General features: G+C 47.3%; 1 protein-coding gene across 2 annotated transcripts; it reads left to right on the plus strand.

The window, feature by feature from the left end:
• The first annotated feature begins 9,986 nt into the window (after positions 1-9,986).
• Positions 9,987-80,465, plus strand: BLK (BLK proto-oncogene, Src family tyrosine kinase). 2 transcript variants are annotated; one of them, XM_045010221.1, is made up of 13 exons: positions 9,987-10,209; positions 39,228-39,345; positions 41,200-41,248; positions 48,415-48,508; positions 49,820-49,918; positions 51,491-51,594; positions 65,953-66,102; positions 66,807-66,959; positions 70,171-70,350; positions 70,818-70,894; positions 76,861-77,011; positions 77,649-77,780; positions 79,669-80,465. In XM_045010221.1, the coding sequence occupies exons 2-13, from the start codon at positions 39,229-39,231 to the stop codon at positions 79,875-79,877; spliced, it is 1,515 nt and encodes a 504-aa protein (XP_044866156.1). In that variant the 5' UTR covers positions 9,987-10,209; position 39,228; the 3' UTR covers positions 79,878-80,465. The 2 variants fall into 2 exon arrangements, with proteins under 2 accessions (XP_044866156.1, XP_044866157.1); XM_045010222.1 differs by lacking the exon at positions 9,987-10,209 and adding an exon at positions 28,482-28,570.
• The last annotated feature ends 63,714 nt before the right edge of the window (positions 80,466-144,179 follow it).

A 144,179-nucleotide genomic window follows, 5' to 3' on the forward strand; every position in this document is an offset into this window, starting at 1 on the left:
GGAGTGTGGGGGTATATTTTGTACTCGGAAAGGTACCTCTTTTTGGAACCCCTCACAATGCTTTGGGCTCAGTTTCAAAGTGGCCACCTTCAGTTTACCACCGACCATTTGTACAAATGGTTTAGCAAATGCACCAGGATATCATCGAGGCGTAACAGCTAGACTGAGACGGGCACTGCATGTCAGACCCTCTCCATTCGTCTCTCAAACGTGGCTGGTGCATTGCACAAGCCAGAAGACAGCTCTTAAACTGCCCCAAGCCCGGGCCTGTTGTGAAAGCAGGTTTTTCACTTCCACTTGCCAATACCCACCTTTAAGACCCAGTGTGGAAAACCAGTTTAAACCTACTACAGCCTCCAGGGTATCATCTATTCGTGGTAATGGACGATAATCATTTAGGTGCCTTCATTTAATATTCTATAGCTCCCACAGAACCTGGTGCTGCCGTCCCTTTTCTTGGCCAGAGCTCTGGGTGAGAATCAAGGGCTGGTTGAAGGCTGAGTTATGCCTTCCTGGTACATTTCCTCAATGGCCGGTAGTGCCTCTTCCCTGTTTGCTACTGGCAACTGGTGAGGCGGCTGTTAAAAGGGTTGGCTTGCCCCAGATTCAGCCGACTGCTGGACCCGTGCAGTACAGCCTATGACTCTGTTAGGTCAGGAAAACAACTCCTGATTGCTAACCAGAAAGGGTCTCAGGCTGGTCTGCTGTCCCCCATTTAAGAGTACAGCATTGCACCAGAAGACCAATAGAAACTCTGGCAGCTCATCTTTCCCCCGCTCAATCTTTCCTCTTGTAGTTTTAATAATAATAGGAGATATACCAATCTCCTAGAACTGGAAGGGACCTCAAAAGGTCATTGAGTCCAGCCCCCTGCCTTCACTAGCAGGACCAAGTACTGATTTTTGCCCCAGATCTCTAAGTGGCCCCCTCAAAGATTGAACTCACAACCCTGGGTTTAGCAAGCCAATGCTCAAACCACTATTTAACTTTTTTTGCAACAGCAGCTCCTGCCTGCCCCCTCCTTTTTTTTTGTTGTTTTTTTTTAAACTATTCTCTGTTTGTCAGAAAGGTTCCGCAAATGAACTGCGCTCAGTTCTCCTTTCAGATCCACAGGAGCGCTAGCAACTAAGATTCCCCTGAGTGCCCGAGTCTCGGACGAGTTTCAACCACTCCCTAGCTGTCCCTTGCTGGAAAGCTACCACAGCATGTAGCTGTTCTAATGGTTTCTACCCGCAGGGGCAGGACAACTTCCCCACTGCAAACCAATTGCCTACAAACCATTCATCTTGCTTGGGCCGTGTCTTTAAAGGGAATTTCCACCCACTGAATTTGTCGGACTTTTTTCCTGACATTGATTGCACAGTTATTGGCCCTCTTGAAATCCAAGCCAATTATTAGTTCATCCGCTGTTCAGCCACCCAGATGTCTCGCTCACATTTCAGAGGTGCAGTCTTGAAACCCAGTTTTCCCAGTCTTTGGACAGGCGCCCTTCCCCTAGTCACTATCTTCATTTGTGTCAATGAGGTGGCTCAGTTTTGGATTCATGATTCCCTAGCCTTTTCAGCGTGTCCAGTCTAGTAACTGTCATGCTTGAGCCCATGTCACACAACACAGATCCTGATACACACTCAATAGCCAGACTCTCATTACGGTTGTGTAATCACCCAGATCTAAACAAAACTGTGGGACTGACACTTGTACCTCCAAATTTCCCCCCCCTCAGCTTAGGTTCCCCCCCATTTTCTAAACTGGGAGAGAGTCTTTCACTAGGTGCTTGCAACAGTCTCTCTTGGCCTGCCTTAAATTTATAACAATCATCCAATTTTTTCACGGTACCAGCAGAAAAGGAACTGGGGGTTATAGTGGATCACACATCAACAGCGTAACACTGTTGCAGAAAAACCCCAAGCATCCTTTTAAGATGTATTAGCAGGAGTGTCGTAAGCAAAACACAAAACATAATTCTTCCACTCTACTCAGCACTGATAAGGCCTCAACTGGTGTCCAGTTCTGGGCACTACACTTCTGGAAAGATGTGGACAAATTGGAGACAGTCCAGAGAAAAGCGACGAACATGATTAAAGGTCTAGAAAACATGACCTATGAGGGAGGATTGAAAAAATTGGGTTTGTTTAGTGTGGAGAACAGAAGGCTGAGGGGTAACTTGACAACAGTCTTTAAGTACGTAAAAGGTTGTTTTCAAAAGGAGGGTGATAAATTGTCCTCCTTATTCACTGAGAACATTACGAGAAGTAATGGGCTTTAATTGCAATAAGGGAGATTTAGATTAGACATTAGGAAAAACTTGCTAACTGTAAAGGCAGTTAAGCACTGGAACAAATTCCGTAGGGAGGTTGTGGAATTTCCATCACTGGAGGTTTTGGGAATAGATTAGACAAACACCTGTCGGGGATGCTCTAGATAATACTTAGTCCTGCCTCAGTGCAGGGGACTGGATTAGATGAGCTATCAAGGTCCCTTCCCGTCTTATATTGCTATGATTTAACTGAACTTTTTCCTTTAAGTTTTGCATTATTGCCAATTTCCCTTGTTTTACAAACCAAATTGATCATTTGTGCCAATCGTTCAGTACGGTCACAGACCAGATTAGAATCCCTTCTTTCATCACACATACGGGACATGGAGCTGTACTTACAGGACTCATGGTGATCAGCTTCCACCTTCCTCACTCGCAGCTGCTTCCTCTTCTGGTGCACTGCTGCAAGAAAAGATCCAAGTTCCACACCTACAGCAATGGGAGGAGTTCTCCTGTCAGCGTAGGTAACCCGTCCCGTTGCTGTTGGATGTGTCTTCACTTAGGCACTACAGCAGGGCAGCTGTGCCATCACTGTAGTGTTTTAAGTGTGGACATACCCTGAGCTGGCTATAATTTTGAACTGAGACAAAGGGAGTTTTTCTCTCAATGCTTTTATACTACACTGGTCTACAATTTTTGAGAAGTCATCTGCTTCAGAGATAAAATGTGCTATTTATTATGTATTTTGATGTGCTGAATTCAAATATGACAATTAAAACAACTGATTGGCTACTGTTTCTAAGGTATTTAAGTTTTTACATTATATGTCTATGTATATTGTGTAGATAGTAGAGTTTTAATCATAAATTGTAAACCTAGGTCTTTTCATGTGTTTATGGTTGCTTTACATGATAATATTTCACCTGTCCTGTTTATGTAACACTTTAAAAATCAGCAAAAGGGTTATATAAATAAAATTTATTATGAAAACAAAAGGCAAAAAACTATTATGTACATAGTTTAGTCCTATTCAGTGTCTACTCAGCGCTTTTTGGCTTGTCTCTTGTATTCATTAAATGGAGCATCTCTTGTCACTGTCCAGCAATAGTCTGCAAGCATTGATGGGCTCCATTTGCCCTGATAGCGTTTCTCCATTGTTACAATGTCCTGGTGAAATCGCTCGCCATGCTCGTCGCTCACTGCTCCGCAGTTCGGTGGAAAAAAATCTAGATGAGAGTGCAAAAAATGTCTCTTTAGTGACATGTTGCAACCAAGGCTTTTGTATGCCTTGAGGAGGTTTTCCACCAACAACCTGTAGTTGTCTGCCTTGTTTCCGAGAAAATGTATTGCCACTAACTGGAAGGCTTTCCATGCCGTCTTTTCCTTGCCACGCAGTGCATGGTCAAATGCATCATCTCAAAAAAGTTCACGAATCTGAGGACCAACAAAGACACCTTCCTTTATCTTAGCTTCACTTAACCTTGGACATTTTCCACGGAGGTACTTGAAAGCTGCTTGTGTTTTGTCAATGGCCTTGACAAAGTTCTTCATCAGACCCAGCTTGATGTGTAAGGGTGGTAACAAAATCTTTCTTGATTCAACAAGTGGTGGATGCTGAACACTTTTCCTCCCAGGCTCCAATGACTGTCGGAGTGGCCAATCTTTCTTGATGTAGTGGGAATCTCTTGCACGACTATCCCATTCGCAGAGAAAACAGCAGTACTTTGTGTATCCAGTCTGCAGACCAAGCAAGAGAGCAACAACCTTCAAATCGCCACAAAGCTGCCACTGATGTTGGTCATAGTTTATGCACCTCAAAAGTTGTTTCATGTTGTCATAGGTTTCCTTCATATGGACTGCATGACCAACTGGAATTGAGGGCAAAACATTGCCATTATGCAGTAAAACAGCTTTAAGACTCGTCTTCGATGAATCAATGAACAGTCTCCACTCATCTGGATCGTGAACGATGTTGAGGGCTGCCATCACACCATCGATGTTGTTGCAGGCTACAAGATCACCTTCCACGAAGAAGAATGGGACAAGATCCTTTTGATGGTCACGGAACATGGAAACCCTAACATCACCTGCCAGGAGATTCCACTGCTGTAGACTGGAGCCCAACAGCTCTGCCTTACTCTTGGGTAGTTCCAAATCCCTGACAAGGTCATTCAGTTCACCTTGTGTTATGAGGTGTGGTTCAGAGGAGGAGGATGGGAGAAAATGTGGGTCCTGTGACATTGATGGTTCAGGACCAGAAGTTTTATCCATTTCCTCTTCCTCGTCTGACTCAAGTGAGAATAATTCTGGTGCATCAGGAACCGGCAGTCCTTCTCCGTGGGGTACTGGGCGTATAGCTGATGGAATGTTTGGATAATGCACAGTCCACTTTTTCTTCTTTGACACTCCTTTCCCAACTGGAGGCACCATGCAGAAGTAACAATTGCTGGTATGATCTGTTGGCTCTCTCCAAATCATTGGCACTGCAAAAGGCATAGATTTCCTTTTCCTGTTCAACCACTGGTGAAGATTTGTTGCACAAGTGTTGCAGCATATGTGTGGGGCCCACCTCTTGTCCTGATCTCCAATTTTGCAGCCAAAATAAAGGTGACAGGCTTTCTTAACCATAGTGGTTATACTGCGCTTTTGTGATGCAAAAGTCACTTCACCACAAACATAGCAGAAGTTATCTGCACTGTTCACACAAGTACGAGGCATCTCTGCTCAGTTTGGCTAAACAGAAATGTGTCCCTTTGCAAAATCAAACACTGACAAATAAGAGAGCACGGCACTGTATGATTTCTAGAGCTGATATAGGGCAATTTGTTCAGCAGAGTGATGTAAGCTTCGTTATGATTGCATCATCCATGACTTCTAGGAATAACATGATGCAATTCATATCATGTATGACGCAATACCAGCTTCAGATTGCATCATTCATTGTTTTGCCTAAAAAGCAAGTACTGTCCAAACCCAGTCATAGATTTATTCATAGATCCAGTCAAAGATGTATTTTAGTCATTTCTGGTTTAAATTGAGATCCCTTCCCTTTATAACTCACTTATCCTCCGCTATTCCCAAGTCAAGGGTCGTATATACTGACCCAATAGCATATCTTGAAAACTAGAGCCAATCAACAATTTTAAGCATCATTTTCGTTCTCAGTGACCCAGAATTAGTAAAGTTTGACTACATTTATTTCAGAAGCATTTTGGCTGGAGAGCAGTGATTTGAGTTGGGACCCCCTGACCTCTTCTCTCTGGGCCCCTAGAAAACTGTTGTAAGTTTCCCATCTTACTCAAGTCCTCTGGCTCTCTCTCAATTCCTTATCCAGATGGCTGCTTTCCACTGTGGGCAGTGATCCTTTGATTTCCTTCTGTAGCTGAGGTTTTAGCTTCCTAAGTCCTTGCTGCATCTCATTGCAGTTGGCGAGTTCCAGATTGGCTAAAATTTGTTTGATCTGCATTATCTGGTGGAAAAACCTCTGGTGTATGGCAGTGTGATTGCTGGTCACCTCATCAGTCCGTTTTACCCTTCCAGTCTAGCTGTGCTGCAGTGGGGTTTCTAGGTTTGGCTTAAATCCTTTTGCAAAGTCTCCAGCTCCTGCTTTAAAGCCTGCTGGCTACTTTGGGTTTCTTCAGACACCTCCACTGTTTGTTCTATCTTGGTCCACCAGGAATCCCCACTCACATGCCCTCTCCTTGGAAACTAAATCCCACAGCAAGCACCAATGATGCCCCTATTTGACCTAAGCGGCTAGTCAGCGTTTGGGGCTGTGTGGGTGTCCCTGTTGGGGGTAGAAATTGGTCAGAGCCAGGGATTTCTTTCATACAGTCTTGTTTCATTTGCAAAGTCCTGTGTCTCTGAACACAGCTGGAACCAAGAACAAAAAGGAGCAGTTTCTGAGCTGACCAGCCACTCAAATCCTATTAGCCAACAACAGATCCAAAAGCTCTCTAGGTTTTCCTTCCAGGGTCAGCGGCACTGTGGTTACAGGCCCCTGCTTGGCTTCGCTTGCCTTTTTTCGGGCAGATCTACACTTAGAACCAGTGGCGCCGGAACACTTTGTATAGTGGGGGAGCAACAGCCTCCCTTATTCCTGTCCGTGTCCCTGTCGCTCCCTAGAGCCGGGGCAGGAGCAGGCCCATGGGTCCAGGAGGGTGGGGATGTGGATAGGGGTAAGGAGGCTGAGGCTGGGGCCACAGCTGGGGCAGAGCCCTGGGTGCAGGGCCAGAAGTGGAGCCCTGAGCATGAGGCAGGCAGCCGGGACTCTGAGTGTGGGGCCAGGAGCAGGGCCCCATGTAAAACTTGGGGGTTCTGCAGCACCCCCTGCACTGGCTCCAGCGCCTATGCTTAAAACGCTGCACTGGTGCAGCTGTGCTGCTGTAGCGCTTCAGTGAAGACGCTACTAAGCCAATGGGAGAGTTTCTCCCGTCGGTGTAGTTAATCCACCTCCCTGAGAGGCAGTAGCTAAGTTGATGGGAGAAGCTGTCCCATTGACCTAGCACTGTCTACACTGGGGGTTAGATCGGTGTAACTGTGTGGCTCGGGGGGGAGGGGAGATTTTTCCCACCCCTGATTGATGTAGTTAGTTCAATGTAAGTTTATAGTGTAGACCTGGCCTTTCTCTTTCTCTCTCTCTGTTCTTTCAATGACCTTGGTATCTGTGTGTTCTCTCACAGTCCCACCCAAAGCAATACTCAGCTTTAACCCAACCCATTACAGGTTTCATTCAGCTCATAACAATATTTAATCGCTTGTCTAGTTAATAACTCCAGAAAGGGGGCTTCCATCGGATCCCTTGTGAAAATGAGATGAAAGCGGAATGGGAAAATAATTTCAGCCCCTCTTTGTTATAGGACAGAGAGGGATGGTGGGCAGGGTGAGATGCTGTGATTCAGGCTTTGGAAATTTAAAAAACAAAAGAGTGGCCAGTCTGGTTCCAGACCAAGAAGGATGATAAGGGCAGGAGCAGTTCAAAGGTTAGAACACAAAGCAGGGAGTTAGGAGTTCTGTGTCCCATGACTGCCACTGACTCGGCGTGTGGCCTTGGGCAAGTCACTTATCCCCTCTGTGCCACAGTTTCCCCATTGACAGAGGGATAATAAATTGTCGGCACAAGTCCAAAATACAAGGTTGGCCAATGTTCCAACATGCAGGGTCACGTCCCTGGTACAACATCACTGAGCTCAATGGGGTTAGTTACCAGCTGGATTTCATCCATTTCGTTTAGGGCAGGACCTTAGTGTCTCTTGCCGAGTTCTTTTATCTCGATCCTCTCCAGCTTCCGTCTGATATTTTATCAGTGGTGAGGGGGTTGCTGAACAGCCTCTCAGACTGGATTGCCTTGTGCTTAAACGTCAATACACTCCACCTGTCACAAACCACGTCTAATAAAGCAATAAATCTGGGGAGCTGGGGGCCCTCCACCAAGAATGGCCTATATCCCTAGCCCCCAGAGAGCGGGGAGACCTTCTTGCTTTTAAAGGAACAGATCAAAGAAAACAGAACATCTCCACCACATTTCCATGGCTGCATTCCCCACAGTAGCCAGGTTTCAGGGCATATATGGCTTTCTGGATTAACACCAATCCTCTGAATTGCAAACAGCAGAGCAATCTGGAGCACAAGCGTGGCAGGTTCACTCAGGGCTGCCTTGTCCTGGGTGGGAGAGGTCTCCATGGGGAGCCCTAACTAGAGGAGAATACAATGATCCAGCATTGAGGTGACCAAAGGAGAGTGTAGTAAGGAGGTCATGTGACACGCACACGTGCTCCTAAGGGTTGTGCCCCGGTCACTTGGTAGGCGTCAGCATTCCAGAGAGGCCCCTTTCCCAGAGAAAGCGACTCTCCCTTCTGTGTTTAGCCAGGAGATGGCGTGTTCTTAGCCAGCGTTGCTACCTGGGATTGCAGGGGCAGAAAGAGGCCCAAACCCTGCTCCTAGACAGCAAACTCTTTTGATAAAAGGTTGGCACATGCTTCTCTGGAGGGAGCTGACAAAATTCATCGTGGCCTCCCCCAGCATCATCTCTGTCTCGGCTGATGACGCTCCAGCCAGCTTGCCTTCATCCACACCTCATTTAAAAGCCATTGAAGTCAGTGGAAAGATTCCCTGGCTTTGCTGGGCTTTGGCTCACACCCCAGGCGAGAGGGGGAAAAGGCACCGTCTGGATCCAATGAAAACAGGGGTCAACTGTAGAGCTGAGTGAAATTTTTCAGCTGCAAATTTTTCCTGTTAGAAATTCAGATTTGGGACAGTTGAACTGTTTCACAAATTCATATCAGTTCTGGCAAAGTGTTTAGGTCTGTAAAAATCAAAACCAAATTCAGCGTTTGAAAAAGATTTCAATGTTTCGTTTTGACATTTTCTAAAGGAAACATTTCAATTTTTCCATTCAAAATGACTCTTGAGTTCGATACTGGTTTTATTTAAAAAAACTTGGAAAACTTAAATGACTCAAATCAGATGTTTCATTTGACCAGAAATTAATCCTCCCCCTTTCCCTCCGCCAATTTTTCAGCATTGCCAGTGAACTGAAAAAATCAGTTATTTGCCCAGCTTTTGTCAGTGAAGATGGTTGGGTTGAAGTGTCCAGAAAAATACAGAATTACACAGTCCTAGATAAACAATAGTCTCGGCATTCAGCCCCATTCATAGCAATAACACCCACAGAAGTACCACAAACTGAGGGCCCCCGTGCTGCCATGAGCTCTGTGTGGACACACTCTTGTCCCAGCACAACACTGTTGACTTCCATAGAGCTCCAGGAGGGGGCACGGGCTCTGCCCGTGCAAAGCTCATTGCAATATCAGGGCCTAATTGTACAAAAGGTACGAAAGCTCATGTGACAAATGCAAATCTCCACATGCCCCAGCGATAGGGAGAGACTGGGCAGCATGAATTACCACCTTCTGCACCCTCCATCCCCAACTGCTTTCCTGTCGCTCAGGCTAAGCCTTCCTTCACCCCTAAATGCAGCCAGCTCTAAACATGGACTATGGGGGCAGGGATAGCTCAGTGGTTTGAGCATTGGCCTGCTACCCCCAGGGTTGTGAGTTCAATCCTTGAGGGGGCCATTTAGGGATCTGGGGTAAAAATCTGTTAGGGGATTGGACTAGATGATCTCCTGAGGTCCCTTCCAATCCTGGTATTCTATAACTGTTATTTAAGCACGCATGTCAGCTGCACCACAGTCCTGAACAGAAAGTGAACTAGAAAACAGTGCAATAACCTAGATGAATACGCAGGGGGAATTTTAGTTAGGCAGGATGTATAATCATTCGCACTGGAATCTGGCCAGAGGTAAATCCTCTCATGTTCGGTTTACCCAGTACATAGCTCAGTTCCCCCCAACACACCCCACCCCGGCTGGCCAGGGGGTACTTACTTGTGAGCCATTATGTAGAATCCTGAAGGCACCTAGCTGAAAAATTTCAGGGCTTGCTTCTTCTCTCATTGATACACCTATCTGACACCCTTGAGTGGAGTTACATTCGAATTGCATCAGTGTGCGTTAGAGGGGGAGCGGGCGCTATCTGCACCCGGGCACTGCTTTTCATGTAGCCTGGGGAGTCTTTGCACGGGGTGTGTGTGTGTGTGTGTGTGTGTGTGTGTGGTGGTGGGGGCCTCTGGGAAGAGTACTAATGAGCTGGTCACTGTTCTAACATTAGCTCGGGGTGTGCGGTGCGGTGGTGCTACCAGCCCCTGATTACTATAAGTGTAACAAACCAGCTAGATTTGTCATTCAGCTGCTCTCGGCAGGAAACCACTAACAGCACTCAACTGACAGAGCCAAGAAGAACTGGGGTTTCTCTCGGTGTGTGTTTTAAGAATTAAAACTTATCAAGCCGGGCTTATGTTCCTCAACACACACCCGCAAAGGACTTTTTCACGCCGGAGGATGACTAGGAGTTAAAGAGCGATGCTGTAGTCCAGTCAAGAGACACACCAAAGTAAGTGCCTGCTTTTCCATTAGCCCCACTTATTGAATGAGTGCTGTTTATCATGAGGATTATTCTTTCCCTGGTTGCACAGTACCCCGACTACCTGCCTTATGAAAAAAATATTATATGGATGTAGCGCCCCTCTCCACCTGATTACCTCCTTTACTGGCAATCTACTTACAGGTTCTGATGGACAGGTCTGGGTTCTTTTGGATCCCGCCACCCACTCAGTAGGGTGAATCTTTTTTGGTTATGAAATTAGTTGGCGGTGCCTCCACCCCCCTCACTCCTTCCTGGCAGAGTCACCAGGGCAGCTTGGGCGGAAAATTCTAACTACAGAGGAATCCCCACTTATTTGCCAGATAGTTGGAGACTTCCAAGAAATAACACAACACATAAAAATATATTCAACACAACAATTATATTAAACAGGCAACAATACAACATAACAGGGGAAACACTATTTTTAGGGTCACCGGTGCCCACACTTAAAATACCCGTGTCAGGATGTAACAAATGCAAAACTAGTGTCCTGTTGGTACGCGTACTTTGCTGGGGCCCTTGATGACTGAAACAATTCTCTGCAGAGGTGTAGCAGTGTGGCTGACTGGGTTCAGTACAGCCCAAAAGACCCACAAGTGGGAGGAGGTGGTGAATCCCTCCACAGGTGTAATAAGCGGTAGATTATAAAATCCTCAAACCCTCACTCCCTGGCTTGAGGACACAGTTCAGGGAGTAGAGGGTCCCCAAAACAAATTCCCTGACTAACTAACTAAAGACAAGGCACTCACGAGCTCCCCAAATGATTTTCAGGGTTGAGGATGACGCTGGACGATTCCAGGGGCTGCTGTCCGCTGGCAGGGATCCTCCTCAGGCAGGAATCAGCCCTGGACTAGCAGTGCTGACCATGTGGGGACTGGTCTCACCAGGGGAGCTGGAGGCGAACCCAGCCTGGCTGGGGAAATTTCTCAGCGAACATAACAATTGGGAATCATCCGTGAGGAAGGAAAACCCAGCTGGGGAATCTGGTGTCAGGTCCCTAGAGGCCAGTTCTCAGGGGGAACCCTGCTTGCAGGCCTGGGACTCACCAGCTCCCCTCAAAGCCTGTTTGGCCTTTCCCTGGCTGGCTCCAGCCTCCCCTCAAAAATGGCTTCTCCCTCTCCTCAACTCCCTGGGAGGGGCATCTCCACTCCCTATTGGTTGCTGGGCAGACTCTGAGGTTGCCTTGGCTCCTCCTCCCTGAGCTGCCAGCAGACAGAGCTCCAGGAATCTCCTTGGGGGTTACATGGACTAAACAACCTCTTGAGACCCCATCCAGCCCAACGTTTCTGTGATTCTGTGCTTTTTTGGGGGGGGATGAGGGGGGAGGGTGTCAGATCCTCCACTGACGTAAACTGGCATATCTCCATTGACTTCAATGGAACGATGCTAATTCACACCACTTGAGGATCTGGCCCGTTAATATTCATTGCCAAGGGGCCAGGTGGTTAAGGTATTTAAGTGCCTGAAGATGCAGATAGGCACCTAGTGACACTTTCCAAAGTACCCAAGGGAGTTAGACACTGAACTCCCATTGATGTGAGCAAGGCTGCTCGTTAATTAATGTTGCGTTGGAAATTTGCTGGGTAGCTAACGGCAATCCGATTTATTTATTGTGGTACTATTGCAATTAACTATCAAAATCCACTCTGGCAACTTTCTTCTTGGGCATTGGTCACCTTCTTTTTCTTGAAAGAATTAAATCCATTGAAACATAAACGTACCATTAGCTGCTTCTCCATGTGTTTTTTGTGAAAGCAGGGCCCAATCCTGAATTTACTGGGAGTTGCAGGACCAGGTTCTTAATAGATAAATGATGTTTGTTATACTGACCTCCTGAAGGGACTGTGTGGGGTTTAAACCAAAGCCTTAAACCTCCTTCATGGCATGATGGGCAGAGAAGACACTGTAAGAAGAGGGCACCTTCCGCCGCTTTGCCCCGCAGCGGGTTTTGTGATTCAGTGACGTTTCTCCCCTCTTGGGAAATATTTTCTACTTTGTCTCTCTTTTTTTTTATTATTTAAACCCTGAACTTTGTAGCTCATTATTTACCCTGGTTAAGGCAGACAAAAGGTTCTGTTTAATTGTGGATGGAGCTTCTGGGATGCTGGTGATCTCAAACACAGTGAGCTGGGGTGTAATTGCTTCACTCCCAGAAGACTTCATCACTCACACACCTGGAATCTTCTGGCTAAACCTCTCTAGCTGTCAGTTGTCTGTACCCCAAATCTTCACATTCTCTAAAGAAGAGCTCTAACTTGCAGCCCCGTCACCTTATGGGTGTGTTTGATGTCAGTCGGGGTTCTGTGCATTGAGTGCATTGCGTGTTTGCAGTATTGAGCCCTGTGTTTGTATCTCAACCATTCATGTCATGGGCGTTGGCCCAGATCCTCAAAGATATTTAGGTTCCTAACTCCCACTGAAATCAACATACCCCTGTCCAAAATACAGAGCAGCTCGGAGAGTTTGGCACCTCAATATCTTTGAGGAGCTGGCTGTGTGTAGGGTGACCAGACAGCAAGTGTGAAAAATCAGGACAGGGGGAGGGGGTAATAGGAGCCTATATAAGAAAAAGACCCAAAAATCGGGACTGTCTCTATAAAATTGGGACATCTGGTCACCCTAGCTGTGTGCCGTAACACTTACAAACAAAAGGCAAATTTTTCCTAGCCAATCTGCACTGGGAGTCAGGACTCCTGGGTTCTTTTACATCCATCTCTGCCACTGACTCTTTGTGCCACCTTGAGCAAGCTGCTTAATCCCTCTGTGCCTCACCTGTGAAGTGGGACTATTTATAGCTACCTCCCAGGGTTGCTGTGAGGCTTAATCAATTAAAAATCACCAAGTGCTTTGAGGTCTTCAGATCAGAGATGCAGTATACGTGAAAAGTGTTATCCTTATCTGCATGGATTCCTAGTGCATACTCAACACTCACTGTGTGCACTGACCTCTCATAGCTGCTGTGTATGTTGGACAGGAGTATGTTGCAATAAATCAGCAAGAAAAATGGACAGTTGCACAGAAGTAAAGGCACCCGGGTTAATACTGGATCTACATTTGCAAATGCTGTGGTACCAGCTGAAATAGTTGCATCAGAGTATTAAATGACTTTAACAGAAGGTTTTGCATGGACCTTTGAGGGCTGCAGATCCCGGCTGGAGGGTATGTGATTGTAGCAATCACATATTTTTAGTAGGATTCTGATGTGGCTATTTCATACCTATGACACAGTTTTCAAAATGGCTTTTTAATGGTGTCAGTTCTAGTTTTATTCTGCAAAAACAAGACTTTGCTGTGCATGGGTTAAGGAGGCTCAAAATCTGACATCTGAATAGCCTCGAGACTCGAGGGGGCCAAAAAAATCGAAAATATTTGGACCAAAATTCTCAACTTGAGACATCTTTTTATTTTTAGCTGCAGCTCCCGTTGCAGCTGGTGTCGGGGGCTGCTCATCATCTCTGAAAATCAAGCCCACGATGTCTCCAATTGAGCACCCAAAATCACTGGCAGCTTTTTGAAAACTTGAGCCATACTGTCCATTTCAGATAGGGATCTGGGCTCCCTTTTTTACTACTGTGGAGCAGTTCCTTCACCCAGGAGGTTTTTTTAAGTCCCCCATGGTGCCCATAAAAATCTTCCTGTTCGTAGGTCCCCAGAATTCCTGGGTTTGTATTTAATAAAGGGTAGTGTAAGAAAGGAGGTTCCCTGCCCCAGCCCGGTACCTCATGATGGCTTTTGAAAGGTGTAGAACTACTGTTAAATATCAGCATGGAGTTAAAAGAAGGCCAGGCAGTGTAGGGATGAGCAGTCGGAAGGCGTGGATCCTATACTGCTGCACCATTCTTTGCAACTTGCTTAACAAAACTGCCTCGCCTTTTTCTCGTTCCATTTCTCTCTCAAAATTAAAAGACGCTTCAGAAGGACACTTTCCCATTCCCTTTTTTACACCTCACGAGACAGAAGAAAGGCACATTTGTTGCTCAAGGATCCCTTAGGCCATGATCCTGCAGTTTACTCGGGAGTGAACCCTATTCCCCACTGACACCAATAAGGCACTGGACAGCCATCGGTGTCTACTTGCTGGTATTAATGTGCAAGATCCAGGTCCTAAATCCTGCTCCAGTTGATGTCAGTGTCTAAACTCCCATTCATTGACATCAGTGCTGGGCGACCAGCTCTTTATTTAATGCTCCAGCATCTCTCGTCAATGTCTCAAATCTGTGTCCTGTTGTAGGAGCAGTAAAAATTAGATCTAGTTAGAGTGAGATGAAATTAGCGTCTAAAGCAGTGGTGGGCAACATGTGGGCCGCATGCGGCCCTTCAGGGTAACCCGCTGGCGGGCCATGAGACAGTTTGTTTGCATTGACTATCCGCAGGCACGGCCGCCTGCAGCTCCCTGTGGCCACGGTTCGCCGTTCCCGGCCAATGGAGGCTGTGGGAAGTGGCGTAGGCCTCAAGCTGCCCACCACTAATCTAAAGAGATGTATATGTAACTCCCGCTCCCCTTGACAAAAGATTACAATCTCTGATTATCAATATTAAGTGTGGTAGAGATAGTGACCATCCCTCGACGTGCAGCTCTGAGCCAGGGATTAATGAATGTCCCTAAATGCGGTTTGATGGGATATTAGTGGGCCACACAGTCATTATTTTTTTAAATGAGCAGTAACATCTAGCCCCCATAAACAGGAATAGCAACCCAAGCCTGTACATTTCATTCTCTGCACACAAAGGTGCTGTGCTGGAAACGTAGCACCCAACCTCCCAGCCGGCCCACTGCACCGAATGTAAGACGCAGCACAGCTGACCAAAGAACGAAAAGCAATGGTTTGGGAATGATTTATGTGCCGACTGATGTTGGGGAAAAGAACAGTGAATAATTGATTTGTCCAACATGACCAGATCATCTATGTGGCTGGTGGACAAATTAAAAGCTTTATTAATGAATAATGTATTTGCTAATTGATTAGGAAGGTTCATCGACTAATCTGTTCATATTTTTCATCCCGCTGCACTATCCCCATTAAGAGTCCTTGCGGCTCCCCCGCTACCATGTTATTGCAGCACTAACCCATTGAGCACATGGTTACAGGCCACTCAGCACACAAAAGGCAGCCCTGCAACTTGAGAAAATACCTCTCCGACTGTCAAGACCCAAACTGGGGTAATAGGCAAAACGGGGGACAGCAAAATTGTTCTTGCAGGAAAGTTGAAATGCAGTGGGATTCCTTCCACCAGCACATACAGCGCTCTCTCAAACAATGGTTATGGGTGTCTGGTGCAAATAATTTTTCAACAATAAAAGTAAGGGACACCTGATTTGTGTGGAAATTTGGAGGTAATCTTGGGACAAGAGGAATGATATCCCTCAAAATGGGGTACTCAGGAGAGGGATGCTTAAGAAATGGACGATGTGCAATAGTAAAAGCTAGATGAGATATATGGGAATATCAAAGACTTATGAGATATGTATGAATGGAAGGATTGAGAATAAAGCCATGCTAGATTAGCAGAGAAACTCAAGTAAAAGATACATCTTGGTTTCTGCCTCGTCTCTTCTCTTTTTTCTATCATATATTTCACTCTCAGTGAATGAGAAGTATTGAAAGAGAAATGTCCATCTTCAGATGGGATAACATAATGCAAATAAAATTCATTGGGAAATTGTTTTTTCTTGGGAAACATTTTGGAAAAAAACCCCACAATTTTTGGCAAACACTGTTTTCCATTTTTGAGGATATTTTTAGTTTAAATTTTTGGAGTTATCATTGAAAAATAATTTCAGTTTTTGGTAAACACTGAATATATATATATATATATATATATATATATATATATATTTATTGAAAACCAGGGGGCAAAATCTATGGAAATGGACATTTTTCACAAAAATTTTACTTTGTAAAAAAAAAATTTTGATAGATTTTTTTTTGGTAGCTCTAAATAATAGCCGAGAACAGTAATAGCCAGAGCGTCCGGCATTTACAAGACAGGTTTAAGTGAGGCAGAGCTAGAGGCTGGAAATTCTGGGCCTGATCTGAAGTGTGCGTCACTCCAGTTTTATGCCTGTGTAAATCCATTGATACTGCTGAAGTTAATGGGAGTTTTAATATTGACCTCAAAGAGAGAAGGATCCAGACTTGAGATGTTTCCATGGTCAATAAGATAAATTTACACTACCATGAAACTGGAGTGGCCCTGGAGTGAATCAGACTTATAGTCTGCATTACTATGCTGTAAATAAGTGAATTTCCATAACACACAACCTTTGGCCCTGGTCTCATCCCTTGTGCACCCAGACTCCACACTGATTTCAGTCGGGTGTTGCTGGTGTGAAGGTTGCAGGGTCTGCCCCTAATTTGGTTCAGTGTCTTTCATGTAAACTGGATCCTGATGAGAGAAATAATGAAATGACATTTAGATGAGGAATAATAACAGAGGGAGAGAGAAACAAAGAGCTACGGGCAACGGAGATACTTATGTTTAGGTGAGAATTAGAAAGGTAGTGACTTGCCGGAGCAGACAGAGAAAAGGATTCCAAGGACCTTAGAAATTCCCTTACTCAGATCCTTCCAACTCACTGATCCTGGTTGGGAGGGAAATGTTACTGTTAATATAGTCGAGACTGTGATATATTTCTTGACCCCATTAAAACTGTTCAGAAACCAATTTATTTTTTGGAAGTGGGAACCGATTCCATTTAAATGATCATCTCTTGTGTAGGACTATCAGTGAAATGGAGACTTGAAGAGGAAAAACAAATTCTTGATTGGTCTTTTCATATGTGCATAATTGCCTGACTCATTCAGCCCTGCCTCAGCTGCCTTTCCCTCAGGTATAGCAAAAATACTACGGCTGTAAGGCCAGTCGTTAGCTCCTTACTCCTTACGAGTCAGATCCTTGGCTGCCCTAAATCAGCATAGCTCCATTAACTTCAGTGGAGCTGAGTTGATCTATACCAGCTGAGCATCTGGCCTCCTCTGTGTTCAGGCTTACCTTCAGCTGATGGGAACTACAGATGAGTCTAGCCCCAAACCCCGGAACTGAACACACCAAAACTTTGAGGAAGTTTGGATTCAGTTCTGAGTTTCACAAGTCAGGCTTCTCCCTAGATACAGCCCAGCATGACCTGGTAAACCTGCATGGTCCTCTTAGAGCGGTGGGAGGGAAAACCACAATGCTTGTGAGGGAAAAATCCTTAGTCAGCTCCTCAGCTGGGTCTAAATGGCCCAACTCATGTAAAGCGGCCCGGTTTCTCTGATTACGCCAATTTACATCAGCTGAAAATCTAGCTGCAGTTTCTGTGCCGTCAGAAAAGAGGTGATTTGGGGGCTGGGATTAAAAATCCCTCCCGCGTCATTTTCACAGAAAAAATGAAACGTCATCGTCTCCACAAAAAGCATCCCCTTTCCCCTCCCCCGCCCTGTATTTGAGCAAAATTTCCATATACAGTTTCCAAAATTCTTTATACCTCCCATATACCCAAAACTCCCTCCCAGTTCCCAATGGCCAGCCACCGTCCTCTCTTCAGTCAGCAACCTCCTCAGAGCTCCTTTCTTCTGCGACGTCCATGAGAAGTGGGTCAATAATAAGTCATCATCATAAGTCATTACAAAAAATACTTTGCCAGGCCATCTAGACATGCGCCTGCCCGAACGGAACAACCCTGTCAGCGTGTTTCTATAGACCTGCAGATGATGATGTGAAGAGGCGGATGGGTAAATAATGATGAGAACTGGGCACTCAGTATTGCAATATGGATAGTTTGGAAATCCTAGAATATCAGGGTTGGAAGGGACCTCAGGAGGTATCTAGTTCAACCCCCTGCTCAAAGTAGGACAAATCCCCAACCAAATCATCCCAGCCAGGGCTTTGTCAAGCCGGGCCTTAAAAACCTCTAAGGAAGGAGATTCCACCACCTCCCTAGGTAACCCATTCCAGTGCTTCACCACCCTCCTAGTGAAATAGTTTTTCCCAATATCCAATCTAAACGTCCCCCACTGCAACTTGAGACCATTACTCCCTGTTCTGTCATCTGCTACCACTGAGAACAGTCTAGATCCATCCTCTTTGGAATCCCCCTTCAGGTAGTTGAAGGCTGCTATCAACCCCTCCCCTCACTCTTCTCTTCTGCAGACTAAGCTGGCAAGCTGGGTCCATTCAAACAAAATGAGTTTTAGTACGCGCAGTTAGACATGTAGGAACAAAGAACACTGGGCTAAGCCTCTGGAATGGAGGACAGTATCCTGGAAAGCGCTGACTGTGAAAAGGAGTTAGGGGTCATAGTGGGCAAACAATTAAGCATGAGCTGTCAGTGCAATGCTGTGGCAAAGAAGGATCCTGGCATGTATAAGCAGAGGAATAGCAAGTAGAGATGATTTTTTTGGTTTGCTGGCGGTGCCAGGAAAAAAAATTTTTTTTGGTTTGGCACGATGTGAAACTGAATTTTTTTGGAATTTTCAGCAAATCAGAAAAGTAAACAAACATTTTTAGGAAAAACTTTTTTAGGAAAAACTTTTTCACTCAGAGAGTGGTGAAGCACTGGAATGGATTACCTAGGGAGGTGGTGGAATCTCCTTCCTTAGAGGTTTTGAAGGTCAGGCTTGACAAAGCCCTGGCTGGGATGATTTAATTGGGGATTGGTCCTGCTTTGAGCAGGGGGTTGGACTAGATGACCCCTGAGGTCCCTTCCAACCCTGATATTCTCTGATTACCAAACTATCCATATTGCAATACTGAGTGCCCAGTTCTCATCATTATTTACCCATCCGCCTCTTCACGTCATCATCTGCAGGTCTATAGAAACACGCTGACAGGGTTGTTCCGTTCGGGCAGGCGCATGTCTAGATGGCCCGGCAAAGTATTTTTTGTAATGACTTATGATGATGACTTATTATTGACCCACTTCTCATGGACGTCACAGAAGAAAGGAGCTCTGAGGAGGTTGCTGACTGAAGAGAGGACGGTGGCTGGCCAATGGGAACGGGGAGGGAGTTTTGGGTATATGGGAGGTATAGAGAATTTTGGAAACTATATATGGAAATTTTGCTCAAATATGGGGCGGGGGAGGGGAGAGGGGATGCTTTCTGTGGAGACGATGACGTTTCATTTTTTTCTGTGAAAATGACGCGGGAGGGATTTTTTACCCCCACCACCCAAATCACCTTTTTTCTGGCGGCACAGAAACTGCAGCTAGATTTTCAGCTGATGTAAATTGGCGTAATCAGAGAAACCTGGCCGCTTTACATGAGCTGGGCCATTTAGACCCAGCTGAGGAGCTGACTAAGGATTTTTCCCTCACAAGCATTGTGGTTTTCCCTCCCACCGCTCTAAGAGGACCATGCAAGTTTATCAGGTCATGCTGGGCTGTATCTAGGGAGGAGCCTGACTTGCGAAACTCAGAACTGAACTTGACAAAGCCCTGGCTGGGATGATTTAGCTTGGGTTGGTCCTGATTTGAGCAGGGGGTTGGACTAGATGACCTCCTGAGGTCCCTTCCAATCCTGATATTCTATGATTCTATGATTTCCTTTTGGATCAACAGAAACGTGGCAGTGCCTTAAAATGAAACTTTCACTGAATTTCTGTGGAGCTTTTCTTAAAATAAAAGCAAAGGAACTGACGGGCTAGATTCAAGCAGCTGGAAGGGGAGGTGGTGCCATGGTTGTCCTCTTTTTCAGGCCAAGGCCCAGTGGTTAGGGCACTCATCTGGCGTGTGGGGTACCTGAACCTAGAGTTCCCTCTCGAGGGCTGTGAAGTGCCCTAACAACAAGCTATAGCTAGACTTGGCAGAATTCCAGTTTTATTCTTTCCTAATTTCAATGGATGTTGATGTTTATTTTTAAGCATTTTTTCTGCTTTGATCTATTTAAATGTTCACAGTCATAAGAAATTACGGGCGGTCAGACAATGGTGGGTGTCAGACCATCATTATTCACTGATAATAGATACTGAGGTTCAAAAAGTTGCAGCTTTATAGCCATGAAAACACAAATTGTCAACATCACACGTCAACATCTACAAAGTCGACGTCCTTTGATCCATCTCTAATAAAAGTCCTCAAGCAGCATTTTCCTTATTTTGCCAATCTGCACATTTTGATGCTCGACTGGAAATGCTTCTGCATCTGTTGGGGTGTGTGTGATGAGATCAACGTTTACCGACGTTGACTGATAAAAATCTCATCCTTCCAAGCCTCGCTATCGGGTATCCGGGTGTGGGTCTCTTTCGATTTCTGCTATTGACGCTGTTTCACTTTGTATAAAATATGCGAATAGTCACCGGGCCAGAGATGTGAGAGTCCCAAGTCCAACGGTTATTTAATTATTTATGGGACGAGGTAACTAGGTGAAACTTAATGGCCTGTGATATGCAAGAGGTCACATTGGATGATCTAATTGGCTCTTCTGACCTTAAATTCTGCTCATCATCTTCCTACACCCCTACCCACTCCCTCCATGTTGCATGGAGTCTGCAGTTGAATTGTCGGGCCATCACAGCAGGCCAGGAGGTTGCGACCTTTTCTTTCCAACACAGACCTCATTGCTATGATTCATGCCTGTGTCACTACCAAAGATGATCGCCATGTGCTCTGCTTCGGGCTACATCCCTACATCCATTCGGAAGCTGAAGTTGGGGCAGAATGAGACAGCCTGCTTGCTAAAAGGGATCTCTTGCCATGAGCTGGGTGCTTCATGACTGCGCTGCCTGCCTGCAGGACTCCAGGTGGAGTTTAAGGGGTTGGGACCAAGTACCAATACTTAAAGCCCTAAATAACATGGGCCTCTCTCTTTTAGAGTTCTCCCCATACATGAGACCAGCAGAGGCACCCAAGCTGGAGTTCCCCTGGTTATAAGAGAGGGAGCTGCAGGCGGTCATTCTCTGTGAGGGCCCTGGAACTCCCTCCTGCCTGTGCTGAAATAGCCTCAGTCTAGCTTGTTGGGTTTCTTGGGAGGAGGTGTTCCCTAAGGAGCAAGATTTATTCTTATTAATATGACACAGCTGCCCCAGAAGCCACAAACGAGATCAGGGCCCAATTATGCTCTGCCATGTACAGACATCAGAAGCGGCACTCCCTACTCTAAACAGACCAAGCGTGGGAGGCGATACAGAGGCATTGAAACTATGTGACTTCTCCAAGGTCACCCAGGGACAGTTAGGCAGAGGACCCAGCTCTCCTGACGCTAACATGAGTGGTCTTGCCACTAGACCATGCTGCATTCATGGCTGCTGTTCTCTAGCACCCCATGTTCTCGCAGCCTTCTAGCAGTGGGAGTGCTTAAAATATTTCTGCTCGCTTGAGAGGTTTTTGCCAGTTCCACTGGGCTTTCTCATTTTAAGTATAGAGAGCTTGTCTCAAAACGGAAGAAAGTTTTTGAGTGGACTCTCGACTCATTTCCCAGACCTACTGAGAGGACTTGGGTTGATACTAGACTATTTATACCTCTCAGATGTATCTGGTCACAGCCACTCCGTCCTACCTAAGCAGTGGAGAATAAGTTCTGAACAAGCAACTTCCCTTTTCATAGGAGTAGGAAGTGAAGCTGTGGTGAGAGCAAAGAGGTCAGGTGCTTTCTCTGGCTGTGGAGGACACCCCGCACCCCGGGTGAATCTTGTCTGTGTTCAAGTGAGGCACCTTTTGTTGGTTTATCCTGAAACTGCATCCCTGGCTTCAGCTAAGTGGAACCAATTAAATGAAAGTTCAGGAGGGAGAAGTTCAGCAAATGCCTACCCACAGGGCTTCCTCATTTAGCTGTCTCCTGGGCATGCAAACATAATGGTGTAAATGTTTAACTGTGAGACAATTTACCAAGGGATGTGGTGGAGTCTCCTCCGTTGGCTTCCTGTGGCCTGTGCTATACAGGAGGTCAGACTAGATTAGTGCAAGGGTCCCTTCTGGCCGTGGGATCTATGAACCACAGGGCTTGAGCCTGCAAATGGCTTTGCTTAGGGAAACCCGCCCTATGCCGGGGTCAGTGAGGCCCCATGCAGCCCCCAGGCATCCACCCACACGTGGTCAGTTGCAGAAACAGGGCCATACCTTCCCTGAGTGTTAGTAAAAGTAGCACACGGGTGGGGGGATTAACCCACCTAAGCCCCATCCTGCAACTGCATCCAGAGAGCAGACCTTTTTGCCCATGCAGAGCCCCGTTGACTTCAGTGGGTTTCCCCATGGGAAGGGGTCCACCCACACAAGGCCCGTTGCAGAATCAATGCCTCAGTGACTTGCATAGATTGAATTTTCATGAAGGGCCTGATGAAAACTGACACCTCCTTCCTTTTACACTGTCTCATAATCCAGGAACCAGGGTGACTCAGTTAAAAGGAAACAGTTCTTTATGCAGCCTATAGGCAAAGACCCAGCAGGTTTTATTGAATAATCAACACAGCTACCTCTTACAGGGTGCTTTTCATCAGGGCACCTCAAAGTGGTAAATTTCATTGTCAAATTTAACAGAAGGGTAAACCAAGGCACAGAGAGGGGAAAATGACTTATCCCAGGTCACCCAGCTGGCCAATGGCAGAGCCAGGAATAGAACAGAAGTCTTATGAGCACCACTCCCGTGTGTTATCCCCTAGGATATACTGCCTCCCCGAATACTGTAGCTGAATTAATTTATGGCCAATTAGAGCTGGGTTGAAATTTTTGGTACCAATTTTCATTGAAAATGGCCTTGTGGCAGGGCTGGGGTATAAACCCCTTAGATGCCCTGCCAAAGGGGTAGCTCCTCCCCGGCTTCCCGGTAGAAGGGCCAAGTGCAGAAGCCCAGACACTCAGCAAAGAGCTCTGCTGCAGGCTCAAGAGATGGCAGGCTCAGAGGAATCAGCTGAGTGGAGTGGATCCAGCTGTGCTGGGCGCTGGCAGGAGATATAAGCCCAGGCTCACTATGGGGGGAAAGGTGAGCCGGGGGGGAGACAGAAAGACTGCAGCTCTGTCTCTAACGGCTGCAGGAAGCCTCAGGGGCAGGTAGACCCAGAGAAGGGTCAGAGTGGGGATTGGTGTTGTGTGAATCGGGACTCTGTATTAAGCACTGTAAATAAAAAGACACTGGGGAACCACCTGAAGAAGGCGTTGGATCCTTACTTTGACCAGCCCGTGCACAGGGACGAGAGGGCAGTAACCTGTGCAGACCCTGTGACAGGCCTTTTTAATCAAAAAGTGCAAATTATTGCAAAACCAATGCGGTAAAAATCTGTCTGGGGATCGGTCCTGCCAGGGGCGGCTCTAGAAATCAGGCTGCCCCAAGCAGCGCGGTGCGCTGCGCCGCCCTTCCCCGGTCCCGCGGCGGGTCCCCTTTTCCCGCGGCTCCGGTTGAGCTCCCGCAGGCATGCCTGCGGCAGGTCGACCGGAGCCCGGGACGAGCGGACCTGCCGCAGGCATGACTGCGGCGGGTGCCATGGTCCCGCGGCTCCGGTGGACCGGCCCCCGGCAAGCCAGCGGGAGCTCAACCGGAGCCGCGGGAAAAGGGGACCTGCCGCAGTCATGCCTGCGGCAGGTCCACCGGAGCCAAATGCCGCCCCCCTGGGAAAGGGCCGCCCCACGCACCTGCTTGGCGCGCTGGGGTCTAGAGCCGCCCCTGGGTCCTGCTTTGAGCAGGGGGTTGGACTAGATGACCTCCTGAGGTCCCTTCCAACCCTGATGTTCTATGAGTCTATGATCTAATTTTTTGTCCCCAAATGTTTTGTTTTTCAACTTTTTTCTATGGAAAGTTTTGACGAAAAATTTTAGCCCGTTTATTTTACTTCCAAATATATTTTCATTGAGTTGTTTGTGGGTTTTCATGTAATGGAAACACAGTTACTCAACTCTCCATGACAAAGAGGAAGAGTATCTAAAATAGGTATGGTTAAGCGTCAGATGCTCTTAAAAAAAGGTGCAACAACCCGGGCTGGTGCAAGGATGTTTCGCGCCCTAGGCTCCCCGCCTCCGCCCTGAGGCACTGCCCCCCGCCCCAGCTCACCGTTGCTCCGCCTCCACCCCAAGCACGCCGTCGCTGCTTCACTTCTCCTACCTACCAGGCTTGCGGTGCCTAAACTGATTGGTGCCGCAAGCCTGGGAGGCGGGAGAAGTGAAGCGGCCACGGCGTGCTCGGGGAGGAGGCGGAGCAGGGGTGAGCTGGGGCGGGGAGTTCCCCTGCATGCTGCTCCCCCTTACTTGCTGTAGGCAGCCCTCCCCGCGCCCCCCTGCCCCAGCTCCGTCCGCCTAAATGCCGGCGGCGACCGGGGCAGCCGAAGATCCAGCCGTCGCGGTTGCTGCCAAAGAAAATGGCGTCCCCCAAATCCTAGTGCCCTAGGTGACCGCCTAGGTCGCCCAATAGGTTGCACCGGCCCTGGCAACAACCAATCTGGAGTCTCCGTTGACTTCACTGAACCTTTGAGCTTAGTAAGGCCTTCAAGGGTTGGCTCAATGGGCAGAGCAGCAGGAAGGGAGCCAGCGTTGTCTGCTCTGCAAATCCACCCTCTGTGGCTGCCCTCGGGGGACAAGGGGGGAGGGTAGAGGGTGGAGCACAGCTGTCTTTAGCCCCCATCGATTCACCCCTTCCCCCAACCTGCAGAATCCCTCTGCACCAAGCCCAGCCACTAGGGCTTGGTGCATGATTTTGCCAAGGTCTTTAATCCCTGGATAACTGGGCACTTGGTTTTTATTAACACAGCAGGCAGCAAAACCTGAGAAGGGGCAACAGTTTGCCAAGCTGCCCCTTAAACCATCTTCTCTCCCCTCCTGCTGGATGTGCGCAGAAGAGGGGGGGCTGCAGGAAGGGCATTCTTGGCATTCACGTCCTTCCCCAGGTTTGAGATAACTCAGGCCTTCAGGGCAGGCGTCAGGCCCAGCTATTTGCTTAGCCCTTGGGGGCGCAGGGGGCAAGGTGGTTTGTTCTGGGGAAGATGGAGGATATACAGCACCTGGCAGGGAATGGTGGCTGGGTGGGCCTGGTTGTGTTGTCGGAGTTGTTGTTTGGGACTGACGCTGTTGCAGAGGATTTATCAAAGCGCTTAGGGCCCAGGATGGGGGATTTCTGCTCACACGAAAGGACCAGAAACTTCACTGATGTAAACTGGTGTAGCTCCATGGATGGTGATTTACGCCAGCTGAGAATCTGGCCCCAAGTGGCCTGGCAGGACATGGCTCTTTGCCAGCTTTGAACTTCTGGGTTCTCTCAAACCAGTCCTTTTATTGCCACTCTGGGGAGGTGGCGAACGGCATCTGCAGTCCCTTGTCTCCTTATGCCCGGGAGGCACTTTCCACTCCTCTGAGCTGTTAGATCCTGCTGTGTCTTTGTTCGCCTTGTCTGTGAGCCCTTTGGGACTGGGGAGGTGGTGTCACGCGCTCGGGGGTAAATTGTGGCTGTCCCCTGAGTGGATGGGTCAGGATGGACGGATATTCCTCCCCATCCCAACACCGCCGTAAAAGAAGCAGCCAGAATTCAGACTCACTGCACCCCTGAGCCAGCCGCTACACCAGGGAGTCATCCTTGTCCACAAGGGGTGTGGCCAGACAACAGGGGGCGTGGCCAAGGCACTGAACCACATAGCTCACCTGCTGGCTTGCAAAGACAGGCATGGACAAGAGCACACACTGTTGATTACCTTAAGCAATGCAACTACTGCCTCCTGGGGCATTCTGCTTGTATCTCCCTCCTTGCAGGGGCACCTCACGCCCTCCCCCACCTCCCAGCCGTGTAGAGCCGGGCAAATGCGCAATCTAGCCCTTTGTTTGGAAAGCACAGAGTAAATTCCCAGTACGGAATGAATTGATGATGTTAATTAGTAATAAATAGATGATAAAAAATAAAACCTACAGCCCTGGAGGCACAATCTAGAGTAAATAAAGCTCCAAGGACCAGCTGAGCTTGCCTGTGAAAAGCCTCTGACTGCTCAGCAAAGCAGCTGGCAGGATTCAGCCGGTTGCTGTTCTCTGTGAAATCAGCAATTTTTCCTGCAGACAGCGGTTTTGATCAGCAAATAACCAGGCCGGCATCCTATGGAGATTTTCTACTTCTGGAGAGAGAGAGATTTTATTTTTCCCCTCCCTTCTCATAAAGCTTTTGCATCTGCTCAGACTGGAGCCCTAACCCCCCAAACACCGTGGGGTCTATCATCCCCGCCGGCTTCCTGCTAGAAGGCACCACCTTTTGGAGCAGGCTTTAATGAACCAGTGAATCTGGTTTTTTCCAGCTGGATTCACCTGCTGGAGCAAGAAAGCTGGAAGACTCTGAGAGACAGGTGATTCCGAGCCAGCCTTTGTCTGGATGGAAGTAACACGCCGGCCTGATGTGATTCGAGAGATTCCCAAATTAACCCATATCGTAGTTACTCCGTTCATGCACTTGGAGCACAGGTTAAGGTGGCTTTGAAGCATTATTTTTCTCCCTGGGTTATGGATCCATGCAGGAGCCTGTCCGGCCCCACGTGTAAATCAGAGAAGCCGCCGGGCTGCTCTGACTGACGCTCTGCTTCTAACCCTAGTGTGGTATGTTCAGCCACGCCTCTGATCTGCCCCAGAGTTGGGAACAGGGGCACCCTCCAGATTCTCAGGGGGGGATCAGTTCTACACTCTGGGGATATATCTACAGAGTCAAGCCAAAGATCCACCCCCATTCAATGGCTCACTGGGCTGACGCAGTTAAGGCACATCAGCTTTATACGGTGCACAAGGGATCAATGGTGCACAACTGTGCACAAAGGAGTGATGTGGTCAGCATCACGTCTGCCCGTCCTTGACTGCCTGAACCCAGTACCCATTCTGCAGCTGGGGGAACCAGAGCCGGCCTTTCAGTGTGAGATTGTGCCAGACTCAAATCCACGCCCTTTAGGATTGTGAGCAAGCACCTCAACGACTCAGCCACCAAGAGGCAGTGTAGCTGCGCTGTAATGTAAACCCAGGTGTGGGAGACATTGGGCCTGTGGACTGGGTGTTTCCAAGCCTATACACTGCACTGCAAAGCTGGGTTTACAATTGCTGGATCTGCATCTCACAGCCGTGCTAGCGCATCTGTACTGCACCACACAGACCTTCTGACTCAGGTCTGCAGTTCGACATGGATCCGCACACTGCAAAATGACAGGGCTTGGACCGGAGTCACAGCAGGAGTCAGGGTGTGACCCACCCACCTCACAGGCAGAGGATCCGGATCCTGAGAGCTGGCTGACCCGCATCAGACTGATTTGTGTGTGGATGAAACGGGGGCTTGGGTCCAAAGCTGAGTCAGAGCCCGGGCTTAATATGAAATGTAGCCACACGCTTTACGAGCCCTTGCACTGCCAGAATGACAGAAAGGGGCCTACAGGAAACTGCAAATCAGGCCCAATATCTTTATATGGCAAAGGGGAGACTGGATAGGACCAGAGCGTCGCTAATAGGATAGGGCCAGTTCCCAAGCTGGCTAACATGTATGTTCGCATCTGCAGCACACGCTAGCTGGGGCCCCACCCTGCTCCGTTGCAAAGGACCAAGCAGTCCTGCTTGTAGGAGGCAGGCTGGGCTATCCTGCACCAGCAGGACAGCGCTGCTCCATTTGCCCCACACCCAGCCGGGCTCCTACCAGTCGGGGCAGCGATTGGCTTGAGGAGCCGCCATTAACAGTGAAGAACCAGCGGCTTTTGGGGCGACAACCATCAGAGCTGGAGCCCTGTTTAGAGCTCATTCCCCGTTCCCAAACACCCTAAGGGCTCCTGTAAAACCAGGGATGGGTTTCCCCAGGCTACTCCCCAGAGCATTTGCTGGCCAATATCGCAGTGTTAGGAAAGCAAAGCAGATGCCAATGCCTGTGAGATGGGAAAGGTTAAATTAGGCCCTGACCACATCAGCCACTGCATCCTGCTACAGGAAGATAGTCACGCACTCCACCTTCTCTGCCTGAGCTAGACCTTGTATCTGATGGGGACTGTTTATAGCACACTACGGTTGTGTTATCTTACATCTCTTTCTTGCCCTTAACCTAGGTAACAAATCATTTAGCGACTCAAAAAAACAGCACGGAGATGGAAGCCAGTTACGTTCTATGCGAACATCTGTAAATAAGTAGGGTTTTCTTTTTCAGAGGCAGAAGATAAAGAATATAGGGCAGGATTCCCCGGTATGCTGCAGCTACTCTGCACCGCTCTAGTGATGCAATGCATCCCTGGTTTAACGGGCTGGTTTTTCAGCCAGGTTTTTCAGCTGCTTTGTGTTGTCCTACTCATGCAAAAGAAATGGAGAGGACCAGTGCATCTGGTCCATAAAATGCAACCACGCCGACAACTCTGCAAACAACAAAAGAGACTCGGGAGTGTTTAATGCGGCGGGGGTCTGATTTGCCACAGCACAATTTCACAAGAATGAGGTAGACAGGTGAGCGGAGATGTCTGCTTTTTGGCTAAACTCTGTTCTATTTAGGGTGACCAGACAGCAAGTGTGAAAAATCAGGTCAGAGGGTTGGGGATAATAGGGGCCTATATATGAAAAAGACCCAAAAATCAGGACTGTCCCTATAAAATCGGGACATCTGGTCACCCTAGTTTTATTGTTACCTTGTGATCCCAAGCAACCTCCCTTTGTCTCTTTCATCCACATGTTTTGTCCCGGCTGGCACCTGGACTGTAAGCTCTGAGGGGCGAGGACTGTCTCCTTTGTCATTGGCCTGTACAATGTCTAGTGCAAGGGGGCCCAATCCTTGACCAGGGTTCCAAAGCACAATTGGGACAGGAATAATACAATTGAATCCTAGGGTCTGGTTGCACAATGCACTGGTGAGTGTGTGTTACAGGTCCCCTCTGGGCCAATCCATGAGGATATATGTTGGTGCAGCCCCCAGAGACAAAGTTTGGCTCTTTAGCTCAAACCGCTTACGCTTTTAGCCCCATTTCGGTCCCCAGGGTGTCGGGCCAGAGGGAGGCTGTCCCAGTTGCTTTGCGCTGCTTTGGAAGCTCCAAGCAGCTGGAGTGGATTCGTGAATCTAGCACACAGAAATCAGAGATGGAGAAGACCTATTTGGTTGACCTTCCTGTCCACCTTCATGGTTCTGTTGGAGGCTGAGCTTGCTCACATTGAAGTCAATGTCAAAAACTTCAGTGACCTGAATTCAGTGGGAGCAGTAGAGTGTTTGTTCCTCTACAGCAGTGGTTTTCAACCTTTTTTCATTTGTAGCCCTTAAAAAATTTTGAACGGAGGTGCACATCCCTTGGGAAATCTTAGACAATCTGCAGACCTCCAGGGGTCTGCAGACCACAGATTGAAAACCACTGTTCTATGGTAATGACAACCTTACACGGACCTCAGACACATAGTATGTGTCTCCAGTTTCCATAGAATATTAGAATATCAGGGTTGGAAGGGATCTCAGGAGATCATCTAGTCCAACCCCCTGCTCAAAGCAGGACCAACACCAACTAAATCATCCCAGCCAGAGTTTTGTCAAGCTGAGCCTTAAAAACCTCTAAGGAGGGAGATTCCACCCCTCCCTAGGTAACCCATTCCAGTGTTTCACCACTCTCCTAAGAAAATAGTGTTTCCTAATATCCAGCCTAGACCTCCCCCACTGCAACTTGAGATCATTGCTCCTTCTTCTGTCATCTGCCACCACTGAGAACAGTCGAGCTCCATCCTCTTTGGAACCTCCCCTTCAGGTAGTTGAAGGCTGCTATCAAATCCCCCCTCGCTCTTCTCTTCTGCAGACTAAGAAACCCCAGTTCCCTCAGCCGCTGCTCATAAGTCATGTGCCCCAGCCCCCTAATCATTTTCATTGCCCTCTGCTGGACTCTCCAATTTGTCCACATCCCTTCTGTAGTGGGGGACCAAAACTGGATGTAATACTCCAGGTGTGGCCTCACCAGTGCTGAGTAGAGGGGAATAATCACTTCCCTCGATCTGCTGGCAGTGCTCCTACTAATACAGCCCAATATGCCATTGGCCTTCTTGGCAAAAAGGGCACACTGCTGACTCAGTTTCCAGTCTCATTTTAAAGAGATCCAGGGGCGGCTCTAGGCATTTTGCCACCCCAAGCATGGCAGGCAGGCTGCCTTTGGCGGCATGCCTGCGGAGGGTCCGCTGGTCCCATGGCTTCGGCGGACTTCCCGCCTGAGATCTGCTGAAGCCACGGGACCAGCGGACCCTCTGCAGGCATGCTGCCGAAGGCAGCCTGCCTGCCGCCCTCGCAGCGACCGGCAGAGCGCCTCCAGTGGCTTGCCGCCTCAAGCACGCGCTTGGCATGCTGGTGCCTGGAGCCGCCCCTGAAGACATCATATGATTCACATGATTTAGCCACTTCCTTTCAACTTCCCACTTGATGTTCTTGTACCAAAACACCAGCCTTACTGAAAATCACGTGCTGACAAACAAGAAGGTGCAAAAGTCAATGCAGACAGTCTCACAAGCAACGGTCAGTGGGGTGAATGGGTGTTACAGGAGCATGCCACGAAGGGTGGGCAGATCAGCATGTTCCTGGTTGAGTGGTGGAGCAGCCCAAGACTGACCCATTATAAATAGATCTGTTTTTTTGCACAAAACTTTTTTGGGGCAAAAAATGCAGCTTTCTCAACACCGAAACATATTGTGAATTGGTGTCAGTTTTGCCAAATCGTTTCAGTCCAAAAAAAAACTAACGAAATTTTCAGAAAGTCAAAACATTTTGATTTTTCTGTTTGAAACAAGATTTCTTTTAAAAAATTCCTTTCGTTTTATTTTTAAACGATCAAAAATGTTTTAAATGCTCAGAACTGATACAAAATTTGAACTGTTTTGTTTGACCCAAAACTTTTTTTAAATTTTTGATTTACCGAAAATTTCCTTTTTATTTTTTGAAATTGCCAGTGAGCTGAAAAATCCATTGTTTGCTTAGCTCTCCTTGTGAGAAGATTAGGTTTCTTTAGTGTGGGAGTCATTGCCTGGATCTGAAGTCCAAGGCCAGCTCCATATTATAATAATGGACATCCAGAAACGCAACAAGGTGAACCCCATAGTCCTGATTCAGTTGAATCAATGGGAGCTTTGCCTGAATAAAAATTGAGTAAGAACAAGAGTGGGGTTTTCAAAAGGGTCTAAGCAGAGTTAGGTTCTAGTTCTCATTGATGGTTAGTGAAAGTTGGGTACCAAAGTCCCTTGCACTTTGGAAACTCTCACCCTTAAAGATTTGGTCCCCAGATGGTTTGCGGGCTTTAACTAGGTATAAAAGTGCTTTGTTTTCATTCTTGTCCTCATCAAGCTTGCTGTGCGATACATGTATCTACAATGAAGGTTGGATCGGTGCGGCTTCATTGACCTTTATTTACCCTGTCTCCCCTCTGATGTTTTTCTAAAAGAACGGCTCTAGGAAATATTTTAGGGAAGTTTTGCGGCGTGTGTTATACTGGAAGCCAGACCAGCTGATCAGAATGATTCCTCTTAGCCATGGAATCTAGAATCGATGTGATCCGGCCCTGAGTATTTAGCCACCACATTAGCCATATCAGTGTAGACACCATTTTACATCAGCGCAGCAAGATCAGTGCATGCAGCTCACCTCAGGGTAAGGTAAACCGGTGTCAATCATGTCTACACCTATGGGGCTTTGCGCTGGTGCCTGAATGCCCAGCAGCAATGAGGCTTAAATGTCTGTCAGCTGGAAGAGGTATTTGAGGGCTAACTTAAACAGTCTTTTGTGTCTCTAAAAGTAAACGGAGGCTTTGCTGTGCGCAGAATTACACTGTGTTGAGCTTCACAAGATGTGCCTGTCCTTCTGACCTCACTCTACCGACATGTGCTGTAAAATGGGTCTCAAAAGCTGCAGGGTGGATGATACTTTTTGCAGCAAGAATGGCGCAGATGTTTCACTTCAGCTGGGCTGGGAATGAGGTGGGATTCAAGGCTGAAAATCTGCACTGGTCAATGCACCAAGAGGTATATGGTCTTGCAAAGGACCGCCATCCTTTTGGGTGTGTCTACGCGGCGATTAAAAAACCTGCGGGAGCAAGTCTCAGAGCTCGGCTCAGCTGACTTGGACTCAGGCGGCAGGGCTATAAAATAACAGTGTAGCTGTTAGGGCTAGGCTGGAGCCTGGGCTTTGAGCCCCAGGAACCTGAGTCAGCTACCCCAGCCAGCTGCCATGGGTCTCTTATTGCAGAGTAGACATACCCTTTCTTGCTCTGTGAAGCACATGCCATATTTTGGGGGTGCTGTACAAATAATCAGTGTGTCTGTAGCCTTTGTGTTTTTTCTGACATACAGTATGAGCCTGATCCTTGGGGTGTATTAAAATCTGCGTTAAAATTGTAGGTTGTCACTTTAAATTTCAGGGGGTTTTGGCTGAGGGCGGGGGTCTAAGAGGAAGTGTGTTATCTGCGTCCCACCTAGTAGCACTAGTCAGCCAGCAGAGAGACAGCCTAGTGTAAGGCCGGGTGAGTTGCGCCTCTCTGTTTTGGGGAATAACCTGCTTTTTCTCTCTGTTTTGGGGGTTTTGCGTGTTCTGAATTCTAAAAAAATAAAGTCACGCTACATTGCAACCTTCCAGGAAGAATATTTATGTTTCTGTCTAACAGCTCTGTGTGTATGCCATGAGCGTAACAATCCCAAGCACTGCTGATTGCCCTCAACTCCCATGGACCCAAGTGGGTAGAGCGGGTTGAAATATCTGTTATTTTCCCTGTGAGCAATTTCAAACGAAATGTTTTGGCTCAAAACTCTCTGATGCCAAATTTTGATTCTTTTGCAAAAAGCTTCCAAACTAAACGAAACTTTTCATTTCAGATTGCAATTTGTGATTCATTTTTGGTTCCAAACACCAAAAGCAGTTTGATTTCCAAAAATGTATTTTTTACTGTTTTTTCACTTATTTACTTTCTGGAATGGGGTGGGGTATGGGGGAAATAAGCCAAAAAGGGAAAGAAAGTAGGGAAAGACATTTTTTTGATATTATGGTGGTGGCAGAGTAACATTTGCAGTTAATTAATTAACTGATAACTCAAGCGGTTAACGCAAAACAAATTAGCTAGATTAAAAAAGTGTTGCAATTAATTAATTGGCTGATTGGATATTAATCAATTAACCAATCAATTGTATTACCACAAATCAATTAATTAACAGTTTAATGAATTGCTTAGTCGCTTAATTGTGACTATTTTTATTCTAGTTCATTTGTTTTGCGTTAACCGCTTGAGTTATCAGTTAAGTAATTAACTGCAATTAATTGATTAACTGCACTGTTAAACAATAATGGAATACCAATTTAAATTTATTATAAATATTTTTGGATGTTCTTCTACATTTTCAAATATATTGATTTCAATTACAACCCAGAATACAAAGTGCACAGTGCTCACTTTATATTACAACAGTGCAATGTGAACACCGGTTCTCACTTTCAGGTGACATTATAAATAAGAAGAAGGCAGCATTATCTCCTGCAAATGTAAACAAACTTGTTTGTCTTAGCGATTGGCCAAAGAAGAAGTAGGACTGAGTGGACTTGTAGGCTCTAAGTTTTACATTCTTTTGTTTTTTGAGTGCAGTTGTGTAAAAAAATCTACATTTGTAAGTTGCACTTTCATGATAAACAGATTGAACTACAGTACTTGTATGAGGTGAATTGAAAAATACTATTTCTTCTGTTTATCTTTTTTACAGTGCAAATATTTGTAATACAAAATAATAATATAAAGTGAGCACTGTACACTTTGTATTCTGTATTGTAATTGAAATCAATATATTTGAAAATGTAGAAGAACATCCAAAAATATTGATAATACATTTCAGTTGGTATTCTCTTATTAACAGTGTGATTAAAACTGCAATTAATCATTATTTTTTTAATCTCATGATTAAAGTATGGGAATGTGGGTCTCCCCTGCCATTTCTCTCATTTTTTTAAAAAAAAATCCAGCTTTTTCAGGTGGGAAAAGGTAAATAAAGAGGGCTGTCGATTAATCGCAGTTAACTCATGCCATTAGCTCAAAACAAATTAATTCAATTCAAAATATTAATTGCAATTAATTGCAGTTTTAATCGCACTGTTAATAATAGAATATCAATTTAAATGTGTTATAAATATTTTGGCTGTTTTTATACAGCCCTAATAAATAAATCAGAATATTCCCTCCACACACACTTTATCTCATCTTTTTACCTCCTTCCTCTCTTTTTCAGAGGAAAATAAAGGGGGTGTGGGGGGGGTAAAAAAATTGAGAGGGGAGCATTTTCCAGCTGTTTTGATACAAAACTTCTCAAACCTCTCGTCAAATGTTTTTTTCCCCAAAATTAAAAAACTCAATTTTGTCAAAAACAATTTTTTGTTAAAACAAAATTTCAGCTCTATTGCTTGACCAAAACACTTATTTTTGTCGGGAAAAAAAAAAAAACAAAGACATTTTGACCATCTTTGGAGGCTCAGCACCTCACAGGAGGCCTGGCAGACTCTCTCTTATCTATCTATCTGAGGGTTTTGCACAACAGCTTTCTGCATGTAGGACTGGCATATCCGCAAATCAAGGGTATAAATAGAGTGTTTCCAGAATGTATGAATCAGGTCAGAAAGGGGCTAATGTATATTGTAAATGCCTGCAGCTCTGGTCTTCTTACGTCTCTTAAAAAAATAGGGCGGGATGATGAGCGGGGGAAATTATTCGCAATTATTTCACAAATTCCAATTCCCATCTAGGCAGAGCCACATTTGTTGACTTTTTCTGTGTAGTTTTGCGAGAACCATTTCTAAATGTGAAACCTTTGTACGCCATCAGACTAACCAGGCGCCGCCATCTCTGTTTATCCTGGGGTGCTCTTTGCAGGTCCTCTGTGTTGTTAAGACCCATAAACTTTCCGTCTCCGAGTAGCGTTCAGTGCAGCCATTTCTGTTTGGGGAGGAACTTATATTTGTGCAAATGCACATGGTTGTCTGCAATTCCACTTACTCTTGTCTGGATATCCTCCATGTTGAGTGGAAGGATGGTCTAGTGGTTAGGGCACTAAGCGAGGACATGGAGACCTGGGTTTAATTCTGTCCTTTGCCACCGTCTTTGTGTGTGATGTTGGACGAGTCACTTAGTCTTTCTGTGTCTCAGTTCCCCATCTGTACAATGGGGATAATAACATTTGCTGTACCTCACAAAGGTGTGTTGAGGAGAAATACAATAAAAGATAGTGAGGTGCTCAGATGCCACAGGGGTGGAGACCATAGCTAGATACACACTTAGAATGAGGCTGACGGTAGCTAGACAATGCAGAAGGAAAGTGAATGGTTTTAAGTAGGGTCACCAGATAACAACTGTGAAAAAAACGGGACAGGGGGTGAGGGGTAATAGGCGCCTATATAAGAAAAAGTCCCCAAAAACGGGACTGTCCCTTTAAAAAACGGACATCTGGTCACCCTAGTTTTAAGCCAAGCAGCTTGTCTATGATCCAATCAAGGATCAGCAGCAATGCCTCAGTGGCTTACTGGACCAGTGACATGACTTGAAGAGCAAATTCTGAATATCAAATACTCAAATGACCACATGTGGCAAGAAGCTCAACACACAGGCTGAAATATAGTTGCACAAAGTGTTCAAGAACTTCAGATAATGAGCAAATTCATTAGAGTCCAGATCTGTTCATGAACAATTCACAAGTGGAAAGAATGGGGCAAGTTCAATAAATAGATCACATTTGCTCCTAATAATCACCTAGCTCTGCTAAGCAGGGTCAGGCCCTGTCAATACTTGGATGAGAGGCTGCCAAGGAAAGCCCAAGCTGCTGAAGGAAGTGGAGTAGGTGTCTGAGTAAGTGAGGCTTTCTCTTCTGAGTCAGTGGTGTTAGGGGGCTTTGTACTGCCACATAGATCATCCAAAGCCTCAGGTCCTGACTACCTGAGTGCACTGAAAAATTCCAAGTCACGTTTTGCAAGAGCAGGGCATCTTGCCAAAGGGGGGAAGCTGGAAGCTCTGCCCCATCAGGCAAATTCTGTCTTTTACATTTGGTGTACCTGAAACTCCCCTCTTGCTGGAAGCCTGTATGCTGTGGCCTCCCCTTCCTGCTCTCAGTTGCCACCAGATTCCACCCCAGAGATGGCTGCCTATCAGTGGTGTAGTGATTTCTATATATACACAGCTAGACTGTGCCACTCTAGTACAAGTTGGGGTGAGCCATTCCTCACAGCAGGCCCTGTGAAGTCAATGGGAATTCGGTGCCGCCAGCTCTCGCGAGTTCATTGCAAGTAACGCCAATGGTGCCATTCTCTGGGAGTGATGGGAGAAGCTCCCACCCTCTCAGGCATTTCAGCTCCGGCCGAGGGAATCCCCCTCTGATTGGCTGCCTTCGGCTTACCCGCCTCCTGGGGGAAAGCAGCCAATCACGGATGCAGCAGGAGGTGGGCAGAACTCTCCCCACTCCCCATGGGAGCCTGATGGGCTTTTTGGTAGGGGTGGGGGATTAGCCGGCACCATTCCCATGGGGCAGACAGGGAAGGGAAGCCAAATTAGCCTAGCAGCACAGGGTGGCTCTGCTCCCAAATTTTCTCCTGTGGTGAATGGGTCAGTCTGCTCTCTGCTCCTCTCCCCCCATCCCTTCAACACCAGACCTGAGAACGGGGGTAGGGGGATTTGGTGCAGCAGCTCCCCCAGGCCTGGGGGACTGGGGTGAAGAACCCCTGAAGCAGGGATGTGCTGAGGAGCAAGGGGCAGCGGTGGGCAGTATTGATGTGGGGCTGGGGGTGCATAATTACAGCTGGGATGGGCAGATGTGGGGTTGGTGGGCACAGAGGTCATTAGACTTTTGGAGGTGAGGGGAAGCTGGTAGCGTGGCAGTCAGCATGTTAGGTAAATCTGTGTGATTTGCTCTCAGCTGGGTCCTGCCACCAGAGCTCCTGGAGCAGGGCCCAAATCATCCATTTCAGGAGAATGGGCAGCATGGTATGTCTCACAGGTGCTGGGTGGTGAGGGGAGCTCAAAGAGAGACAGGAGATGGCTTTTTGATACACATGATGTTTGAGTCGGTCTAGTGATTTTTCGGGGTCTGGCACATGCCATTTGAACTTTGGAAGTTGGCAATACCGGGGTGATTCATGGATAGGGTGACCGGATGTCCCAATTTTATAGGGACAGTCCTGATTTTTGGGTCTTTTTCTTATATAGGCTCCTGTTACCCCCCACCCCCGTCCCGATTTTTCACACTTGCTGTCTGGTCACCCTATTCATGGAAAATGTGCTGCTCAACTGGAGTCAGGGTATCAGAATCTGTCCTAAAACTGGTGGAGCCCTTTGGGAAGCATGTGTATAAAAAGGACTGCCTAGGTCACCTTCTGATATCCTTACTCACGGAGAGCATAACTTACTCTTCACGTGTCTCAGCATCTGACCCCAGAAGTACAAGTCAATGACCATCATGTAACTAGAAACCCTGCCCGCTGTCTGTGCACCCTGGATTTCCATAGGTTATTGAGCTCCTTTTCCAATGTCACACGGAGGAGCTTTCCTCTTCTTGTTAATCAGATGACTTGTCTCTTTTACCCTCTTCCTGTTGTTTCCATTGAAGAGCTGAGTAGCAGTTGCCAATGGGGAAATCAAAATCGGCTTGTAATTTACAGATGTTTTACCCTGCTTAGTGTAACCCACTGGGGAGTGTGCGTTCCAGGTCCCCCTCTGTGCCAATCCACAGAGGCTAGGAGAAGTTATAGCTTCCAGCTAGGGAGCTTTATCTCAAGGGGCATCTCATGCTATTAGCTGGTCAATCTCCGGTGTGTCATCCAAGAGGTCGGTCATCACATCAGCACCATATGTGGGTATAATGCTCCACAATGGAAACGGAGATGGATTCCCTGAGCGAAAGATCTTACAACCTAGGAGCCTGGTGCTGTCACGCTGAGTGCGTGGGACTTGACAAGCTGCCCTGAGTTACAGGCAGCAGTAGCTGCCCTGCCATTGAAGCAGACTCTCAGAGCCAGAGTTCATTTCCTGGCTTGTCCCCCTGGATCCAGGGTAAGGATTCAGTCTGCTACTGATTTAGACAAGGAGCAGAATACTTCCTCTTCCATGCAGGCTCAGCAAGGGGGGAACAAGCAAAGTCAGGGCAGCCCCCGTTTCCCACTCCTGCCCGCCCACGCCTATCGGAGGGGGAGCAGCAGTGCTATGGAAGCTATTCTCCCACCCCTGGCAGGGTGCATAGCCCGTGCAGGGTTGTAAAGGCATCTACGCTCCCTTATTCTCCTGCCTAGGCCTGTAGAGCAAAAGATGATTTTGCATTAAACTAAAAAATTAGAGCCAGTCAAAAAATGCCCATTATTGCCGGCTTTCTCCCTCCTTCCTCCCCCCCCCCAAAATATATATATAGGGAAGGGGAGGTGTTTAAAAACCTGTCACTGACAAACCTTTGGGGTATCTGAAAACTGAAAAGTGAAACAATTTATTTCTCAGTAGAAACATTTGGGTTTCCTAAACCTGATTTCTTTTCCCCCGTCATTGGCAAAGCAGAACATTTCGACCGAAGCAAAGAAGTAGGTGGTGGTCAGAAAGCCATTTTTGGACAAAGATGTTTTGACACAAACATTTCAACCATCTCTATTCAAAACTCGGACCCAGCGTTCCCATATACGCTCGGGGCATTGGAAAGCCAGGATGGTCCCGGGGTTAGCCTCAGAGATGCACGCCCAGTGCCCTGCTCTGCCACAGACTTAGAATCATAGATTATTAGGGACCTCAGGAGATCATCTAGTCCAACCCCCTGCTCAAAGCAGGACCAATCCCCAGCTAAATCCCCAATGGCCCCCTCAAGGATTGAACTCACAGCTCTGGCTTTAGCAGGCCAATGTGCAAACCACTGAGACTTCTTGTGTGACCTTAGACAAGTCACTCATCTGTCAGATGCAGAGAACAGTGCTTCTGACGCCGGCAGGCCTGTTGTGAGGCACTCAGGTATTACAATAATGGGGGGCTTTTAAGTACCTCTCACTCCCCCCTACCGTTTGTCGTTACCTTAGTTTGGGACCTGCTTACACCACCCTTGCTTGTACCGAATAGCACCTGACTCCGTGAGTCACCCCCCGTCACGTGTTCATTTGTGTTCTCTCTCACAGGATGGGACTGTATGGGAGCAAACGCCGCCAGTCCACGCCACAAAAGCAGTGTGAGGCTGCGAATAGGCAAAAACCTCAGCTATTCTCCAGGAAGAAACCGCCTCCACCCCCGCCCCCAGTAAGTAAGCAGCTTGTGACTTCCTTTCTCTGTCCTGTGGCAGCGTAGCCGCGGCGGCACAGGTGGTTCTGAAATCCGTAGGGCAGCACTTGTGTTTGCCAGCGGTAACTTGAGGCCTTTAGTTCCCTTCAACTCGGGCCACCTTCTCTGTAAAGGTGAGGGGGGATGGTCCAGTGGCTAGAGTGCTGCACTGGGCCTCGGGGGACTTTGATGCTATTTGTGGCTGAGCCTCAGACTTCCTTAGGTTTGATAAGTCGCTGCCACTACTCTGTGCCTCAGATCCTATCTGTAAAATGGGGTTAATGCTCCCCTCCCTCACAGGGGGTGTGAAGATAAAACGTCTTCAGGACTGTGACGTGCTCAGAGGCCCTGGAAGCATCTACCTGGGTAGATTCTGTAGACCAGTGGTCATTACTCGGTCAGTCGAGATTGACTGGTCGATCCCAGAGAATCTCCCAGTCGATCGCGATCTCCGGCAGTGCAGCGGGTCTGCCCCCACACCTCCCATTGGCCACAGATCCCCATTCCCAGCCAATGGGAGCTGCGGGGGCGGTGCCTGCAGAGAGGGGCAGCACGCAGAGCAACGTGCCCCCCGCTTCCCCCTCCAGGGGCTGCAGGGCCATGCTGCCCCCTTCCGGGAGCGGCGTGGGGTCGGGGCAGGCAGGGAGCCTGCCTTAGCCTCACTGCGCTGTTGACTGGGAGCCACCCAAGGTAAGTTCTGCCTGGTGGGAGGCCGACCCCCCAGCCCTGAGCCTCCTCCCAGAGCCTGCACCCTGTGCCCCCGCCTATACCCCAACCCCCTGTCCCAGCCCTGACCCCTCTCCCAGAGCCAGCACCCCGCATCCCCTCCTGCACCCCATCCCCCTGCTCCAGGCTCAGCCCAGAGCCCCCTCCCACACCGTGAACCCCTCAACCCCAGCCCCGAGCTCTCCCTCACTCCCTCCCTCCCGAACCCCACCCCTTACCCCAGCCCGGTGAAAGTGAGTGAGGGTGTGGGAGAGCAAGCGACGGAGAGAGGAGAGGATGGAGTGAGCAGGGCAGGGCCTCGGGGAAGGGGCAGCAGAGATCCTGCTTCCCCTTAAATTCAAAAAGTGATCTGGGGCATAAAAAGGTTGGAGACCACTGCTGTAGACATGAGAGAGGTTGAGACCAGATGGATGTCTGGCACAATCATTTGCTGACACTGTGCATGGTATCGAAGTGGAGAATGGACTGGATCTGGGAAGAATACAGCTAGCTAGGTGAATAAACACCCAGGCGTTGCTGTTTTCTGTTGTCTCGTGGAGAAAACCTGGAGAGATTGTAAATGGCATCATTTTACCGCATGGAAAACTGAGGTGCAGAAGGATTAAACCCCTAAAATTTGGGGATTAAATGTAGGCATCTAAAGTTAAATCTGTGTATTTAGGTGTAAATAATTAACCCTGATATTCCTGAGCAACCAACATTCCATGAGCCTGGAGACAATGATGGCAGATTCCTGGTTTTCTGCCTGAAGTAATACTGCTTTGTAAATTTCTTCAGGGGGTTCATTGATTGCATCGTGCATCATTTAACAGAGATCTTGCAACAATGAACTGCATTACATAGTATGGCAAGGTTTGAAATCTAGTTAACTCCACTATGATCATACAGATCAATTGAGAGGAGACCAGTGAGTTTTTAAGGACACGCGCAAGCAAGCTCTGAAATATGCTAACACCATGAAAATACATAAAGAGCCTGTTCCTAAGCACATTTAAAGCAATAGAAAAACTCCTATTGAATTCCATGACTTTAGGCCTTGAGTGACTTTTGTGCCACAAAGCAGGTCCTTCCCCTAGTAACAAATGGACTTCTTTTTTTCTCCCAAAGTTCAGACAACATGTTAGTACCTCGCCTCTAAACCAGCCATCACAGGAAGGTAAGATTTTTACATTTAACCACTTTACTGTTTCCTTCTCCTCCTCTGGGGTTTCTGCAAGACAATGTGTTGTGACTGGGTGAACCAGTTCTAATATCATCAATTCATTTGTGTGGGAGGTTTTTTTTACAGTTTTCATGCAGATCCACTATTAGCTCCTTATTAGTACATCTAGGTCGGGTCTACATCTAAAATTTAGGCTGTCTTAGCTGCGTGGCTCAGGGGTGTGAAAGTAGACAGTTGTTAGAAGGATTTGATGTAAATATTGGTAGTCATCAATTTCTCTCTCTGGTCAACAACCATAAGGGAAAAAATGTTCTCTGTTAATTGGCCAAGTGGAGCAAGGTCTACACACAGGGGATTGAACCAGGAACCTCCAAAACTAAAATTAGGAGCTGGTAGAACTTGATCTAAAGAGCTAATCTGCGTTATCACTGGCTATAACAGACTCATATCCTCTGTGGACAGAGCAGTGAGTAGGCGATGTAACGTACATTCAGTCGTGAGTTACACTCACACGCACACAAATTTCCCTAAATCAGTTTAGTTAAATTGATGCTGGCCCTTCTGAAACTGGTTGAAGAGTGCTGTATATTGAGTGCTTACATTTAATAAGGAATAAACTAAATCACCCTTAGGCGTTCTTCAACCAATGTTAGAGTGTCCACACAAAGGTGTTGCATTGATAGAATTAAACTGGCACATGTTTTGTGGGTGAGCAAAGCCGGAGACTCAGAAGAGCTGTGTTCATTTCTTGGCTCTACTCCAGACTTTCTGGGTAACCCCAAGCAGCCATTTCATGTCTCTGTGCCTCAGTTTCTCATCTGAAAAATGGGCTAACAATTCTTCTTTTATGCCATCCTTTGCCTGTCCTGTCTATGTAGATCGTAAACTCTTAATGCAGAGGACTGTGTCTGATTCTTATTATTTAATGTTCCGACTGTGGTAGCACCTAGCAGTCCTGTACAAACATAGCAAGAAAAAATTCCTGGCCTGGAAAGCTCACAACGTACAGTGCCTAGCACATTGGGGCCCCAATTTAGGTTGGGGAGGGTCTCATCAGTGCTAATAGTCTACTGTCCCAGGATGTTTTTTGTCAATTTAAAGGGAAAATGTTACAATTAATATTAAGGATTATGGTGCTGTTATATCAGAATCTGTTCCATGACAAGGTTGCCTGCAAAAGCAGAGGACTGGAGTGGATGGCCCAGGAGGTCCCTCACAGTTCTATGTCCTATGAGCTCTGGACCAACCACTGTTACATATTGATTAAGTAACAATTATTCAGAAACTGAGGGTTATGCTATTTTTATTTCCCGTTTGTGCAAAAATTTTAGCCAATAAAAATAATGCAAAAATGCAGGACTATCCATAGAAACCCATACAAATAAGCATCAAATTCTTCCTACCCTAATTGCTATTAACAAAAGAACCTCAAGGTATGGAACTAAGCGTCTGCCCAGACAAGGAGCCAGACATTTAAATGATTAAATTAAAGTTTATTAAAATCTCTTAAACTGGGCTGGTTGAAAATTGGATTTTCCATCCCCGTGGGAAATTCCGATATTTTGCTATATGGTTTTGGATGAAAAGTCGAAATGTCAAAACTTTTCCCAGATCAGAACATTGCTAAAAATATCAATTCAGAAATGTTGAAATGTTTTGTTTCAGGCTGGTTCAACTTTAATTGGTATTCCCAAGAACTCCTGTGGAGCCTCATGGGAGCTGTAATTTGACTGCCTCGGGAGTCTGAGTGTTTTCCCGTGGAAAGATTTTGCAGAAATTGCATTTTCCAGAATGGAAAAAGCAACGTTTTGACAGAAAATTCCCAACCAGCTTTATTCTCAAGTCTTCAAAATCAGTCTGGAAATCTCAAATGCGGGCTTTTGAGGGGATTTGTCATCTCCTGTTTCCAGTCTAGCCAGAAACACAATGAGAGCAGCTTCCCTCAGAATTGGAGCTTTCACTTCTGCTTCCGGCCAGAAGGCAGAAGTACAAAGGTGCTCAGTGAAAATGAAAAATACTTCAACGATATATTACAGGAACTTTTTCCATTCCATCTCAAAACACACACACACACGCGCACACACACACACAACCAAAAAGGCTCGGTTTGGGGTTGGGATCAGTTCTAGTTTTGGGGGAAGGTTCAAAGAAACAAGGTGGTGAGGTTCTTATTTTTTCCAGTCTGAGGAAGGATTTTCAAAAGTGCTCTTTTGCTACAACACAGTTTTATGAACAGTTTTGGAATCATTAGTTTATTCCGTTAAGACAAGACAATTAATGTGAATTGACTGAGGAAACTCAAAATCTAGGCAGTTCAGCTATCAAAAAAGCCTAAGAAATAAAAGACCTGAGATGTGTTTTCTTCAGTATTTCCAACCCCACACATTCAAAACCCATGATTGAAGGCACAAAAAAATCATGAGAATTGCTTTAAAAATCACAAGGTGTTTTTGTTGTTGTTGAAAGAATAAATATTGGGTTCTTTTTCTTTACCTTCTGGCTTGTGAAACTTTAGGGTGAACTTGTTTCACATTTTCAATCTCTTCTCTGCAACTATGGTTGCTACAAACTGACTTTTTTTTTAAATGAAAGCTGAGACTCTTAGGTAGTCACTTGACTCCAGAGGCTGGAGCTTTAAGAAAAATACCAAAAGTCAATAGGATCCAGATAAACTCACAAGAATTGGCAGCACTGTATGATATCTATTTCAATTAGACCTAGGCTCTATAGTTAGGGATTTTTAAAAATACAAACCTATCTTCTTGGTGAGTCTTTGCTCATTTCATGCCACCTGGGTTAAGTCCCCAGTGGTGACCATGAGGATTTGAAAGTTGTCATTCCTGAAAAGGCCTACATCTTCCCTGAGCTCTTAAGGGTGGGGATTGTCTTTTTGTTCTGTTTGTACAGCACCTAGCACAATGGAGTCTTGGTCCTGCATTTGGTAGAGGGAAGATATGGTGGTTTTGTAAAGGTGTTTGGTAAAGGGAATTCCCTCTTCCTCTCTCTTGCTATCCACATCACAGCCTGGATTTTCAGAGAACACCAATGGTTTTTGAGTGCCTTCATTTTGGGGTCACCAACCTGGGGCCTGGTTTTTCACAGAGCAGGTGCTGAGCGCTTTCTGAAAATCACGCTTTCCCCCCCCACACACACACATCATTAGTCACTTTTCAAAATATTTGTCCTAATGCTTGTCCCACCAGACACATGGACTAAAGCATGGAATGGAGAGGAGTCCTGCCACTGGAAATTTTGGAAATACTGAAAAAATGAAAAGTGAAAATTTTTGACCAATGTCTGAAAAACTTCCAACCTAAAACTAAAACATTTGTGACCAAAAATGTTCAGTTTTCTGGAAAAAACAAAACAAAAACAAACCTGCAATACAAACAAAAACCCCACCCACAAATTTTGACACTTCCCATGAAAATTTTCACCCAAATTTGCACAGAAAAAAAGTTTTGATGGAAAATGTTTGAGCAGCCTGAGCCTGAGATGCCCCTGGCATTACGTTACACCCAGTGGTAGCAGCAATGGAAGCTGTTGCATAAACAGGCCTCTGGGTGTTTTTATGAAAGTGTTGTCTAAACTGCGCTGAGCCGCTTACGGCCATGTCTTAAGCCATCAGCTCTAAAGAACTGGGCCATTCCTAGCTGACTTGGGAGCACAGGACCAGAGAAAGCACAGATGGTTTGGTGTGCACACACTAGCACGGCCATCCCACGTTCTGAACTGTGGCTATTTTGCCCCCACCTCCTCCTAGCACTATCGTAAACCATTTCGGGCACAACGCCCTCTGAGGAACTATCCCACAGGACCCAGCTCTCTGAAGCAGTGGATTCTGGGACATCTGTAACCTCCACCAGTGCATGATGGGACAGCAGTGGGAGAACTGCTTGAACTAATAGGCCCTAAACCTGTGCAGACTGTGCTGGTGTTGAAAGCAAGGCTCACCCAAGCAGTCACTGGGCTGTAATTAAAGTATGTGGGTTGTTGGTTTTATACTACAGCAGCACCTAGTGGCCCCTTCCGAGGTCAGGGCTTCACGGTGCAAGGTGCTGTACAGAAGAGCTCGTAAAGTGCTATTATCCTTATTTGACAGTGGGGGAAATCCACTAGTTAGTCAGCAAGGTCTGTTCTGGTGCCTGGTCTGAAACAGCCAGTGTGGGGTAAGTCCCACTGTCATCAGTACTCTTGTGACTAAAACCAGGACTGGGAGTAAGGAGGTGTGGGTTCTGTTTGTACCATACCCTACTTATGTGGCCTTGGGGTAAGTCATTTAGGGTGTATCTCCACCACAAAGAAAGACCTGTGGTGCTGAGTCAGGGTTCGGGCTCAGGCTGTGGAGCGAAAATAGCAGCGCAGATATTCTGGGCTCTGAAACCTGGCAAAGGGGGAGGGTCTCAGAGGCCAGGCTCCAGCCCGAGCTGGAACATCTACACCGCTGTTTTGAGCATCACCGCCCAAACCCCATGAGCCCAAGTCAATTGACCCAAGCTCCGAGACGCGGCGCCATGAGTCTTTTATTGCAGTGAACATGTACCCATAGGGCCTAATCCAAAGGCCATTGCAGTCAGTGGAGAAACTGCCATTGACCAGGGTGGATAAAAATTGATGATATTTAAAAAAAAAATCCAAACATTTGGATTTTTTTTTATTTAAATTGGATTTTGTTGATTTTATTATTTAAATTACAAGAACATTCTTAAATGTTTCTTTTCTGTTTATAATGAAATCTGAATTTAATACAAACTATGTTAAGGCCTAAACTTATCATAATCTCTTAAAACACAAGGTGGGTGAGGTAATATCTTTTATTGAACGAACTTCTGTGGTGAAAGATTTTGAGCTTATATCGAAGAAGAGCTCTGTGTAAGCTCAAAAACTTGTCTTTCTCACCAACAGAAAGTGGTCCTGTAAAAGATATTACCTCACCCAGCTTGTGTCTCTAATATCCTGGGACTGAGGCAGCTACAACAACACTGCAAACATAATCTCTTAAAACATTTAAATAAAAAATAATATGCTGGTTTGTGTGTTGAATTAAATTCTACCATCCTAATTCAGCTTGACATAAAACATGAGCAAAAAGTTAATTAGCTAGTAAATAAGCAATATGTCATAGACCATTTTCTGACATAATAAAAATGTACAATTAATATGAGTCTGAAAATATAATATAATATAATATATAATTGCTTAAAAATATATATTGTTATAGTGTACTCTCCTAGATCGCAAAAAGATGTAGCAAATCTAGTGTAAAGGCACTATTTCGTTGTAAATCAACATGTTTTAATGATGATATCAGTCAATGACAATTCACCTTTCTTTAGAAAACATTGAGCATTTGATCTCTCTTCTCCTCCCAGTCTCATTACCACTAAAATAGGGATAAATATTAACTGCCTCAACGGGATGATGTGGGAGGTTAGCACATTAACCTGTGTGATGTGCTCTGAAAGCCTCAGATGGAAAGCGCTACAGTAATGCAAAACGTTATTATGTTTCCAAGTTTTCTCTCTCACTGGAGCTGCTCCTACCTCAAATCAGGAAGGCTCAGACTGACACACTTGAATCTGCCCCGCTGACCTTCAAGTTCCTCTCTACAAGCTGGAGGAGGCTTTGGTTTCCAGAGCCTCACAATTTCCCCCTTTGATCATGCGACATTGCCAATAAATCCAAAACCAATAGCCAGGCCCGGCACACACAAAACTCGTGTTGTTCTGGAGATGTATTATCTTTCAGTGAAAAGGGGTAGTCTCGGCTGCTTGCTGATGGCATTATTTGAAAAGGTCAAAGAGAGAATGTGACTTGACTGTCTGTCTTGAGACGTTCTATATATAGAATGTTTATCACCCCTGCTGCATTAATTAGGCTACGCGCACACAAAATCTTTCCACATCACGTGGGGTTTTTACTTAAGCTCCTAGTAGGGTTTGATTTGCCCCAGAATGTCAGGAGAGCAGAGGTCTTTTCTGCTTCAGTAGCCGTAACCACACAGAGCACGTGAATAGTTACATACTTGTTCAGAGAGATGCAGCCGGGCCGTAGGCACAGGTCATGGAAATGTAGCAGTGAAACAACATCACCAAGTATTTCAGTGACAAAGGGTCCACACTGGAGTAGATTATTATGTTAGTCATACTCTGACAGTGTCCACAGTGTGCTGGGTGTGGCCCCTTTAGAGTAAAATGCAGGGCCTGAGGCTACATTTCATGGCACCTCGTTTACACTGATGCAACACCGCTGGTGTAAAGTTGGTGTGTGTGGACAGAGAATCAGGCCCGGCGCCTCAGCCCTGAAGTGTTTACAATCGAAGGACCTGATCCAAAGCCGATGGAAATTGACAGCAGCAGCACCAGTACTCTGAATGGTCTTGAGTGGGGAAAGGCCAGCAAGGAGGAAGCAGTAGTTGAGGTATGAGAGGATGGGGGCCTGAAGGAGAAATTTAGCTGAGTCGACTGAGAGGACAGGCTGGGTCTCAGGCTCTGTCTACACTTCACTGTGCTCTGTAGAGTACAGACACTGCATGCCCCCCAGCACGGGTATAAATAGCAGTGTAGACACTGAGGCACTGCTTAGGTGAGTAAAGACACACTAGAACCTTAGGGTATTTACCCTACATGGCTCTCAACATGCCCAAACAATGCCTCCCCCATCTCCACTGCTATTTTTAAGGGTAGTGTCCCGTGTCCTTCCTGTGCAGGAGCCTTTCCCCGACGCAGGGAAAGGCTCAGTAGCGGGGGAAGGCTCTGGCAGGGGGGAGCTGCAGGAACCTTTCCTGTCTCCCTCCCCGCTGCCAGAGCCTTTCACTGCTGCATGTAGCGACATGCCACACTGTGGACGCAGCCTGCTTTTCACGGTGGCTACTCGTACCCTACACGCTGCTGCCAATGTAGACAAGGCCTCAGAGATGTTGTGTAGAAAGTAGCGACAAGATTTAAATGTGGCCTAGACGTGCCGGTCTAGAGAGATATTGAATTAAAAGGGAAGGCCCAGAATACGCACTTGAGAGGATGTTGATGTCGTCCACTATGACCAAGGGAAGAGGGAGGAGGTGGGGTTTGGGGTTCACTAAAATCCATGCACTGCATATTTAATTCCCCAATCAATGGCCGACCAGCTAAACCCAATAGTGTCACTTTCTCTTGCCGCAGGTGAGGACTTTGTGATTGTACTGTATGATTTCGCCTCCACGAGTGACCGCGACTTGGAGCTGACCAAGGGAGAGAAGCTTCAAATCCTATCTAGGTAAGGGATCCCCTCCTCAGCACTTGCCAGCCCCTGATGGAGAAGTCTTTACAAAATACCGTGGGGCTCCGGAGATCTGGGTTCAGTGCTTGGCTCTGCCAGGCCTACTCTGTGATCTTGAGAAGTCACTTGGTTCCCTATCTGTAGAACAGGGATGGTAACACATCTTTGGTCTATTGAGTTTGTATGGACAGCACCCAGCAATGTGGCTTTGCTGTGAGTTGATGCTCATAGGTGCTGAAGTAGTATAAATAATTACTTGTCGGCACGTAGGCTGATCTTTGCCTTAAAAAGGATGTGGGTTTGGTTTAGTTTATTTTAAAAACATTTGTGTGACCATAGTCCTGCTGAAAGAGAGACAGCCCTGAAACAGGCACCATGTGTTCATCCAGATGAGAATAACATTGCAGGCTTGCCTCACTTTGCCCTACCATGTGGCTTTCCACTCTCCTGCTCAGGGATTTGCAGTGAGAGAGCTGTTCATTAAGTGTTAGTCCGTAACCTCTCTGTGAGGCCCTCACAAATGGGGTTAGTGATGCTGGTGGATATTTCTGATTCAGACACCTGTCCCCTGGGCTGAGACCACTCAGCTGGTTACATGTGGGTTCCTGAATATCCAGCGGATGAGAACAGCTTTCAGTTACTACCCTGGTAGTGCTGTGGTTTCTGGAGGCACTCAGAGTGGTCCAAGCAGAGAGTTGCATCATGTGATAAAGGAAATAGCAGTGAGGAGCAGATGGGGAATTGAACACAATGCTCAGGTCTCTGTCTGGGAGCTTGGGACTGAAGGTGGGAAGTGAAAAACACCCACTTGTTCAGGGTTGAATAAGCCAGTGTCTTTAAAGGTTGCCTTTCTAGACTGCCTTCAAACTGGGGGTGGCCTATAGGAATGGGCGTCTGTGGGTCTGTCCACACTGGAGCTGGGAGGTGTAATTCCCAGCTTGGGTAGACATACCTGCACTAGTTCTGATCAAGCTAGTGTGCTAAAAATATCAGGGTGGCCCCACAGCAGCATGTACCTACGACCTCAGACCGGGTTGTACTTGGGCAGCTAGCCCAAGTCACCGCCAGTGCGGCTGCAGGCACACTGCTATCGTTAGCACGCTAGCTTGCTCACCCCCCAGCTGCAGTGTAGACACACCCCATGGTGCTACCTGTAGAGTACAGGGCTACCTACATGAGAGAGGGCTTCAGAATGTGCTTCCTACTTTGCAAGGTTCATGAAGCCTCCAAATCCATGAGTCGTCTTAGGCGGGATCCATGTCGAAGCTCCTTTGGGTGTTCATGCTTCTTGTCCTGTTTGGTTTGTAGAGATGGGGACTGGTGGCTGGCAAAGTCTCTCACCACTGGAAAGAAGGGTTATGTGCCCAGTAACTTCGTCGCACAAATGGATACCTTGGAAGTGGAAAAGTAAGTGCACAAGCTTATATGAAACATTAACGCTAATATCAACACTTTATATGTATAATAGCCCCTCCGAGGGCTCTTATAAATATAGGAGCAGGGAGGGCTGACAATGGGAATTGTTTCAACCGTCACCGAAATGCAGCCACAGCTGTGCTGGAAGGCGATAGCTGTTTTACAGCCCACAGTAACACTACACACTAATTTAGGAGAGGATGTGGAGTTTAAAATGCAGAGTGTTTTACGGGATTGGAATTGCCAAGGAGAAATTTGGCCAGAAGACTAATAAAAACACTGATACTGTTCCCTGTCTTTCTAATGGGAAGATTGAATTCCTAATATCTTCATCTCTTTTAAATACCAGTGAATTAAAGGGCTCAGAGAAGGTGCAAATGGAGTTTCTAGTGTGGGAGAAAGGTAAAAGGCAGCATTCAATTTCAATTTGGGAGGAATCCAGTCCCTTAACATATCTGCAAACAGTAATAGCTTAAAAGGGATACGCTCTGTAATATAATGCCATATGATTATATAGCAGCTTTGGTCCCACAGAATTCCAAAGGAGACGACAGTGGGTGCAGTTAAAAAAAAAAGGTCATTCCAGTTTAGGGTGACTGGATAGCAAGTGTGAAAAATTGGGATGGAGATGTAGGGGGCAATAGGCACCTATATAAGTCAGAGCCCCAAATATTGGGACTGTCCCTATGAAATTGGGACATCTGGTCACCCTACTCCAGTTTCAGAGATATTCCTGATTCCAGTGATATGCTATCTATTTGTAAAACAGGGACTACAAGTAGAACCAGCAACATCTCTAGAACTAAAATGAACTTTTAAAGTGTCTCCACTGAGGAAGAGCACTTGCATATACAGCCATCACTCCGCTCACCACTGAAAAACCTTTTCCTGGGGCAGAACATGACAGCTCTTTAACAGCCCAGCGCCATGTGACTTAGTAAGCTAGAGAAGTGAAGACGTATCCAGCTGAACCTGCAAATGAATCTATACAGGCTTATCCCTGGGATATACATTCACACTGATATTTGGACACAAAGTGAACAGAAGTCAGATCCTGATCTCTTGAAAATGTTATGTTAGGGGTCTCTTCCCAACCTAAAACCATCCTGAAATGTAGTCAGTCTTAGACAGAGGAACAGCCAACCTAGGACTGAAAGCAACTGCTTGGGTTGAGTCCACACACCTGCTATCACAGACAACCACCTCACCTAATCCTGTTCATCAACCTATCAGCTTCATCTTAAAACTAGTGAGGTTGTTCGCAGTCACTACTCCTAGAGGAAGGCTATTCCAGAATCTCACTCCTCTGATGGTTAGAGAGCTTCTTCTAATTTCCAGCCTGAATTTAATCATGCCCAGTTTATCCCCATTGTCCTTTCACTTAAATAGCTCTTCTCACTCCCCCAATGTATTTCTAAAGAGCAATCATGTCTCCTCATAGCCTTCATTTTGCTAGACTAAACACAACACTCAACATTTTAATGGCACAAAAATTGAACGGCTGGGTAGGATTTGCCTCTTCTTGGAGCTCTTTATCACTATTTCATGACTTTTCTCCCTCAGATGGTTTTTCAAAGCTCTCAGTAGAAAAGATGCCGAACGGTTGTTGATGGCTCCTGGCAACAAAGTCGGGTCTTTCCTTGTAAGAGAGAGTGAAACAAATAAAGGTAAGATTTGGGAGGTGGGTGGCCTTTGATTATTGCCATTGCTGGACAAATCTCCAAAGATTTCAAACTGAAACCCGCGCAAATGTGGCTCCTTCTCCTATGGTTCTATACTCTTGAAATGGAGCTGTGCCAACCTAGACAGATTAGATTAGATACAACACGTCTACAAAACTGGGCTTTAATTTCATGAGACCAGATTTTCTCACAAGATTTCTTGCATTTCCAGTTCTGGTGTCTGGGTGTGGAAATGATGGCTACCCGCAGAACAGCCACTGTCATATTTTGTGTGTGACAGGGTCAGGCCAGATGGCTACAGGACAGTGATAGAAGGCAGATATATTAGTCCCAGGTTAAGTAGGTCCACTTTCCCTGGGTAAGGTAACAGCGAAGGTTCCAGAACAATCAGGAACTTTCTGGAAACAATTAAGGCAGACAGGCTGATTAGAACACCTGCAGCCAATCAAGAAGCTGCAAGAATCAATTAAGGCAGGCTAATCAGGGCACCTCGATTTAAAAAGGAGCTCACTTCAGGTTGTGGTTGGTGTGTGATGAGCTGGGAGCAAGAGGTTCAAGTTGCTGAGAGTGAGAGGGTGTAGCTGCTGGAGGACTGAGGAGTACAAGCATTATCGGACACCAGGAAGAAGGTCCTGTGGTGAGGATAAAGAAGGTGTTTGGAGGAGGCCATGGGGAAGTAGCCCAGGGCGTTGTAGCTGTCATGCAGCTGTTACAGGAGGCACTATAGACAGCTGCAATCCACAGGGCCCTGGGCTGGAACCCGGAGTAGAGGGTGGGCCTGGGTTCCCCCCAAACCTCCCAACTCCTGATCAGACACAGGAGGAGTTGACCCAGGCTGTGGGTTCCACCAGAGGGGAAGATCACTGAGGCGAGTAAATCCGCCAGTAAGCGCAGGACCCACCAAGGTAGAGGAGGAACTTTGTCACAGTGCCAAAGATGTGGGTAGTGCAAGGGGGAGTGGTGGTCACATTTTTTTCCACAGAACCATTGTTTTTCTCTGATGGAAATGGCTTTTTTGGCAAAATGGACACTTTTGTCAACGTTTTTCATAGAGCGTTTGGGTTTTCAACCAAAACTCAACACATTTTGAAGAACATTTTGATGAAAATAATTTCATTTTTGTGGACATTTTTCACAGGAGGAAAAAATCTTTTCCCCGCTGCCTTTAATGGGGGGAATTGATCCAAATGTTTCAGAGCTTCTGAAAAGCTGAATTCTGTGCATGGACATACATTTTGGCCGGGGGAGAAAGAGTAATTCACGAGCTTTCTGAACTGATTCACCCACCCCTAGTTATTAATTTTCACATACACACCCACGCACACACGTGTTGAGGCCTCAGTCAGATATAGATGGAAGGGAGGAATCGCTGAAATAAACAATTGTATCCCACACACATCCTGGGTGTGGTGCTCTGTCCCCTCTAGTAGCACCAAGACCATTTAGCGATTAATGAGTTTGCTACAGCCTTAGCTAAGGGTTGCATAGCTCGAGACTCATGCAGCTCTAGAAGTCCCAGGTTCGGTCCCGACTGTGGTCTGTCAGTGTTACATAATCTTTTGTGTGTATGTAACTGTTAAGATCTTGTTTCTTTGTGCTGCACTGTTAAAGGTTGCCCCTTTGGGACGAAGGCAGGCATTTATACAACATTCCCTGGGTGACAGCATTCCTGTGGGCCAGTCCTGGGGTATGGCCCTCCAGCTGTCTACCTCTTAGCGAGTCCACCCCCTTCCAGGAGAATATAAAACAGTCCAAATAAAAAGGCAACTCGTCCCAAGGCCCACAAGGAGCCAGGCCCCTCCCTCACACAAAGGAGGGGAAGCTCTGTCTCTTGCTCCACAGGAAACCCCAGCTCCCGTTCTCCTCCCTGGCTACAGGCCAGGAGATAGTCCTGGGGATGTCAATAAAAGAAACACACCAGCCTGTCTTCTTTTCTCAGAGGGAGCAGGCTGGCGGTGCTGCCAAGCTGTTCCTCAGCAAAGAACCCCACGCCCTAGCCCTTGTCTACGCTACAGATTAATTCAGTATAATTTACGTCACTCGGGGATGCGAATAATCCACACCCTGAGCGGCATAAATTACACAGGCCTAAGCGCTATGCCGACATAGCGACCGCCTCTTGCAGAGGCAGGAATTATTAAGCTGATGAGAGAGCTCTCTCCCGTCGATTTAAGAACGTCTTCACCACAAGCTCTACAGAAGCACAGCTGCATTGGTGCAGCTGCAGCGCTGGAAAAGATGTAGTGTAGACGTAGCCCTGGTCTGGGAGTTCTAGCTCTGCTTGTTTCAGAGTGTTATCACAACTAGGCTGTGCACCTCCCCTTTAAGGGCCCACCTCCAGGCCTGACAAGGCATGTAGCTGGCCACAGAGTTATTTAAGCCCTTCTTGACTTGTGTGTGTGGGTGGGGGGAGGTTCTCTGCCCCATCACATACGCCTTTACAATTTAGGCAGTGTGCTGTCTGCAAAGTCCAGCAGCCATTTTGTGTTCACTTCAGGGCAGAGGATTCTCCAAAGGGGACTTTGTTTTTGTTCTTTCTTGTTTTATGGTTCTTGCATCCATCAGCATAGGAGATGGAAGTCTACTTGGTCATAGAGGAAAGGTGGTTCTGTGGTTTAGGCTCTAGCCTAGGGCTTGGGAGAGGTGGTTCATGTCCTTGATCCATACAGACTGCCGGTCAGGGATCAGAGGGGTAGCCATGTTAGTCTGGATCTGTAAAAAGTGACAAAGAGTCCTGTGGCACCTTATAGACTAACAGAAGTATTGGAGCATGAGCTTTCGTGGGTGAATACCCACTTCATCAGACACATGTCTGCCGGTGTTACTTTAAACCCATCATTTAGTTTCTCTGTGCTCCTCGGTTCCCCATCTGTAAAATGGGGACAGTGGCATTTCCTTACCTCCCAGTGGTGTTGTGAGGCTAAATTCATTAAAGATTGTGAGGCACTCAGATAATACAGTATTGGGGACCATATAAGTATCTTAGATAGGCAGATAGAGATTTGCAGTGTCCCCTGCAATGATATGAAAAGCTACTAACCTCTCCTCATTGAAATCCCTCTTGAATGCCCACTTCTACAATGTATTATCCCTAAGAACGGCCACATTGGCTCAGACCAATGGTCCATCAAGCTCAGTATCCTGTCTCTGACAGTGGCCAGTGCCAGAGGCTTCAAAGGGAATTATTGAGTGATCCATCCCCTGTCGTCCAGTCCCAGCTTCGGGCAGTCAGAGGCTTAGGGACCCCTGGAGTATGGGTTTCCATCCCGGACCATCTTGGCTCAGAGCAGTTGATGGACCTATGCTCTATGAACTTATCTAATTCTTTTTTGAGCCAGCTAATAAAAGCTTGGAGGAGGAGGCAGCTGGCCTAGATGCTTAATTTTTTTTAAAGTGCTTGTATGTGATCGCAGCTTTCACCAACTTTCATGTGTTTCCTCTAATAATATAAGAGCTACACCTATCTCATGGAACTGGAAGGGACCTTGAAGGTCATTGAGTCCAGCCCCCTGCCTTCACTAGCAGGATTAAGTACTGATTTTGCTCCAGATCCCTAAATGGCCCCCTCAAAGATTGAACTCACAACCCTGGGTTTAGCAGGCCAATGCTCAAACCACTGAGTTATTCCTCCCCCATAGCCTGTGCTTTTTCTCTTGTATCCTGTTCTCTTGTACCTTTAGCAAGGAAACTCTTCAAACAGGGACTGTCCCTTTCTCTGTGTGGCCAGTCCCTAGACATATTGTGGGCCCCACCATTACATAACAATTATTTGGGTGACAAGCTCTCTTTCCAGCTCACAACACTGAGAGGAGCCTTAGTTGATTAGATGTGCCATCCCAGGCAAGGAAGATTTTACCTTGCTAAGCAGGGAGAGCAAGTTACTTGAGATAAGAAGACTAGGGGGGGGAACCTGATAACAGTTTGCAAATAGGTTAAGGGCTGTTATAAAGAGGAATGTGATCAATTGTTCTCCGTGTCCACTGAATGTTGGTCAAGAAATAGGCTTAATTTGCAGCAAGGGAGATTTAGGTTAGATATTAAGAAAAACTTCCTAACCAGAAGGGCTGTTAAGCTCTGGAACAGGCTTCCAAGGGAGGCTGTGGAATCCCCATCAATGGAGGTTTTTAAGAACAGGTTGGACAAACACCTTTCAGGGGTGGTCTAGGTCAGTGGTTTTCAACCTTTTTCCATATCCGGACCCTTAAAAATTTTCAAATGGAAGTGCAGACCCCTTCAGAAATCTTAGACATAGTCTGTAATGGACCACAGGTTGAAAACCACTGCCTTTGCGCGGAGGAGTGGATAGATGATCTTTTGAGGTCCCTTCCATTTCTATGATTCTCCGTATCTATGCCCAAACCCCTGTGTTTGAAGCAGAGTGACAAACTTTTTTTCTAAACATAAAACCCCGCCTTTCCCCACCCAGTGGGGACTCACTGAGTTGGCTCTAGCTAGGTGGTTTCTTTGTACATAGATCTGTGACATCCAGAACTTCAGGCTTATCTAGGGCAAGTTCTGAGACAGGACAATCTGAAAAAAAGCGCTTAAGAGTTTCACCTCAGAGAGCCACTCAGTGACATTAATATTGATTCTGCGGCTAGCAGGATGTGGTCCCTTTCAACAAGCCAGGAATAGACTAGCGATGTAGCCACATGCCTTGATCACTGTTACTTCCGTCCTCTCTTGCCCACTCTTTCCTTTTGTTTCTTATACCCATTATTATAGAATTATAGGACTGGAAGGGACCTTGAGAGGTCATCTAGTCGAGTTCCCTAAGGATTATCTAGACTATCCCTGACAGGTGTTTGTCTGACCTGCTCTTAAAAATCTCCAATAATGGAGATTCCACACAGGGCCGTCCCTAGCTATTCTGGGGCCCTACACGGCCCCCTGACGTGGGCGGGGGGCAGGACTCCCCGGGGGGGGGGGGAGTTGGCTTGGGGGGCAGGGGGAAACCACCCCCCAGCACTCACTGGAGGTGCGGATGGGACCAGGTCGCTGCATTTCCCGCTGCCGGTGAGTGCAGGCCCAGCCCTGCTGCAGTCCGCGGGGTGGGGACAGAGCAGGGCGGGGACTTTGGGCAAGGGGTGGGGTGGGAGTGGGGCTGGGGCTGGGACAGAGCAGGGGTGGAAAGAGGTGGGGCTGGGGCAGAACAGGGGCCGGGGCCCTGGGGAAGAGCCGGAGCAGGGGCTGGAGCAGCACGCAGCTGCACAGGGCACCAGGAAATGTGGTGCCCCAAATTTCCTGGTGCCCTACGCAGCTGCGTACTTTGTATGGGTAAGTACGGCCCTGATTCCACAACCGCTCGAGGCAATTTATGCCAGTGCTTAACCACCCTGACAGTTAGGAAGTTTTTCCTAATGTCCAACCTAAACCTCCCTTGCTGCAATTTAAGCCCATTGCTTCTTGTCCTAGCCTCAGAGGTTAAAGAGAACAATTTTTCTTCCTCCTTCTTGTAGCAACCTTTTATTTACTTGAAACCTGTTATCATGTCCCCCCAGTCTTCTCGTCTCTGGATTAAACAAACTCAATTTTTTGAGTCTTCCCTCAGAGGCCATGTTTTCTAGAACTTTAATCGTTTTTGTTGCTCTTCTCTGGACTTTCTCCAATTTCTCCACGTCTTTCCTGAAATGTGGTGCCCAGAACTGGACACAATACTCCAGTTGAGGCCTAACCAGCGCGGAGTAGAGTGGAAGAATGACTTCCCATGTGTTGCTTACAACTCCTGCTAATACATCCCAGAATGATGTTAGCTTTTTTTGCAACAGCGTTACACTGTTAACTCATATTTAGTTTGTGGTCCACTATGACCCCCAATCCCTTTCTGCAGTACTCCTTCCTAGGCAGTCATTGCCCATTTTGTATGTGTGCAACTGATTGTTCCTTCCTAAGCGGAGTACTTTGCATTTGTCCTTAGAGAATTTCATCCTGTTTACCTCAGACCATTTCTCCAGTTTGTCCAGATCATTTTGAATTTTAATCCTATCCTCCAAAGCACTTGCAACCCCTCCCGGGTTGGTATCGTCTGCAAACTTCGTAAGTGTACTCTGTATGCCATTATCTAAATCAATGAAGAGACCCACAGCCAGAACTGATCCCTGCGGCACCCCACTCATTATGCCCTTCCAGTTTGACTGTGAACCACTGATAACTACTCTCTGGGAACAGTTGTCCAACCTTATGCCTTGATTTAAGCCTGGGTAACTGACTTCAGTGGGGCTCTGGAGTGGCCGGGACAGTCACATTCAGTGGGACTCCATGCAGGCCCAGCAGTCCACCCTGTGCTGTCAAATGAAGGGCTGGAAAGGGAGTGAGGTAGGGCTGCCAACCCTCCAGGATTGTCCTGGTGTCTCCAGGAATTAAAAACTAATCTTTAATTAAAGATTATGTCATGTGATGAAAGCTCCAGGAATTCATCCAATCAAACTCAGTGAGGCAACTCAGTAACGCAACTCAGTGAGGCCCTTTGCCCATACATATTCCTCGTCTCTGTGATATCTATGGCCTAGATTGTAAATACTTGGTGGCAGGGACCATTTCTTTCCATACACATGTACCGTCTCTGGAACAGTGAGGGTCTGATCCTGATTGGGGCCAGTGGCAAATAAATAATAATCATTAATAAACTCTATATTTGTCGGTGCTGTGGAGAATGGGTGATTCTACCCCAGATAGTATTTTCTATTCCTGATTAGATTGATACAAGGGGTGGAAGTAGGATCTTGTGAATAAAATATATGACTTGGACTCAGGAGACATATGAACATAGGCATGGTAAGGCTGGATCAGAGCCATCACGTTCAGTATTGTGGTCAGAAGAAGTTGCAGAGGAGCAGAGAAAAGTGTGAGACATCTTGAAGGAGGTAGATGTGGCAGCATAATCTGTGTGGTTAAAAGTTCGGCTGTGTGTGTGTGTGTTCTCCCTGTGTGCTGCCCCAGTTCTGCACAGACAGACAGCACAGCAGACCTTGAGTGAACTGCCCAATGACCACAAGATCCGTTATGGTACGAAGGCACCAGGCCAGGTTTATTGTCGACAAAGCACGGTAATAGCCCCCGGCAGACCCTACGAGGATTCTAAGACATGTATGTCCGTGACAATGGACGCAGGTCAGTGTATGGCGGGACTTTCCATTCTCCCCTCGGCTGAACCAAAACACTCTCTCAGAAATACCTCTTTATACCCTGTTACGAACAAGTTACGTACTTCCCCTCTGACATAGTTAGTTACTGCCCCCGGACGTGGCTAGTTATCACCCATCACCTTGTACATGGTGGTTCAATCCAGACATCTCTATTCATTATACTGTCACTCTGACCTTATCCTTTAGGAGGGGTCAGTGTGTTCCTGTTATCCTTGGGGAATGTTTTTGTACCATCCTTGATATCAGGATGTTCTGGTACCACTCTTCTGGAATGTGTTTGTGTGAGTGCTCTGTGCCTAGCACTTCTTAGGAATGTGTGTTTCTGCAATATCAGCCCTGTTCTTGCCAGATTCGGGGGACTTGCAAGCAGGCAGAGGCTGATGTTTGCTCACAGCCTGACTTTTGCTAACTTTGCTTTATATCAGCAAATCTTGCCCATCACTTTAGCTCAGGCCTCATACCAGGGCCCCATACAAGGGCTTATGTCTCAGGCTCTCTTCAAACTACAATCTACTCCATGACAAATTCCTCCTGACTCGTAATAGTCCGTGAGCTTTTATCTTCAATCTGACACACTCTGTTATTTTGGTATTTGTTATTCTAACTCTGGCTGTCTTTATCCAGATAAGAGGTCAATCCCTCTTTTAATCTTACTAAGTTCTTGACTTCTGTTTGACTGATGTCTCTGCCACAGACTTCCTGAATCACATTGGTCAAGCTACTTAATCTCTCTCAACCTTGGTTTCCCAGTCTGTAAAAGGAGAAAAGCTGTCCCTCAAAGGGTGTTGTGAGGCTGAATTTACCAATGTACAGCACCTTGGGATCCACACACAAGTGTAAAGTATCGTTGTTAAAGTATAAATTAATACACACTGTGTAGTGTGGTTGAATTCATGTTGCTCTTTGAACTTTAAAAGTTTTTTGTTCTTTAGTTACATATTTATTTACATCCACCTTCCATTGTGTGGGTCATCAGCAAAGTTTATACTCCCAATCTTCAGCACTGGCCTCTACCTTTTGAGCTAAAGGAGTAACTCCATTAACTGGTACCAGTAGTAGGCTGTTATCCATGACTGTCGCAGCCACTATATGGGGACACAACACACTTTGCTAGTGTATTACATGTTCAGAATTCATCCTTACCATTGTAGTGATGCAGGTATTTACAATTCCAGTAATCTAATTTTGTCTACGATTAATTTTCTAAAGTATTGTAATGCTGCAATTTCCCTTTAAGTTTAAATTTTATAGAGGACACTAGGGGTATATTCAGGTGGGGCATTTGTCAAGATGACCTGATAAGTGGGTCACTAATAAAACAGATACCAGAGAGCAAATCTGCCTAAGCTGGAGAAAATAAACAAACCTTCCAAAATATAATAATTGTTCTGAAACTTGTGGAAACAGCTGTGCCTCACTAACCTCAGACTAACAGAAAATGAACTTCTCTGGTGTGTGTGGGGGGAAGGAAGAGTTTACCCACAATATCTCGCTTTTTTTTCTCAAGATCACTGAAGTTTGAATGTTGGAAGGGCTAAGAAAATATTACCCGTGCAGTTACTGATCCCACTGAAGCTGATTGGATCTTTGCGTCTTTCTTAAGGCACCACTTGTAACTTTTGCTAAAGATGGGCAGACCAGTGCTGTGGGGCTACATTACTGTGATGAGGGCTGTTTTCTTCGCACATTCCAGGCACAGTGGAGTAAAAATCCTGTAAGAGAATCAGAAGTTTCTCGTCTAATTTTGCAGACTTAGTGGGCCAATTCTGATCTCAGTTATCCTGGTGTAACTCCACAGAGAGGAAGGCTAGACTTGTGGGCGAAGCAGTGGTGTAAGACTTGTGAAATCTGGGTTACGTTCCTAGGTTCTGCCACAGACTCACTGTGTGCCCTTGGGCACATCATTTAATCTCCCTCTGCTTGGTTCCCCATCTGTAAAACGGATGGTGTGTGTGAGAATAAATGCAATACAGCTTGTGAGGTTCTCAGATACTACAGGAATGGGGGAGTATGAGGGTGGAGAGCCTGAGGCTAAGACAGCCCTGATTACAGAATGAGCCAAAACCAGGCTGAATCAGGTGAACCCAGTATAAAAAAGAGTAGGAAAGTGCAGAGAATAGGGGAAAGCCCAGGCGATTACGGCGACGTCTGTCGGTACCGCAAGGAGCAAGGAAGTTCCTGCAAGGCCGTGAGTCAACAGGGTAAAAGCTAAAGAAGCAGGAGAGAGGGGGAGCAGGGCTGGGTTTCGGGGCAGGTGACCCATAGGCCCACCTGGGGTGCCAGGCTTGGGGCCATGCCAGGCTTCAGTTCATGGTAAGGGCGAAAAAAGCGACCTTTTGAACTAAAGAACTTGAGTTAACGTTCTAAGGCTGGCACCTACTGATACACGATTTAATACTGGTCCACCCAGTGTTGGTGCGCGGTTCTATTTCTTGGTGTTAGTACATTTTAGTTATTCCTAAAATTAAAAAGCTTCTGTAAGCTTTAGCAGAAACTCGGTTTTTTTTAATTTGCTTGAATAAATAACGGATTTACAGATCCCAGTGTGCAAACGTATCATTTTATATAACAGGGATAAATCATGCATGCAAATTGTGCATCATAGTGGTGAAATGGGCTACAAATGCAATGAAAAATGAGGTATTCAGACATTTAACAAATGGCGAGGGGGCGGGGCTGAAGATGCTCCTTGCCTGGGGTGCCATTTGGTCCAGGGCCGGCCCTGAGTGGTGGAAAGCATCTGTAGGCAGAGAGGCTGGGGAGAGACCCTGTCTAAGCAGGGGAGAGACTGTAAAAGCCAGCTGGGATGAAGTCTATGTGAGTTTGTGTTCTGTTCTGTGTTATTTTGGATTAATCAGGGGAGGGGCACTGAACTGGGCTCGAGGGTCACTGTGTCCTCGGGGATGCAATAAATTGGACCCCAAGAGGGGATTTATTTTAACTACCTTTTGAACTGAGTGAGTTCTTACAGGGCCCTGAACAGGGGGCGAGCAGAGCTGGGGCATTCTAGGGGCAGCTGCCTGATATTACATAGAAGTAGCTAGATCAGGGGTGGGCAAACTACGGCCCCTCGGGCCGCATCCAGTCCGTCAGACCTTTTATTCCAGCCCTCGAGCTCCCACCAGGGAGAGGGATTGGGGGCTTGCCCTGCTCCAGTGCTCCAGCTGGGGAGCGGGGTCGGGGCCTTGCCCTGTTCCGGAAAGTAGGAGCATGGCGGGCATGTCCCTTCTCTGGCTCCTATGCATAGGGGAAACCTGGGAGCGCCACATGCTGCCCCCACCCCAAGCGCTGGCTTCGCTGCTCCCATTGGCTGGGAACTGTGGCCAATGGGAGCTTCAGGGACAGTGCCTGTGGACAGGGTAGAGCCACCTGGCCGCGCCTCTGCATAGGAGCCGGAGAAGAGACATTCCCACTATGCCACTGCTTCTGGGAGCTGCAGGGGCGGCGCCTGTGGACAGGACAGCATGCAGAGCTGCCTGGCCATGCCACAGAGTAGGAGCTGGAGGATGGACATGCCACTGCTTCCGGGAGCTGCTTGAGGTAAAGGCCATCCAAAGCCTGCACCCCTGACCTGCTTCCATGCCCCAACCCCCTGCACCAAGCCCTGATCCCCCTCCTGCACCCCAACCCCCAATTTCATGAGCAATCATGGCCTGCCATACAATTTCCATACCCAGATGTGGCCTCAAGCCAAAAAGTTTGCCCACCCCTGACCTAAATAGACGGTTAATACACTGACTTCAGTAGTGTTAGGCTGGATTGGGGCCTGTGTGCATGAGCTCAGAATTTTGTACAATACATCTGAATAGTTCAGAGAAGCATCTGCTTATCGTAACAGAATTGCCAGTCCACTCAGACAGGTACATTGTTTCAAGGTAGTCTTCATGATTTCGTGCCATTTTCTTGCTCACGTTTGCTTGCTCATTATTCTGATGTGTATTTGTCTTGTGGTAGCACTCAGGGGACTTGAATCAGGGCCTCACTGTGCTGCATGCTCGACATCCACAGAACAAAAAGACGGTCCTGGAGTTCAAAGTCTTCTCTTATGATGAACGGCAAGAGGTGGATACAACAAACCAATGGCAGGAGGGGTTGTTACCCGGGGTGGCACCCTAAACCCTCTCCCCTCCTGCCTTGGTCAAGCTGAGATTGCTGAATGGCCAATTTACAGCTTGCTGACTAGGCCGCCTTTAACAATAGGCCATAGTGGTTTCAAGCACTTTACTGGTTTGCCAAAGTCTCCCCGTACAGGGTGAGGGAAACAAATAACAGTGAGATGAGCATGGTTAGTTCCAACACAGAAATAATAATTAGCCCTTGGAAGAGTAACATTCACCCCTTCCTTTTGGCCACAGATCTCGTGCACATAGTGGCTGGAGGGTTGGTCCCCCTCCTCCCCCAAATTCTTACTGCAGGGATGCATCTGCATGCTAGGATGTGTACACTGAATTGTTATTGTCGGGCTGATTGAGCTAGCTGGCTTTACTCATTGGCTTATTATTACAGTGCTCCTCATTAGTACTAAGCTCTGCATGCAGCTTTATTATTGTGGAGGTGACTGGGAGTCACTGAGGCTACTAGTGTTGGGGATTTTGTGTCAATCTTTCGTTATTATTGTTGTTAAGAGAAGGGAGAATTGAAGCCTTCCAGCCTTGACACTTTCCCTTTCCACTAGCAGCAGGCGTCCGGCTCTGTTCTGTAATCAACCCTGAATGGGTAAATGACTTTGAAAGGAACCAGACCCTGGTGGTCTCGCATTTCAGATGAACAGCGATGGAAACCGCCGTGAAAAAATCTTTTCTTCCGCTCCCCTGAAATAAACCGGAGCTGCTTAGGAAAAAAAGAAGTGCCCTGACGAAGTTCAAGAAACAGACTAAACTCCCGTGCCAGTTGAAGTGCATTCTACACTGCCCAGAACGATACAGCCATGCATTAACATAAATGGCAGGGTAAATATTAAGGCTAGCATTAGACAGCTGATTGATTTGCCTGTAGAACCGCTGGATTCTAATCATCAGGCAGAGCTCTTATTAGGGTGGGACACTTTGTTGAGAAAAGCAAGTTAATCTCAAGCAAACAGAAGTGCTGGAGAAGAGGATACTTGGATAATCAGGATTTGGATTTCCACCAAGTGTTCCCTAGTTTTGCCTGCCTACATTTTTGGTTGGCCAACTTGAGCTGACTTGCAGAGGTGCCGAGCGCCGTCGCTCCTATTCACGTCACTGAGTCATTGATGTTAAGGCTACAAGGACCCATCCGATCACCTAGTCTGATCTCCTGCATCACAAACATCTCTTCCAGAAAGGCATCCAGTCTTGAGCTGAGGATTGCAAGAGATGGAGACTCCACCACTGCCCTTCAGCGTTTGTTCCAGTCGCTAAGGGTCCAGTAGTTTTCAGTTAAAAACTGATTGCTCGGCACACTCTGAAAATCAGACCCAAGTAGTCTCAGGCTGGTAACCCAAAAACAGAGGCATCCCAAAATTACTGGCCACTTTTGAAAGTATTGGTCCAAAGACCTCCTGAATCCTCATTCCCCAGAAGCTGAATCTGCATCAGGGTGAATATATCCAGAAGAATTTTATGTAAAAGACAAGTGCAATTGGGCATGGTTGCCAGTCACCGCTTAGGAGAGACTCAGGGCTGCAGCAGGGATGGGTATGGCTGCAGGATGGGAATGAGGTGAGTTGGCAGAACAGTCAGGACTGGAATAGCAGGGAAAGCTGTTGGTCAGGGTTGCATCGCAATGCAAGAGTGAACTAGTAGGGGGTATTGCAGACCAGGGCTGAAGTGCATTGACAGAGTGACGGGGGCTCAAGGCTGGAATAGCAAAGAATATTGCATGGCTGGGGGGGAGGGGTGGACCAGGAATACTTATACAGACAAGACAACTAGCACTTAATCATATTCATACTGACCCTCCACATTTTTTACTGACATAATATGAAATACAAAAAAGGCCAATGGGTCGGTATTACACATTTTTAAAAGTCCTCCCATGTCTGGAATACTAAGATTTCAAAGCAAATACGACTTCTGTTTATGGTCCTATACGACAGATTTTCTTCTATAGAATCCAGTACTTCAAACATAAAAAAAATCACATAAATCCAGATTAATCTGGCATAGTCCTAGTCCGGAAACATACTGCAGACAAAGGAAATACTGTCTCTACACTGTCTTGCAATTTTTACTGATGTACATTTTAAACGATCACTCCATAAATGTACTGGCTGCTGGCAACCCATATTGGACTGGACTAGCAGGGAGCTGAGAAGAGCAGAATAGAGGTGTATTTTCAGACCTGCATGAAACCCCAGGATTTAAATAATAAGGATGTTGCATTAGTTGGGGATTGGTCCTGCTTTGAGCAGGGGGTCCTGCTTTGAGCAGATCACCTCCTGAGGTCCCTTCCACCCTGATATTCTATCATTCTATGGTTGTATGTCAGGACTGAGGTGCTTTGCCAGATACTGAGATGGTCATCACCGGCGTGTCAAGAATCAGAGGGGTAGCCGTGTTAGTCTGGATCTGAAAAAAGTACCTGACGAAGTGGGTATTCACCCACGAAAGCTCATGCTCCAATACATTTGTTAGTCTATAATGTGCCACAGGACTCTTTGTTGCTTATCACCAGGGTGATAATACTTCCTTGGCAATGTTTAATCATGTGATATCTTGGTGGGATCGTGTTGTATCCTCATTATTATATGTCAGCTCTATCAGTTAGAAATGCCCCAGAGCTGGGCCATTAGCATTCAGAGCAATGCAAGCCAAGGTTTCTAATGGCCATGAAATATCAGGCTCCTTAGTCTATGCTGATTGCTCGTAGGGGACAGTACAGAGTTCCATGTCATTCGTTGTCCCCACAGACACACATGCTCGGAAGCATCTAGTGTTCTCCATGGGGTTGCTGGACCTCATGGACCGAAAGCTAGATCCAAACTGGTAAATGCTATGTCCCTATGAAATGTGATATGGCTAAAAGGACAAGTGCTCGGATCTCACCAAGATGGATGGGGGGCAGCAGTGTAGCGTGCCCTGCACCTGAATATTCCCAGCATAGACTCACCTGTCTGTGAGAGGGGCTGTATCCCATTGCAGACACTGGGCTACTGAAGGAAGACGAAAGCCATCAGGTCTGTCTCAGACAGTGCCATCCAGGCCAGTAAGTGTGGTTTCTTCTGCTTGTTCCCCAGATGCCTTTTCACTGTCCGTGAGAGACAGCACCTCTGCTCAAGGCGACATCATCAAACACTACAGGATCCGCTCCTTAGACGGCGGGGGATACTACATCTCCCCCAGGATCACCTTTTCCTCACTGCAGCAGCTAGTCCAGCATTACAGCAGTAAGCTGCCTGTGTCCCCGTACAAGGCCGTCTGTCATAGCATTTGAGATTGCTGGAATGAGGAGGCCACATGGTCTGGTGCCTCATGGCCAGACGGGGGTTATCAATGAGTCGCATGCCCATTGAGCAGCGACTGCACATGGAGCAATGCCTGTAATAGGTAGCAGTATAGGGAATGGGGAGGTGGACACAGGGTGGACATGAAACGCCTGCTCTAGCTAGCACTGGGTTGGGGTGCAGCGGAATGCAGGTATATGGAGCGAGTCGGGCAGCCCCTGCTGGTCACTCCCCCCACAGCCATAAGCAAAATGACCACCCCAAATCGGACGTGCGCACGAGCAAAACCGCCCCTTCACGAGGCATGGCAGGGACCATGGAGGCTCCTCGGGAGAAGGGGTGTGTGGAGAGACTGGATTCCGGAGAGAGGCGTTCGGGGGGAGATTGCAATCACTGTGATTCACTGGGGCATGAGCCGGCTGGGGAAGGGTGACACTAGGTGATCTGCCATTGCATGGGTCCTCCAGGCCACGCTCCTGGGGCGCTCAGAGCTGTGGGGCTGAAGCAGCCTCTGTGGAGTGGCCGTTCCACATGCTGAGGAGGAGAATTACCCTCTGCACGTCTCCAGCCCGGCGACTCAGGCTGGAGGCTGGGCGGAGGGCTTGACCCTTTACCGATGAGCTGACAGGTGTTCTCTCGATACGCAGACAAAGGGGATGGTCTGTGCCAGAGGCTGACCACTCCATGCACATCCCTGGTTCCCCAGAGGCCCTGGGCGCAGGACGAATGGGAAATCCCACGGGAGTCTCTGAAGCTTGTGAAGAAACTTGGTGCGGGACAGTTTGGAGAAGTATGGATGGGTAAGTGCAGCGCTCTCCAGGCCCTGCAGGGTCAGCCCCGGTCGCTACACATGGCCCACAGGAAAAGGGAAAACCTTGTTTTCTCAGAATTGTCGCGAATGCGGGACCTTGCTAGGACCCAGCCCGCTGCTCGTGGTTGGGGAGGGCTGGGAATTATGCAGCCCATTCAATTGTGCTTCTTTAGGGCTGTATTGGGGCTTTAAAGCACAGCTTTTGCCACAGGTGTAAGACAACTGCACCTGTGTTTTCCCTTAGTGTTTCAGCCAGGGCACCCACTCCCAAGCTTCTGGCCCCCTAGCTGTTGCCTTTCCTGGGGGGAGACATCTCTGTCCCTCCTGACTGGGAAATGTCCACCCTGAAGAGTTCCTGCCTTCCCCGTGTTATTCCCAGCAAAAGACAGGCTGTGGAAACAGGCCTGCAGAGACTAATAACAGAGTGATTGTCAACAGTTGAAGGTTGCCACCCACCACTTCCTATCCAAGCCTATTTTATTCTTAAGGTAAAACCATTCCAGAGAAAACACATTAAAACAATAAAAGAACTATGTGTATGCTAATAAGCTTATCAGAGATCCCTCTGCCCTGCCCCAGCTGTCTCCAACATGGGTTCTGGCAGGAGAATCCTTCAAACCACCCAGAAAACAGGTTCCCAATAGCTTGACCCTAGAACTAGCCCGCTCCTGAAAAGTTTACTCTTCCCTTGATACAGTTCAGGGGTCTTTGATCTGGAATTTCCAGGAGCAGGTCAAGGTGTAGCTTCAAAAGGCCTCCCAAGTACTGTCCCAGACAGTTCTTTGAAGTTCCTAACATTTACATTACAGTCCTACAATAACACACAAACAATTGCATGTTTAATACAATGGACTCCAAAGGTAGGAAATAAGGTTAAACCTAATTCAGGAAAGTTCATTCCGGATATTGCAGGAAATTGCCATCTGTTACAGCCCGGCTTGGGGGTCTGGGGGTAAGCAGTGGGAGGCTGTGCGCCTTGAGGGACACTATACCTACCTACGACACAGGCCCATGCATCCCCCTTCAAAAGATGCAACTTGTGCTCCTACACGTGGCTGGTCAGGGTGGGAAGGAGCTGGAGCTTAACTCCTCCTCCTCTTCCGCCCCTTGGTGGTTGATTGCTCCCAGGAGAGTGCAGGAATTGCAGTTGTGGCCAGCACAGTGCAGAAGACTTGACTGCGTGTGCAAAGTCCCAGCTCCTTTCATTACGGAGTCAGATACCACGGTGAGGGGCATAGCTAGATCGCTGAGAAATGGGGTGACACGGCAAAGGACATGAAGGCCGTATATGAGGAGAACATTTCCTAGCAGTGGGGGTCTGGTAAGCTGGGGAGTTGTCTCAAGGGAAGTGGTGGAAGCCACATTGTTCAAGTGACTTAAAACCAGACCTCAGAAAGATCCTGAGAATATGCCATAGGGCAGGGGTTCTCAACCTTTTTCTTTCTGAGGCTCATCCCAATATGCTATAAAAACTCCACGGCCCACCTGTGCCACAACAACTGGTTTTCTGCATATAAAAGCCAGGGCCAGCATTAGCGGGTACAAGCAGGGCAGTTGTCCAGGGCTCCACACCACAGGGGCCCCCACGAAGCTACGTTGCTCAGGCTTCGGCTTCAACCCCAGGGAGGCGGGGCTCAGGGCCCTCGGCTTCAGCCTCATGCAGTGGGCTTCAGCTTTCTACCCTGGGCCCTAGCGAGTCTAATGCCGGCCTGGCTTGGTGGCCCCCTGAAACCTGACACCTGGCTGAGAACCGCTGCCATGGGGATGATCCCGCATTGGCGGGGAAAGGGGAGTAGACTGGAGGCCCTGGTCTGTCTTCCTCCTGTGGAACATTCATGATTCCTCTCACCAGGAACTCAATAACCTCACACCACCCCGTGCTTTACTGCTCAGTTCCTCCAGAGCAGAACCCTCAAGGGCTCCTTCCCTGCCCATCCCCAGCATGGAAAAGGGAGCCACTGAAATGTGGCCTGGATCCCCTGCCTCTTTCATTCTGGGGACACCACCCTCTGGAATAGCCTCCAAACTTCTTCCAAGGTTACCTACTCCTCGGAGGCATGAATTCCCCAAGCTCTCTTACAGACTGACTGAAAACAGTGCTTATATGGGCCATCCTCTCCACCCCACCCCCCCCCACCAGTGCACTGCAGTCTGTTTCCCCAGTTCCTACTGTGTACCCAGCTGCCTTCACTCTCCACCACACCTTCCTGGAACCTCTACACAGTAGGGTTGCCAATGCCTTCGGGATTGTCCTGGAGACAGTCTCCAGGAATTAAAGATTAATCTTGAATTAAAGATACTGTCATGCGATGAAACCTCCAGGAATTCGTCCAACCAAAGTTGGCAACCCTACTACACAGAGACCCTCTCAGAGGAGATGGGTCCTCTCCACTTCCTTCTGAGGCTTCTGCCATCTTGGAAGGATTGTTCCCCATGGTAGATACCCTAGTGCTTAGCACATTGATTGGTATGGTTAGCTATTTCACACGGTAACAGGAAGGCCAGACCATCACATCAAAGGGCTTCTTGCTGTTAGTTTTCTATCTTAGGTAGGTGACCCTCCCCCCACATCACTGAAAATGGGACACTAGATGGGGAGGTCTCTGAGTAACTACAGATAATTCTTTCCCAGGTATCTGCCTGGTGGGTCTTGCCCACATGCTCAGGGTCTTACTGACTGGGAAGGAATTTTCTCCCAGGTCAGATTGGCCGAGACCTTGGGGGGATTTTTCGCCTACCTCTGCAACATGTCTGCAGCATGGGGCCTGGGTCACTTGCAGATTTAAACTAGCGTAAATGGTGGATTCTCTGTAACTTGAAGTCTTTAAACCATGATTTGAGGACTTCAGTAGCTGAGCCAGCGGTTAGGGGTCTATTACAGGAGTGGGTGGGTGAGGTTCTGTGGCCTGCAATGTTCAGGAGGTCAGACCAGATGACCATGATGGTCTGTTCTGACCTTAAAGTCTATAAAGCATCTTGTAATCTTTAACATATTTACTCTCATAACACTCCGGTGAGATAGGGAAGGCCTATTATCCCATTGTACAGATGGGGAAACTGAACCACGGAGCTTCAGAGGTAGCGAGGCTCCAAACGTCCATTAAGAGGAAAACTGTGGCAGAGAAAGGAATTGAACCTAGTTCTCCTAAATCCTAGGCTAGCACCTTAACCATTGGACCCTCCTTTCTCTTTTGTGGCAGGCTATTATAAGAACAGTGTGAAGGTGGCTGTGAAGACCCTAAAGGAGGGATCCATGCCTCCCGATGCCTTCCTGGCTGAGGCAAACTTGATGAAGATGCTCCAGCATGACAAGCTGGTCCGGCTCCATGCAGTAGTCACCAAACAGCCAGTCTACATTGTGACAGAGTACATGGCCAACGGTAAAGAGCCTCCCCGGGCTTTATTCTTTAAACATTTTTGGCTGAGTTTCAAAGGTTAGGCCAGTGCTTACGATTTGTGAAAATCCTGTGCCTGCAACGGGTAATGTAGGGGACGATGCCCCAGGTGCTGACTTTCATTTTTCTGGGTGTGTGCTCCAGCTCTGCTCCGCCCCCTCCCCAAGGTCCTGCCCTCGCTCTGCCTCTTCCTGCCCTGCTCCTCCCCTGAGCACACCCCGCCCTCACTCCACCCCCAGTGCTCCCTGCCTGCCATCGAACAGCTGATCAGTCGGTGGCGTAAAGACTCCTGGTGCACTTGATAGAGGCAGTGGAGTTCCTGAGATCTTCCCAGAAGTAAAAAAGCTGTAGAGAGGTTGGATAGCAATGGCTAAAGAAGGACGTGGGCCTAATGTATAACTTTCACTCAAATCACATCGTCCAGGGAACACTGTGTGTCTCCTCTTTTACAGGGTGCTTGCTGGATTTTTTGAAGACAGACGATGGAAGCCAACTAACTCTCCCGAAACTCATTGACATGTCAGCCCAGGTCTGTAGTCAAAGACACCAGGATGAGCGTTTGAAAGACGGTGCAATGTTATCCAAGATGACATGTTTGCAGGCGCAAAGGGGATACATATTATTGGAGAGGGTTCAGAGAAGAGCTATGAACATGCTCAAAGGATTGGAAAATATTCCTTATGGTGATGGACTCAAAGAGATCAAGCTATTTAGCTTATCCAAGAGAAGGTTGAGGGGTGACTTAATCACAGTCTATACATATTTATACTGGGAACTGAAATTTGATAATAGAGAGCTCTTCAATCTATCAGATAATGGTATAACAACCACCAATGGCTGGAAGTTGAGGTTAGACAAATTCAGACTAGAAATAATGTGCATTTTTTAACATTGAGGGTAATTGCCCAGTGGAGCAACTTACCAAGGGCCGGGGGGGTGGATTCTCCAGGGCCAGTCATTTTTAAATCAAGATTGAATATTTTCTAGAAGCCTTGTAACAGTTATTGGACTTGAAGCAGGAATTAATTCAGGAAAGTTCTATGGTCTGTGCTATGCAGGACATCAGACTAGATGATCAAAATGGTCCCTTCTGGCCTTAGAATCTATGACTCTGAACTTCCAGATGTAATAGCCAGGGGTTCCTCCCTTCACCTGCAGTATTGATGGGAATGCCAGCGCATCATCAGCACCATTGGACACCTCACATGGGGACCCTTTTCTTAGCACTCTGCGTAATATGGAAGGCAGAGTCTTTCCTGGCTTAGTGAGCAGAAAAGTCTTTTCTCTTTTCTCCAGACAGCCTTAGTAAGAGAAGGTCCTGCTCTGGAGCGACAGTGATCTACCATGTGTAGGGACACCAGCAAGAAGAGAATCTGGTTTTCAGAGATGCTGAGCATCTCCAGTTCTAGTTGACTTGATTGGGAGTAATGGGTGCTTAGCCCCTCTGAAGATGAGGCAACATAGTAAGGGGGATTAATATGCACTGAGGTGCCTAACACTAGGCAGCGCTTATTCTTGTAATAGGACCACTGTGTCCTCCATCTGAGGATCTCAAGGCGTTTTTTTGCAAACATTAACCAATGTAGCTTCACAGCTTCTTTGGAGGTACGTAAGCACATTAACCACCTTATATGGGTGGGGAAACTCAGCTGCAGGGTCTTGCTCACAGAGCTGGGGATTTTCAGACGCACTTATCACTGCCCTAACTCTGCTCCTGGTGGAATCAATATGCGCTTTGTCATTGATTTCAACAGGAGAAGAGCTAGACTGGCATTGAGTATTTTAGAAAGCCTGACTGAGGACCCATCCAAGGTCAGAGCCGACATGAGAACCCAGTGCTCTTGGCACTCAATGCAATTCCTTAGCCACATGGCCACCATTCCACTCTTTGGTGGCGATGAGCTAACTTCACCGTAATTTTCAGTTATGTTATATTTAACAAGGCTCTTTTCCAAGGTACTACGGCATCCAGCCACAATTCATATTTGTTTTTAAATGAATAAAATCCCTGGAAATGTGTATTTCTGAGGAGGTGCTATCTGACACGGCAGAAGCATCTGCTTTTCATTTTACCCAGAAGCAAAAATACTGAAATATCTTTAAGAAGCCGCCCCATTAGCAATTTTTATCCCTCCCGTGAATGGTGTAACAATTCTTTTCCTCTTCACTAGTGATAAAATCTGGTCTGCTGCCCTACCTTTGATATCCGTAATAGATTAAGGGGAGCAGCTGCAGACTTAGTGGTTAGAAGTTTTTTCTGTTTTTTATAACTTGAAGGAAATAATCAGCGGTTAGTTTGAAATTCCCGAAGAGAAACACAACCGACCAAATTTATCCCTCAGGTGACTCCACTCACTTCAGTTGGGGGTTACACCAGGAAATTTGGCCCAGTGAGTTTGTAGGGAAGAGAGAGAAAAATGCCATATCAGGAGCAGAGCTGAGCAAATTTAGGGAACTGGGGTAAAAATCTGTCTGGAGATTGGTCCTGCTTTGAGCTTTGAGCAGGGGGTTGGACTAGATGACCTCCTGAGGTCCCTTCCAACCCTGATAGTCTGTGAAATAATTGATGTTTTTTTTCAGTTTAGCCACCAAATCAAAATATCAGGGCAGGCGGTGGGGAGGGGGGAATTGCTGCTGGTAGATCTCAAACCCAAAAATTTTTGGTTTTTCTTATTGAAACAAACAAATGAAAAAATTTTATTTCAGGTTGAACAAATTGTTTTGTTGTTGGGTTTTTTTTTTTTCATTCTATTTTGTTTCTTTTCCGGGAGTTTTTTACCCTTTCATTTGTTTGTTTTCTTTGTTTTTTACAAATAAAGCTAGCTAAATATCTAAAGGAAATGTTTCAAAACAAAAAGTTGAAATGTTTCATTTAGCATATGTCAAAACATTCCAACTTTTTCAGGAAAAATACAAACCAAAAAAACCAGCCAAAGCTATCCATCAAATTTGACCAGAATTCACAAATAGTTTTGGTCGACCCAAAACTGCATTTTTCTGCTAATAAACTATTAATCCAAAAAATTTCAGCCAGCTCTAATCTGGAGTGGCCAAAGTGCAGCCCTAGGTCAAATTTGGGCCAGAGAATTCCACAGTGAAGCCATCAGCCCCTGTTATCTTCACTGGGGTGGTGCGGGCTGTGGTGACCCCAGGGCCCGGCATGCATTGTTCCATCCATGCTTGACCTCAGCAGAACACTTGCCAAGCACTTTGAGAGTCTGAAGTGAAAGGGGATGTCATGACCTCCAGACTGGCCTACCTTCTGCTAGATCCTTCCCTAAGCAAGTTCAAGAGGCCCAGGCATCTAAAACTGCCCTCTAATGAAAGGATTCTTAGTTTAACAAGAGACCGTTGGGGCTCTCAGTAGCGCAGCCCAAAGGAATGTGACAGTGGCTTGTTCTAGTCAGTCCCCTCCAAAGAAACAAACCAATTGCCTGCAAATCAGCACATTTATGCTGATCATCCTCCTACTCCTGGCCCAGCCACTTAGCATGGGAGTCAGGGGCCCTTTCCTGCAGGTAGAGCATCTGTCCAGCTGCCCTCAGAACTCCAGTGCTCTGGGCTCCAAACCTCTTTGCAGCGGAGGCGGCATTCAACCCAGCTGGGCCTGCGTTAACTCTTCCCTTGCTGCCCAAAGGCATGACACTGAGACATGCCACTACACACGCGTGTGTCTCTAAAGCACTTAGGGATGCTTCTGAAGGAATGCTTAGGGATGCTTTCTCTGAAAATCCCACCCAAGTGGGCAACGCTATCTGTTTCTATTCACAGGCCCTGTTCTTTATTAAGCAGAGAAATCTCAAGCTACTGCATCTTTGGTTTAATCTTCAAATAGAGGGAAGTAGGGGGCATGCACTGTTAGCATCGTAAATTCCCATTAAAGTTCCTACAGTCGGGTCCCTCCTACGGCCCATGTATAAAGCGGAGAATATCTCCTGCCAGGCACAAGGGCTGACAAAAACGCATTCCAATGGCTGGACTTGCTGTGTGTGTGCCCAGCATAGCAGAGACAGGTAGATTATAAGCCCAGAAGGGACCACTATGATCATCTAGTCTAGTCTCCTGCATAACACAGACCAGAGGATTTCAGCGCAGGCCACAGAATGCTGGGATCTTGCAGCCTGAAGACAGTGAATCTATCACATGCACCTAATGATGGGATGATTTAGTTGGGAATTGGTCCTGCTTTGAGCAGGGGGTTGGACTAGGTGACCTCCTGAGGTCCCTTCCAACCCTGATATTCTATGATTCTAAAGGAGGCTTCAGCTAGCCAAGCCAGTGCAGGAGCTACACAGGGATTTTTTGCATCCCTTCACGCTGTGCACATCTGTGCCATTGCAGGCCTGGTGCAGAGCCTGAGCTTTCCGAACCCCAAGTGCTGGGCTTCAGTTAATCACTAGCTGTTTCTGGCTGGGGTGATGTAAAGCTAGTCATGCTCTTTCACAACATGTTTACTCGTGGTGTTCTGAATACGTCATGTCCCAAGGCAACTTGACCATTCAGACGCAATTTGCAGCCAATAGCATCAGCTGTAGTTAAAATTAGAAAGTTTTGGGTGCACCGAATTCATCCTGTGGTCAGTCTCACACACACACACACTCGGATGCACACACATGCTGAAAGGAAACCATCTAGTCTAGTGCTATCTCATTAACATCAGGACAGGAAGTGACATCAATTCTTCCATTTTCCACTGAGGCAAGCAGCACTCGAGCTTGAAGGGTGTTGATAGAGGGTGAAATACATATTTGGAAAGTACATGTTAGTATCCTGTTGAAAACCACATGTAAGCAAGAAGCTGATGAGAATCTTAGTGGGTGGAAAATCGTAATGCCCTAACCTCAGGGCGTGTGAAAACCCAAATTGGTGCTAGGCCTGCTTGCCAGGGCTTATACTCATCCACCCATTGCCCTGATGAGTGTCTGGGCTAAAGCTGAACCTGCCACTTTTCAAATCCCCCTTCAAAGATCCCTGCTTCTGCAAAGCCAAATTTGGCAATTAATTGATCTTTGACTATTAGCGGTAAATATGCCCAATGGCCTGTGATGGGATGTTAGATGGGTTGGGATCTGAGTTACTACAGAGAATTCTTTCCTGGATGTCTGGCTGGTGAGTCTTGCCCGCATGCTCAGGGTTTAACTGATCGCCATATTTGGGGTCGGGAAGGAATTTTCCTCCAGGGCAGATTGGCAGAGGCCCTGGAGGTTTTTCGCCTTCCTCTGCAGCATGGGGCACGGGTCACTTGCTGGAGGATTCGCTGCCCCTTGAAGTTTTAAATCATGAATTGAGGACTTCAATAGCTCGGACATAGGTTAGGGAAGGGGTTTTCAAACTGGGGGGTCGGGAGCCTTCAGGGGGTTGTGAGGTTATTACATGGCAGGTCATGAGCTGTCAGCCTCCATCCCAAACCCGACTTTGCCTCCAGCATTTATAATGGTATTAAATATGTAAAGAGGTGTTTTTAATGTAAAGTGGGGGGTCACACACAGAGGCTTGCTGTGTAAAAGGGATCACCAGTAAAAAAGTTTGAGAACCACTGGGTTAGGAGGTTGATACAGGAGTGGGTGGGTGAGATTCTGTGGCCTTTTGTGCAGGAGGTCAGACCAGACGATCACAATGGTCCCTTCTGACCTTAAAATCTATGAGTCTATGATTCTATGAAAGCCCCCAAACCCGAAAACTTGCTATTACTCTTATTTACAGGAGAGCTTGTCATGCGTTCAACGCTTCCCAAACACTGGTCCCTTGCTCTAAGGAGCTCGGCATCTACAGAGACCAAAAACAATAATAAGCAAATTACCGTATATAGAAGTTAGCTCAGTTCAGGGAGTGTTTCTAAGAGGGACGTGAGCAGGGTCGGGGGCTTGGCTCAGAATGCTAACACATTCCCATCATACTAACGCTCTAGGATACAGCTTCCATTGGTCTCTCAGTGAGTGATGATTTTATGCTTACCTATACTGCTTGGCTGTCCATGCCACACTGTACAGAAGAGGTGAATGGATGAGATTATTAATGATCATTTCCTGTTGATCGTCTTAGATTTAAACTATTCTGGCTGTGACTGCAATGTTTTCAACTAAACTCCAAGATGTAGGGGATTAAAGATGGTCTTGTGGCTGAGCCTTGGAATCAGAAGATCTAGGCTTAGTCTCTGATTCTCCCACAGATGTCCTGTGGCCAAGTCTCTTCATCTGTCTGTGCCTCGTTTCCCCATCTGTAAAATGGCAAGAACAACCCTTCCTTTCTGCCACACTTTGGCTGTCTTGTCTAAACTCTTTGAGGCAGGGATTGTCTCTTACTACGTACACTGAGTGCAGTCCAACCCTAATCTCATCTGGAGCCGGTAGGTGCTACCATAATACATGGAATAACAGCACAATCTTGTGTCAGGCAGGGGATGGACAAAGTCTTTTCCATCTTTAATGTCTAGGGACCAGGAGGCTTATTTGAATATTCTCGTGGTAAACGCTGTGACCATGTGTGCTCTCCTAGGTTGCAGAAGGAATGGCATACATCGAGAGAATGAACTCTATCCACCGAGACCTGAGAGCAGCCAACATCCTCGTCTCAGAGACGCTCTGCTGTAAAATTGCTGATTTTGGCCTGGCCAGGATAATAGAAAATGAGTACCTGGCCCAAGAAGGTAGGTTCCACTCATGGTGTTATACGGAAGAACCTAGCTGAAGAAGTACCAGTTACATTTGCAGCTTGCGTTTCTCCTTCACACAATTCCACGTCCACACAGAGTGAATAGAACGTTGGAGACTATAACAGGGTTCAAAAAAGAACTAGATAGATTCAAGGAGGATAGGTCCATCAATGGCTATCACTTTATTAGTGTAATTACAAGCTGTTCTTTCCTTCTGTTGGCTGTTACTCATTTTCTGTAATGTTCATATCACGTATGTGTGGTTTGCATGCTACATGTGATTTATGATGTATTTGAATACCTTTTTATCTTAATTTGCACCTGCTTTTTAAGGTTATAGACCATTCATTGTTTTATAAAGTAGAACCAGAGAGAGCAAAATAAAACTATACAGGCAAGGATGCCTGATAGTGAAGGGGAAAGCCAGGAACTGGTCCATCCTATGATGAATTATTTTGATTCAGTTGTACTTTAAACAAACACTGTATCAGCCCCCGTGTGCAATTGGCAGCACCCAACATCCAGATAAGACCTTTTGAAGACCAACATGCTTGAGCAGAGTGTGCAAAGTATGAATCCAGGAAGACACTCCACATTAATGTCCTTTTTCAAATTTCTTTCTTCCTGACAGGTGCCAAGTTCCCTATTAAATGGACAGCGCCAGAGGCAATTAACTTTGGGGTTTTCACAATCAAATCTGACGTCTGGTCATTTGGGATTCTTCTAACAGAAATTATAACCTATGGCAGGACCCCTTATCCAGGTACAGTCCCTCGAGAATACAGCCTTCCCTCCCATTTACTGTGCAGTGCATCACGATTCCCGCTGAAACTGCTGCTCCAAAAGTTACGAGGACTATTGCTCAGGGGATCAGCCAGGAGATATGGAGCCTTTTACCTCTCTAGCAGGTTACTTGCATGACTCCTGCCAAGGCCCTGAGTCAGCAAAGCACTTAAGCAGGTGTTTAAATTTAAGTCCCCATGGATGGAACTACTCAGGTCCTTGAGTGCTTTGCTGAATCAGAGTCACAAAGTCATCGCAAAGCCTAGGCTGTTTGGTGGCCTATGTGGAATGTGTTTGGTGGCTGCAATCCAGTTCCCACTGGGCAGCAGTCTGTGGCACAAAACCAGCCAGCTTAGCCTAGGTGTGTCCTTGCTGGCAAACTCTGTAGGGAAGTGTAGACGAGCGGACTCACCCCTGCGGCGCCTCCTGCTGGTGTCTTCTGGGAATTAGCTCAATTCAGCTCTGGAGCACCCTCTGCAGGCTGGTGATCCACCTGTCCTCTGGCCCCCGTGTCTCTCCCTGGACCCGGTGTCCTTTTATAAGCCACTCATCATCAGCAAAGGGGTTTGGACCTGCTGCCTTTGCCTACCCCTGGGCTGTCCCCTGCAACCCCCAGTACCTCTTGGCCTTATGCTAGGCCGCGGCCTGGGGTTTTCCAGGCTGGAGCTCCCCAGCTCCTCAGCCTTTCCCCAGCCCTGCTTCACTCAGGTACCTTGTCTCTAGCTTCTAAGCAGCCAGGCCCTTCTCCCTCTACTGGCAGAGGAAGACTCTCTGGGCTCCTGGCTCACAGCCTCTTATAGGGGCCAGCTGTGGCCTGATTGGGGTGTGGCCACAGCTGAGCCTACTTTCCCCAATCAGCCCAGGCTTAGTAGCTCCCAGCCACAACCTTCCCCCAACGCTGTTTTACGCTCTTCAGGGCAGGAGCAGGGTAAGCACCCTGCTACAGGAAGCTAAGGGCTGGGACTGGTCCAGGAATGCAGATGGCTCTCGGGCTCCAAGGGATGGTGCTGGAAGCTAAGTGCTGGGAATGGAAGGGAAAAGCTGCCTGGCATTGCTCCACGAGCAGGAAGCGGGGTGGGGTTCTCTGGGACCATTCCTTGCTCTTTCATGCCTCCAGGCAGAGTTCCTCTGGGTAGGTAGCTTCCTCTGCCTCCGTGGAGCAGTGGGCACCATCCAAGGTTCTCTGCTCAGCGTCCCGCTCTGGGGCCCTTGTTTTGACCTTTAACCACCCTCCCCTTCCTGGTTTGATTATTTTGTGGATCCCGGGGTTCTTTTGACTCCGCCCCTCTGTTAAGGGGGAGGTCCTTATTGGTTTTATAGGCAGACCCCCCTCTGGGGCCTCGACCTGGCACACAGGGCTTAAACAGGCTAGGGTAGGTCCAGGAGGAGGACGCTGGACTCAAGGGAGATTTAATCCCGCTAGCTCAGATAGGGGAGCAGTGAAGTTGCAGCAGCATGGGCTGTACATGCCTGCCTGGAACCCTGGGTAATTACACAGGTGGCCAGCCCACCATTAAGCCCATGGCCTCACTGCTCCAGGACCAGAGCTAGCGAGACTGAAGCTAGCTTGGGTGTGTCTAGAGGAGAGACAGCCACACCTCGTGATTGCAGTGTAGATGGACCCTGACTGTGAGTTTACTGGGGCAGCTCCTGTGCCTAATGCCATGTAGTCTTGATCTTGGCTGGGGCTTCTAGGAGCTACCACCATGTCAATAATAACAAGTAGCCGCTGAGCTCTGTCCTGGGGCGTGGCCTCAGCAGCTGCCATGATGCTCTGCAGCTTTAAAGCTGTGCTCTCCTCTCCTGGCACATAGACGCCCATGCATGGTGAACTCACGCTCAGGGTTGAGGTGTGTGTTTTGTTCTAGGCATGACCAACCCCGAGGTCATTCGGAACCTGGAGCGGGGCTATCGCATGCCGTGCCCAGACGATTGCCCTGGAGAACTCTACACCATCATACTGAGGTGCTGGAGGAGCAAGCCAGAAGACAGGCCCACCTTTGAGTACCTGCAGTCCGTCCTCGAGGATTTTTACACAGCAACGGAAAAGCAGTATGAGCCAGAGCCTCTGCCGTAGCCAGGAACCTCGCGACCCCCCGTGGGACAGCGCTGCAGGAGACAGATGACAGCATGGAGTGCTGGCTGGGGGAGATCCTCCACTAAGCCTTCTTCAGCCACTTAGCTTGGGTATCCTGTGGACATCTAATACAGGATTTCCCCTCCCCCTTGTTTGGTGTATGCGGATCAGCTCCGGACTATGCTAGGAAATGATGCATTTTGGAGGCTTCTGGGAGGGTGGGGGCGGGACTCTGCAAGCCTGTGGAGATGCAAAGAGAAGTGTAATCAGAAGTCGGCGGAGCTCATTCATCCCTTGCATGGGAGTCCCAGCCCAGGGAGCCTGTACCGCATCACAGTCATTGGCATCACAGTAGAGGCCAGTGGACTCCCTTGTGGGATAAGAGAAACCAAGGGCTGACCAGCCCCTGGAGACTGATGTGCTCCCTGCCCCTGGAGCTGGGTCCTTCCTGTCAGGGGGTCGGCAGGGCATCAAGGGAGAAGCTGGCCCTGTCTCTGTCAGGGCTGCATTGGTTTGGCTGGGGCCTTTAACATCCAGGACTCCCAGTCCATGCAGCACCTATTGCCGGCCAGCAAATAAAGAACGTTGTTATCCAAGCACTCTTCTGCCTTCATTATTAAACTCTCATTTGGCATCATGATAATCATGTGACACAAGAATGTAAGAACGGCCATAGTGGCTCAGACCAGTGGTCCAGCTAGCCCAGGATCCTGTCGTCAACAGTGGCCAGTGCCAGGTGCTGCAGTGGGAATGAACAGAACAGGGAAATTATCGCGTGATCCATCCCCTGTCATCCATTCCCAGCTTCTGGCAGTCAGAGGTTCAGGACACCCAGAGCATGGGGTTGCATCCCTGATCATCTTGGCTAATAGCCTGGTGGAGCTATCCTCCAGGAACTTACCTCATTTTTTTTTAAACCCACTTACACTTTTGGCCTTCACAACATCCCCTGGCAATGAGTTCCACAGGTTGACTGTGCGCTGTGTGAAGAAGTACTGCCTTCTGTTTGTTTTTAACCTGCTGCCTATTCATTTCATTGGGTGAGCCCTGGTTCTTGTGTTATGTGAAGGGGTAAAAAACACTTCCTTATTCACTTTCTCCACACCAGTCATGATTTTATAGACCTCTATCATATCCCCCCTTAGTTGTCTCTTTCCTAAACTGAACGGTCCCAGTCTTTTTAATCTCTCCTCATACGGAAGCTGTTCTATACCCCTAATCATTTGTGTTTTCCTTGTCTGTACTTTTTCCAATTCTAATATATCTTTTTTTGAGATGGGGTGACCACATCTGCACACAGTATTCAAGATGTGGGTGTACCATGGATTTATATAGAGGTATTATGATATTTTCTGTCCTATTTTCTATCCTTTCCCTAATGATTCCCAGCATTCTGTTAGCTTTTTTTGACGGTCGCTGCACATTGAGTGGTTGTTTTCAGAGAACTATCCATGATGACGCCAAGATCTCTTTCTTGAGTGGTAACAGCTAATTTAGATCCCATCCTTTTGTATATGTTGCTGGGATTATGTTTTCCAATGTGCATTACTGTGCACTTATCAACGTTGAATTTCATCTGCCATTTTGTTGTCTGGTCACCCAGTTTTGTGAGATCTCTTTGTAACTCTTCACAGTCAGCTTTGGACTTACCTATCTCGGGTAATATTTTATCATCAAGAAATTTGCCACCTCACTGGTCACCCCCTTTTCCAGATCATTTATGAATATCTTGAATAACACAGGTTCCAGCACAGACCCTTGGGGGACCCCAATATTTATCTCTCTCCATTGAGAAAACTGACTGTGTATTCCTGCCCTTTGTTTCCTGTCTTTTAACCAGTTACTGATCCATGAGAGGACCTTCCCTCTTATCCCATGACTGCTTACTTTGCTTAAGAGTCTTTGGTGAGAGACCTTGTCAAAGGCTTTCTGAACGTTCAAGAACACTATATTGACTGGATCTTCCTTGTCCACATGCTTGTTGACCCCCTCAAAGAATTCTAATAGATTGGTGAGGCATGATTTCCCTTTACAAAAGCTGTGTTGACTCTTCCTCAACAAATCGTATACATCTATGTGTTTGATTAATTTGTTCTTTAGTATAGTTTCAACCAGTTTGCTTGGTCCTAAAGTTGTTTGTCTGTCTGTAGTTCCTAGGATCACCTCTAAAACCTTTTTAAAAAATATAGATGTTACATTAGCTATCCTCCAACCATCTGGTGCAGAGGCTGATTTAATCAACGGATTACATACCACAGTTAGTAGTTCTGCAATTTCATATTTGACTATCACACTTATCCTTAGTTTCGCCACCTGTCAGAATAATGGGACTTATTTACATTCCTTCCACCCAGGGGTGCTATGAGGAGTCTGTGCAGGATGGGTGCTGGGGATAAGGACTGTGCAAATCACTGATTTTTGGTTTCAAAGCCAAACCAAAAAATTAAAGCTCATGTGTGTAAGTGTCGGCCAGCTCAGGTCCTACAATCACACCCCATTGTCGAACTGGTTGACATTTTTCAAAAAATTCAAAACTTTGACTTTTTTTCATGAAAGGTTGTAAATTATTTGGAGCATTTTTTGACCAGCTCTGCCATCTTTGAAAGGAAAGGGGCGATTTTCATATGAGGTGCATGGGACGTCTGCTGGTGCCTAGGGGCAAATCTGACCCCTCATGAGACGTTCTCTGCTCTAAAGAGCTTACAGTCTCAAAGGCAGGCTCAGGGAAGCCATCCCATGGGTAGGAAGGAGGGTTTAGTGCATAAGGCATTAGACTGGGACTCAGCAGACATGGGGTCCGCTCCCGGCTCAGACACAAGCTTCCTGTGTGACCCTGGGCAAGTCACTTTATCTGCACTGTGCCTCAGTTCCCCATCTACAAAATGGGGATGATACTAATTCATGAATGACTGTGATGTACTGAGATAATAGGAACTTGCCATACTGGGCCAAACCAAAGGCCCATCTAGCCCAGAATCCTGTCTTCCAACAGTGGCCAATGCCAGGTGCCCCAGAGAGAGAGAATGAACAGAACAGGAAATCATCAAGTGATTCCTCCCCTGTTGCCCAGTCTATGGTGATGAGGGTCATATAAGATCATAGGTAGAGCCCTGAACAATACTGAGAAAGGAATAATAAAGCTAAGAATTAACATTTTATTCTTTCTCTTCAGGAGTGGGCTGAGCCTCTGTGATCCCTTGGGCTCTGTCTGCTTTGCATATTATCTGCTTGATGATTTCCAGATCCTAGACTTTAAGGCCAGGAAGGATGGCCAGATCACCCAGTATGACCACCTAGGCTTAGAACAAACATAGTCACCCTGGATTCCCAATTAGGCGGATGAGTCCACATGGCAAGGTGACTCTGCAAACAGAAAGGCCCTGCAAATACATAAATAAAGCAGCCCCAAGCACCACTGCTGGAAGTGTAGTGATGAGCTCGTCTCATCAGGAATTCAGAATATGCTAAGGAGATTCCAATAGCTCTGCAAATAAAGACACAAACCTCCCTCTAAGGTCTGGAAAGGTTGAGGGAAAGTCACTGCTCCAGTTCTCCTGGGTTGGGTTTATGCGCTTGTCAGTGCAAACTACTGCATCGCCATCATTATTATTACTAGTTTTGGTTCGATGCAAAACCAAAAAGTTTTTAATTTTTTGGAGATAAAAAAGTCGGGGAGAAATTGTTGGGATGTCAAATGAAATGTTTTGTTTAGTATTCAAGTATTTTTGAAAACTTTTTTAAAAATTGAAGATAATTTTGAAACAAAAAGTCATTTCCAATCGAGCAGCCCAAATATTTTGTTTTGAAAACGTCAAAACAAAACCTTTTTCTTGTTTGAAATTTTTTGTTTGTTTGGGAATTTGACACAAGTTCTCAAAAATGTTTCGGTTGACATGAACCTGGAGGTTTGGAGAAAAAAGTTTCATCCAGAGACACTCAGCCAAGCCCACTCTAGGGTGATGCAGTCACTTGCTGGAGGATTCTCTGCACCTTGAGTCTTTAAACCACGATTTGAGGACTTCAATAACTCAGACAGAGGTTAGGGGGTTGTTACAGGAGTGGGTGGGTAAGATTCTGTGGCCTGCGTTGTGCAGGAGGTCAGACTAGATGATCATAATGGTCCCTTCTGACCTTAGTCTATGATTCTATGTGTCCTGATGATCCAGTAGAGGGCGCCCTTCCCCCTGGCTGATTCAAATGTTTAATAAACCAAGATCGTGACAACTTATTTTAACTGAACGTCCCATGGTATTTTGTATCCAGGCCAGATTTCAGATGGGTTAGTATATTCTGCCTTCTTAAATATTCCCCTGAAGTTTCAATCTTCTTTCCTTCGTCTCTACCACCTAATTCAAGCTAGCATCCCTATTCAGCAAAGCATACATGCACATGCTTAATTTCAAGCAAATGCTTAAGTGCTTTTCTAAACTGTGGCCCTACATTGTTGTGTGGGAGTGTTGTATGCTGTTAAATGGCTGTCATGTTCCACCCCAGAGGTAGCTGCATTGTAGCCATAGCTAGTAAGCGGAGCCATTCTTGTGAGCAGACACCGTGGTTTGTAAAGAGCTGTGGCATGAAAGAAGCACATGGACTGTAGAGATGATGTAAATGATCGTTATTAAGTTGGCCCAAGAGTATTCTAAAGCAGACAGATATTCAAACATAGGCTGTGCCAAAGATGCTATTCCTCGTGTTGCCACCAGGTGTCTCTCCCTCCTCACAAATCCCAGGCTGAGTCGCCACCTCTTGAAGCAAAGCCCAGAGGCAGGGTGTGGAGTGCAGTGGTACCCTGGCGAAGGGCGTGCCAGCCTTACTTTCTCTGAACGGCTTGCAGCTCCCGTTTGCTGAGTTTGCACCGCAAGAGATTCCCCAGCTGCGATTGCTGGGAGCCCCACCTGGCATCCGCAAGCCAAGCCGTTTTCTTTCCACCCTCGGTGTTCACCATCGGCCCTGAGCACAGTCCTGCAGTGTTGTGGGAGGGATGCATAAGGATGATCTCCCAAAGCTGCTCCAGCCCTGTGGTGCAGAGAGGGTTAAAAACGTACTGGTGCTGTTAACCTAAGCAGCGACTCACAGACACAGCGGAAGCACGTGCAAGAAAACAGCCACCGTAAGGGGTTCACGTTTAAGGAGAATCATAGTGTTACAAAACCTTGCAGACATTCGATTCAGGGGGGCGCTCTGGGGCCCAGCACTGGGAGCCATGAGGACTGTGATTACTGCTGTGCTAGGCGCATGCCGCATGGAAGGGGTGGAGTGGGGGCAGGGCCGGCAGCAGAGTGGGGTTGAGCACCCAGGGGAAAGCGGGGAAGTCGGTGCCTATGGTCTCAGCTCCTCCGTATACTGGTCTGGAGGGGTGTTGTACCCAAGGCAGGCCCTTTCGAAATGTTCTAAGCAGGCCTCTGTATCATCCCCTGCCTTGTACGTGGGGAATTTCTTGGAACGGAGAGCAGTCCCTGGAGAAGGATTGTGAGGGTTACCTGCTGGATCCAGCTTAGGCCTTTCCAGCTCTAAGCGTTTCAGCTCTAACTCCATTTCCAAGCACTTTGCCTGTATTTCCGCTTCCGCCGCCCAGCACTTCGGCTCCGCTTCTGAGCGCTTCGTCTTCCGCCTCCAAGTGCTTTGCCTCTAGGAAGACATTCCTTTCTCCCTCAGTTAGAACTCGGCCTGGGGTAAGGATATCCCTCCATTCTGGCACCGGGATCTCGGTTCCCTCCTGGAAAGTCCCCGTTCCCCCATCCCCTCCCAGCATTTCCATCATGCAGCAGGATGTCTGGGCTTGATCTGAGTCTGTCTTCTCTATGGTGTGCTGCTTTGGGATTTCAGTGCCCGACCTCAACCTCATGCACAGGTCGCCTTACACTAGCCTAACTATTTCATTGCCATGAAGATAGAAAAGAAAAAAAAATGCTTGTTGGACTCCCTGGCTTGGCAAGGCTGAACCCTTTGTGTGCCTGTTCCCCCTCCGGCAGCAAAGAAAAGAAAGAGAGAAAAAAAACTCCCTGCGTTTCAATTCAAGCAGCCAAAAGGAAAAATGTGTCCTTAAAAAATCCTGAGGTCTGTGCTTCTGGTTCAAAATGATCCCCCGCTCTGCCACCATGTCAAGGCCAATTCCCTGCTCTGGCACTTCGAGTGCAGAAGGTGGGGGCCCGCAAGGATTCTAAAAATTAATACTGGCTACTCCAGGCTGGTATTGAACTCCGAAGGTTACAGCTTTTCTCTGACGTTGGCTTGGTAAACGCTGCCACCACCCAAGTGAAAAACTGCCTCTCGCAAATCCTGGGAAAACTCACTTGGGAAGTTTTCCCTGAGGCCCCTCAGCTTTTCCACCCCTTCCTCGGGGAAGCCGAGAAGCAAAAGAGAAACCCAGCTGTTGCCACCAACTAATTGAAAAACATATGCCCAGACCTTTAAAGACACAAAGAGGTAACTTTTATTAAAGAAAAGGAAACACATCTGGAAAACCAGGCTACTGCTAGATGTTATAAAGCAACTGAAAAGGGGTTAAACACCAGGAATGGCTCCCTGGGGCCCAGCTTAACATTGCAAAAGAAAACAAAAATACCTGAGCTTAGCCCAGAGGAAATCCACAAGCCAAAACAAAGAAATAAACCTGATCGCGTCTATCTAAACATTCCCTGTCCCAATGAATCCTTCTAGGGATGGAAGATGATTTTTCATACCTGGTCCAAACTTTACAGAGCATTGCTGCGGCCCTGTCTTTTCAGCCCAGAGAGAACAACAGAGAGACAAAGGGGAAGCTTCCTTCCCATTGTAAAAAGTTCTAGCCTTCCCATTGGCTCTTTGGGTCAGGTGCCCACTCCCTTTCCTTTACCTGGGGGCCTTTTTTTAACCCTTTACAAGTAAAGCAGAAAGAGAACAGCCCCCAAGAGGGACTTTATAGCTAACTGACCTGGCTGGGTGTCCATCAAAGGGAGCTAATCCCCCGCCCCCTTCATTTATCACAGGGTTGTTTGAGGGAAGTTTGCATTGGTACTAGGGATAGATAATACACTTGCGTTGGAGACAGAGAATACACTTCAGCCTTTGGAGCTGTCCACCCCGTAAGGAAAATCCACTTAATAATTACTTAGCTTGTCAGAGCCACTTAATTAGACTATAAACTCTTTGTAGCAGCGACTGACTTTTTGTTCTGTCTTTGTACAGTGCCTAGCACAACGGGGTTCTGGTCCGTGACTGGGGCTCCTAGGTATTTCAGCAATACAAATAATAAATCATGGGGAAAAGCTAGCACGTGAAGTCCCGATTCAGGCGTTCAATGTGAGGACGGTTGGAAGACGCGAGATCTTGGAGCTGATTCTCTGTTTTAATTTGGACAAGATAATCATTGTGCGAGGAAAACAGCTGCAAAGAATGACCAGCGTCCAACGTAACAATTGCGGGCCATCAGTACCTTCCCCTGCTATTCATTTAGTCCCCTAGGTGGCGCTGGTTTGCCTTCCCTGAGCTACTGCCATGGCAGTGGCTCAAATGACCTATGCAATACAGGACGCCTCTGAGCTTGATCTACTGTTTCTGAAGCTACTGAATACAGACTAAAAATAGATTCTTGCCCCTCTAAGGGGTTAAGCCCTTCTCTCTCCCTCTCTCCCCCCGCAGTTCTCACAGGCCAAACTGAGGCAGGGACGTGGTAAAAATAAAAGCCAGAATCTAATATTCAGAGTCGTCCTATTTTGTTTTATCGCCTCAGAGCTCAGGCCCAGCCAAAGGAAGCTGCAGTGGAGAGGAAGGATGATCCGGTGGTTAGGACACTAGCCTAGGACTTGGGGCATGTGCCCCGGCTTTGCCACAGGCTTCCTGTGTAACCATGGGCAAGTCATTTAGGACCAGATCCACTAAGGTAGTTAAGTGCTTAACTGCCACTGGTTCCAGTGGGATCTGGGTCTTAGTCTCCCTGTGCCTCAATCATTGTGAACACATGAGTCAACAGTGTAACGCTGTTGCAAAAAAAGCAAACCTCATTCTGGGATGTATTAGCAAGAGTGTTGTAAACAAGACACGAGAAGTCATTCTTCCGCTCTACTCCGCGCTGCTTAGGCCTCAGCTGGAGTATTGTGTCCAGTTCTGGGTGCCACATTTCAGGAAAGATGGGGACAAATTGGAGAAAGTCCAGAGAAGAGCAACAAAAAGGATTAAAGGCCTACAAAACATGACCTCTGAGGGAAGATTGAAAAACTTGGGTTTGTTTAGTCTGGAGAAAAGAAGACTGAGCGGGGACATGATAACAGTTTTCAAGTACACAAAAGGTTGTTACAAGGAGGAGCAAGAAAAATTGTTCTTCTTAACCTCTGATAATAGGACAAGAAGCAATGGGCTTAAATTGCAGCAAGGGAGGTTTAGGTTGGACATTAGGAAAAACTTCTTAACTGTCAGGGTGGTTGAGCACTGGCATAAATTGCCTGGGGAAGTTGTGGAATCTCCATCATTGGAGATGTTTAAGAGCAGGTTGGAAAAACACCTGCCAGGGATGGTCTAGATAATGCTTAGTCCTGCCATGAGTGCAGGGGACTGGACTAGATGACCTCTGGAGGTCCCTTCCAGTCCTATGATTCTATACAGCACACAGATATCTAGTGGCTGGATAATGTACTACACATAAATATATCTGTGGCAAGCTGCTCAGCATGATGCATTCATTCTACACATTTTCCATATTATTGAACAGAAAAATGTGACTCATTTGTGCTGGAAAAAACAGGAGTCAAACGTTGCAGCTAGACATAGGAACGAGCTGGATAATTTTAGGATCAATACGAACATTTCTAGAGCACACCCATTTCCACACTGGAAAACCCAGAGTAGGGGAAGTCGGAAAAGCTCCCATTGGCTAATGGAGTGTGATTGGACTTTGGAAATGACAGTAGGATCAGCTTGAAATCTCTATGTGGGTTTGAGCGTTGGGGGTCACCCACCCAGGGAACGTAAACAATGTCGTGGGCCACAGGCCACGCCTACCCGAGAAGCGCTTTACCTGTGTCGCTATACTGATACGCTGTACTAGCAATATACTCCTCGTATGGATGCAGTTGCACCAGCAATTTGTCTATCGGTGTAAACACCAATCGCCTGGTCCTGCTCATGCCAAGACTGGTGATAGCAGAGCATGCGGGTGATAGTACAGTGGTTGGCTCTATTCCATACAATTCACACTCAAGTCCTTCCACCTCACCCCATCATTGGTCCCAGTGCATAAAGAAATTCCCTCTGCTCAATGCTGGGCCATCAACAGATTCGGTGGAATTGCAGACTTTCACATTGGGAAAAGGTGCCCACTAAATGCCCCGGAAACTTTGCACCATAAGATCTACAGAGTTCAGGTTTGTCAGCTCTTGGCAATTCACCGAAATAGTGATCCGGGAACACCTCCCTGTATGAATACAGAATAAGGGTGTCCACACGAGGGCTTACACCAAAATGACTATTCTAGAGTAGTTATTCCAGCATAGCTATGTTGGTGAATTCCCAAGTGCGGGCAAGCCCTTAGGCTGATGTAAATCAGTGCAGTCAGTGGGATTATGCTGTTTTTCACCAGTGGAGGATTTGATCATTAACGTCTGCGGTTGTACGGGTGACTTCTGTAACTGTATCTACACTGGGGAACATCCCCAGAAATCACCGTGGTAACCACAGTGATCTGAGACAAAGGGTTTCTTCTGAGAGTGTCTACACTGCAGTTAGACACCCGCGGCTGGCCTGTGCCCGCTGACTCGGGCTAAGGGGCTGTTTAATTGGGGTGTAGATGTTTGGGTGGGCTGCAGCCCAAGCTCTGGGACTCTCCCACTTCGCAGGGTCCTAGATTCCAGGCTCCAGCCCGAGCCTGAATGTCTACATCACAACCGAACAGCCCCAGCTCCGTGAGCCCAAAGCAGCTGGCCCAAGCCAGGCGTGGGTTTTTTATTACAGTGTAGACACACTCTCAGAGCCCCCTGTGGATTTTAAGTCCACTCGTCATTTCATTGTGCCTGACCTAAATATGAGCAGATCTAAATCCTGCAGCCGTACACCCAGGGCCGGCCCGAGACCAAATGGCACCCCAGGTGCAAAGTGTCTTTGGTGCCTTCCCTCCATTTGTGAAACTTGTGAATACCTTATTTTTTGTTGCATTTGTAGCCCAGTTCCCGACTTTGCGGCCCGATTTGCATGCATGACTTATCCCTGGCATAGAAGACGATACATTTGCACACTAGGATCTGTGAATCTGTATTTATTCATGCTAACCACAAAAAGAGCACCCCGAGCCCAGCACACCCGGAGCCCGGCACCCCAGGTGGTCACCTGGGTCGCTGGCCCCTAACTCCAGCCCTACATACACCCTCAGGCTATAACCCACGGCAGCAGGGAGCATGGCTCGTTGGGGCGTTCCTGAGAACAAAGTGTTGATCGCAAAGGACTCACCCCCTCACCAGGATGCTCCGAATTTCTCAGGCCCAGGCTCTGCTCTGACTCACACCGGTGGACACCGGACAGCCATGTGAGACGCGAAGGGGCTCCTCTGAGCGTAGGGCAGTGTAACGGAGAGAGGCATGTGACTCAGTGCTGGGCGACTGGACGGTGCTATACGGGGAATAATCGTCCTCCCCCCATCTCAGCAGGGACAGGCCTGGTCAGAACCTGCGGGGGAGCCTTCCCAGACACCCCCCAAACTCTGCAGCCAGCCGCGCTGAGATGGCATGAGGTGTCATCCAGCCCTGCAAGGCTGAACGCCTGCGCAGCCCGGGGGGGATCACAGGGCAGAGGAGAAGGTGCGGGAGTTTCTCCCACCATGAGCGGGTCCGGACCCCAAGCTGGCGCTCCCCAGCACTCCCGCTGACGGCTGCGCTCCTCAGTTTTGATTTATAACATAGACATACAAGGAAGAGCTGGGCTGGGGCTCCAGGTGCCTTTGCCAGCGTTTCCAAATGCACTGGGATGGGGGGCAGCTGTTCCACGCGCCAACTGTACTGTCCCATCTGCTCCATTACCCTTCTCCTCCATGCACCATTCAGAACAGCCAGAGCAAAGACTAGTCTGTCATTTTCCACTTCCTTGTAGAGAACCCAGGTGTCACTTCAGGGCATTTAAATACATACGGCTGAGCAGACCCACTTTGATCTCAGGATGGGATAACTGCCAGGCATTAGATTGCCTGCCACACTGACACAACCGATGGATGGGTCAAACAGCAGCTGCGGTGAGGGGCTGCAGGGTGGATTTTCTGGCCTGTCTGCTGCTGGAGGTCATGTAGATGGCCATGACCAGGGAGCCTAGAAATCCATCAGCCACAGAAAAAAGGCAGAAAAACGCAGACTTTGTGTTTTTACAGAGAATCTTTCGTTTTTACATCTTGTGAAAAAATAAAAACATCTGCAGTGGATCCCCGATTAGCCGACCTAATTGGGACCGGGGCCAGATCGGATAATCAAAAATTCGGCTAATCAGGAGGATGGGTGGCATTTGGCCTGTCAGCCCCAGGTGGCAGGGCTCAGGCTGTCAGCTTAAAAATTGTAAATATATCAATAAAACATTGTGTTCAATGGATCCCTATATATACTGTGGCTAGGGAAACTACAGTCCAGCATTTCATTTTCATCACGGAAAAATGGGATTTTTATGGGTTTTTTTATCAGAGAATTTTGGAGTTTTTATCACGGGAAATTAGGATCCCTGGTCATGACGCTCCCTGTTGGCCTGGAAATCCATGAGTCTATGACTTCCAACCTGCAGCAAGAGTTTTCTCTGGCAGAGCCCATTCCCCATCCTCCTGCGGCTAGACTCACCCCTGCCTAGTGACCTTTGGCTTTGAGGATCTCAGCAGCATTAACGCACTGGTGAATCTGAAAGACGACCTGAAGCTGCAGAGGGCTTTGTAAATGAATCTTTGGGGGCACATTAGACCAAATTCTGCCCGGGTTTACTTGGGCACAACGTCCCCTAAATTCAACGGCATTTGTGCTTTCTTACACCAGAGCAGAATTTGGCCCGCAAGCGTTCATAGGCTAGAGCGTCAGAGGCTATCAGAGCTCCATGGACGGCCATGCACATGTCGACAAAACTCTGTTGCAGTCTATGGCACTATGTTGATTGACACCAGCACAGGGTCTATAGATATGCCCCTATGCCGGTCGATATCTTCTTCATCAAGTTGCATTCAATCATTGGGCCCTTCATGCTGCATGCTAGGTGGTCCTCAGCCCTACCGCATGGCTGCTTCCCCCTGATAGCTCAGGGGTCTTAAAGGTCAGCTTCAGGGCAGCAGCTGAGCATGTATCAAGCAGCCGAGACACGCTCCACTCCAGGAGTAGCTATGTTTAGGGGTAGTTACTCTCTGATCTTCAATAACCTGGCAGCGGCGTGTAAACACTGGGCTTGATGTGATAGTGTCTTCAGTGCATAGTTCACGACCCCCCTTTAGCATCCCCGTGATATCAGCTCCTAAGAAGAACCCACAAGGTGGAGCCACGGACAAAGATTTCCAGAGTTACCTATTGATCTGTGACATTGATCTGTCGCGTAGGAGGCTTGGAGGTTAAAATGGGGTAGTCAAGACAGTGTGAAAGAGTTAAAAATCCCCTGGGCGCGTTCACCCATGCACCCGCATGTGCATGGGACAAGAGATTCCAATCGCACATTTCATACACAGAGATGAAAAATAGCTCCCTTAAAAAGAACAGGACAGCTGCAAAGCGGAGCACTACAACAGTCTTCAATGGCATGATCGCACCTGATCCCAGATGTTCCCTCAGCTGACCCCTGCCCTGGTGGGTGCTCAGTGAATGAGGCAGCTGTTCAAAATTTGTTTTCCTGGTGGCTCAGGGAGTAGAACGCTGCTTCCTTCGCTGCCCGGCACTTTGGGGCCCTGCTCCCAAGCCCATTTGAGTCAATGGGAAGCTTCCCAGGACGACATTGAGCCTTGGAATAAGCTCTGACGAAGGCAGGGCTCTGTTCACCTTTGTCCTCCCACCCTGTCCGTGCGGGCTGCCTTTCACTGGTCCCTCAGTCTGTCCTGTCAGCCCTTGATCTAAGACCGCAAGCTCCTCACAGACAGATCTCCCACCTCACGCTCACCTGCAGAGCGAGGTGCACACCGACGGCACCACACCGTATAAGAAAACAAGCTGTCAGACTGCGGTGCAGTGACCTCTCCTATTCCCAGTCCCGGTTCCCCGGACGTGAGTGAAGGAAACAAAAACCACGCTGGATGCTATTGGAATGCTCAGGACACTGAACCATTACTGTGTGCAGCCCGTAGCACAGCCTCTCTTTGATGCAATAACTCCGGGCCTGATTCTCAGCACTGCAGAGCATCCATTGGCTCAGTGAGGAGCAACAGGTGACAAACGCTACAGTCTTAGCTGCACCTGGTGGTGATTAGGCACGAGGGAGGCCGTGTGGTTAGTGGATAAAGCATTTGAGTGGGACTCAGGTAACCTGGGTCCTCTTCCAAACTCTGCTTTATGCCCTAGGACAAGCCACTTTGCCTCCGTTTAGACAGCAGGTACTGTATCTGACCAGTGTCTAGCTCAATAGGGTGCTGATTTTGCTTGGGACATTTAAGTGCTGCTGCAAAACTGTCGATAACACTAGGCTCCTGGGTGGAGGCTAATGACCTGAGGATTCTCCTGGCCTGTCCGCTGGTGTGATCCCATCTCTGGAGTCCCTCCTAGTTTACACCAATGTGAGTGCAGAATCAGGCCCTAGATGGAGCGTTCGACTCTCCTGGTGCTTTGGTTCAAAAGCTGGTTAGCTTTCACCTGGGTAGAGACTGGAAAATGAATGCAGAAGAAATCCGAGGGATCTTCCTCTAGCCAATGTGCCAGGTGAAGGTCATGAGATGGAGCCATCTGTGCATGGCGTTACCGAAGAATTCTCCCATCCGATCCCTCCCTCCTCCCCCTCCTGCTCTTGGAACACTCCTGTGTGTCTCTGACACAAAACAAGCTGACTCCATCCAAAATATTTTTTTAAAAGTTCCCCAGAGCTCAAGGTAACAGCGGCGAGCAGCTGTGCTGGGTTCCCGTCTCTGCCCTCCCCTCCCCTCTGGCGAGAATGTTCTGTACCCGGCCGGCAGTAATGCCAGGAGGGATACAACCTGCGTCAGACGGCACCAGCTGAGGGGCCTTGACTTCTGCAGGGGAGTGAGAAGGACAGGCAGGGGCTGTGCGTTAAAATGAATATATGAGTCACAAACAACACCACTCAGTCACAAAACGCTCTGACCTGATTCTCCTCTTGCTAACTACAGCGACGTGCTGCTGTAACTCATAGGAACCTAGCAATTGCTGTTCTGGGTTGGGTCTGGCATGTTGTCTCCAGAAGTAACTAGCACCAGCTGCTTCAGAGAAAGGTTCCAGACTCCCTCCAATGGGAAGTTCTGGGATAAATGCCTCTGGGAATGTTTCTTCCTGACCACCATTAGTTAGAGGTTGGAGCATGCCTTGGAGCATGAGGGTTTATATCCTTTCCAAAGCTCTGGCCTATTATTTTTAATCCTTACCGTTATCACTCCGGATATTCTTATTCATAGGTGCCACGTTGGTGGGTGCTCTGCAACCACCGGCAGCTCCCCGCCCGCCCCGCCCCATCTCACCTCCGCTCTGCCTCCGCCTCCTCCCTGAGTGCGCCGCATCCCTGCTTCTCCCCCGACCTCCCAGCACTTGCCACCGTGAAACAGCTGTTTTGCAGTGGCAAGCACTGGGAGGCAGAGGGGAGGAGGGGAAATGTGGTGCGCTCCGGGAAGAGGCGGGGCCGGGACGGGGATTTGGGGAAGGAGTTCAATAGGGGCAGGGAGGGGGCGGAGTTGGGGTGGGGATTTGGGGGAAGGAGGTGGAATGGGGGCGGGGCAGGGGCGGAGTCGGGGCAAGGGGGGCAAAGCACCCACCGGCGCCAGGAAAAGTTGGCGCCTATGTTCTTATTATCCATATAAAGGTCCAGTCTTTTTTTCAAACCCTCTATGATCCAGACTCCCATGATATCTTGTGGCAATGAGTTCCATTGGCTAATAGTGCAGGCTGTGAACAAGTATTTCCTTTTACTTACTCCCACAGGAATTTCATTGACCTGAACTGGTTCTGATTTACAATGGAGAGTAGGACCAAGCCTGTCCTTTCCATTGTCAGGCCATGAATGTAACACAGAGTTGTTCTCTCCTGCATTGTAAAATAATGAAAAGAAAACACAAATATTTCTGCCTGAAGGCTCATTCCTTTGAATTGCTGAGAGCTCTCTGAGATGCAGAGCCCTCCGCTGCCATTACAGTCAGTGGGGGCCCTGCCTTAAAGGGCCACAACCGCACAGAAATCCCAGGGAGGTACTCCTAAAATGGCTGCCATTCGAGGAGGCTGCCTGCCTGGACCATCTGCTCCCCACTGCAGTCTCTGGGAGCTGTGGGTGCTCAACCCTTCTGAAAACTCCTGCCCAAGATGTCCCAGGCTGGGCACTCCAAACCAGGGGCCCCTTTCTGAAAATTTGGCTGCAGTGTGACCTGGCTTAGGTGACATGGGGCACTAGTGTTAGAAGCAGGATTGGCACACCAGCGTTCCTGGCTCTCTGGCCCGCTCGCAGGGACCAGTCCAAGAGGGAGCGCACAAAATCCCACCATGGAAATAGGTTGCACTCTGCCGATTGGGCAATGCTGAAGCATACTTTTTTGGAGCACCCGCCTCCCCATTTTCTCCCCTCTTGGTTTCTTCCTCCCATCACTCTTAGACCCTTGGTAGAAAGACAGGCCAGTGGGCCCAGTGCAAACAGCTTGCAGGTGACCCTGCTCCAGGCAGTGCTTAATGCAATACTGACATACTCCAGCTGCCCTTGAATGAACGCATGGGGCAAAAGAGAGGAGGAGCCCAAAGATTCCCTCCCCTGTGCCCTAAATTAAGCCAAACAAAGTGCTGGGCAAAGTGAATCACTCTCGATGCTGAATAATCTGGTTGATGTCCTTGCTGTTTAAAACATATAGGAATATATTGCACCCACATAGCCCCTGTCAGCCCAGGGTCTCAAAGGGTTGCTTCCCAAAGGAGCAGAACTGCACTTTAACCGGTGTACACCACCCACGGGATGGTCACCGCTCACGCCTTTCACTTGTCCACAGTCCAAATGCCTGGAGCGTGTCTACACTGGTACTTCCACCAGCAGAGCTGCACAGAACCGTGCTGGGCGAACGTGTGTCTTTGGCTCCCTCTACTGGCTGGTCCCAGCAGATTAACTCTGCCACAACAGCCAAGTAGGGGATTTAGGTCTTTGGCTCAAGTGCCATAGAGATTCACGCTTTCATGGCAGATAGTTCCAGGTTCAACCCCTATTCTTGGTCAAGTGGGGTAGGCAATATTAGCAGTGGTGGGAAATTCATCAGAAAAAAGGCTAGTGCAGCTGCAGCTAAGTGGCTATAATCTGAAGATGAGGAGCGGTATCCACATCACAAATTAGATGCCATTGCCCTTTGGCACTGAGTCCATCCATTCTTCTCTTCTTGACCACCACCGCAGCACACATATGGGAGTGCATCTATTCCCATCACATACTTGGGAGGCAAGGAAGTTCTTCCTACCCAATTGTAGGGATAGGAAACTGAGGCACAGAGAGATGAAGAGACTCGCCCCAGGTCACAAAGAGAGTCTATGGCAAAGGCAAAGAACCAAATCTATACTTCCAGACTCCCAAGCCAGGATAGCCACAATACCCACCTTTCCTTCCACAGCACCATCCCCAGCAATCTCAGAGAGGTCAAGGACTGACCAGGAATGGAAATAGAATTACCTTCTCCCTGCTAGGGCTGGCCCCTCTGGCTCACATTTCTGCTAGGTCTGTGTGTTGGACCTGTCCTGTGCATAGAAGACTGAAGTGCCTAGACTGGCCAGCCTGCCACCTTTAGCCAGCACTTGAAAAGAAAGGGCAGGGACAGGCAGGGAAGAATGTTTATCCCATGACTTCTAAGGGACTGCACCACATTCCCCCCTGAAGACAGAGTTTGCTGGGAAAAGAAGTGGTCCATAACATGTGCCAGATGGTAGCCAATTACCTCTATCGAGGCATATGCTCCATGCAGCAATCGGCTGAGGAGCTTTCTCAGCCCTTGAACTCCAAGCAGGCGGTGGTGTCCGAAGAGCACTTTGCAGCCATGGTTCTCTGCAGATCCTCAGCCCTTATGGCACTGGTTTCTCCACCAAAACACCAGCTCGGCAGGGCCACTCACAAAGGACAGAGCAGCTGAGGTGCCATGAGCTTCTCCCCACTTTGCACAGCTCCCACGGTCCTCACAGTTGTTGTCTTATGAGCCATGACACAGAATATCGCAGCCAGACAGCTTGTGTCCGCCAGCATGTGACCAAACACTGGGTTTGGCCAGTTATCAGCTGCCCCACCTGCACTTGGCTGTTACATGCCACCCATTCCATCTTTTGGGGAGTCTCCCATTTGCATAGGGATGATCTCATGTCCTGAAAGCCAATAAAGGAGTCCCAAATATACCTCCTGGATTTACAGTGCCTGGAGGCAGCCTCGGCTAGTGAACGGGGTTTAATTTGTTATTTATACTGATCTTGGTCAAGTCACTTCATCACTTTGTGTCTCGTAGGGACAACAGTAATTTTGGCTCACAGGGATATTGGAAGAAGTCAAGGGAAAGGCAAGGAGAGGACGTAACTACTGTTCTTTCAGTGAAAATGAAGCAAGGCAAAGGAGCGGAGATGGAAATTTTGATTTGGGGGATTTCTTTTTCACTTGTTTTCCAACAGTAAAATGGAAAGAAAATACTTTGGTTTGTTGGACGGATCCCAGACATTTCATTCTGAGTCATCCAGCTGCATTGTCCTCTTGGACTGTTTTGCCTCATGGAGCCATTGGAAGACAAAGTGACTTGCCCATTGTCACGTAGCAAAGTCAGTAGCAAAGCAGAGACTTGAAACCAGGTCTTCCACATCTTCCAGGGCTAGTGCCCAAACCACTGGCCCATCCTTCTTCTCTTCCACTTTGTCTTCAAAGCAAAGGAAAAAATATGACTCCATCTCCCCACCCCATCTATTGGCCCATGGTGCCCCACACTTAACTTATGTCTTTGAAAAGTAAACGGAGCAAGATATAACAAGAAAAGATGCTAATACAGAGAGCAGCAATTCCTAAATTGTGCTCCACAGAGGAGTTTGGGACTTGTCTGTGGAGAGCTGGCTGGTCAGATGATACTGGCTCGTGCCATTTCTTTCCAGCTGTAAAGCTAAAAATACATCCATTCTTTCCCAAAGTTCCTCCTCCACATACATAAGGGTGATCGTATTTTCAAAATAAAAACCTGGGACTTTTGTGGCAACATTTTTTAGGGATTCAAAATAGTCCACAAATGGGAAAAGAACACTGTTTCTTGTGCTTGCTGGTCTCAGTACTGCCAGCTCTTGATTTTACAGCCATGCTGGCAGATTTCTCAAGGCAGTGGATTTTTTCCAGTAACATAACATCTGAATGAGTTTTCTCGTCGATCAAATGTCAACATTCACTTTGAGCAAAAGAACAGCTTTGATCGTGTCGGCTGTGAGCTGTATCTGTACAATTCCTAGCACAGCTGACTCCTGGCCCAGGAGTGGGGCTTCTAGGGTCTATGCTCATACAAATAATACACTCACATGATTTTTTCTTTTAGCTCTGAATGCAGTTCTGCAGGACACATGCAACTTCTGCTTGGTGAGGCAATCTGTCCCGAACAGACAGATTGCTTTTTGTTTTGTTTTGTTTTGTTTTGTTTTGTTTTGATTGATGCAATGGAAAAACAGGACGTTTCAGATGTCCTGAGAAGTTCCTGGGACATCACAGAAAAAAACAACACATTGTCCAGGTAAAGATAGGCCATATGGTTACTTATATGTGCCACACAGCCAACCCCAAGCTTTTAAAAATCTCCCTCCTCTCACCCCACCAAAAATTACAATTGTCTTTAAAAATTAGGATATTTTAAAAGGAAATATTTGGGGGTTCTGTTTATTTTCCTTCTGCGATTTGAGCATTGAGAATTCATGTCTCCTCCACAACCATGGAGGAGTAAAAACTTTTATTTTGTGATGAAATCTGAGACTTTTGAGCAATCACGTCACTCCAGGAGTTGGGGCTTCAACAACAGCACCCCCAACTGTGAGATGAAATCATGAGAGTTGGCAGCCAAGCACCTGCTGAGGTTGCCACTGGCATGTTAGATAATTGTAAATGGGAGAGGGTACCGTCCATTCGTGAATGCAAGCAGAGGTGGGGGTCACGAGATCATGTCTCCACAAAGGTTCTGATTCATAGAATCAGAGAAGATGAGGGTTGGAAGAGACCTCAGGAGGTCATCTAGTCCAACCCCCTGCTCAAAGCAGGACCAATTCCCAACTAAATCATCCCAGCCAGGAATTTGTCAAGCCAGGCCTTAAAAACCGCAAAGGATGGAGATTCCACCACCTCCCTAGGTAACCCATTCCAGTCCTTCACCACCCTCCTAGTGAAATAGTGTTTCCTAATATCCAACCTAGACCTCCCCCACTGCAACTTGAGACCTTGTTCTGTCATACCCCTGTTCATCTCAAAGAGCAGACTATTTGACCTCTTAAAGCCTCTTAAATTCCTATGATGAGTATCACCTTTCTCTACAAGTGGCCACAACGGAACCATTTCTGGAGTAAGGTACCATTTAACTCACCCGTTCCCTGTCCTTTCCCAACTGTACCTTGCAGTGAGCAGTAGCTCCGGCCCTACCGACCTTGGGTAGAGAACTGGATAAATTCATGGTGGTTAAATCCATTAATGGCTATTAGCCAGGATGGGTAAGGAACGGTGTCCCTAGCCTCTGTTTGTCAGAAGATGGAGATGGATGGCAGGAGAGAGATCACTTGATCATTACCTGTTAGGTCCACTCCCTCTGGGACACCTGGCATTGGCCACTGTGGGTAGATAGGATACTGGGCTAGATGGACCTTTGGTCTGACCCAGTACAGCTGTTCTCATGTTCTTATGGGTGCCTCTGATGGGGACTTTTGGACCTTGTTTTCAAATGAGTTTGGCTCCAGAGGGTTAAAGACACTCTTGGCTCCCATTATATCCTTGTAGATATTTTACATTACAGTCCTCAGTCAGTCATAGGAAGAGCACTGAACGCTGGAGTAACTGAACAAAATTATGCTGGCAAAAATGCAGAGGGGCTGCCAAGGAACAGGCTGGGGGTATCTGACTGAGTCCCAGCAGGGGAAGTCAGATGAAAGCAGGCTCTATGCTAAGGATGGGTTATCTAGTTTGGATACATTATCCTCACCCTTGCGTTCCCTGTGATCCTCTGTCCATTTTTAGATCTGGGACCTTTTATTAGAGTCTTACATATTTCACACTGGTTTATATTTACTCCAAACACCACGAGGAAAACGATCGCAGGGAATGTACAGCCCTGCCAGAACCCGGAGGCGCATGAAATGATAACGACGACGTTTAGCACTGACGTAGCGCTTCAAATAAACGAGCCTCACAAAACCCCTGTGCAGTAGCTGAGTAGCTCTCCCGCCATTTTACAGATGAATCCAGTGGGACCTGCCAAAGGCTATGGAGAGCCGGGGCTAGCGCTGGGCTTAGCGATCTGGCCCCTGGCTCCCAGTACTGTGCTTAGACCGTTAGGTCTTGTTGCCTCCACGTCCACCTCATTCCCCTGACATTTTGAGCCTGGTTTCTTAAATGCAGATGCCATTGAAATCATCACACCAGGCCGGCTTGTCAAAGGGATTTAGGGGCTTAAAGATGCAGCTAGGGGCTTGGAGGGGTTTTCGAAATGGCTAAGCGGGTTAGGCACCCAACCTCCAGTTGGATTTAGGTGCTTTTGAAAACCCCACTAAGCATTAAGTCCCCCTGGAAATCCAGCCATCTGGGACAGAGTAGGAAGGGCAGGTTGGGAGGGAATACTGGCAGGGTTGGTGAAGGTCATTAAAAAGTGCCCTTTTCCTTTGGTAAATCCTCACCTGCTGTGACCGTGACACTAATAGTTTATGGTTCATTGCCTACCTAATGGCTCTGCAGCTCATTTAGTGCAATATAATTACGCTTGCTGGTGGCCTCCACTATCTGCAGCCTAACTGGGAGGGTCTGTATTCCCAGCAGCACAGCGAGGTTAGAAATATTGGTTATCGATGGCAAAGGGAGTAACAGTAGCCTAGAGTTAAGGTTGCCCGACGCTTCCCATTCTAAGACCTTGGCTTCGGTTGCTTTGCCAGACGGGAACATTTTGGGCTCACATTTTCCATGCCGGGTGTGTGCCTCAAGCTGAATTTTTCTGGGAAATTTTCCATTAAAATGGCTCAGCCATTTCCAGCCAGCGGGTTGAGGAAAAACACATTGTTCTGCACATGTTAAAAAAAAAAATCCTGCCATTGTTTCATTTCTAGTCCCACCGTGTTTTGGAGCCAGGCCCTGAATTTTGGCTGTGGGTTCACTTTGGTGCCAGGGATGGGCCTTTTGTTGTTCCCTGATTGTGTGTTCCTCATTTTCTGGGTACCCAAGCTGAGCCCCTGAGGTCGGATTTGCAGAAGTGCTGAGCGCTCACAGCTGTAACTGACGTCAATGGGAGTGTGATTAAGTGCAGGATAATTAGGCTTGGCAAAATTTGATTTTTTTATATAATTCCAAAGTCTAATCGTGTTTATTTTTAAGCATTTTATTTCTAGTTTTATTTAAATTTTCACAGTTGCGGGAAATTAGGGCCTAGACAATAACAATTTAATGCTAGTAAATGTTGAGCTTCAAAACATCATAGCTTTATAAACCATTAAAACACAAAATATCGACATCCCATGTCAAAACTTACAAATTAAATACCCTTCAGTCAAACTCTAAGAAGTTCTCAACCAGCATTTTCCTTACTTTCTCTCTCTGCAATTTTCAATTATCGCCAGCGGAAACAGGTTTTTGTTGGTCTGTGTGTGAACTGTGAAATTGACATTCAGCAACATTTACCGATAAAAAACTAGACTTCCAAGTCTATGTATAATGCTAGGCAGTTTGAAAAACCAGCTCCTAGGCCGACCAGACGGGGCACCCAAACTTGGGTAACACTTGACAATTTTGGCTTGAAACTCGGTGCCTCAGTTCCCCGTACGTAACCTCACAGTGCTGTTCTGAAGATAAAGTCACTAATATCTGTAAGGAACTGAAATACTGCCATAAAAGCACCATCAGAAAGCCGATGAGGAAATGAATAATTAGTCAGCGCAGGGTTTGAATGGTGTGCAGTATATAATGTATGGGCCACACCTAGAATTCTGGTGATAAATAGAAATATTGAACAGATACTCATTCATGGAATGAGGCAGGGGCCCTGTGGAAAAAATAGGATTTTCTCATGTAATTAAAGACTTTATCGTAATGCATACACCCAAGGGGGTTGGATTAAGGTGGCATAGACCATCTCAATGCTGCTCTTTCTTAACTTTTGGGGTGCTTGATTTTGCAACCTTCGTTTTCTTTTAACATAATTCTTTTCACAAAATAGTATTTATACTGAGAGGCACCATGGTTCAATGATTGCTAAGGTCCCAGTCAGGAATCAGGCCCTCTGTTCTTTGTTTGGTCACTGTCTAGCACAGAGAGCTCACAATCTATAGGCTGAGCAAGTGCAGAATGGTGGTAGAACGTGCCTTTGGACGTTTAAAAGCTCGCTGGCGCTGTTGGTCAGACCTCAGCGCAACCAATATTCCCATTGTCGTTGCTGCTTGCTGTGTGATCCACAATATCTGTGAGAGTCAGGGGGAGAAGTTTATGGTGGGGTGGGAGGTGGAGGCAAATCACCTGGCATCCAATTTTGAGCAGTCAGACACCAGGGCGATTAGAAGAGCACAGCAAGGCGTGCTGCTCATCAGAGAGGCTTTGAAAACCAGTTTCATGACTGGCCAGGCTTCGGTGTGACAGTTGTGTGTGTTTCTCCTTGATGCAAACCTGCCCCCTTTGTTGATTTTAATTCCCTGTAAGCCAGCCACCCTCCCCCCTTCGAAATAAAGTAACTATTGTTTTGAAACCAGGCATTCTTTCTTTATTAATTAAAAAAAAATTAGATAACGGACAAGGTAGCCCAGGTGGGGTGGGGGAGGACAAGGCCACATTGCTTATTGTAGCCACACTAAAAATCAAGCTGTTTGAATGACAGCCTTCTGTTGCTTGGGCCATCCTCTGGAGTGGAGTGGCTGGGTGCCCGGAGCCTCCTCCCCCCCCTGCATTCTTGGGCGTCTGGGTGAGGCTCTTGTTGGCTTTCCTACAGCTCCAACAGATGCTTCATCATGTCTGTTTGCTCCCTCATTAGCCTCAGCATCACATCCTGCCTCTGCTCTTCACTCTCACTTAATTTTTTCCTGGCCTCTGCCACTGATTGCCTCCATGCATTAAGCTGTGCCCTATCAGTGCGGGAGGACTGTATGAGCTCGGAAAACATGTCATCGCGAGTGTGGTTTTTCCGACTTCTAATCTGCGATAACCTCAGGGATGGAGATGATACGGGGAGTGTAGAAACATTCTACGCTCTAAGATTCTGGGGAGACTGCATGGTCACCTATGCTACTGAGTGCTGCCGAGTTCGCCACACTGACCAAACAGGAAATGAAATTCAAAAGTTCCCAGGGCTTTTCCTGTCTACCTGGCTAGTGCATCGGAATTCAAAGTGCTGTCCAGAGGGATCACACTGGAGCACTCTGGGATAGCTCCCAGAGGCCAATACCATCGATTTGCATCCGCACTACCCCAAATTCGACCCAGCAAGGTCGATTTTAGTGCTACTCCCCTCATCGAGGAAGAATACAGAAGTCAATTTTAAGAGCCCTTTAGGTCGATGGAACAGGGTTGGGTGTGTGGACGCAGTCATTGTTAAATCGACCTAACACTGCTAAATTCGACCTAACCCCATAGTGTAGACCAGAGCTTAGAAAAAATTTTACCCTTGCGGAAATTTTTGACAAAATGATTTTATCACAATTTCCATGGAAACTTTTGACTTTTTAGAAACAGCAAAAACAAAACTAAAAACCCCACAAAATATTTCAGCCAAGAACTGAAGCAGTTTGATTTGGAAATCTGGCTGCAGTGCCTTATGCTCCCATTCTCCCCTATTGGCCTGACTTTGTGTCCCATGATGCACCATAGTCTCCTTATTGATGAGAGGAGGTGGTACATGACAGAAGTCATAGGCCATGGTGCATAATGGGAGATGCAGGCCCACTGAGGAGCTCGGACCATAGACACTAACGCTACTCCCGTGAGGCACTATTTCAGAATCAAATTTTGGGTTTTCAGTCAAAAAAACTAAAAATTCTCCAGTCCTTCAGTTTTCAATGGAAAATCAGAATGTGCGGTAGAAAGCAGGCCCTTCCAGTGAAAAAAAATTGTTTAGTGGAAGCCCCCATTTTCTGCCCAAAAACAGTGTTGACAGAAAAAATTTCAGCCCGTCCTAATTTCAGCTTTGACAGACGTACGGAATGGCCTGAGTGGAAGCAGCCATCCAGGAAGCGTGTAGACGAGCCCGCCAAATTCAGCTCATGCAGTGATGCGACTTGGACTCAAACAGAAGGACAATCAGACCCCTGATCCCTTTCCTGCTGTCTGGCCCCCATCTCTCCTGCCCCCCCCAACATGCCTTGAAATGTAATTCATTTGACAGACTCTCATTCATTTTGGAGGGTGCGGGGGTGGAGGATATCAGTGTGCTCATAAATCTGGACGACGTGTATATCACTTTAATTGATGTCAAACTTTCAGCCTGACGTGCTTTATAAACCCCAGGGGGCTTTGATCTCCTTGTCTTTGCCCATAAATGCGAGGATTTACAAAAAACATTCCAAAACCAGCACCAAAATGTGTCTTTCACTGAGGTCCTTTGCTGCCACAGATAAGGGTAATAAGTGCAGAAACCCCGGGTATTAAGAAACTAGGCTTTGCAGTAACTTAGTCTGGGGTGAAGTGGCTGCAAGATATTGGATGCTAATGCTCCGCCTGTCAGTATTTCACAATATTGTTTACATCCCAGAGATGTGGATAAAGGTAGCTGTCACTTCTGGCACCGCCGTACCCCCGTGGAGATTACAGCGAACTGTGGCTGACATTGGCCAAGTTTGCTTTGACTGACAGCCTGGCATGGCATGGTTACTGTCAGGGGCTCATGACGGGGGGAAGGCCGGGAGGTATTTTTAGATGAGGTGTCCACACGGCCCTCTGGCCTTCACAAAAGGCAGCTCGCTCAGGACTTGATCCTACAAACACATGCACCTAGGCCATGGGGGAAGGATGTCTAGTAGTTAGAGCTCTGGCAATGGACTCAGGAGTCAGGGGATGTGTCGTTCCTTGCTCTGTGTGACCTCAGGCAAATCACTTAGGCTGGATCCTCAAAGGCATGTCAAATCAGTGAAAGTTAGGAGCCGAAATACCTTTGAGGAACTCTCTGTGCCTCCATTTTCCATCTGTACAATGGGAATAACAACACTTCCCGACCTTCCAGGGGTGTTGTGAGGGTAAATACATCGAAGGCTGTGAGATGATCGGCAGCTCTGGTAATGGGAGCTGTTTAAGCACCTGAGGCAGAGCCATCCTGCAGTACAGTATTCGCCCTATACCCTCAATGGCACTGCTCATGCGAGTAAAGTGAAGCACATGAGTAGGAGTTTGCAGGCTCAGGGCCTCAGTCTTGTGCCCATCGGGAAGCGGGAAGGCTACATTTCAAAAGAGCGCCAGTGAGGGGGAACCTATGGAGCTGCTTAGGAGATTTGGACACCCCAGCCCCATTCATTTTAGAGGGAACTAGGCATCCAAATCCCATAGGGAACTTGGAAAATTTCAGCCATAGGGAGTGCTTTGAAGCCATCTCTGGGTGGCTAGGATTCTGCCAGCTTTGGTACAGCAAGCCTTGGCTTGTACCTAGCAGCTTCCATCTGAGGATCTTACAAAACGCCCATGGGGCAGGTACATCACATTGTCCCTATTTTGCACAGGGGGAAACTGAGGCCCGGTGAGATTAAAGGACTTGCCCGAGGTTTCTCAGGAACTCTGTGGCACAGCCAGGAATCGGACCCAGGCCTCCCAACTCCCAGGCTGGTGCTTAGCCATCAGACGTCACTTGTGCATCTTTACAAGAAACATGTAAAACAGTCCAATTACACAGTCTGAGCAGGGGGACAGGGCCGCCGACAAAGCCTGGTCAATGGGAGTCTCTTGGACGTTGGCCTGGGCCCATAGTGGGGGAGCTGGGCTGTGACATCCCCGTCTTCACTGTGTTTGTCTGGGATCTTTTCCCTTTCTAGCTCTGTAGGTGTCACTCGCAGTGCGCAGGCCTCAGCCCTTTTCTGCAAGAGAAACAACAGCTCAGGGAGAGCCAACAGAAAAAAGAGATTAAAAAAAGGAATGGGACATTTATATGGCTAACGAGGATGTCCAGAGTTACCATCATCAACGATAAACAATTTGGAAGGGCTCCTGAATCGCATGCTTCAGGGCATAAGCCAGTCTCTAACCATCAGAGGTCAGGCGGAGACCTCACACATGGGGGCAGATTATCCCACATCTGCTAGCTGTGGGGTTCTTATACCTTCCTCTGAAGTATCTGGTGCTGCCCACTGTCAGAGGTGGGCCCCTGTCCAGAGGCCCCTTGGGACTGGCCCAGCTCAGCAATGCCTATGTCATAAGAACATAAGAACGGCCGTACTGGGTCAGACCAAAGGCCCATCTAGCCCAGTATCCTGTCTACCAACAGTGGCCAATGCCAGGTGCCCCAGAGGGAGTGGACCTAACAGGCAATGATCAAGTGATCTCTCTCCTGCCATCCATCTCCATCCTCTGACAAACAGAGGCTAGGGACACCATTCTTACCCATTCTGGCTAATAGCCATTAATGGACTTAACCTCCATGAATTTATCCAGTTCTCTTTTAAACCCTGTTATAGTCCTAGCCTTCACAACCTCCTCAGGCAAGGAGTTCCACAGGTTGCACTGTGCACTGTGTGCAGAAGAACTTCATTTTATTTGTTTTAACCTTCTGCCCATTCATTTCATTTGGTGGCCCCTCGTTCTTGTATGATGGGAACAAGTAAATAACTTTTCCTTATTCACTTTCTTCACACCACTCATGATTTTATAGACCTCTATCATATTCCCCCTTAGTCTCCTCTTTTCCAGGCTGAGAAATCCTAGCCTCTTTAATCTCACCTCATATATCCTAAGGTTGGCGTTCTGGAACGCTGAAAGGTTTCATGATTTTTAGTTTTGCTTGAGCTGGCAGAGTTCTGTACATCCCAAAACTGAGCATTGAACAAGCTCTAAGATCCCTACCCAGAAACTTAGCACAAGCACTCTTGAGTGGTGCACTGGGGAAGGGATGGGAGGGCGTATGGTCCTTTATGAGCCGTGATAATACTCTCATAATGGCTAGCTTCAAATCATTTTTTAATTTGCTCGTGTAAACCAGGCACCCATCAGAGGTGTGAGGCTGGTAACCCTGGAGAATTAAGGCTTCCGCTTATCTCCGACACAGCCTGGACAGCGGCAGTGCAGGATCCCAGCGCCACCCTGCCAGGGTTCGGGCTCCTCGCTTGACCTCTGCTGAGACTGCCAGCAAAGATGCCAGCTGGACAGGGAATGGGTCGCGCTTGTGAGGTCGGCAGTTCTCCAGTAAGACCACTCAACTCATCCCATTGATTTTAAAGCGGAAGGGAACAGTATGATCATCTAGTCTGACCTCCAATCGTTTCACACATGGCCCTTGCATAGTTCCTGGAAGGCAGTGGCTCTAGTTTATCCCACTACACAGCGGGACTATATCCCATTATCTGTACACGCTGCCCCAGCTTCCTTGATTATTACTTTAATGGGAAGTTTTTTCTTCCCCTCCCTGCACTACCCAGATCCTCCAGAAAGGAAAACAGGTTTTTTTCCTGGGTTGAAACAGCAGGTGAGACTAAACAATTGGATAGATATTTATGCGCCTTTACCCTTCGGGTTTTAGATTTAGAGCACTCAGATAGTTACTGCCTCAAACAGCTTCACAGGTAGCGGCAAAGATGGAAGAAACCTCTGGGTGCAAGCATGGACAGATCAGACAGTAATCGGCACAGTCCAGGATATTCATCTGGCACCCCATTACCCTAGTATCTGAGCATCTCACAACCCCTCTTTGATGTAGGGAAGTTTTACTATGTCCAATTTACAGATGGGGGACAGAGGCCCAGGACACTAAGTGACTTGCCAAAGACCCCACAGGGGGTTTGTAGCAGAGCAGGGAACTGAATCTAGGTCTCTGGAGTCCCAGGCTTGTGCCTTGCCACTGGATTGCCCTTTGCATCCAACATACATGCTCTGATTACAAGGACAGGTTACAGGAGCTAGTCGCCCCTGCTGTTATTAGTGTCAAAAGCAGGCTTGGTGCTTTCCAGACATGTAAAGGAGCTTACAGTCTTCCAGCCAAGGCTCCACCCATCTGAACAGGGGTGGAGTTTGAGATGTGCCCTCACGGCTACATCCTACAGTGCCTGCAGCAGAGATTCTGGGAAGCTGCCCAGGAGCGTATGATGGGGGCGGGGGTTGTCTTACTTCCCCTCCTCACCCTGTGTGGTTGCATAGGCCTGAGATCTGGCCCATTAAAATAACTGCCTGTGGAGTAGGATATTCCCAACCAGGAGTGAGGCTGGCAGAAAGGGTCCTTTGGCCCCAGAGGGAAACTGAGGAATCAGTGAAATACCAGTGCACGATTCAGCATTTAAGAAACTCAGCCAACCCTGGGGCAGACGCTAAGAAAACAAAAGCATGGTCCTTGGTGTCCTTTTCACCCAGCTGTTCCCTTACACCCAGCTTTAAAAAAAAAAAATCCCTCGCTTCTGTTCCCACTTACATCTTCCTTTCAAGAACTGGAGTGAATCTTAATAGGATGTTCACAAGAGGTTTACTCTTCAGAAGCCTCCGCCGCTGCCCTGGATCTTGGCCAGAGCCAAGGATAACAAACCAGCTTTCGTTCAAGTATTCTGAGCCAATTAAAAAAGACAAATTAGGGCGGCCTTATCTTTTCCTCCTTTCTCCCCCCTGCCTCCCACCCCACCCGAGAGACAGTTCTCGGAGGAATGTTTCTCCTCTTGGACTGCTGCGCCTCGCTGAACTCTTCAAGGTCTGTGATGGATGGAGGCTCTCTCGCGTCCGTTCTGCTTCCGACGGCCCCAGAGAGTCGAATACAGGGGGGGAGGGGAAGAGGACCTTTTATATAAAAAATTCAAGGCAATACGGTTTTACGACTAAACAACTCCCCCTACCCAGCCGGACCCAACCCTGAGATCTGTGTAGCCTCGGACACGACAGCGTGAAACAATCACAGCAAAAGTCACTCGAGCATTTTCCAGTCTGTGTTTTACATCTATCATTCGCTACGTTTCCTGTGTGTTACGAACAGGAGCGCCACCACTGCCCCGATTGGCTGAAAGGAGTTTGAACACGTGGCAGGGCATGGAAAGAAAAAAGGTCTGTGGTAACCAGTCGATTTTCAGTACGTTCTGGCCTATTACAGATACCGCACTGTCCTGGGCTAAATAAGATGAAGCGTTCACAGGCATTTCTCTAGGCACGAGGAACAGTGAGCGTAATAGTGAGGAGATCAAGCAGCAAAATTTCGAGGCAGGTTATGACCCTCAAGACACCAGAATATTTTGGGCTCTGGGGTTTTGGTTCAGGTTTTAATACCTGGAATTTATACGGCACCTTTCGACCACAGAGGAGTGAAGTGACTTGCCTACGTTTATAAACACATCCCCAGAAGCCTGGATCCTGGTGCCTAGCTCTGGACACGAACAGCACTGCCTCTGTGTAGACAGGTGCTGTCCCGCCCGGCCTCACTTTCCCTGAGATTCGAAAACTAACTCAGCCCCAGAGTCTTTAATATACTATTCCCCTCTCCTGGGGTCTAACTGACTAAACACCAGCCGGCTCCCTGAAAGCCCCTTTTGCACACACCACTTTCAGTTCAGGGTTTCACAGCCCCCTGGCTTGCAAACTGTTCTCCCTTTACATTCAATTCCTCCTTTGTGGGGCCTGTGCTCTCCTAGGCTGGGGTGGCCGGTAGATTCAGCCCACTGCAGGTTCAGGGGTTTCACAGCCTTCTTTCCTGGGGCTGCATTTTCTGCTTCCGTTCCTGGCCTACCCAGCCCATAGCTCACCCCTCAACTTTACCATCTCACAGTCCTCCCTCCTGGGACTGTGGCTCCCTAGTGCACAACTCACCCCTCAAGTCTGGGGGTTGCACGGCTAGTACACTGGGGGGCTTCTTTTCCCAACAGGCCTTTTGAGTCATCTGCCCAGTCCCCCTCGATCCTTCCCAGGTGGGTCTAATAACCCCAAATTCCTGTCTACAGTGTCTGAGAAAGAGGGGGGAGCCTGGGCCCACACTCTCTGCAAGACTCCTGGTCCCAGGCCTTTAAAGGAGAAATAGCCTGGGTTTCCCCTCAGACCACTGCCCTCCCTCACTCTAACTACTCCCTGGGACCATCTTCCTCTCACCCAGTGACGGCGTTGCTTCTTCTAGACCCTTGGAATGGGGTAACTGGCCTCTGACACTGCCTCAAAGGGCCAGCAGCCCAGTACACACTCCTATATACACATAACAAGGAGCAATGGTCTCAAGTTGCAGTGGGGGAGATTTAGGTTGGATATTAGGAAACACTATTTCACTAGGAGGGTTGTGAAGCACTGGAATGGGTTACCTAGGGAGGTGGTGGAATCTCCTTCCTTAGAGGTTTTTAAGGTCAGGCTTGATAAAGCCCTGGCTGGGATGATTTAGTTGGGGATTGGTCCTGCTTTGAGCAGGGGGTTGGACCAGATGACCTCCTGAGATCCCTTCCAACCCTGATATTCTATTCTTTATTGATCCTGTAGCTTTTCTATCTGGCTATACAATACACACACACACTCCTCTGCGGGTCTATGAGAACTCAGAATATCCTACCTCCCCCGCAACTTGCCTATCATTTCACTACTGTTCTAATAAGGAGTCGTTTGTCGTTAGTTCGTGTCTGCCTGTAAAAACAATTAAAAGCTTCCCTGTACCGAGTGCCCCCTGGAGGACAGAAGAATGTAGCCGGCAGGCAGCCAGTGGCTAGTTTCTCTGCCATTCTGCAGCACTGAATGGGCGCAGTGGCCCTGCAAGTTGGCTGGTTTCCTCACTTGCCCATGCTCTGGGGCTTCGGGAGAGGAAATCAGAGCAGAGGGCTGCAGCCCTGACTGCACCAGGCCCATTTGAATTTGGAAGGCACAGTCTGGAGCTACGCGGATTTACTCCAGCAGAGACTCCGGCCCTCTGGCTTCACCCACCCAGGGGCGGGTCTACGTTTTTGGCCGCCCCAAGCAGTCATGCCCAGGAGGCGCCCCGGAAGCAGCGGACCTCCCGCGGGCATGACTGCGGAGGGTCCACTGGTCGCGCGGCTCGGCTGGACCTCCCGCAGCTGCGGACGGTTCACAGGTCCGGTGGCTCTGCTTGAGCTGCCGCAGGCACGCCTGCGGGAGGTCCAGCCGAGCCGCGGGACGAGCACCCCCTCCGCAGTCATGCCTGTGGCAGGTCCGGTCGTCCCGGGGCTCCGGTGGACCTCCCGCAGGCATGACTGCGGCAGGTCCACCGGCCCAGCCTGCCGCCCCCCCGGGAAAGGGCCGCCCCACGTGCGTGCTTGCCGCGCTGGGGTCTAGAGCCGGCCCTGCACCCACCCACCCTGGGCAATAGGCCTGATGCAGCAGCCAGTGGCTAGCCATCAGTGCAGCTGCTCCACTGCTGACCATTAGCTGCAGATTAAGCCAAGCCGGGGTTTGCGTCATTTGCGCTAATGGGGGTTTGCCCCTCTTTGGCCCTGTGCAGAATATAGAGGCCGATATACTGTAGCTGGCTGTATCAGGCCGGATTCATCACTGCTCTGACCCCTGGCCTACCCATTTGTACCTACTCAGAGTGAGTGTCAGACACCATCAAGTCGGACGAGGGGGGGTCTTCACCAGACCTGCTTTGCACATGCATCCAGAACTCCCCAGTTGAAAGTCAGCTTGATTAGCACCTGGCTCAGGCCCCTGCCTGCCAAAGGGAAGCCCTCCAGCGTCAATGGTGAAGCAGGTGGCAGACTGATTTTCCCTAAGGGTGGTGCCGGTGAGCCCAGGCACAATGGGCCACCTCGAGCATCCCCAGGATGAGACAGTCTCTTACTACCTAGCTGTTGTCATCCACTTCACAATCCATTACCTGGTCCCCTTGGGGATACTGAGGCAGAGTGGCCCAGCCATGTGCCCAAGGTCGTCCAGCAGGCCAGTGGCAGAGCTGGGGTAGAAGGCAGGTTTCTTGGGTCCCAACCAGAGCTCTATCCACTAGGCCACACCACCTCTCTTATTTCTACATCTCCCATTAGCGCACGAGGCTGATGTATGCCTCACATGTGCGCCGTCCCAAAGAGCTTGGGATGGGATTTTCAAAGGCACCTCGGTGACGTAAGAACACCAGGCCGACAGACTTTCACTGCAACTTACTCTCCTCAGCTGCTTAGGCACTTTTGACAAATCCAACAGTGACCTTCCGGGGTGCACTCCAGACCTGTGAGGGGCCGCGTCACCCCTGCCCTGCAGTCTGGGGTGCCCGGCAATGCAATGCCTTGGCAGCTACACAGAAGACACATCAAGGGGGTCCTTGAACAGTTTCATAGTTAACAGGGAGGGATAGCTCAGTGGTTTGAGCACTAGCCTGCTTAACCCGGGGTTGTGAGTTCAGTCCTTGAAGAGGCTATTTAGGGATTTGGGACAAAAATCTGTTTGGGGATTAGTCCTGCTTCGAGCAGGGGGTTGGACTAGATGACCTCCTGAGGTCCTTTCCAACCATGATATTCTATGAGAGTCTCATAGACACCTCCCCTCCCATTCACACTTGCAGGGTATAACCCTGTGGAAAAGACCCACAGGAACGCAGGGCATGTGTTTGAATTGTCTCTAATGCCATTTAGTAATGGGAAGCAGTCAGGCCCTGTCACCAGCCAGCTGTCTGCTGACCCACAACAAGTGCTTTGGGAACCAGAGACCAAGGAAGAGTGTGGACAGAAGGCAACATCTGGCCTGTGACTATACAGCAAAGTAAGCCTGTGTCTTATTATCATGATTGTTGCTATTTCCTATTTGTATGATCGTAGTGCCTGGGAGCTCCATGCACGGTCCAGCTCCATGTGATTGTGGCTTGGGTTTGGCTTTGTTTGTTTTCTGTTCCCTATTTATTTGTGAGGAGGACTGGACCTGATTTACCCTCCTGGAGAAAGGAAGAGTGACGAGATTTTGAATTTAGTCCTGGGGAAGGACACTGGATTAACAGCACTTGGGACCTAGGGCCTCTATTTATCCAGAGAGCAGGTGTCTCTCTTGGGCAGCAACAGTGCAAGCTTCGACCTCCTCTGTGCCTCATCCCTGAGCAGGAGGGGACCATCTGCTAAAGTTTTCCATTCTCCACACCCCTAGAGTGGGACCCATAGGCGTCAACTGCAGTGATGGTTTTTAATGGTGTAGACGCTTGTTCACTAAGACCCGGACTAAAAGCATCACGCAGTCCAGTGGCTAGAGCACTGAACTAGAATTCAGGAGTCGGTAGTTCTGCTGGGTGTCCACTGGCCTGCTGGGTGACCTTGAGCAAGTCGCTTCACTGCTCCGTGCCTCAGTTTCCCCATCCGTAAAATAGGGACACCGTTCGCCTTTGAAAAGAGCTATGCATTAGTATTACTATTCCACGGGAGCCACTGAATAGCTGTAGTACGGTAACAACTTTCAGCTCCTACTGTTTTCAGCTGGAATCTTAGTAGTGACCTAGAGGTGAAAGGCTCCATACTCCAGTCGCCTGAGCTAGCCAGTCCCCCGTGGTAGCGTCTCTGTGGGCATTCTGAGATTGAGGTCACCTGGTGAAGAATGCAGACCAGAGCAGGGTATATCCACCTAAAGCAGAGCGGTGAATATACCTTTATGGGAAAACCCTATAGAGCCCAATAAGGTACTCTAGCAATTGCTCGATAGGGCCTGATTCTCCCCTCAGGCCAATAGAAACCAGGAGCAGCTCCATCACGGTCCATGTTACAGCAATGTAATACATAAGAACATAAGAACGGCCATACCAGGTCAGACCAAAGGTCCATCTAGCCCAGTATCTGTCTACTGACAGTGGCCAATGCCAGGTGCCCCAGAGGGAGTGAACCTAACAGGCAATGATCAAGTGATCTCTCTCCTGCCATCCATCTCCACTCTCTGACAAACAGAGGCTAGGTACACCATTCCTTACCCATCCTGGCTAATAGCCATTAATGGACTTAACCACCATGAATTTATCCAGTCCCCTTTTAAACACTGTTATAGTCCTAGCCTTCACAACCTCCTCAGGCAAGGAGTTCCACAAGTTGACTGTGCGCTGCATGAAGAAGAACTTCCTTTTATTTGTTTTATACCTGCTGCCTATTAATTTCATTTGGTGGCCCCTAGTTCTTGTATTATGGGAATAAGTAAATAACTTTTCCTTATCCACTTTCTCCACATCACTCATGATTTTATAGAGACCTATAGAATTCTACAGAGTATCGTGCCTGCTGGAGCGTTCTATAGGTTGGTCCCCTCATGCTGTCAAAGGACCCCGTTCTTTATTAAATTCCAGGGGGGCGGGCGAGGAGAGAGTCCTGTATTAGCACCGGTTCTGCGTGAATCAACAGCGGCCCAAACTGGAACCTTCCAGTTCTACTGTGCAGCATAACAACAGCCGAGAAAGTCTCATGCCCTTGAAAATATAGTGTTCAAAAGGAAAGTTTAGTCTGAAATTCCACTCCTGTGACTCCTCTGCATGTTGAGGCCCGGCCTTGGAGACAGGGAGTATATGTGGGCTGGCCCGGGCAAAAGAAACAGTGGGAGAGAAAGCAGGAAAGAAGAAAAAAGAAAGAAAGAGCGGGGAGGAAAGATGAGGGATAAACATATCCCAGCTGATAAGCAATTGGGGTCAAGGCAGGAGGGGCTGGAAAATGCATTCGGGAGGATTTAATGATGAGCCTTTCTTTTTAAAATCATTTAGCACTTGAAGCAGTTATTATAGGGACTATTAATATTACTTACTTTGCAGTAGCGGCTAGAGGTCCCAGCTGGGATCGGGGCCTCCATGTGCTAGGGGCCTCCATGTGCTAGGTGCTGTACAGACACATAGTATGAGACACTTTCTATGCAAAGAGCTTCAGTCTGAATAGACACGACAGACAAGGGAAGTGTTGTTCATCCCCACTTCACCAATAGGGAAGTGAGGGGCAAAGAAGGTAATGACCCAATGTGCAAAGCTTCTAGGGTGCACAGCTTCCCTGGCTGTCAATAGGCGCTCTCTGATCATTGGACCAGACACAACTTTCCCAAGCTCAGAAAGGAAGCCTGTGGCAGTGCCTTAGCTACCAGACCACTCTTCCACTTATAACCTGTCATCCAAGGATCTCAAATAGTAACCAAGCCTCAGCAGGTCCCTGTGAGGGAGGAAAGTATTATATCCATTTTACAGCCTGGAAACAGAGGTCCATTTACAGAAGTGTCGTGTACAGGAAGTGAGTTGTATCCCGTTAAATAATTCGTGAGACCTTGAGTGGCACCCACCATGTTCTGTGTTTTCGAAGTCAGCAGACCCCCACCAGAGTAGCAGTCTGAGCATGGAGCAAGGCCTTGCATGTTGTGTAGATTCAGCAAACGCTGCTATTTGGATCCTACTCTAAAGAGCAAAAGACACAAGAAGGGCAAAATGACTTACTCACCGTTACACTGCACGTGCACAGACGAGCTGGGGAAAGGACCCACTCATTTTGACTCTCGGCCCCCTGATTTAACCACGAGGGACTTGACCCTACACTCATTGAAGTTAGCTGCAGTAGATGTCAATGGTGCAGGCTCGGGGCCTGGAACACAGCGCCTCCTGCTGGAGCACAGGAAGCGTGTTCTAAGTGAATCACACCTGGCTGTGTAAATCCAGGACTCGATTCACACCCTGGCGGCTAGGAGAGACCCCCATTGGGAGCTCCTTTGTGCCCTGCTGCAGGAGAGCAGAGCACTCCCTGCTTCTTTTGGTAGCTGTCTCGGGACACGATTTCGTTCTTTGCAGCAGGACTCTTTGCGTGATTGAAGGGAGCATTCCAAAGTATAGTATGGTAAATGGAACTAAAGAAAGCGGGTCAGGTTTCAGGAAAGATTTATTTTAGTGTTGCACCAGGGGGTTTAGGGGGTGTAAGCTGATGGCCAGGCTGTCACTAGACAAACACAGCCTCTTGGCATGTAACACTGCCCTCTATGCATAAAGACCACCAATACACATCTCTTTCCCACAACTCTGCTTGCCAAAATCACTTAGTGCTCATGAAGCACAGAGGACAGAATCCTGTCTTCCCGTGGTTTTCCAATGAGTATCCTTTCCAGGTTCCAGCAAGGAAACAAAAGCAGAATCAGCACTGATGAGCTGCCCATACCGAATCGCAATCCCTTCAGTGATATTGTAACTCTGGCTTCTGTAATAAAATTGCAATAATACATTTCCTGCCTCAGAATGAGTTTCTTTGCTTCTGGCAAAAATTCCCACTCATGTGTCTTCATCTCCCTGATTTTCTTAAGTTGTTAAAAGTTTCTTTGAGTATAAAGCAATCCTATGCACCTTCTTCCAGGGCAACAAATAGGGAATTGCCTCTTCAAATCAGGTGGGGCATATCTCACATGATCAATGTTCTGAAATTGAAGGAGGCTAGAATTCTGCTCTAAATACTATCTCCAATGTTTCTATTAGTTCTGCTATTAAGGGATATCTTCCACTCATCCTTTCTTGCTGAGGGGGAGGCCATCTAGAAACCCCATGGCCCCGCCCATAACCTCTCCTGTAAGCCACACCACACCCACTTTTCATAAAGGTAATAATTGGAGATACACCAATCTCCTAGAACTGGAAGGGACCTTGAAAGGTCATCAAGTCCAGCCCCCTGCCTTCACTAGCAGGACCAGTTTTTGCCCCAGATCCCTAAGTGGCCCCCTCAAGGATTTAACTCACAACCCTGGGTTTAGCAGGCCAATGCTCAAACCACTGAGCTATCCCTCCCCCCATATGTTTTAAGGGGGATCATTAGATCATTTAGGCTGATCTCCTATATATCACAGGCAATTAAAGATCACCCACTTACCCCTGTAGTGAGCCCAATAACTTGTGTTTGATTAAAGCAAATCTTCTGGAAAGAAACCCAGTCTTGATTTCATAGATCCATAGATTGCAAGGCCAGAAGGAACCACTGTGATCATCTAGTCTGACCTCCTGTGTAAAAAGGCCAGATAATTTCCCCACAATAATTCCTAGAGCAGAGCTTTCAGAAAAACATCCAGTCTCGATTTAAAAACTGTCAGTGATGGAGAATCCACCATGGTCCTTGGTAAATGGCTCCAATGGTTAATTACTCTCACTGTTAAAAATGTACGCCTTATTTCCAGTCTGAATTTGTTCATCTGCAACTTCCAGCCATTGGATCATGCTAGATTGAAGAGCTCATTAATAAATATTTGTTCCCCGGGTAGATATTTATAGACTGTAATCAAGTCCCTCCTTAACCTTTTCTCTGTTAAACTAAATAGATTGAACTCTCTGAATCTCTCTCTCGAAGGCATGTTTTCTAATCCCTTAGTCATTATCGCAGCTCTTCCCCGAGCCCTCTCCAATTTATCAACTTCCTTCTTGAATTGTTGGCACCAGGACATATTGCAGCAGGAGTCAAATCAGTGCCACGGACAGAGGTAAAATAACCTCTCTACTCCTAGTCAAGATCCTCCTGTTTATGCATCCCAGGATCATTAGCTCTTTTGGCCACAGAATCACATTGAGAGTTCACATTCATCTGAAGCTAGCAAGAGTTGGAGAATCTAGCACTTCCTTTAGTAGTTTGCTCCAATGACTAATCACCCTTCCTGTTAAAAATTTATGCCTTATTTCTAATTCAGATTTGATTGACTTTTGCTTCCAACCATTGATTCTTGTTCTGTCTTTCTCCACTATATAAAAGAGCCCTTTTGTACCTGCTATTTTCTCCGTATTACGATACTTAGCCACTGTAATCAAGTCACCTCTCAATCTTTCTGATAAACTAAATAGACTGAGCTCTTTAAGTCTCCCACCATAAGGCATTTTCTCAAGTCTACAATCATGTTTGTGGCTCTTTTCTGCACCTTCTCCAATTTTTCAACATCCTTTTTAAAATGCGGACACCAGAACTGTACTCAGTATTCCAGTGTGGGCCTTCCCAGTGCCAAATACAGAGGTGACATCATCTCCCTATTCAAGCTATGCCCTTCCTACTCATCACTAAAGATTAAGAAAACTTTTCTAGTTAACATGTTTTACAGACCCATTGTGCACTGGCTGAGGAACTTGTGGATCTAAAACTCCCAAGTTCCCATTCTGCGTAATTAGAGTTGGTTGGAAAATAGTATATTTCCATGAAAAATGTCTAAAAAATGAAATTTTGTCTGTTTTTTCCCTAAATTTTTCACAGTCTTTTTTCCGCAAAAAAACCCCAAAATTTAGGAAAAAATGTATTTAAGAAAAATCACCCTCCTGCACATTTTTCCATTTTTGGTTGTTTTTGAAAACTGAACAGTTTTCATTTCATTTTGGAAAAATTCAAAAGGAATGAACATTTTCCACAAAAAAAATTCCATTTAGATAAAAAGCCATTTTCCATCACAAATATTTTCAAATGCAAAACGCTGACCTGATCCATACACGGCCCTCCAGCGAAAGCGGTACATAGGCTGCTGTCTTGGGGCCCAGCATTTCAAAACTCTCTCTGTTCTGGACTGAGCTACGGACCTGATCTAACTCCCACAGGGAGTTAACAGGCCTGGTGTCTGGAAAATGTGTATCACAATCCAGATCTGGGTTGTGGGTTTAACCCAGCAACTATCACACAACAGTGTGCTCTTCAGCATTTCTCGTCATACCGACCCCCATGCAAGTGGTTATGTTTTGTTTTGTTTATTGCTGAAACAGTTTCTCTCTGTCCTGTTCATCCCATCAAGATAAACCATTTGTCCTTTAGTGAGTCAGATAACTGGATTGTACAAGATCACAACCATGTCATTCTCTGGTGGAATCTAGCACTTCAGTAAAACAGAGGGCAAATTAGCTGTGTTTCCTTGCTTTAAGAAAATTCTCACATGGAATTTTACATACAGTGGTGAGCTTTAAAAGTTTTACCAGCAAATAAGATATAACCGGTGGTATGATCAGGTATTCTCTATCCACAGCAGCAGCTGCTTCTTCCCCTTATCACAGCAACTTATCACATCAGAACGTCATGCAAGCATCCGCCATTTTCATCTGTCCAAGGCAGACTAAGGTCCACCTGCTTCTCCAAGAATCAGAAAAGATCTCTAACCCTTCCACTGCTTTAGCCTCCATGCTCCAGTGGAAAGGTGGAACTTCTGAGCAATGTTCAGACCAAGGTGTAGGGCGGCATCGGAGAGGCATTTTGCTCAAATTACACGGCACATTAGGCAGCATCCCACTGAGTGAAAGCAATGCAGAGCCCCCAGGTTCATTCTAATCTGGGTTCAACATCCCAGCATCAGTCAGCAAACTTTCACAGATTCCAAGGCCGAAAAGGAATATTGTGATTATCTAGTCTGTCCTCCTGTATAACACAGGCCGGAGACCTGCCCCAAAGTAATTCCTAGAGAAAAACATCCAATCTTGATTTTAAAATTGGCAGTGCTGGAGAATCCACCGTGACCCTTGACAAATTGTTCCGATGGTTAATTACTTGCATTGTTTTGGATAAGTCTTGTAATGCTGCCGCAAAACAGGTGAGTTTTCTTAAGTGATAGGCTTCCCAGAGAACATTTAGCACAGCTCTGCTTGACATACAAGAACTAAGACCTCGGAGCTTGATTCTGCTCACCACTGATGTTGCGGGGGGCCAGATCCTGAGCTGGTGAAAATGGTGACGCTCCATTAAAGCCAGTGGAGCTATGCCGATTCCTACCAGCTGAGGGTCTAGTACAAGGTAACAAAACTCCCACTGATTCCAACAGAGCAGGATGGGGCCCACTGAATGCTGAATTAAGAAGAACAGTTCAGGCTTCTGTGGGCATATTCTCAGTAAACAAGAAGGAAAAAGAGAAAATTGGTCCAAATAAAAAATGAGAGGGGGAAATGAGAGGCAAAGGGGAAAGGGAAACGTCCAATTTGTTACGGGTTTGGTTTGCTTTTGTCTTCCTGACGGAGGAAGAGGATGGAAAGCCGTCGAAGACAGAGACAGGAGCAGGTTTCCTGGTCTGGCTGGGGAGAGGATCAGATAGAGTGCAGATAACAATGGGAATGATGATTGGGACAGAAGCCCAACTACTCGCAATGCAGACAGAATGGCCAGGCCAGTCAATGGCTGGCTAGAAGTTCAAAAGGAAGCTCCGAGTTCACTGAAGTCCTTACTGAGGGAGTTGTTATGTGCTCAGATATTTGGTCCAGGTAAATATTGATGCTTACCCCAAGCGCTGGCCACTAGACCCCTGGGTTCTCACCCTCTCTCCGCGCTGCTTTGTGCCCTTGGGCAACTCACTTCACATTTGGATTATAAATTCTTGGAGGATTTTCTCTTGCTCTGTCTTTGTACAGCTCCTAGCACAATGGGGGTTGGGGCTTCTAGGCACTACTCTGACGTAAATAATGAATAATAAATTCTGGCTCACGATTGGGTAGAAACCAGTTACTTTGTCTCCCCCCAATGTCTGTTTATCTCCACTTGTTTGTCTCTCGTCATAGGTTCAGATGTTAAGTTACTGGAGGGCAGGGACTGTCTTTTTCAGTATATGTGTGTACAACGCCTGGCATAATAGAGCCCTGATCCCTGACTGAGCACTCCGGGCATTTCCATAATACAAATAAATCATACTAAACAACACAGGCTTCCCAGGCCTGGAGAAAGTTTTGGCTTCCCAGTTGTAAGTCAGATGCACTCATAGCTGTGAATTGCCCAGAGATCACCAACCGACTCTGGTGAGAGGTGGTTTGGGGGTTTTTGTGAGTCTTCTCATGCTTCCTAAGACTGGATGAGGGTACAGAAGTATTCAGTGAGCTACGTCCACTCCCTAGGGGTTAAATTCACCACTGTGCAGAGGGCCAGTGCCAGGGTTAGTACTTGTCTGCCAGTATGAACTTGGTTAGTCCTGGGTTCAAATTCTGAAATGAAACCAGCGAGTCTGGGTTGCAGCTTTCTGGAGTCCCATGAACTTCTCATCTACTCTCAGCATGAAGTGTTTGTTCTGGCTGGGTGTTAAACCTGTTTTTCTGGGGGAAGAATTTTAGGTGTTCGTTGGTAACAAAATTAGAGACAGCTGGTCACATGGTGAGATCCTCTGAATCAAACAAACTGCAAGCTGACATGGTAGCTGCTAAGCTACTGTAGTGATGGGTGTGGGACAGACAGCTATCTTGCTATATGTAATGCCGTGCCCCTGGATAGGTCATCAACAGAAGGTATTGAACCTGGGTCGCTGGATTGAAAACTTCGAGGCTCTACTGCCTGAACTAAAAGACAGAGTTTTCTTAGCCCATCTTGTGGTAGGTACATCACCAGACAGATGTAGCCTAGATACCATTAGTGGGGGGACTGAGCACTACACACAGTGGCTGTGATTGTTATTTTTTTCATTGTTTGTTATCACCCACAAGTGTCCACTAGACAGACAGACAGTGTAAAGACAGGGTTGCAGTTTCATCTTCAACATACTGGGCTTGTGTGAACCTGAATGTGAAGTGAAACCCAGTCGTAGTAAAACAATGCGAATTGACTCCTGAAAATGTTCGTTGTGACGTGTGAAAGCCCAGACGGGTACAGTTTGTGCACCGGCATGAATATGTATCTGCATGCACTACTCTAATGACCATGTGTCCACATGAGGAGTCAGATTGGAAGCAACCGCCTGGGCAACTTGAAACTAGTTTGTGGGCATAGCCGTCAACCAATCATGGAGCAGAAACTATCTCATGTGACTCAGATGAGCAACCACACTTTGCAAATTATCAACAGCGAATACTCAAAGCAATATTTGTGGCAAACAGTCCATGAGCCTCACACAGGCTGAAATACATTCACGTAAACCGTTCATTGGATAATTCTGGCACGTCCAATACTGGCTGGGTGTGTCTTTGTCCCCCTCTAGTGGCTGAACCACATAAAGTGATCTATAAATCTGCTACGGCTCTTACAGTAATGGAGCTGGTCCCTTATCTGAAGTGCTAGGGACTTACACTTTTTGATCCAGAGATCCCAGATACAATTCCCTAGATGATCCAACCAAAGATATATTGAACAGCAAACAAGCTGGTTAAAAATAGCTAGGACCCTTCAAAGATAATTTGCAAACAGAAATTTGTCCAATAAATTACTAGCTGCAAATAGTTCACCCAGCTTTGCTATTATCCCTTCAGCATTAACAGTACCCAAGAAGGGTTCCTATCTCATGAGAATCCTGATAAAACCTCCTCTTGCTCCTTCCCCTCCCCCACCAAATAAAAGCGAGCTGTCCTAATGCGAGGATGCAGAAACCACTTCCAAGCCAGGCATTACATCAACATTTCAGCTGATAAGGGGATGCACAATGGAGTGTTAGACTAATAGAAAAACACAACTCGATAAGGCAGGCTCCTGATAGCCTGGGCTGATGTAAAATGCCATTGTCTCTCGTTCTGTCAGCTGAGTCACCAAGTGATAGGGAATTCCAGCACCAACAGGCAATTTGGGGGTCAAAACGCAGGCTGTGGGTAGAGCAATCTAAGCAAAGACTCATCGACTTTAAGGCCAGAAGGGACCATCGTGATCAGCTAGTCTGACCTCCTGCACAACGCAGGCCACAGAACCTCACCCGCCCACTCCTGTAACAGACCCCTAACTGAGTTACTGAAGTCCTCAGATCTTGATTTAAAGACTTCAAGTTACAGAGAATCCACCATTTACACTAGTTCAAACCAGCAAGTGATCCATGACCCACACTGCAAAGGAAGGCAAAACCACCCTGCTTGGTCCCTGCCAACCTGAGCGGTGGAAAAATTCCTTCCCAACCCCAAAGACGGTGATCAGTTAGACTCTGAGCTTGTGAGTCAGACCCATCAGTCAGACATCTGGGAAAGAATTCTCTGTAGCAACTCAGAGTCCTCCCCATCTAGTGTCCCATCTCTAGTCATTGGAGATATTTGGTAATAGCAGTCACAGATGGGCCACATGCCGTCGTAGGCAACCTCGTCTTACCATCCCCTCCATAAACTGATCCAGCTCTGTCTTAAAACAAGTTGTTTTTTTGACCCACACTGCTCTCCATGGAGAGCTCCCCATAGACAGGGGGACCAATTGGGCGAGTGAGGCACACATTCTGCTGGGTGGTGTGGGAGGCCAGGCTTCTCCATTGCTACAGGTGTTGTAAGTAAGGCTGAAGTTCTGTGCATTCAAATTCTGGAAGGCCAGAAAGGACCTTTATGGTCACCTTGTCTAATCTCTTGCATAGCACAAGCCACAGGATTTCACTCACCTATCCTGACTCCACCCTGTTGGGTGCCTGGGGGTTCCACCTTGGACCATGCCATATGCTTGTGAGATTCCCCTGCAGCCCCCACATACTGAGTTTAGGGACCCTTCTTATGTTTGCAGAGAAGTGCTCCCACGCCACTCCCCTTCTCCATTCATTTTGGGATCCAGTTCAAAGTTGATCTCCTTGCTTTCCAAGCCTTCTGTGGGCCTATCACTCCATCCATCCTCATGGACACTGTCTCCTTTTTTCTCTTTCCTTGTGGCCTCTGATCATCTAGCACCGGTCTCCTCTTTGCCCATCCCACAATGAATATTGGTGCATAAAAATGTAGAAACATAAGAACGGCCGTACTGGGTCAGACCAAAGGTCCATCTAGCTCAGTATCCTGTCTTACGACAGTGGCCAATGTCCGATGCTTCAAAGGGAATGAACAGATCAGGGCAATCATCAAGTGATCCATCCTTTGCCATCCAGTCCCAGCATCTGGCAGTCATTGGTCTAGGGAAACCCAGAGCATGGGGTTGCATCCCTGGCCATCTTGGCTAATAGCCATTGATGGATCTATCCTCCATGAATTTATCTAATTATTTTTTTGAATCCAGTTATACTTTTCACCTTCACAACATCCCCTGAGAATGAGTTCCACCGGTTGACTATGTGTTGTGTGAAGAAGCTTTTGTTTCCTTTTGTTTCCTTCCTTCCTTGTTTTTTTCCCCTTCCTTTTGGTTTGTTTTAAACCTGCAGCCTATTCATTTCATTGGGTGACGCCTGGCTCTTGTGTTACATGCAAGCACCTTCTCCTCCACAGTGGTTCCATCTTGTGTTGCCACGTCTCTTTTCAAATCCCATCTGGAAACTTCTCTTTCCTCCCTTGCTTGTACCTTTAAATCCCTCTATCCTGCCACTGTTGCTTAACTCTGTGAAAGGTTTAGGGATACAGTTTGCACGAATGGTGCTGTACAAATTAACAACCCCATCCTGTGTCCATTGGGCTGCATTCCTATGGAATGCAAAGAATGCATGATCAGACCCTAACATTTTAGCCTCCAATTCCAAATGCCCTTAGTTTAGTGGGCAAGGAGGGCACCAGCTTAAAGCTTAACATCTAATTTTTTCCTAGATGTGTCCTCTGTACCACCCCCACCTGTGATCCTGCCAGCAAGGGCTGAATATCCATTACAGCGAAATTATCATGATGCAAACAAACTCCAAGTGACGCATCTAAATGCTTTGGAGAAGCTCACATATTTTCTGAATCACACTCTCCCCAAACCTATTCCTTTCGGCATTCTCCCATTATTTATTAATTACTATTATTAGAATTTGACAAATTCACCAAAGTATAGGGCTTTATGTGGAGGGGAAGGATGGTCGTGTGGTTTAAGCACTACCTTGGGATACAGGTGATCTGCATTCAATCCCTCTTTTTGCTATGTGTTTCACATGTGGTGTTGGGTATCTAAGTTATCTGTGCCTCAGTTCCCCAGCTGATAACATGAGGTTGATGATGATAATTCTGCCTTGCTTAGTGAGATGCTAAGTTCTTTGAGGTAAAGACCATCTCTTATTATGCATTTGTACAGTGCCTAGCACCTCAAGAGGTTGGTCTTAGTTGAGGCCTCTAGATGGTACTTTAACATAGATGACAACACGGGGATCCATTCCAAGTGAAACTCCCTGGGCATGTACCTACACGGATGGGAACTGAAGAGGATCTTAGCGCAGTCTCCTGCGAATGGAAACCACTGAGCTCCACATCTAGCTCTGATTATGTCCCCATGTGTAGAAAGCATTTCTAGTCGCCAACAGTTTGCTGTTTAATTTTTCCCAGGTCCATATAGACAAGGGCTCTGTTGCCTGTGCTGCCTTTGATCTGTTGTCACACAGCCCCGCTGACAAGGCTAATGCAAATAAGGAGAACTAGAGATTACGTGAAATGATGATGTCATTTTCCCTAGGAGTCAGAGGCACTGGCTTGGCTTTAGATAGTTTTTTAATGTAATTTTTACTTCCATTTGGCTGGGCGTGGTGGGGGATATTAGTGCCTGCCCAAATCCCAAGGAAAGGGCATGTTTACGCTAGTCTGGTTCACAACAGCTGCTTCCCTGGCAGACTTGTTTCCATGAGTAATATTTACATACACGATTCCAGTGCTTCCCACCAGAGACCTTGTCTGTGCCAGCCAGAGACCTCCCTGCTCTCCTTCCCCAACCTAGCTCAGGGATGAACTCATCTACCCATAGTCCTGGGGCCCAATGTTACTTCCTCTAGTTCGCCATCCATTTGTCCTTGCATTACCCCTGGTGGAACTTGGGCTGCTTCGAATCCTGTGGCAGCCCAGCTTCTAGAAGGCCGAGCTTTGGAGTAGACCATACAACATGGTTACAGTATCCACCACTGCATGGGATGGGACATTACACATGAACCAGGCCACTGCGTTCATCACTAAGATAGGAAGGAGGTTGCGGTGGGGACCACTGAGCAAAAGGAAAGCAGCTAGTCTAATAAAGGGAGAAAAAACTGAGTTTCCAGTACTTGAGAACTAGACCTGCCTGAAATGTTTCACATTTTTGTTCATTGTTTAAAGTTGGGGTTGGACAAAAATGAAAAATTTCACAGAAATACTTTGTTTTTCACATTTTTTTCAATTAAAATGAATTTTGGAACTGTTTTCCATCTGTCTAAAGTTGGAAAATGGTCTGAAGGTGGGGAAAATATAGGTTTATCTCCATTTTCTGTTTTCCAGCTTCTGCCAGTCAGAATGCAGCAACAAAGTGTGTGAAACGGGGGGGAGGGCTTTTTCACGTTTTAACTGTTTTTATTAAACAATAAAAAACTCTGTTTCTTTCCCCACACTCTCCGACCATTTTCCAACTTTTGCCATTAGGAAGATTGTAAAAAGGTGTGAACGTGGATTTCCCCCCATTTTTTCACACATTTTCTCTCCCTTTCTCCAGTGGCGGGGGGTAGGGGGAGGAGAAAAGGAAATGGGGAAAAAGGTGTCTGGGAGGCCGCTCTCTATTTTAAACACTGGCCCGAAATTGCACCTGGAAAGCTAAAAATTTTCCTCACTTTCCATAAGGCATTTTGAAATGACACATTTTTTGTTTAGAAATTTCCTGTGGGGAATTCACATTTTTTCACCCCCAAATTGCAACAGAGATTATTTTTCCTACAAAAAATTCCCAGGGGAAAAAAAATCCCTTTTTTGAAATTTCAGCTGAATGCCCACAATTTCAGTGCCCTGCCATGTACACACTGGGGGCTGTTGCACTCCTAGCTAGTCACCTGACTGCAGAAATGTGTGAAATATTCAACTGAAGCCTCAACTGCTGTCGGAATTGGCGCTGGAGTGAGTCTGACCCATGTCCGTGTGCTCCTGTGGCTCCACGGACATTTTGTTTGCAGCCTGGTGGACTGTGTGACAATAGGCCAGCACAGAGCAAGCCATGGGGGTCTCATCCAGGATGACAACCGCTCCCAGCCCTGGTCCCCAGTGAGCCCATACCAACCCACGTGAGTGTACAGGAGCCCTCTGAACCCAGATCTGGCTTCCAAATATCAACAGGCTGGATAGATGGATGGTGGCCTGAGTTTGTTGTACAGCTTGTCTGTCCGCGATTGGCTAACACATGGAGAGGATATTGAAGTCTATTACCAGTGGTAGCTCCTTTCATCCAGGAGGTAAAGGCCTGAATTCTTGGAGGTGAATGGCCCGGGGGTCACTCCTCAAGTGGGGGTGTTGTGTATGATTCATGCAGCAGTCGTATCAGCCTGCAGATGTGGGCTTGTTCTGGGTTGATTTCAGTGGGGCCAGGGCTTTATCTATCCGCTTTAAGGTAGAGTCCCCGTTTTTGGTGTGGGATATGGCACACACTTTACCAGCATGAGCAACAAGTGTGTAATTACCTGTGCTAGAATCTGCCGCTAACACCCCTGCTCTGGCAGAAAAGTGTGACAGGCCCTTTAATGACCACAGGTGTTGGTGGGTTTGTACAGGAAATTTTCCATGAGAAAGGATTGTTCCGCACAATTAAGACTTCACCCCTCCTGGCAACCTGTGCTCTCTGAAACAACCACACTTTCCCAGATGACTCTGCACGACCTTTGATTCAAGGCTGTTTGTTGCTGAGTCCTGGCCCAAAGCGTGAGGACGCTGCTCGCCTGCGAGCCATTTCTCCACTGAAATGACCAAGTCCGCTTGAACACTCAAAAAGCATTCTGATTTTTCTCTTTTTTCCCCCCCTGCCCACAGGTGAGTTCTTCGATCTGCCTTTTAAAGGCCAAACCCAGAGCCCAGCACCCACATGGAATCACTAGGGCTGCTTGCAAAGCTGTGGGCCTGGTTCCACCAATCAAAGGCCAGCTTCCATTTTGGAGGGGAAGGGAGGGGTGGGGTGGGGTGTGGGCTGGGGGGTGGACAGCCTGGCTGCAGCTTATGGCAGGCACTCAGTGCTGCCTGATGGAAATGTTTAAATAAAAATAATTTAGCTGTAAAATACAACAGCGCTTTAGTGAGAAAGTCAAACCAGCATCTGGTCTGAGTAGCCAGGCACAGGGGAGAAGGAGTGCATCTGTTTAGCTGCAGATCATCCAGCTCCATGCACCCCCACCATGCCCCCTCCTACCCCTTGTGCCAGAAAACATGCCAGTTCCTCTGCTAAGGGTCCTCCCATGAGAAAGGGACAGGATTTTGTTCCTAAACAGTGCCAATGTCAGTGTGGAGACCATGCTCCAGACAGCTCCCCTCCCTAGTAGGGTGGCCAGGCATCCGATATTCAACAGGAAGTTGTGGTCAAACAGGGTACTGGTCAGATCTACTGACTGGACACCCAAAGTCCAGTTTTTGTGGGCGAGGGAGGAGGGGAGATGCCGAGTCATCATCCACACCAGCCCCTCTGCAGCCAGGACCACCTCCTACTGCATTTTGTGACTGCAGCTCCCAGCCCTAGCTCTGCAGGCGAGTACCGACCGACCGACTCAGGGACCGGGAGAGAGGGGGAAAGCAGTGAGTGACGGAGGGAGGGGAAAGAGGAAGGGGCAGGGCAGGGGCGGGTTCTCCGGGGGAACGAGAAGGCTCCGGCCTGGGGGATGGGGCTGAGGGGTTCAGAGTGTGGGAGGGGGCTTGAGGCTGGGGGCAGGGGATTGGGGCGTGGGAGGGGGTGAGGGCTCTGGCTAGGGGTGTGGGCTTTGGTGTGGGGGAGAGCTAGTTTTTTCATGGCATGGAATATCACTCGTGTGAAACATCCGGATCGTGATGAAGAATTCATTTAAAAGAATATGCAGAAGTGGTGGTAATTTTGGATCCAAGTAACACAAAACTTCAAAGACTAATCCAGCAAATTTCGATTTTGTGCCACACTACGGAGAGGCGGATTTCCCAGGTCAGTGCTGATGTGGCAAGCAAGATGCAAAACAATCTAAAGAATTCTCCAGTATTCAGCCTGGCTGTTGACAAATCCACATATATAGGAGGGATAATTCAGTGGTTTGAGCATTGGCTTCTTAAACCCAGGGTTGTGAGTTCAATCCTTGAGGGGGCCATTTAGGGAACTGAGGTAAAAATCTGCCTGGGGGTTAGACTAGATGATCTCCTGAAGTCCCTTCCAACCCTAATATTCTAAGATGAACCACAACTAGCAATGTTTGTTCACTATGTTTCTGTGGATGTAATTGTGAAAGAAGAAATGTTGGACTTCATGGTGCTAAAAGAAACAAAGAATCCACTTGACAAAGCATTGACAAATGTTGATGGACCACTGGATAAACTGCCCGGTGTTGCAACGGATGGAGCACCTGTAATGGTGCGGGGGAAAGTAGGCCTTATTGGACTTTTGAAAAGCGATTCCAAATTACCGGCGTTTCTCATGTTCACTGTGAGCATCTCACAGACAGATACTTCAATTATGAAAATGTTTCAAAAACGGTCCTGGAAATTGTCAATTTCATCTGCTCGAATGGGAAGACTCATCGACCATTCAAATTTCATTGAAGAGCTGGATCTTGAAGACAAAGCTAACGACGTCTCTTTCTACTGTATTGTGAGGTGGTTATCAACCAGCAATGTCTTAAAGAGATTTATGGAACTGTTGGAGCCTATCAATGCTTTTCTTGAAGAAAAGGAAAAGTCTCATCCACAACTGAAAGATGAGCAATGGATGCAGGATCTGATGTTTTCCACTGATGTTATGCAGCATCTGCAAACTCTCAACTTGGAACTCAAAGGGAAGGATAAGATTATTTCTGACCTTACTCTGACAGTCTTCAGCTTCCAGAACAAGTTAAAGCTTCTGCAAAAAGATAGTGTCAAGAGACTTCAACCACTTTCCCCCTCTCAAGAGCAGGGTAAACACATTCCCTGAAATCAAGGTGGAAGATCACAAACTCGAGGAATACAGAGGTAAATTACAAGGACTGCTTGATGACTTTCAGGACAGGTTTGAAGATTTGCAGAAGCTGAGATCCTGCTTCGCCTTTCTTGTAAACCCATTCGTGGTTGATACAATCAACGATGGCTGTCCAATTCCCAAAACCATGGTTACAGAAACACCTACTCTAGAAATGGAACTATTGGAACTCCAGGAAGACCAGGCTCTAAAGATGATGCATAAATCACAGTCTACAATTGAGTTCTGGAAGCAAGTGCCAGGAATGAAGTATCCTCAGCTCAAAATGACTAGTGTGCAACACATTTCAATCTTTTGGCACAACACACTGCTGTGAATCGCTGTACTCCCTGATGAAGTTCATAAAACCAAAACATCATGCGGTCCTTACAAATCAACATCTGCCCCAGCTCCAGCTCCTTCCTTGACAATGTATCAGCCAGATTTACAAAGACTTACGACCAGGATGGAAACCCACAAGGCCTCTAGCTCTAGCAGTAATTAACTGTGATGCAGTAAGTAGGATGTTAATTTTTTTTTAAACGCACGTGTAAAGGTTGTTCATGTCTTCCGGCTCTTGAACTTCTGAAGATTATCGTATGGGTCAGTAAGTTTGGCCACCCCTGGTCTAGATAACACTCAGTCCTGCTGGAGCGCAGGGGCCTGGACTAGATGATCTCTCGAGGTCCCTTCCAGTTCTACGACTCTAGGATTCTATGTGTCCCGGGAAGAAAGTTGGTTTTCAGACCAGTTCTACTCATGACCACTGGAAAATGGCAGACTGGATAGACTGTGTATATGTAACCAACTGGGGAGGGCTTGTTACAAGTCCCCTTCTGTGCTGATCCACAGTTGTTCCTGACCTCACCTAAAAAGCAGCGTCTATTTAGTACATGCTGTACAAGCTTGAGTTATTCATTTTGGAGGCCACTGGTTCAATCCCTGGTGTGTGGGCCGAAAGGGGAGCTGTTCTATATAGGCGTATTCCTGCTTTAGTCCAGCTCAATTTGCTCCCTCTTCCCTCCTGTCTCACAAGCCAGGGGTCTGCACCCTGTGGCCTGTGACCCACCAAGGAGATTATGAACAGCAGTCTGGAGCCTCCGTGGCAGCTGGACTGGCTCCCTAGTTATGACCACCCTCCCCGTCTCATAGTGCTAAGTGGGACGAGGTCCCAGCTCGATCCTGGCTATACAAGGGGAGGGGGAAAGGGGGTCCCAGGATGGGAACGTTTGAGAACCACGATCATAAGCAAAAGAAGGGAGTGAGCAGGGAGCCGTCCTCTCCTCTGGCACCCCAGCGCTAGCCTGGCAGCTCTCAGCGGTATTGATCCGCGTGTGAAAGGCCGCTCGGCAAGCCCGTTGCCGAGAGACACAGGGCTGGAATTAATAACTGCTCCATCGGGGCCCTGTTTGTTCTCCTTGCCCAGAGCAAGAGGACTTTGGTCCCAGCTTATCAAGGAGCCAACGCTGAAAGCCCCAGGAATGCAGTCACAGGCAAATGTGCAGGTTCACACGACATCGACTAACCAAACAGCTGCCCCACCCCTTAACCCTTTGCGAGTTAAAAAGGGGAAAATGAGGTGAACGCGGCCTAGCTTTGCCTGGATTCCAGCTCGCCATGTCCTGGCTCTTCAGGTGAGACACGGTTGTCAAGGGAGCTCCCTGCAGATGTTAGTTAAGATATTCGGCCTCCCTGCTCTGCTTGCAATCGAGCTCTACATGGGGATTTTCAAAAGAGTCTAAGGGATTTAGGCACCCAAATCCCAGTGAGTTTCAGTGAGAGCTGGACGCCTAACCCCTCGGAAATCCCAGCTGTGGGCAACAGGGAGCTGCATGGGCAGGCGCGATGCGATCTTTCTACCTTCTACTTTATTTGATGCAAATATTGCTGCCTAGATACTGTTTGTATTAGTTTGATTATTATTTGCTGTACAGTAACGCCTAGAGGATCTGCTCAAAATTATGTGCATTGTTCTAGGCACTGTACATACACATAGTAAGATTTCAGAGTAGCAGCCGTGTTAGTCTGTATCCACGAAAAGAACAGGCGTACATGTGGCACCTTAGAGACTAACACATTTATTTGAGCATAAGCTTCCGTGGGCTACAGCATCTGATGCACCAGATGAAGTGGGCTGTAGCCCACAGAAGCTTATGCTCAAATAAATGTGTTAGTCTCTAAGGTGCCACAATAATAAGACCTTATACATAATAAGACCATCTCTGCTCTGAAGAAGTTATGAACTAAATAGATGAGACAAAGGAAGTATATTATTACCACCCCCATTGTATATATGCAGACCTGAATACAAGACGTCTATAGCAGGAATTGACCCTGAAGACCAGTTCAGTGTCTCCTCTACAAGACCAACCTTCTTCTCTTGTTCATGGGATAAAAGGGAAGGTCCTCATGGATTAAGAACTGGTTAAAAGACAGGGAACAAAGGGTAGGAATTAATGATAAATTCTCAGAATGGAGAGGGGTAACTAGTGGTGTTCCCCAAGGGTCAGTCCTAGGACCAATCCTATTCAACTTATTCATAAATGATCTGGAGAAAGGGGTAAACAGTGAGGTGGCAATGTTTGCAGATGATACTAAACTGCTCAAGATAGTTAAGACCAAAGCAGACTGTGACGAACTTCAAAAAGATCTCAAAAAACTAAGTGATTGGGCAACAAAATGGCAAATGAAATTTAATGTGGATAAATGTAAAGTAATGCACATTGGAAAAAAATAACCCCAACTGTACATACAATATGATGGGGGCTAATTTAGCTACAAGTCAGGAAAAAGATCTTGGAGTCATCGTGGATAGTTCTCTAAATATGTCCACGCAGTGTGCAGAGGCGGTCAAAAAAGCAAACAGGATGTTAGGAATCATTAAAAAGGGGATAGAGAATAAGACTGAGAATATATTATTGCCCTTATATAAATCCATGGTATGCCCATATCTCGAATACTGCGTACAGATGTGGTCTCCTCATCTCAAAAAAGCTATACTGGCACTAGAAAAGGTTCAGAAAAGGGCAACTAAAATGATTAGGGGTTTGGAACAGGTCCCATATGAGGAGAGATTAAAGAGGCTAGGACTCTTCAGCTTGGAAAAGAGGAGACTAAGGGGGGATATGATAGAGGTCTATAAAATCATGAGTGGTGTGAAGAAAGTGAATAAGGAAAAGTTATTTACTTATTCCCATAATACAAGAACTAGGGGCCACCAAATGAAATTAATGGGCAGAAGGTTAAAACAAATAAAAGGAAATTCTTCACACAGCACACAGTCAACTTGTGGAACTCCTTGCCTGAGGAGGTTGTGAAGGCTAGGACTATAACAGCGTTTAAAAGAGAACTGGATAAATTCATGGAGGTTAAGTCCATTAATGGCTATTAGCCAGGATGGGTAAGGAATGGTGTCCCTAGCCTCTGTTTGTCAGAGGATGGAGATGGATGGCAGGAGAGAGATCACTTGATCATTGCCTGTTAGGTCCACTCCCTCTGGGACACCTGGCATTGGCCACTGTTGGTAGACAGGATACTGGGCTAGATGGACCTTTGGTCTGACCCAGTACGGCCGTTCTTATGTTCATACAATACAGAAGCAATCCATGCTGCTGAGCAGAGTGGAGGTACCAGTGATTGTTTTAAGGTTGCTGGATTCTTGTGGCTCAGGTATACATCAGTGCCTAGAGATGTGAGAGTGTCTTCCACAGACACCAACTCAGGCTTACGGACACCCTGCAATTCAGAAACATTGTTCACAGGCTGGAACAATTTGTTGAATAAAGTCGGAGGGTCACCAATAGGTTGCTTTTAGATTTTCCCGTTTTAGGAGACAATCTGGGACATTCTGTAACTGTTCTGTCTGATGTATATTGCACCCTCATTGCACTAGATGATTTACAGACAAGTCCCTGCCCCACAGAGCTTACCGATCAAATAGACGATGGACAGAAGGGGATGGAGAAGGGGATACAGCAAAAAGTAAAGAGAATGAGCAGTGGAATTTAGCACATGACTTGAAGGGAGAATTAGGTCTTCATGGAATAAGTGTCGGACACGGTGGGTGGCATCAAAGAGCGGAGTCCAGAAGCTTCATGGAAGAAGGCCGGCAGAAGAAGGGTACAAGACAGAAGGTTATTCATGCAATGAGGGTGGAGTAAAGGGGATAAGAAATGGCGCAGTATTAGGAGCTACCACTTAAGTATGTGTGATTCCAATGGGAGCATCTACCTGGGGGAAGATGTCTGATTGTAGAGGACACTTAAAAATCTTGTAGGAAAAAGCATAACAAGGACCAACCGATGGAAGCTGAAGCTAGATGAATACAGACTTGAAATAAGGTGTGCATTTTTAACAGCGAGGGTAATTAACCATTGGAACAAGATCTCTAGGAGGGTGCAGTGGGTTCTCCATCGCAGTCTTTAAATCGAGACTAGATGTCTTTCTAATAGCTACAGACTAGCTCAACGAGATGCCATGGGCTTCATGCAGGAATCACTGGGTGAGGGTCTCTGGCCTGCGTTATGCAGGAGGTCAGACAAGATGATCGCAATGATGCCTTCAGACCTTAAATAACATGAAGGCATCTGAAGGGGAAATTTAGCCTTTGGTATTTTATGTGCCTTGAGAAGGAACTGGTTGCTGTAACTTTGTTCTGTTCCCTAACCACTGTAGGATAAGTTTTCACCTTGTACCATGGTCCAAAGAATCCCTCCCAAATACCCTTACTCCACTGCAACCTTCCCAGGGACAGTGAGGTCCAGAAAAGTCCAGCCTGCCCACATAGCCAGCTCTGCCAGAAATGAAGCTGTTTCCTCATTCCATTTCCACTTAGCCCTCACAAGGAGTAAACCCAGCCACAGCCCTTTGTGATGAGACTTTGCTGAACCGTATCATATTAGCTATGAAATAGTTTGCAACTCTGCCGCCGTGCGCTGCAATCCTGTGAGAGCGCGCATGAAGCTCGAGTCTCTGCTCGAGGTCAGATGGGAGAGCTCTGTTAAAAACCCAGCGGCTGTCAGGAGCAGTACGGGTAACTCAAAGCCCTCTTCATCCTGAGTTAGTTCTGAGCTGATGCCAGTGCTGGAGGTGCCAGCTTTCAGACAAGATGTCAGATGGGAGCTGGAGCCATATATGGTCCTTGAAGATCGCATTTCAGTCTTATCAAAAGTGATGTCCTGTCCAGCCTCCACCTGACATAATTACAGTTTGCCTATGTAAATTCCCGCTATAATTTCAGAAAGACAAGGTGGGGGAGGTAATATCTTTGATTGGACCAACCTGCAAGAGACAAGCTTCTGTGCTGAAGAAGAGCTGTGCCTGAGCTCGAGAGCTCGTCTCTTTCACCAACAGAAGTTCGAGCAATAAAAGATACGACCTCGTCCCTCTGATGTCCTGGGACCAACCCGGCTACAACAACGTTCTATAATTTCAGTTTGACAAGACATTCTCCACCTCCCGACATAAAATATTGTGCTGTTTTACTGTGCATTAAGCAGCTGTCACATTCCAGCCCAGTGGCAGGTGAAGTGATGCTTTGTGCAGTTTAGGGAGCAGATTATGAAACATGGTTGGATCCTCTGGGGACTAGAGAAATGTAGTTTCTGTTTAAATACAACATTGTATATTGTCGCTGACACCTTATTTACATTTGGATCATGTAGTTTTCAGCTGAAATTACAGGCAGAGACTATTTTAATCATAGAAATGTCGGGCTACAATTCTGTGTCTCAGCTGACATCGGAGACGGGTGTGCTAAGAAAGCATTTGGATGAAGAGGGAAGGCCAGGTCAGAGAAGCAGCTTTTTCATTTTTTGCTCTGATGTTCATATGTATCCTGATTCCTAGGAGCTCCATCTCCTGCACGCTGTTGAGGCTGGTGGCTCCATGGTTCCAGCAGAGCCTAGATCAATATTTCTCAAATGCGGTCACTGTGGCTGCACTCGGCTACCAGGGGCTTTTCTTGTGGCCAGAGCCTCCTGGGCAGTAACTGGGGTGAGGGGCACCAGCAGGGGGTGAGCCCTGCCCCCCCCTGTGGATCCACAAACACAAGAGGAACAGGCAGCCAGGGAGTTCCCCATCTTCCTGGGGACGATGAGGCTCAGACTTTGGGCCTCAGCCCTGGAGTGGTGGGCGGAAGACTCCGGTCATGGGGCTTCAGGCTCTGGCCCTGCACCCCAGCCGCGGGTTGCCCCTGGCCCCCACTGTCTCCCTATCCAGCTCCCTATCCAGGGCTTAATTTGTCCCCTGGCTTGCCAGGGCTGAGTACGTCTGCTGTGAAAATTGATGCATTTGTACATGTGCTAATATCACTTTTCACAGCCTCCCAGCTAGCTAGTAAGTCTGCCGCTGTGAAAAGTGCTATGAACAAACATACAAGCCTTACTTTTCGCAGCAGCAGATTTACTAGTCAGCAAGACTTAAGGGGGAAAAAAGCAAAAGAAGCAACAAGAAAAACAAGAATATGCAAAGCACCTTATTTGTGCTTCTTGTCTGTCTAGGACCAGTAAAGAATAGAGACAACCGTACATTATTTTTGTTGTTGAGGCTGCAAAAAAAAAAAAAAAGCATAGATCCATGACAATGATTTGGGCATGTATTGTGCATATTTATTTGTTTGTCATTAAGTATTTTAGGAAAAATTGTCGGAGCGGCCACCGGGAAGAGTTGGTGGCCACACTCTGAGGCCAACAAAATATTTTTTGCAAGAAACCCTGGCCTAGAGGTCACGGCAGATCATGTTCAGCTCTCCCTGTGTGTCCTTTTTTTGTTGTTGTTTCAGTGGTTTTTCACTGAAGTCTGAAACACTGAAAAGAAAGGACATTTCTTCAGCTGTCATTTCTGTGGGGGTGAATGTATTACTCTTCAGGCTTGCTAAGAGGGCAGTGGATTGATCAGGCACATTGCCCAGGACCCTCCAGGTCCACATTTTTGTTTCTAGGTTGGGAATACTCCCAAACAATCTGATTGCTTATGCCAGGGGAGGGCCGCTCTTGTGAGTAAGACACACGAGCCTGGCTTCAATTTCCCAGCCTTGACCCAGGCTTTGTGTGTGACCCCGGGCAAGTCACTTAGGCTACAGCTACACATTTTGGAGTGAGCAAGAGTCTCCCAGCTCGGGTCAACAGACTCGGCCTAGCACTCCACAACCAGCTGCATAGACAGGCCTTTGACGTTACGGCTCGGGCTCTGAAGCCTAGAGAATGAGTGGGCGTGAGACCCCGAGCTGCAGCTTCAAAGCCCTGTCTAGACAGCCATTTCTAGAGCCCTGGCACAAGCCCTGCTAGCCCACCTCTGTGGGCCCAGGCTGGAGGCTTGCTCCCGCTCACTCCAAAACACTGTGTAGAAATACCCTCAGTCTCTCTGCCCCTGCTTCAGGAAAGCGCTTTCCTGAGTCAGGACCAATGGCCTCAGTTTGCCCTCTAAAATGGCAATAATAACAAAACATCTTCGGTCAGCCTTACCTAACTAGATGGTAAACGTGATGGTCACCATCTTAGTTGATATGTGGGGATCAAACTAGGGACCTTGAGAGCTAAAAGCCAGTGCTGGAGTTCAGCTTCTCATGGAGGAGCATAGAGAGGTACCTGTAATACACACTCATAGAGATGGAAAGGATCTTGAAAGGTCATCAAGTCTAGTCCCCTGCCTTCTCAGAATATCAGGGTTGGAAGGGATCTCAGAGATCATCTAATCCAACCCCCTATTCAAAGGAAGACCAAGCAGCATCCCTGACAGATTTTTGCTCCAGATCTCTAAATGGCCCCCCTCCAGGATTGAACTCACAACCCAAAACTCAGCAGGCCAATGCTCAAACCACTGAGCTAGCCCTCCAACCAGTAGGTTACTTAAGTTCTTATAAACATGGATTATCACTATGTGTCTGTGCAGGGTCAAGGACAATGGACTCCAGAGGCCTGTGAGGGTTATTGTAAAACAAATAATAAAAGTGGACCCACAGCTAAAGATACTACCACATCCAATGGGTCCTGTTCCTCACTCCGCAAAAGTCAATGCACAAAGAGAGAGAGAGAGAGAGAGAGAGAGGAATCATGCAAATACATTACCAATGAATTCATTCAACTGACATCCAGCATACTAATATTAAAAAGAAGAAACGCCAAATAAGTTTGGACTGTGAAAAACTGTGAATCCCCACTCCAAAGAGAACAGCAGCGGTACGATTCGGAATAGTCCCGCAGAGAACCACTGGAGGAGAAAAAAAATCTTGGGCTCATTTCTTGTCAAAATCAGCATCGTTCTCCAAGGGTTAACCACATCCCAGGCCTGCAGCTAGCTAGAAATAATGGGGTGTGATTGGTGCAGTGCAGAGCTGGAATTGATTTTCAGACTGGCAGCTCGAGAAGCCATCAGGCTGGGTCCCGCCCTGATTTCCTGGTAGCTCAGGGCCAGCAGGGTCACTAGAGCAGAAACACTTCTAAAGGGCCAATCTGTATTTGAATTATTTAAACAATGTAGTACAGCCAAGTTAAATGGAGCTTATCAAACGTTACACCTCTCAGCAGCGCAATCGGAGACGGCAGGATATTAACTGCTAAACCCTCCACCACTGGCCTGGGAGAATGGAACAGACCTGGCACTTTCGGGAAGAGAGGAAGGTGTGAGAGAAAAAAAGTGACTAATTTGCACAGAGGGGAGGAGCAAGCGTCTGTGGTTTATTTCAGCTTAACAAATAACTCCTAGTGTTGTCATGTCAGGTCAGGGCACAGTTAGGGGATTCTCTATGGGGCGGGTGCCATTTTCTTTCTGCATTACCCAGAAACCTGCAGAGAGAGAGGTCCAATGACCTAAGCAGAGCACAGTCTGGGCTTACCCTGGGCTCTGCCGACTCTCTGTGTGATCCTGGACAAGTCCCTTTCTCTACTGCAGTGATTCTAAACCTTTGCCATCCTAGGAATTCCCCTCCCATTTAGCTAGGTGTGGGTGAGCACAGTCCCACCCATAGCAACATGGGAAGGGCGGGGAAGTTTACAAACCCCCTAGGCAGGGCCGGCTTTAGGCCTATTCCACCAATTCCCCGAATCGCGCCCAGTGAGAATCCCTTCCCTGGCTACAGGCGCCTTTTTAATTTTTACTCACCTGTTGGCGCTCTGAGTCTTCGGCGGCACTTCGGCCTGGGGGCCGAAGACCTGGAGTGAGTGAAGGACCTGCCGCCGAAATGCCGCCAAATACTCTGAGCACTGCTCGGTGAGTACAAGCCCCACGTGTTTTTTTACATATGTTTTTTTTTTTTTAGTCATCCCTGCTGGGGCACTGTTGAAACTGTTCAGACTGAGTCCCGCACTTCCTAAAGCCGGCCCTGCCCCTAGGCAGGGGTTGAGAATGCTGCTCCAAATGCTTAAAACGTGCCAGGGATTTTGACACAGTCCCACATGACATTCTCATAAGCAAACTCGGAAAAAGCAGTCTACATGACATTTCTGTTAGGTTGGTGCATGGCTGGCTCAAAGACCATACTCAAAAAGTACTTAAACTGGGAGGACATATCTAATGGGGTCAGTCCGGGTCCAGTTCTATTTAATATTTTCCATAATGGCTTGGATAACGGAGTAGAGAGCAAGGTTATAAAAATCTGTAGATGTTGGGAGAGGTTGCAAGCCCTTTGGAAGACAGGATTAGAATGCATAATGACCTTCGCAGATTGGAGAATTGGTCTGAAATCAGCAAGATGAAATTTAGTAAAGACAAGTGCAAAGTTCTGCACTTAGGAACAAAAAATCAAATGCACAATTACAAAATAACTGGCTAGGCGGTAGCACTGCTGAAAAGGATCTGGGGGTTATAGTGGGTCACAAATTGAATATGAGCCAACAATGTGATGCAATTGTGAAAAAAGGTTAATATCATACTTGGCTGTATGCTGGGGTAAGGAAAGGCTAGAAAAACTGGGCACGTTTAGTCTTGAGAAAAGATGACTCGGGGGACTTAAGTCTTCAAATATGTTAAGAGCTGCTATAAAGAGCACTGTGATCGATTTTTTCCTCTATGTCTGCTGAAGGCAGGACAGGAAGTAATGGGCTTAATCTGCAGCAAGGGAGATTTAGATGCAGTATTAGGGAAAACTTTCTAAATATAAGGACAGCTAAGCACTGGCACGGGCTTCCAAGGGAGGCTGTGGCATCCCCGTCATTGGAGGTTTTTAAGAAGCTGTTGGACAAACAGCTGTCAGGGATGGTCCAGGTTAATTTGGTCCTGCCTTTGTGCAGGGAGTGGGCTAGATGACCTCTTGAGGTCCCTCCCAGACCTATATCCTATGCCTATCAGTGTGCTATCAGAGCATCTTTTAATAGCACAGTAAGTGATATGACTAATACTGGTTACATACAATCCCTTCCTTCTTTCTCCTTCCAAGGGAAGTGTAGATGGACAGGGTTGGTTTTGTTGCTTTTTGACATAGGATGCGCTATGCGCTCATACTAGTGCGTGCATGTCAAAGAGGTGCATTTGGATAAGAAAATGGGGCGATACATAGAGAACAGTGGGAGGGGAAACAAAGACATGGAGAAATGAAATGATTTCCCCAGGATCAGTAGCAGAACCAGGACCAAGCCTCCAGAGTGCCAGCAAGGTACAGTACCTACTTCACCGCATTGCCTCGACTTACTTACCCACTGCGAGGGGATAAGAACTCGCCCTGGTTGATGCATGCAATTAGAAATTTGCAAATATTTTCACAAATCAAAGTAATGGGTTTGCACCGTTATCCATGGAGTCAGATTATTTATGGTTTATGAGCAGTCAGATGACCACCAGCGTATTTCAAGTGTCCATGAATCCTGGAATCCCTATGGATTTTAAAAAGAGGTATTCACCTGAAAGCTGACATGCTTTCAGTAGAAGTTATTTAGTGTCTACATATTATTCCGTTTCAGTCATCCAATCAGGGAACTTTTCATTTAGTTGTAGTCATACACCATGAATCATGAATAGTTTCTAGAGAATAGCTGAATTTCATGAACAACTCAGACTGACATTTTTCACACTAGCTTTTAGACAAATACAGACAATTAATATGTGTGTAGTAATGACGTTCAACCAGGACTAAAAGTAACAGTACAGATGTGTTGTGAGGATGTCTCTTAATGTTTGGAAAATTATCTGCAGATGAAACAGCTCAGAGCTAAACATTCTTGTTCTTTGGGCAATAGAAAAAGGATCTCATTTTCTATATGGAGTATCTTTTTCTGTATCTTTTTGGTTATGTTTTTTGCCTGCTTATTAGGGGATTTTTTTTATGTTCTTCTGAACGTCATGATGATCAAAGATTCTGGATCAACAGCCCTACAGACTGAAGTCCTAAGTATGACCCCAAAATAAGAATAAGTTAAAGCAGCAACACAACCTTTCTGCATTGGCCTACCAATGTGCCTATGTAGGTCTTTCCACTATCAAACCACAGTAAACTCTTCCTCTCAATTCTCCCAAAGAAATGTATCTGTTCTGTTTAAAATGAAAGCTTTTGTTGTTTTTGGGGGCATCACTGTAGGGACAGATAAATAATTCAGATAAGATAAAAAAAGCTCTTTGTTCGTTCTGTTAACTTTTTCACCATTATAAGACTAGAGGTCATTAGGCAACATTGAATTAGGAATATTTGTCTTACAGTAGCACAGAGACCCCAGCCAAGATGAGAGCCCCATTGTGCTAGGAGCTGTAGGGAGAATAAAGTAGGGAGAGACAGTCCAGGCCCTGAAGATTGTCCAGTCCAAATAGATGAGACAGAGAAAGGATGCGAGACAGAATGCATTGTTAATGCTATGCTACAGAGTGGGAACAGAGAGAAATTAAGTAACTTGCCGAAGGTCACACTGGTTGAACTCAGCGCTCTTGAGCCCTTGTCCATTGTTTTAACAAGACCATCCTTCTAGGTCTGGGTTTGCATTTCCAACACCCCTAAAGTTTAGGCTTTTGTTTCAGGTAGATCTGGTTATAAAAAAACTTCACGGAACCATTTTCCTTTGGAAAATGCACTTCCATCAAAATCAAAACAGTTTGCGAAATCATGTTGATTTTGCTGAAATTTCAGTTGGGAGGGGAAAAAAGTTCTGATGATTATCAAAATGTCCTGTTTCGATGTGTGTGGAACAAAACATTGCAGGTTTTCATTGTGGAACGGCTTTTCACCTCAAAATGTTTAAAAATGTTGTCTTCTATAATAATGTGAAATAAAGACAAAATCAAAATGAAAACATTTCAGTTTTGGCAAGATGAAACCTTTTGATCAATCCAAAGTGAAAATGTGTTCTGAATTTTCCTTGCAGGCAAATTTCAAAATTTAAGGGTTTTGTTCTAATTTGAAACAAAGCCAAATTTCAAAATCTCTAAATCATTCAGGAACCAGAATTGCCATCCTTTGGACAACGCTATTTCAGGCTTGTCTTTACCGCAAAACCAAGTGATTTATGTAAATATCAGTAAAGTTTAACCACATCCTAAACTCTGGATACCCACCAATACATTACAGGTCCAGACAAGATGTGACATCAAGTACCATTTGCATAGTTCCTTGTACATAAGAACATAACAGCGGCCATACTGGGTCAGGGAGGGGTGGGGATAGCTCAGTGGTTTGAGCATTAGCCTGCTAAACCACAGCATTGTGAGCTCAATCCCTGAGGGGGCCTCTTAGGGATCTGGGGCAAAATCAGTACTTGGTCCTGCTAGTGAAGGCAGGGGGCTGGACTCAATGACCCTTCAGGGTCCCTTCTGGTTCTATGAGATAGGTATATTTCAATATATTATTAGACCAAAGGTCTATCTAGCCCAGTAGCCTATTTTCCCACAGTGGCCAATGCCAGGTGCCCCAGAGGGAATGAACAGACAGGTTATCAACAAGTGATCCATCCCCTGTCACCCATTCCTAGCTTTGTGGCAAACAGAGGCTAGGGACACCATCCTGGCCCATCTCCTTCATGAATTTATCTAGTTCTTTTTTGAACTGTTATAGACTTGGCCTTCACAACATCCTCTGGCAAGGAGTTCCACAGGTTGACTGTGCATTGTGTGAATAAGTGCTTCATTTTGTTTGTTTTAAACCTGCTGCCTATTAATTTCATTGGCTTTTGTGTTATGAGAAGGAGTAAATAACACTTCCTTATTTACTTTCTCCACACCACTCATGATTTTATAGCCCTCTATCATATCCCCCCTTACTCATCTCTTTTCCACACTGAAAAGTCCCAGTCTTATTAATCTCTCTTCATATGGAAGCTGTTCCATACCCCTAATCTTTTTTGTTGTCCGTTTCTGAACTTTTTCCAATTCCAATATATCTTTTTTGAGATGGGGCGACCACATCCACACGTAGTATTGAAGATGTGGGCGGACCATGGATTTAGATAGAGGCAATGATATTTTCTGAAAGGAAGGAGTCCTTTGCTTTTTCAGTCTGGATGCCTGATATTTGTTCCACCTTGAAAAATAATGTCCTGCTACAGTAAATAAAGAGGACCCTCACCAGTAGCCCATGTGATCACACACTGGTTTCCCACTCGGGGGATCAGAGGGCTTCCAATGTGGAGCAGGATACTTATGATACCAAGAAGGCTCAGGTTTTGTAAACTCCTGGTTGAGCCTTTGTGCTGCAAGGTTCCGCGTTATCTGAGTTTGCAAAGGGCCTGTGAAGTTCTGGCAAAGCTCCAAGTATGTTTGGGCGCTTCACTATAACCTAGGGCTGCAGGCCTCCTACATTTGACATTTCCAAGTACTGAACACTACTATGCAGCCACCGAAAACAATACGTGATTATAACACCAGTTTCAAACATGAAAGCTGCCAGCTTGGGGCTTCCAAGAGCTTTAACAAGGAGGAATTCTCAGGAGTCTGGCTGCCTTCCCTAGAGCAGCTGGTTCCATTGCAGAACATCTCGGGGAAGAGGGCGTTATGTGCACGTGTGATGACTCCAGCAAAGGAGGCTACAATGTGAGTTACATCACCAGGGAGCTCCTCCCAGCTGCAAAGGAAAGAGTCTCTCCTTTCGCTCTAAAAGAGCCAGGGTACATTTCATCTCACCCACCTAAAGCCGGAATAAACAGGATTTAGGTAGGTAAAGGATGAGAAGCCCATATTTATTACCACTCCTCAGCACCAGCCCTACATTCAACTGCTCTCCTCCCATCTCTGCTGCTGCCTCACTGCGTGACCTTGAAGTCATTTCACCTACCTTCTAAACTTCCCTGGCCCCCATTAGAGTAGTATCTGAGCACCTCACAGCAGTGCCCTGTGAGGCAGGGCAGTGCTATTATCTCTTTTTGACAGATGGGCAGCTGAGGTACAGAGGCTAAGTGACTTGACCAAGGTTGCACAGAAAGTCTGTGGCGGAGCAGAGAGTCAAACCCAAGGTCTC

Source organism: Mauremys mutica, chromosome 3 (genome assembly GCF_020497125.1).
Source record: "Mauremys mutica isolate MM-2020 ecotype Southern chromosome 3, ASM2049712v1, whole genome shotgun sequence".
NCBI classification, from domain to species: Eukaryota; Metazoa; Chordata; order Testudines; family Geoemydidae; genus Mauremys; species Mauremys mutica.

Excerpts from the sequence above, each read along its gene's own strand:
- BLK (XM_045010221.1), top strand. The coding sequence starts at position 39,229 with ATGGGACTGTATGGGAGCAAACGCCGCCAGTCCACGCCACAAAAGCAG. Across the intron at positions 66,103-66,806 it reads GCTAGTCCAGCATTACAGCA|ACAAAGGGGATGGTCTGTGC; the intron begins GTAAGCTGCCTG and ends CTCGATACGCAG. Across the intron at positions 66,960-70,170 it reads GTTTGGAGAAGTATGGATGG|GCTATTATAAGAACAGTGTG; the intron begins GTAAGTGCAGCG and ends CTTTTGTGGCAG.